Here is a 140,000-nt window from a genome sequence, read left to right as displayed (position 1 = left end):
GAGTGAGACAGAGAGCTATGGAAGGAAAAAGAGAAAGAGGAGAGAGAGAGAGAGCATGAGAGAGCGAGAGAAAGAGGGGGGCATGGGAGAGCAAGACAGAGAGAGACCGAGAGTGGAGAGAGAGTGAGAGGAGAGAGAGATCAAGGGAGAGGGGGGGGGAGTGAGTGAGAGAGAGAAACAGACAGAGGACGAGAGAGAAAGACAGAGAGGAGAAAAACAGAGAGGGGGAAGGGAGAATGAGGGAGAGCCACAAGAGACTCAAAAACCACAGAATAAAACCCCTCTGTCTGCCAGTAACTCTATATCGATATACAAAATATGAATCTTAATGCACATATATACATTGTATTTATTTATTTAATTTTTGAGGAGAAGGACAGTCCGTAATGCAGCACATCTCACACACCTAAAGTTTCCGTGCAATTAAGTCACTTCAGACGATGTAGCACCATGTAGGCACTACTGTCTATATTCGAAGGTTGGGGAAGACCCAGGTTGCTGTATCTAATCCAGTGACCCGCAAGCCTCTCACAATATGATGCCTTTCGTGTGAAGCTATCCATGGTAGTCCCGGTACAGCGCTGGCTAACCACAGGGTCTTATTGTCGTAACGTGAGGAAGGTCTGAACGCTTTGGACACCTTTACGCAGGGACAGACAGAAGATGGCATTGTGGCCCATGCCCTACCCTGGCTCCAGCTGCACTCAAGGTGAGGCCCACAATGAACCAGTGAAGCTACTAACACTAGAGGTCTCTGGAGTGCCTTATGTTGGCTAGAGCCACCCACATTCACGCTGGTACCAGGACAGACTTTATAGGGACAGGGTCGTCTCCGAGGCCCAAGCTCTTTTGTGTTACCCCTTCACCTCCCAGTAACAAATTTCAGTCCGAATTACTTTTCCTTTCGTCCAAGTTTCATTCTTTTAAATCAAACCCTTTGTCTATCTCTTCTTTTGTACCTTCCTCCTGTTTCCATGGTTACCCCTCTCTCTGCTCCGTACACTATCTATCTCTTCCTCCGTTTCCCTCTCTGTCTCTCTCACTCTGTTCTTATCTTTCTCATTTTGCTTTCATCTCTGCCTCCCTTCCTCCTGCTTTATCCCACACCCTCCTCACTCCAGCTTTTATCTCGCTTCACTTTCATCTGTCTTTCACCTTTCTGTCTCCTTCAAGCCTGCCATTCCATCATGCTGCTTTCTGCTTCTTACTTATACAGAGAAAGTTTTATCGGTATCCCTGTCAATTCTGCATTTTTAATCATTTCCAATGTATCCCGCCCGTTTATTTCCAATGCCGCGGAGGTGTCATATTTAATTGTCCAAGACAGGAAGTGCACCGATTTGAGACAGAAACCGCTGCCCTTTTGACTATCAAGAAGAGGTCATGGTATTTATTAGGATGCCCTGAGATTAGACAGTCGGTCTGGAGTAACACATGGCTAACTGAATTGAACTGAAATAGGCAACGTATGGTTTATAATTGTGTGTTGTATACATATATGGAGGTGGAGGGCGGCCCCAGATGTGTTTATCCGAGACGAGTCCCGCTGAGACTGAGGCCTGTGAGGAGGTAGCACGCCTGTACATGGCGGCGCTGCCTGTAGTCTGTCATCTCTCTGCAGCGATGAAGGTGTTTTAGTGAAGAGCAAATGCCTCCCTCGGCGAGCCTCTGTTGGGAGATAAGCCGTGGCAGTTTAACATACATGTACTACACCATCAAGCGTCACCACGTGTCACTGAACTGAACACTGTTTAGCCAGAACTAGGCACGGGGACACCATGGCTCTTAGCAATATGCCACTTTGATGTTTGGGAGGACAATCAGCAACACATTATACATAAAAATAAAAATTGGGGGTGTCTGATCAGAAACCAATAGAGGTTACTGTAGCTATGTCTGACATTCATGGTTGTGTACATAGGAGGGGGAGTGTACCTTCCAGTCAGTGACAAACTAATTCCAAAAGACACTGCATGTGGTGGGGGAGGAAGTTTTGTGCTGCAGCTTTGACTGAAACTAACCTCCCTCCCCTTCCCCTTAAAGTACCACAACTATTCAGAAAAGAGAATAATGAAGACCTGAATAGAGGAAGAGAAAAAATGGGGTTCCAAGGCGAGGGAGAAAAGAAAAACAATGAAAGAAAACAGGACTGAAAAGCAGCCAAAGAGAAAGAGAAGAGAGAAAGAAGGGAGTGAAGGAGTGGAGGCAGAGAAGAGACAGAGCAAAGCAGAACCAAGTCTGGAGTGTTCTAGAGCATAGATATGTTTCAGTGGAAATGCATCTTGAAGTCAAAAAGAGAAGGCCGGAACAAATTACAAGAGATGAAGACAAAAAAGATGTGATGCAGAAACAGTCCAGTTTGCCAAAATGGTGCTTCGTTGAGCCTGATAAGTACCATTAGCCTGCATGTAAACATTGGAAAACCAATCATACTGAATCCGCCAATTGTAAGAATTTTGTGAGAGACAATTCAACCAAATTAGAACACAACTAATGATACAGGTGAGATGTGAAGTCGCACTGTGAAATGCAATCAAAATTCCCAATCCGGACGAGTCAGAACACAATGAAGCAGATCTGACAGAGATATAACCTACTGTTTTTTTATGTTCTCTTCCCAACGGAAGATTTGGCAATTTCTTAAGATTGCAAACAGCATTGCCGGTTTCTACCACAACAAATCTAGGCCTAAACATCAAAAAATGGTACTCTAGCTCCATTTGCATTTTACATCCAATCAAAAACATCCAATCACCTATTGAGGGGAGATGGTGCCATGAATACAATCAAGTAAAACAGGCCTAGGCAGTGCATTCATGTTTGATGGATAATAATCATGTGTGTGAGTGCATCTTCCCTGCGTCTGACAATGCTAACAGTGTTCAATCCTTTCTGTCCGAAAGTGCTAGTAAGTGTTCACTCTTCAGCATGTGTGGCCTCCAGGAGGTTAACTCTGTCCACAGGCACGGATGATGTCATGATCAAGAGTCTGATACTGGATATCAGCAATGCAATCTGTAATTGAAAACACTGACCTTGCAGCTCTACTCTGGCAAAGTTGCACGTGACGAACAATAATTGTACTGTGAAGGATGGTGTAATGAGAGGGCGACATCTAGCATTTCTACAGCTGTTCATACACTCCAGCTTTACCTTTATTTAATCAATTATGTCTGAAGAATGGTATGGATGATGTTTATTTGAGTGTCTAAGGGCACATGTCACGGTACTATATCTTGTACATATGACAGATGCACACCCTTGGTTTCTATGACAACTGAGCATCCTTGAGTCTTTTACAAAATACTGATTTAAAACATAGCTCACAGGTTATGCTTGCTTAAGCATCAGTGTGCACCTGGATTTTTGCCAAGACTACCTAGCAATCACAGAAACAGAACTCTCTTATCCTACACCAAGGGCTTGCTTTCCAGTGTTTTGACCCGGCAGTGTGATCCTTGCTCCTGATAAATGTGAAATGTCTGTATACTCATCCTCCACAACAAGCATGCCATGCACTGGACAGAAAATGCGGAAGTCATAGAGCCAGTAGGGCTGTGGTTCTTGGATAGTCCAAGATAAACCCCCTTTAAAAACACAACAGATTGCATTCTATATTAGTTGGCTTCATGTTTGACAATTAACCTGTGCCTTACACACTATTAGAATCACAAAAAATTAACAGGCTCTTCGAATAGAGAATAAAACATTTTGTACATGATTTTAGGGACTCACGGATTTAAGGAGAGGAACCTGTTCAGGAATCAGTACTGACTCACGGGTTTAAGGAGAGGAACCTGTTCAGGAATCAGTACTGACTCACGGGTTTAAGGAGAGGAACCTGTTCAGGAATCAGTACTGACTCATGGGTTTAAGGAGAGGAACCTGTTCAGGAATCAGTACTGGTTGCTTGATTGGGCCTCTTCACCTGTGAACAGATAGAGCAGTAGTTAAAACATGAAGTATTCTAGACGGGTTAAATTTAAGAAGGGCTGCCTCATGCCAAAAAGAGTGTCCAGTGTGATCTTGGCTTGCAAGCTAGGTTTTAAAACCCCTGCAATTTAGTTAACTTAGCTAATTAGCCTTCTCAGCTATTAGCTGCGATTAACATTAACATAACTACCGCATGGAGTAGGACTAGCCCATGGAGTAGAATAACTGTAACTTATCATGACTGTATTAGCTAACGGCTGGCTAGCTAGCTTATGACTAAAACAGTTAAAGATTAAATGAAAAAAGCATTCTGTCCCATTTTGGTTCACATAATTGGTCATAGTGTTCACCTAATCAACGATGTATACCCCCCAAAAATCTACTTTTGTTGTAATCTTATATCAAAGTATATCATTTCTTACTTCCTGGAAAACGGTAGGTCACGTGCAATGACGACAACAGGTACCTTAGATTTTAGGCCAATAATCTCACGACCACCCGTCAATCAACGCTATCCTTCTATCGAATCTGTCTAAAGTTCTTAAAATCCGTCCACTTGTCAATGTTCCAATCAAATTCGTCTGAACATTATGGTCCACCCTCGTAGCTTGTTTGCATCGAAAATACGTCAAACTACGTAAATTGGATGATCTCAAACGTCCGTTTCTGTGCGACCTTAACCAATGTCTTTGAAATTGAGAGTTTAACATGTTTTTTGAACGATTTTTCAAGGTGCCCACCCACATCCATTGTATGACCAAAACGGTGGTAGAGCAATTATCAGACTTTCTCAAAAGTGCTAGTTTTGTCAACGTTTTGATCTGAACCTTTGTATATGATCATAAGTAACCTTAAAACAGGGCTAAACATGCATTTTCCATTTACTACTCCTTTAACACAATTACAACATTTACTTGCATATTCTGTTTAGTTGATAATTCCATCAGTTGCCAGATAATTACCAGTAGGCTATTAGACCATGTGCTTTTTTTTAATTCTAGATGTGGGCCGAGTTCTGTTCTCCGGTAGGCCTACTCAGCCGCACCTCGAATGTAATCGGCTGATTTATGTTGATTTTTCTCAAATAAATCGGGTGATTCATGTTGTATCGGGTGACAGGTATCACCCTCTTGGCCCAGATGACGCCAACCGAGTCTGCGCCACAAACCCGCCTACCAGCCTTATGTGGCCCGATAGGCTATGCTGCCCACTGGGTTCCAATTGCGAGTTCCCAGATGGTTATGCGAAGCAAACCATCTGCCGGGTCAGGTTACATTTTTTGTGTTCGCTTGACAAACATGTGTTCACCGTTTCATGGAATGTTCATACTGTATTCAAACAATAACACCACTTTGGTCCATCTCAACTTCCAGGTTGCACTACTAGCATAGTTACCAGCGGTAGCTAAGCAGCTCCCAAAGACAGATCAGTCGAGCTATGAAAATAATAACCCCACTACCGAACAATAAGGTAGGCTACCAAAGTTCATTTGAACATTTTCTTTCTTTCTTTCTTTCTTTCTTTCTTTCTTTCTTTCTTTCTTTCTTTCTTTCTTTCTTTCTTTCTTTCTTTCTTTCTTTCTTTCTTTCTTTCTTTCTTTCTTTCTTTCTTTCTTTCTTTCTTTCTTTCTTTCTTTCTCTTGTGCCTCTGACGCACCGGAAGTGTGGTTGGACCAAGTCGTTGTCATAGTAACTGAAAGGGTCAAATTCGAACTACAGTACTGACTTAAGTGTGGCTGTGAGTGCAAACCACATATCCCGCTAGCCAGTTTTTTGTATGACCAGAGGTACTGTTTGTTTGGCTAAGATATATCGGGTACTTTTAGTGGATACATGCTCACGCTGTTCACTCTTCATTTATCAGGGCTCTTTTCTTCGTGCCATTCTTTCTCAAGGTGCCACATGTGCAACAGATGCGTCCACAAGATGGCGCCGGAGCTCCAACCAGATCCCATGCCACCACAGAATGTCCCGTTACCCAGGTTCCTGCAGCGAGAAGGGCATGATAAGGTTGGGAACCGGGAAACCGTGAACGCCATGATACATACATTAATTCCCCCATTTGTAAAGTTTTTAATTGACAGACTTCGGTTGATAAGACAGCCATCCTAATAGCTCTTGCATTTCAAGGTTATTTGACTGGTCATTAATCAGGAGACTGAGCCACGACCAATCATGCAGCCACTTGAACGCTTCAGTTAGTTTGGTAAGGTGAAGAGTCCAGTCAGGGATGGACCACGTGTCCTTTTAACATTCATAATCAGGCTCTTTCCACAGGTATGTGAGAACAGCAGTTGAGAGATGAATATGCCTCAGATAATTCAGTCAGAAGGTTATACCAGTGAGTTCTGATTTGGTTTCAGTAATCGGCTAAGCCTAAACTTTAGTACTTCCGCTGTGCTCATAAAGTGAACTCATCAATAATTACCACAAAAATGTTTTTACTTTGTGGTTTCACTTTATGATTGCATATAACAGCAAACAGCAAATTTACTATTTATAAATAAATCGTAAACACCTGTTCCTCTGTAAGTGGAAATGTTATTGGCCCGCATGCATGTTGCTATTTTACTTCAAGCAGGCATACCATCCTACTGTGCACTGTTGCCAAAATAGCGCTGCTTGGTACTGTAGGGCTGAGCTAAATTCCTGCTGGATATTGTAGCGTTACTGTCAGTCGACCAGTAGAGGGAACTCTTTGCTTCATGTCAGGATACAATGAGACTAATGCCCGATGTTATTCAGTCATATTTGTCTTCTTAGCTACAATAGGCCCCAGAAAATTTACACGTTTCGATAAACACTCCCACCACATACATATGTGACGTTTTATTTTATTTTTTTAAGTTTCATTTTATTTTTTATTTTATAATACTTGTCTGTAGTTAGCAGAGAGGAGGATAAACGGATATGGTTTCGTCAAGTAGCAGCTTCACACCTGGAACATCGAAATCGATTCAGCCAGAATCCAAAAGGGAGAACATTACCATCTGCTTTGGCTGTGTCTACAAAGCTGACCGAACAGAGAAGAAGTCTGTGTGTTTCATGATGAATGTGTATGGAAGGGCTTTGGTATACATGAGACCCTGGTGAGACTGACATTGAACAGATGAAGGGCTTTAGAAGAAGGGAATGCATTGGTCTCCCTCTACACACACACACGCAATGCCTCTACTTTGAGCTTTAACCTCCATGGCATCATGGCAATGTGCAGGACTAGGACACAAGCAAAATACCATGTTAAACTTATGTTTTGTTCATCAAAACATAAGTTGTGTATGACCACTGGCACATTTTACACTACACTACAGTAGGTCTGTACACAAGCAGTAACACAAACTTGCTGGGATTGGAGGCTTAGACACTCAATGGACTTGACTAAGCCTGGACTTGACTGGATTTTGCATACATTATGCTATTTCTTCATCATTGATTTGCACTGTGTACTTCTGGGATGAGATTGCCAGTGACAGACTTGGTGTGTCTGGTGGTTGTGCAGCTCTGTGATGTGCAGGTGCAGACGTGTCCTGACCATGACTCTGCTGTTGGTTCACCTCCAGGGCTCAGAAGGATAGCTCCGCCTCCACTCCACAGTGCCTTCAGGGTGGAGACCATCTAACCAATACAATATTTATGATAACTTGTATTGGTGCTTTGCTTTGAATGTACACAAGAGTGCTGCATAGGCCACCTTAAAGGATAAGGACACTTAATTTCATGTTTAGCCCTATTCCTGGTTTCCCTGGCATGTATCTGACTAGTACAGAATATTTCTGGTTTGTGCAGTAGCCAAAACAGAAATATTTTAACCTGTACTAGTCCGATACATGCCAGGGAAGCCAGGAATAGGGCTAAACATGAAATTCAGTGTCCTTATCCTTTAATAGTTTGCGGGGTCGAGCGGTTATTGGATTGAGAAGTTAATGTCCAAAGACCAACAGCCCTTTTTTATTTTTTATTTAACCCTTATTTAAACCAGTTTGATGGAAAGATAGTATTTGTGGGTTTGTGATTCAATCCAGTCATGTGAGGGCTGTGTTATACTGTACATGAAGGCCAGCATGAGCAGCCATGTCTGCACCCCTGACTAAGAACAGCTCGTCATCACATCCAGATGGCCCTCCATTCACACCTCTCACAGATATGTGCTCATTTAACGACACAGAGCATTATAATATGAACATGGTATTTTGAGAGCTCAAAATGTGTCAAAAGCATTGTTGTTAAGATATGATTTAATCTGGCTTGTTTTTAATGTGATATTCAATTTAGTTTGCCTCAACTACTGTGGGTGCAAATCTTTATACCATATATTACACACACAATGCAACTTAACAGCATAGAACGGTGTGATTTGGGTTATTTTACAAACCCAGTGGAGTTGTTATTTTCTACATGCAGCTTAGGCTACAATATTAGGTGCTATGCTATGGGGAGGTCTATCATTTTAGGTTGTCAAGCTATTGGCCTACTTGGCATCGTTTGTGACAAGGCCAAGTAACACACACTGAGCTTTTGTCTTACTCGCCAGACTTAATCTAGCACCTGTTTGTCTTTGAAAAGCCTCAGGAAGAGCTTTTTGATATAGGGGCTGTGTGTGTTTCTGTGTGAGAGAGGGAGGGAGAGAGCATGCACGCGTGCGTCCGTGTGTGTGTGTGTGTGTTTGGAGGAAGGATGTCAGCACTTTAATTCGCCTCCACCAGCTCCCATGCTATCAGATTTGAGCATCCACTAATCCATGCTACAGGGGTGGCCCTAATTCTTTGATTTTGAGATATTACATAAGCTTTACCAATAGGAGGTATCTGGATCACTCTATCAGTTTAGTCACAGCGATTCCTAATTACATGTTAAAATGCATTATTATTTGCTTCTTAGATGTTCATGTCACAGAGAACTTAAATCAGCAGCTCATGAGCTGGTAAACTACTTTGACTCTGTTTCAGCCTTTCAATTCTCAAATGGCTTTTTCAGGTCACTACAAAAAAAAGGAACATGCATGCTTGAATATAGAGGGGAAAAAAATTGTTGAGGACATATGATACATATTTAATGGTCACTCAATGCTTTCTTTGCAGCACATGTTCTATCTCTCAGTGTTTGTGGTGAAGCCTCTGTCAAAAAAAAAGAAAATCCCTAGTCTCGATGGCTGTTCATTTAAATGTTTTCAGTAGATTCCCTGAGAGGTTTCCATGGTGATTTAGTGGACATTGCATTTCCAAAAGACCACCTGATAGAAAGAAACCTGTCTATATAAACAGCACTAAGCACTGCAATTATTATTTTTTTATTTTTTTATTTTTTTAATCTTAATACATACATTTTATCTTAAAACATACCTTTCTAATATTGCTTTTACCATGTAGCTTTACTTGTGTTAATATCTTAAACTGTTCTTAATTTGTATTCCATATATTTATTTTTAAATGTAGGCCTATAGTTCTTTAAATTTTATTGTTTCGTTTAAATCTGTTTTCATTGTGTTTACATGATTTATGTTTTTATCCATCTTTTTATGTAAAGCACTATGTGCTACATTCATTTTTATGAATGTGCTATAGAAATAAAATGGCATTGGCATTAAGACAGTTTTCCCATATTCTTCAACATTTTCAATGTTAAAATTACATATTTTACCGTATGTAAAGTTACGTGTTTTACATACACACGATGCAACTGATGCTTGAGTTGCACTCTGTGCTTTAGTTAATGGTAAATGGACTTCACTTATATAGCTTTTGCTTGTCATATGTTCCTACAGTACTGTACATACAGTAATGGCTCATCCGGTTTAACCAAAGCAAGCTCCATGTGCGTTTTGTCCCAATTAAACTCAGCGACACTGCTGCAGTGTGCTTTGGGCTAAATCGCGTGCTTTTTCTTTCAACCTGCATCTCTCCTCACTCAGGATACCCTGGGAATACAAAACACAACTGTGGAGGTGTGAGTTTTGCAGGGGTGTTAACCTTAGGAACATTTAGGTCCTAATTGTATATGCTGCCGTATATACTGTTCACTTTTCACATGTTTCTGTATGTAATTGCAATGTGCAAAACCTAGCACATTCACAATGCTTACTCATATTCATGCACATGCACACATCTACTCCTTATCATGTCTGAGTGAATAGATCTGTAGAGAACGACATAAACATTTAAAAACAATAATCTCTGGATAAAGTAGCTGCATACTAGGTCTGTCTTGGGATTGACCTGGCCATGTCCACTGCACTCACTGAGTTTGGTAGGGAAAGCTTTTTACTTCTCAGATAATTGGTACACACCAAAATAATATTAATAATAATAATAATAATAATAATAAAGTAGACTATAGACATGCCTTCATCCACTGATGTCTGCAGCCTGTCAACAGTCAACGCAGCCTTCCTGAGATTCTGCTTCCACCTCCTAACTGGTGCATTTTACAGTTTTATATGTTTGATGAGTTTGCTGTATTGTTTTGTGTGGGCCATCATAAATTAAAAATACTCCTAATTGACTTATCTACTGTATATAAATAATTGATAGATAACTAATTGTTATAGCCCCATGTCCTGGGTTTGAAATCAATGCAATGTTTCTGGAATTGCTTCATTCAGACTGCAGGTCTGAATGTTCAGTCTTTCATCAAGGAAAATGTCCAATGATTATTATTGTCGAATGTAGAAAAACAGAGTCCAACGAGGGTCTGGGCTGTATCAATTTGCAGAGCCAATTTACTGTGCGCTGCAAGCTGCACAAGTTTAAGGTATTTTTTCCCCTTGAAAATTAGGTTGGATCTCTGAAATAGCTGCTTGCTAACAGGCAATTTAATTATCTTTTCAAAGGAAAACCGCAGGTTTCAGATAATTAGTGATGCACCTCATTTATGAATGTTCTGTCAGAAAATCAAAGCATGTCCTGTAGTTCATAATGGCATATTCATTTTATGGTAATGAGTATTTAAAGATTGTAAATGCTATTCAATACATTGTTGAATGATACATCCCCAATGACATCAGTCACTTTGAGAAGTGTGTTCTTCAGCAGAGAGAATGTCATTCTAAACACCAGACCTCAGTAGCACCCTGACATAAAAGTGTAGCATGCGGGTTGGCTCAGAAAAACATTTTGTTATATTTTTTGCATTTCTCATTAAACCCCAACAGCAATCAATAAATGAAGTGCTCTGACACTAAAATGAAAGGAGAAGAAGGGGCGGGGATTTTGTTGGTTGAATTTTTCAAAACCTCTTAAAATGTCTTACGTCTAACAGGAAATCACAAACCGCATATTGCATCTTTAAGTGTCGTGTCCACCGACAAGCTGTAGGCCTATTTTAGAGCTGGCGCTTGTTTCTCATTGTTTACAATGGGTAATGAGCTCTAGGGCGCTATAGAGATGAGAGCTGTGTTCCAAGCACTTTTTAGTGCTATAGTCATAGCAAATGTCCGGTTGTCACTCCCTCCCTCCCTCCGTCGTGTTGTTGACCTGCAGTTCTATGTTGCTACCACAAGAGGCAGTGGTCCCAGAACATCCAAACAAAAACACTATGACGCCGCACATTTTCCAGATCCTCGGTGGTCTAGTTATGACTACTGCTCAGTGGGCTACACTGTCCCCGACTGGCTCTGACCCGAGGGGGCAGAGTCTTGCCACCACACCATGCACCCCACAACTCAGCCCCTGAGAGGGCTAGAAACACACTTGTCTTCACCGGTGGGGGCAGGTGGGTAGCCCAGAGAGGGTTCCACAGCCCCCGACCCAATATGACGCGAGGGGGTGGAGTCTTGCCACTATGCCACTGTCCATGTCACAGACCCCACAAATCAGCCCTTGAGAGGGCTAGAGAAACGTCTTCACCGGTGGGCAGGCCCGTGCATAAGGGGGGATAAAGGGTAACGCTTTGGGGGGCCCAGCCCTTATTAGGGGTGGCCCATGAATCAGAATTTTTTTTTTTTTTTTTTTTAAGTTTCCATCACTTACTAGAACAAAACTATATTTTACCCAAATGTGGTTCGTTGCTTTAATAAAATGTACCCCCCCCCCCCCTCCCCCAAAATGGTATAGCCTAAGTCCAATTGTGTGCAACGTCATGTGTGAAGTGCGTTGTTCAAAACTCACCCTACGCGGGAGAAAAAAAACTACTGGTCAATATCCACTTTAACTAGCCTAACTTAGTTGTATTGTTAGGAATTAGCTATGCCGGGACCTACACATAAATCCGGATCGCAGAAAAGGAAGGAGAAAAAACACAGGGAGCAATCGAGGGCACTGGACCCGAATAAACAAAATTTTCTTACAAACTTTTTTGTATCAGCGCAGAAGCAGGGTAACGTTAACTTCCAAGAAGTAGAAGAGCTAGCTAACGGAGAGCATTTATGGTGACATCTGCATTGCGCTGCGGATATTCTGCACACTACCTGTAAGTGTAGCAGGAGGAGAGAGATCATTCAGCAAATTAAAAATAATAAAGAATTATATGCGCTCCACAATGAGTCGGGAGAGGCTCAATAACCTGGAAATACTCTCCATTGAGTGCGAACTGGCACAGAAGATTGACTTTAAAGACATTATAAACGACTTTGCATCCAGGAAGACCAGAAGGATGTTGCTGTAAGAGCCTGAGGCAAAGAGGAAGAAGCTATAAGGTAGGAAAATATACTTTCTACATCTAAGCATTGTGTTTTGAGTGTAGCAGATCTTTGTTGACCTGGTTGTAAGGGTTTGTGTGTGTGTGTGTGTGTGTGTGTGTGTGTGTGTGTGTGTGAGAGAGAGAGAGTGTAAGGGTGTGCGTGCCTGCACATCATGACGTGCTTATCTAGCCCTTAATACTGCGTAAGTCTCTCTGTTTGAGAGCACATTGGTTTGAGTGAAGCAGGTTTGGGGTGGGGGGGGGGGCGGGGGCATTAACTGGACTTTTTCTGGGGCCCAGTCATTACTTTGCACGGGCCTGCCGGTGGGGGCAGGTGGGTAGCCCGGATAAGGCTCCACTGCCCCTGACCCAATATGAACCGAGGGGGCGGAGTCACTCCACTGTCTACGTCACAGACCCCAGAACTCAGCCGTTGAGTGGGCTAGAGACACAGGGTGGGGGCAGGTGGGTGGCCCGGAGAGAGGTACACTGTCCATGACCAGCTCTGACCCGAGGGGGCGGAGTCTCGCCATCACGCCACTATCCACGCCACGGATCCCACAACTCAGCCCCTGATTGGGCTAGAGACCCACGGTCTTCGCCAGTGCGTGCATGGAGATTGCTCAGAGGTCACTGTACTGCGCACAATCAGCTCTGACCCAAGCGGGCGGAGTCTCGCCACCACGCCACTATCCATGCCATTAACTCCACAACTCAGCCCCTGAGAGGGCTAGAGACACGGTTTTCACCAGTGGGTGTATGGAGATTGCCCTTGATGTAACTGCACTACACCCGAACCGTTCTGACCCGAGGGGATGTAGTCTCGCCACCACGCCACTATCCATGCTACGGACCCTACAACTCGGCCCCTGAGTGGGCTAGAGACACACGGTTTTCACCAGTGGGTGCATGGAGATTGTCCAGAAGTAACTGGACTAACCCTGAACTGCTACCGACCCCACAACTCAGCCCCTGAGTGGTCTGGTGGGTGCATGGAGATTGCCCGGAGGGCTCTGCACTGCCCCTGACCCATTCTGTCCCAAGGGGGCGGAGTCTCACCTCCACTCCACTATCCATGCCACGGACCCCATGACTCAGCCCCTGAGTGGGGTAGAGACACAGGGTGCAGGTCGGTGTCTCGGAGAGGTCTAATTGCTTAAAGCATCATCCTTTTGCCATTCTACTTAATATGCATGCTCTCTAAGGGTCAGTAAGCAGAATTTAAACAACTTGTTCATCTTTTAAGCTATAGGCTCAGTTCAAAGCTTAAACTACTCAGGGTGAAAAGTTTTTACATGTATTAAAGTTATTAGCTTCCTTAAGTAATGCAGTTCCAATTCTGCCAGTTTCATATTTCAGCTAAGCTATAGAAAAAAATGGATGCATTTTTCTTAAAATATTAATATAAAATAGAAATAGATGTAACAATCAATGTCTGGCAGTGATTTGGAGTGACTGGGTCACTATGCTGAGCAAAGCTCTTCTAGTCTAAATGTAGCCTGGTACGACATCCCGTTCTCGCGAGCTAGTGGTAACGTTAACGAATAAACGCAGCTATAAGTGCAGGTATTGCAGAAATAGACTTAATCACAACACTTAAACAAGAACAAGAGTATGTTCTAGCAGAGTTTCTCGGTGGAAAAGACGTTTTTGCCATTCTTCCGACTGGATTTGGCAAAAGTTTGCTGAACGCTCATTGGCTGAAGGTGTTTGTCTGTCAAAGCAAGTACCCCCTCCCACATAATCGCTCTCTATGGGGCGAAGGCCAGACCGATATTGCGGAGTGAAGCAGTGAGCTCGCTAGATCGGGATGGTCATACCAGGCTAGTCTAAATGTAGCTAAACAAACGCTGTTGTTTACATTTTATACATCCGGTGGACATCCATTCCCCCCTTAATGATACAGACTACTACCACCTGGTGGTGTGAAGTTATCTCATCTCACACAAGCGCAGATCGGAGGTTCCACTTGGCTACTGGCACAAACAGGAAACCTGTGTACCCCTACCACTCCTATGTGATGGATTAGCATTGAAAGTATTGGAACTGATGTGTCCAGGCGACAAGACCTATCTTAATTTATCAGACATTATTTCATATTATTTCAATTCACAGCTATTTCAGTGGCATAACTAGCTTCCACCCTACCAGTCCTGAACAGAAACAAGCCAGCCACGCACATCAGCCAGGCTGGACCTGGCCTTGTTTTGCAGTTGAAAAAAGTTGAACTTTTTGGGCTTGAGCGCAGGCTGTAAAAGGCTGTTGTGACGGTCGTTTTTTGGTGAAACTGCAGAGAGTTAGAGCTCTAGTGCGCTCTAAGAAGCTGTAAGCTTGGCGCTGTCCAGCTACTTCCTGCTTGCCGGTGGACACGCACCCTATCTCCTCCTTTATGTTAATATGCTACTTAAGTGTGTAGACCAAACTGTGGTAAACACAAAAGCACATTCAAAGCAAGTTATCTTGCACAACAGTATGATCAATGACTGCGTATGTGTGACCTCTCTAACACCAGGAAAATTCTTGAGTTGTATCAAAGCATCACCATGAAATCCCAAATACATAGCTACTGATTTTCAGCTACATCCATTATCTTCCAGATGGTGTACTGTATTTCTAATTAGCAGGGAGTGTGACTCCTGGATAGCTACACTCCCTTCCAAGGTAACTAAGCCTCCCACTCTGACCAACAGACAACTGAATGATAAATCCCATGATTCAGGCCGCTTGAGTCAAACTGAGATGAATAGGCCACATTCATTGTATAACAATAGGTCTGCTTCTGAGAAATCCAGTGCAGCGAAGCACTGTCTCCCTAAATGATTCATGTAACAATCTGGAAGTCTGTAAGCAACCAATGTGAAATACATTACTCTGGGGTAAAGAGTTTGCGTTCTATAATGTAAACCGCAACTACTGTACATAACAGGATGTTACAAGAATTAAGTGTTACCCAATACATAGTTTTACTGTATGTATGGTAGCATCAGTCAAAATATCTGGAAATTATAACGCAACAATGTGACAGGCCAAAAGTGAAAACCTCTCATTGATGGCAAGCTCTGTTGAAGGTTATTGGTCTACTGTATAAATGTTTGATGGCTGGTTAGGATGCTGTCTGTGGTGGCAGCGGTAGTGGTGGATACTAGAGAAGTGTGATGGCTTTCAGTCTGGAGTGTGACTGGAAGGATCATGGGGTAAATTATAATTCTGTCTCAGCTGTCACATCTACTTGCTGTGCATAACTCTGCTCAAGTGCTGTGGATCAACCCTGGGCTGCACTGCACACACAGAACAGAAGGTGATATTAGGGTGGTGCGGTACCGGTGAGTTTTTAAAAGGAAGTGTACTGCAAAATATATGAATATGAAATAACATCAACTCGATAACATCTGAGATATATAATCTCAGACTTTAAAAGCATGTAGACGGCCTAGCGGTATCTGTGCTGTGTGTTCTGTGGCAGCGTTCTATTGGCCGACTGGCATTTCTGATGAATATAATGTTCATTTTGATCTCAAAAGTGCTTCTTGGCAGAAATATTTCTCTTCATCATCACATTTTCTGCAAGAAATTCAGTAGCGCCACAATAAAAGTATAAATGGGGAACACTGGATGAAGAGAAAAGAGAGATGGTCTGAATCAGGTGCCATTGTGAAAAGGTGACATATTTGCTCAAATCAGGAGGCACACATAAGCAGTCTGCCTGTGACAGGATCTGGGGTTTGTAGTCAGGTAGTGCCTGAGGGATGGTCAGACAGGGAAGGATCTGTTTGATCACCAGTAAGTGGATATATACCGCTTTTGATAATCAGAGATATAATCTCTCCTGGTTCCTAGTCTTCTCGGGTCTGGTCACGACTGAAACTCGCACAAAAGCCCTCCTGACATTCCTCACAAAAGCCCCCTAGGTCCAGATACTGAACAGGCCTGCTGTATGCTACTTGTCACGTTTATCTTAAGGGTTTATTCTTTGCTCTGATGATGTATTCTATCATTCCAAGAGAGATTGTTTTCCCACAGATCTTTGGATGAATTCCTTTGTTTCTCAAACTGAATTATTCATCATTAAAGTTCTCCCTTCCTGTACCCCATCCTGTAGCTCAATCAATTAAATGTATTAAAACAGTAGCCATGCCACTTTTATCGAACAAGAGAAAATCAGATGAGATCGAGAGTTCAAACTTTTTGTCGATTTTCATGATTTTTAATCGAATTTTACTGTTTCCATAAGGCATTTTTAATTAGATATAACTTAATTTGCATAAAACGTGTCGCTAGTGTTGCTAGAAACATGCAATTGTAATATGACACCCGTGTGGAATTCTGGTTGATTTCTGTCTTTTAATCACATTAAATAGTGGTTAAAATCTTAATGGCTGTATTGTCTAGGAGGCTAAAAGGCTGCTGTTTATTTTGCATAGGCTCCACGGAATTACTAGCTAATATTTTGACCCTGCAACCTCCAAGCCCCCTTCGAGTTGGAGCTCTTGCCAAGGTGAACTGATCTGCCTCAGCATGAATAACGGGATGAGATGCATTTTCATCAACAAGGATGAGTACTGGGACTGTGTACATTTTCGGGGGATTATGGATAATTCACATTATATTGACTACATGAGCATTAAATATTCTTAGCCAGAGAGAGACTGAGAGCAAGAGAAGAGAGAGAGAGAGAGAGTCAGAATTGACGTCAAGTGCATGAGTGGGTGAGAAATAGGCTAGTTCTGCGTCTAGCCTACCTAATTTCCGAAATACATAGATTTATTTATTCTACATTATATCTTAATTATATAAATTAATGTCCCAATGTGCGATTAGCAATATCAGTGTAAGAAAAAGAAGCAGCGACGATATAAATATCTAGTGCAGAAACCATTTCACCGTTTTACCGTAATACTACTAATGGGTACGCACCCCGTTCTTGTTTTGAATTTAGAAAAAAAAAGTGCGGCTCACTTGACCGTGGAAGAAAAAAGTGCGGCTCACTTGACTGCAGTGATTTTCAGCCCTATGTTTGTTTCTGAGCGGATGGGAGTTTTGAGTTAGGATAAGCCTTCACACCACAGCAGGCACAATTATAGGGAAATGGCTTTTTTATATGGGCCAAATATTGGATGTTCATGGGCTCTCGGATCACAAGTATGTTGAAACTAGTATACAGTGCACGTGTTGTCATTTGCAAGGCATCTTCTCAACAATTTTTAGAAGACTTCAAAAGATCTTGGCCTTTGTTTGGGCAGAAGTAATAGTTTATCATGTCTGTCTACAATAGTGTATAATAAATGATCCCTCACTCTAAACCTTTTTTCAAGTTCTGTCTTACCAAGAGGTCAGCTGCAGGTGACTGACCTCAGATGAGGTGTGGAATTACATATACATGCCCTTATTCAATAGGTGCAGGTGTTTGGTGAGGCAGGTTACCTTTTAAGGGTCTGGGACCCGGGGGCACACTAGACCATTACTACTTGAACTGGATCATATTGGGTCACACCAGTGTTGCAACTCCTCTGTAAGTGAAGTAGCTGTTGGCTCTCCCAAAAGTAGCTAGAATTAGCTAAGGTGACATAATCAACTAACTTGTATAATATGCAATTCTGAAAGAGGCAAAATTAATAGAAAAGGCTGGCCAGGTAGTTTGCTAACTAGCTTACTATTTACGTATTTACCAACATATTTTTTGTTGCCATATAACTATAACGTTAGTTTTTTGTTTTTTTTTAATCTTTTTTTTTATAGATATCCAGTGGTCTAATGAATGTAGACCTACAAACTATTTACATATTTGCTGTGGAGCTGCTGTCTAGTCAGTCTGGCTGTGTGAGTGGTGAGGAGGAGACGGTAGCCCTCGCTGTACTCTGCTCTTGTGAGCTCGGCTGTTACATGAACCGCGGAAAGGGATATGTTAGATGCTTTTGCAGAGCTTTGTCAACACAATCATTCCCCAAATGACCAGAAAAAATCACTAGATTTGTCGCTAGTCACTTTTGATTAATTAAGTCGCCAAGGGGGTCTGGAAAGTTGCCAGATATAGCAACAAAATTGCCAAGTTGGCATCACTGGGTCACACATATGGGTTAGAAGACCTCCCTGCCAATTCAGCTCCTGTTATCTGACAGTCCACACTGTGTTTGTTAATTAGGCCTTTTAGTTTCCAAGCTGTTAAAGCTGGTTGTAGAGTGCGTACACAAGATGTTTCGTTTTTCTAGTTGTGCATTACCACTACTGGGTCGTGCACCTTGGGGCTTGATGTGGTAGGCCTACTATCATCAGGGTTTTACTAGTGATCGTCTCATACTGGCCGTTCTCAAGTCACATCTGGCACCATGAGCAACATAACTGGACAGACCGGATGCACACTCCCAAGCTGTGCAGAACAGCCACAGTGCCTTTCTTAACAAACAAAACAAACATCTCTTATTGTCACACAGGGAGGCAGCGACACGGAAACACACACTTGAATGACAGGGGTGTCCACCAATGAAATTCTTCTCCTGCTATTCACCCATCCTGTCATCCTTCCCCCAAGGGCAACCGGGAGCAGTAGGCATGTAGGCAGTGTGCAAGAGACGCGCCCGGGGGCCAACTAAGTGCTCCTGTCCGATCTTCTGCATGTTTTTCATATTGGGTTCTTTTGGAAGGAAACCCAAAACATGGGGAGCACATGTGAACTCCGCACAGAAAGGCCCGGAGACCTTGCTGTGAGGTGACAGTACTAGGTAGCCTACGTGAGAGAGCACGTGAAAGATTTTGAGGTTCAGTGTCCTGCTCAAGGACACTTCGGCACAGCCAGGAGCTGAAACCGGGGACCTTGCGATCCCCAGCCGGCCGCTCTACCTCCTGATCTACAGTAGCCTACGTGCCTTCAGTTTCATTGTGATGGTACGTCATCCTGGGCTGGGATTTGCGACTGTGAAAGAACTGAAAAGTGATGACATAACATTACCAATGTTAAGTAATTCCTAGAAGAGAATACTTCCTTCCTCTTAGTCTCTCATATTACCAGTCTTTATAAACACTCCCGACTTTGTTGTAAGTGCATGATTACCTCCGCCCCAGCGACAATTGTTGGCATGTGTTTGTTAGTTTATTGGTTGCTTTGTTTGTTTGTTCGTTTGTCAGCAGGATTACGTGAAAACCATCAAGTTCAAGGCTTTTATTGTCATGTGTATTATAAAATACAATGAAATGCACTGTGCCCGGCACTCTCAGACATCAAGACATGACTTAAGACATAAGACAGTAAGACATTACAACAATATGACAGGAGACGTATACAAAATAAGACATTAAGACACTATAGACACTACAAAATACGACAATAAGACATTAAGACATTACAAAGAGACATTAAAGTGCATAGAGCAAAAGTAGGAGCATCAGTGATTCATCAGCCTAACTGCCTGTGGAAAAAAACTGTTACTGAGACGGGTGGTACGTGACTTGATGCTCTGGTAACGTTTTTTGGATGGAAGGAGAGAGAACAGTGCATGGGCAGGGTGACTGGGGTCCCTAATGATGGTACAGGCTTTCCTCTTACAGTGAGTAGTGTAGATGTCATGGAGTTTGCCAATGATCCTAGCTGCTGTCTTTACAACCCTCTGTAGTTTCCTACTGTCCTGGGAGGTCATGTTCCCATACCACACCGTGATGCAGAATGTGAGAATGCTCTCAATGGTGCACCGGTAGAAATTTGTGAGCGCTTTGGTGCTTAAACCAAACTTCTTAAGACGCCTCAGGAAGTATAATCTCTGTTGTGCTTTCTTGAGGGTGCACTTGGTGTTCAGGGACCATGTGAGAGGGTCTGAGATGTGTGTACCAAGAAATCTAAAGCTGTCAACAACCCCCACAGATGCTCCATCGATGATAATTGGAGTGTGATCAGTTATCAACCATGACCATGGCTTGGAGGTAGGAGGGGGCTGTTCCTTTCATTGCCAGGCTAGTACCAGAGTTTTAAACTGCCAGTGTAGATCTATCTGTCTATCCGTTATCCTTCACAATACATAGGTAAGGGTTAGGGCTGGGGCTGTAGCTGAATCTATTTTATTGTTCTCATAGAGGTTGAAAGACTTGAAAGTGATATTAAAACGGCTTTAATTGGAGAAGAGGGAGACTTGGAGGCAGATTTAAAACACAAAGGGTGCTTAGCGTGCTATAGGCGTCCATGCGTGGCTGTGTAATTACAGCGTGCAGCCGGGTTATTAGACCCGTAGGGCCAAGGGAGTGTAAAGATGCAGGGAGAGAGTTGGGGGGGGGGGGGGGGGGGGTTGACTTATAAAAATAAATCCTCTCAAGTGATCTCTGCAGGCCCTCCCCGACGATCTTCACAACTAATCCTAGCAGGTTGAGACCTGTGTTGTCAGAACAAACCTGCTGGGGTGACGCTTCATTGAGCCATTTCAGTAAACACGGAGAGGGGCTCGGTCAGGAGGCAACAGCGGAGCTAGGCGTGTGTCCATCAGAGCCACAGAAGATAGGCTGGTGGAGTCTTGATCACTACGCTCTCCAAGGCAAGGTTTTGACACATTTTCCTGTGCCCTTGTGTCAGAAAGCCTTTCATCAATGTTGAGTCACTTTCAAACTCTGTGTGCAGTGTTTGCACCACAGATATCCACCGGAAAAGCATGATTACAGTTTGATAACTGACAGTAAGGACCCGTCTTGAGTTTTTGTCTAGACTATCTGTTTCACTGCTTAGACTTACAGTATCTGAGAGCCACAGAATGAATCATTGTTTTGGGTGTAAGGTAACGCTATGTTTGGGAAAGGCTATATAGTACCAAACACAGTAGCCTGTGAATCTGTGTAGTCGTTGGTCAGCTACAGTATCTCAGCATGAACTTCTTTTTTGTTTGTTATGCTGTTAACTAAATTTCATAATAATTCACTTTTCTCTCTCGTTATACTTAACTGTGTAAAGTCAGTGACGATAAGGGATCATCCTCGTGTGTCTTTCTTCACAATGGTAGCGTATTGTAGTCAGTGTGGCATGGATCCACTGCATCCTAACAAGCCTGTCTTTCCTCCTTTCTGTAACCTCGCAGCTCAATTCCAGCTCTTTGATCGGCCTGATTTGATGCAGGCCAACATCTGTCCCCAAGTGAATGTCTCCATTATAGAAACCACTTGGGAGGGGTCAGACCAAGGTCTTGGCAAGAGTTTTGTTGTAATGTCAAAGAAAAGGTACAGTATTTTGCTTCCAAAACCCTCATTCTCAGTGGTCTCAGTCTGGTGAATGAAACCATATGTCTGACTGTACTGTACGCTTGAACAGATCAGACCTTGTCTTCGCCTTTCAATTGCTGCGTATGAATTTCACTCTGTTGTCCACCACGACAGGATCCTTCATCGTGTGACTGTGAGCAGTCTCACGGAGTACGGATAGTCCTCTGAGGTCTATTAAGAATGGACTCACAAGGCCCTTTTAAAGTTACAATTCCGGGGGATGCGTGGATGTCGATCATGTGAATGCTCTGTTGCCCTCGCCCCACACACAGAGCTGTTGGGACCGGTAGACAGTTATGCTTTTCTGCATGTACACAGGCTGAACTCATTTCATATTTCCTGTTTGGGAATAAACTCAGATTATGGAAAACAGCAATGTCAAGAAATGGCAGGGTTGTAGCCACCTAGGTCTGCCTTTTCCAAGAGCAAAGTTTGAACCTTTGTTTTATCCTAGTCATTGTAATATAATGGGCATTGTGGCATGTGTTTAGAACACTTGTCTAGTTACAGTCTGTCATTCCAAAATCCTGTTGCCAGACACTGCTACAGAGACACCAATAGCACTGCCACACACGGCCTGCAGCTGGACCGGTTACTCCTCGTGAATCAGAATCACATGATCAATATGGAGCTGCAGCTAACAGGCCTGCTGCTCTGCTAGTCAGAGGTCCTCAGCCGACACCTCATTGGGCTGGGAGGGGATGAAACAAACAACTCTGAAATATGATGCCCTGTTAACTTGGAAACATACAGTATGTGTTCATCCGACTAAATCTTTGGTGCTCTGTTGACATTAACTATTTTGACTGGGCTCATGCTACTTTTTGCACATTTCAAATGAGATTTCTGAACTTAGTTCATGTGTTCCTGCGAGAGTTCTTCTCACAAATAATACCTTTTCTTAATTATCCTAAGGCAACGGGTTTCCTCGCTTTTTTAAAGTAAAGTCATGCGACACGTCTTACAGTGCACAGGGAGAGAGCCTCTGTGACATTTACAGTACGGACTATTGAAAAGATTAAGGACTGCTGATCTTTAGCGGTCGGACTGAGGTCTGACTTCACCCATGTTTCCCATCTGTAACAATCAGTGCTTGTTTCTTTGAGTAGCCTACCTTTTCATTTTTAACTATGTATGCGTAGTATCTGACACAACACTATAGCTATTGGAATCCTCCAACACAGTTCAAACAAACTCCCGGGGATTAAAACTGTTGCTACGGTTCCGTGCTGTCCGTGGTGTTGCCTGGGAATGTTAGCAGTTGTCACATATCTCGGAGGCCTTTGAGGGATTTTGCCACGCGACCCAGTGGCAGGCTGACAGCCTGATCTGCTCCCGCACCGTTTCTGGGCTGTGCTAAGTTTAGAGACCTGCAGAGAGGAGCGACCTGAGAGGATTTCTGGGCGAGGCCTGGCTGACTGCCCGTACGGGCCCTGAGGGGAGGGTGCTCTGGTCAGTGTATTATTAGGACTGGCACGGAACTAAAGGCACATGTGTACTGTTACACTACTACTGTATACCACACATTCACTCCCCTCTGACCAGACCTCAGCTCAGAACAAGGTTCTGTTGTTCCTGATGTAGGCTACACTGTAAAATAGGATGCCCTGTGAACTTAAAAGCATAAGTTCATTGGACTTAATTTTTAGTGCTGTTGACATTACTCATTAGGGGTCAAGCACTGAAGTTGCGTAGAACCCTATTGTAATTGTTGGTATTCTTATTATTTTCCTTGGCACCCTTGAATAACTTTTGAAGTCCTCAACCAAAATGCTGTAACTCGGCATGTCGCGACTACAGACCATGAGTAATTACGCCACAAAGACTCACCATGATTCTCCCATAGGTTGCCCTATAATAAGCAATTTAGCATACAATGCTGCCATGTCCGCCCCGATTGACAAAAATGTATGTAACTTGGTAGACGTATGTCATTCCTCATGAGGAACAACTTTGCAAATTGGATCCATGATCTCTGCCATGATGGATTTGGCTGCAGGTTGAACATTTGGCAAAACCTACAAAAAGTTTCTTCTCCTAAACAGTAAGTCCAATCGGTCTGAAATTTCATACATATGTTTAGGTTGCATGTCTCCATATAGGGTGTTCAAAGCTAAGAGATCCAATCCAAGATGGTGGAGAAACTGGCATTTAAACATTAAAAATGTCAAAGAATTGGGCAGCAAAGTTCAAGTGCTTATCATTTGTACAACAATAATCTACGGATATGAATCTCACTGTACACGAATATGGCCCCCATTGGATGAAAATGTATGAAACTTGGTACACTTACATCATTCCTCATGCGGACAGACTTGCCATTTGCCATAGTCTCCGCCATGATGGATTGCAGTTTGAAAATTTGGCAAAACCTACAAAAAGTTTCTTCTCATAAACTGTAAGTCCAATTGGTCTGAAATTTCACACGTATGTTTAGGGTGCATGTCTCCCAATAGGGTGTTGAAATCCAATCCAAGATGGCAGAGAAACTTGGGAAAATTGGGCCACAAAGTTCAAATGCTTATAATTTGTACAACAATAATCTAGGGACATTAAACTCACTGGACATGATGAGGGCACTACCATATTGCATCATGTCGAAGCATTTGCAGATTCGACCATAGGTGGCGCGACAGTCAACGAATCAAAACGCAAATTTCAAAGTGCTGGCATTTCCACACTGTTAGACTAAAATGTATGAAACCTGCTACATTTACGTCATCCCTCATGTGGAACATATTTGCCATTTGGACCCATGATTGCCATGATGGATTTGGCTGCAGGTTGAAATTTTGGCAAAACCTACAAAAGGTTTCTTCTCATAAACCATAAGTCTGATTGGTCTTAAATTTCACAGGTATGTTAAGGGTGCATGTCTCCCTATAGGGTGTTAACAGCTAAGAAGATAGTGGATAAACTGGCATTCAAAAATTACATTTTCTTTTAGAATTGGGCCACAAAGTTCAAGTGCTTATAATTTTTTACAACAATAATCTAGGGAAATTAAACCCACTGGATACGAAGAAGGCACTACCATGTTGCACCAAGTAGCACCAAAGCATTTGCGTGACTCTAGCACTTACATGGTCAGTAGCCTACACGTGCTGGTGGTGGGAATGCAGGCGGGACGGGAGTACATTATGCACTATATGCAAAGCCATGCCAATCACGCTTTCATTGTATTTTCATTGATGTTATAGCTCAAATGTGTTGTAATAGTATGGCCTGTTGATGGGCTTAGTTAGTTCGTTTACTAACTAATTTACTGAACATACTGTACCTGTTCCGATTCAGGGAATAATATGTTACAATGTTGCACTTGGACCTTAGCTCGATTTATGTTCACACGGCAATGTGGACAGAGCAAACGATCTCCGGGTCTAATCTGGTTCTGGATACGCCCTCAACCCCACGCGCTTGTAAACAGTTTTATGATTGGTCCAAATTTTGCGGGAAGTATGGATTTCTGGAAATCCTTTCTTTGCTGACACCGGTGATTAACCCGTAATCGAAAATGGAGCATCAGCGGTGTGCATGTATAATAGCGTTGATTGGTCTACAGAACATTGAAAGTCCACTTCCTTTATTCGCTCACTAAACAGTTTGTAGACTTCGGTGTTCTTGTGTGATCATCTGCCCAAATGTTAATGAGGCATTGTACCTCTTCCTCTGTCCAGGTTGATCCATGACTGCGACTCATCTTCCGATTGTTTATCAAAGATGTGTTCCACCATGTGTTTATACGTCCTGACGTTTGTTGGCACTGTTGCGACTCCGCACTGTTTTGCTTATACGGTAATGTTTGCGACAGTGCAGGCAAGGTAAAACAATGAGTTGTATCGGTTTGTGGGTAGCGTGCGTTCTCACTGCAAACGAACTGCCCGCGGGGCAATTGCAAGAGGGCTGAGACCATCCTCTCTAGGTGTCTCTAGGAGATGTCCTCTGCCTCTAGGAGATGTCCTCTGTCTGGAGGAGATGTCCTCTGCCTGTAGGAGATGTCCCTGGCCTCTAGGAGATGTCCTCTGTCTGGAGGAGATGTCCTCTGCCTGTAGGAGATGTCCCTGGCCTCTAGGAGATGTCCTCTTCCTGTAGGAGATGTCCTCTGCCTGTAGGAGATGTCCTCTGCTTGTAGGAGATGTCCCTGTCCTGTAGGAGATGTCCCTGGCCTGTAGGAGACCACAAGAGCGGAGTTATATATTTTCACTTGCATGTGTTCGTTTGTTCGTTTGTTATTTAGCAGGTTTACACAAAAACTACCAGAGCGATTTTCACCAAACTCAGCGGAAGGGTGTAGCTAATGCTGCGTTCCATTGCACATCGGAGGTCGGTAGTTCCGCGTCACTGCCGCGTCAGTAGTTCCGACCTCCAATCTAAATAGTTCTATTGCACCTGCTCGGGAAAACATGGACACCCACAGCAAAGAGGCTAGTACCACATGCTCAACTCAATGGAAATGGACATGAAAGCTACAAAGTTGTTACAAAAACTACAAAGTCATTCAAAAACACAACGTGTGGCAAGATAAAGTAAAAATTTATGAAAATGAAAATTCTGCTTACCGTTCACAGCGGTTCTCTGTGCGCTGTGCGCATGCGTGCTGGAGCAAGTGGGGAAAGGCGTTTAAAGATCATATTACAGAGGCTAAAGACCACGTATTTGAAAAACACAACAAGGCCTCGCTTTGGGGAATCACAACTGTCGATTCATAAAATCAGATTGATGAAAACAACCGTTTAGCGGCCGAAAATAGATTTTTAGAAACTGCATTCTCGGTGCCCCGTCCACCGCCATTACATGGATATACTGGCTCGCGCTGGATTTTAAATTTCTTCTACATGCCTCCGAACTACACCAAAGTGATCTCGGTGAGTCAAACGTCTTAAAGGTTACCCAGCAGTCGTAGAGGTTCAGATCAGGACAGCCCAGCGTGGACCTGAACAGCTCATCAGAACTCACAGCATATTATATGCACAGCATATTCCCGGCCATCCATAGCTTCCCAAGTTTGCCTAATGCTGAGTGACTGTTTGCCGGTGGAGAGTGTACAGTACGTTGATGTACATCACATACTGAATACTTAATATTTCATGAAGGAACCCAGAATGGGCCGAGGATGACAGCAGCTGTTATAAAACCAAGCAGAAAGAGGCCACGTGGCATGAAGTCCGAAGGTTGTCCGCTGCTGTCCCTAATGCGGCTGGCTTTGAACAGGAGTGACGTCAGCTGATAGACGCTCCTCTAGTCTCAAACCCAATATTTTCCCCTGTTAGCTCTCATTACGCACTGCATTGCTATGATTTTTCTTGTGATACTGTAATTAACAGATATCTCTCTTGGGCTCAATTGTTGGTATGGCACAGCTGCAGAATAATTGGTTTGCTCTGTAACTGTTATCTCAGAATCACATTGTGGGTGACCTTCACTTACAATGCAGTAGCATCTGTGTAACTATCATTTACTCTTTCCTTCTTGCAACAATGTAGACAAAAATCTGTCCCTAGAAAATATGTTTTAGAAAAACAATTCACACATTCGAATTATATTAAAGAAAACAAGATTGGGTGTAATGTCTGACTTTAAAATGGCTAAGACATATCCTTACGTAAATGAGACGTGCTTCATTTCCCATTATAGTTAATCATCTCAGTAGAGTGCGGTGTCCATGAACATTTGTGATTATGTCCCAGATTGATTGGCTGACTGTTGGGGGCACTAAGCAGGGAGATGTCAAGTGTATCGGGGCGCCGTGCGCAGAAGAGGTGGGTAATGAAGGCCTGCCCTCCCCGCTCTCCTGTGTCTGGACTGACGCACCGCTGCGGTCGCCTCCGTCTCGCTCCGCAGCAGCCTTCCTCCTCATCATTCCTCTCCGTGTGTGGGCTTTACCTATAGGGGATGCTGCGTTTCTCCACCCTGAACAGTGGTACGCAGCCCCCCCCCCCTCCTCTGATCATCAGGGTGTTCCCGGTGAGCCGGGGTCACATCAAGGAGGTTGATTGGTTAGTTTATTGGAAGCGCAGCCTGTCATTAGAGCTGCGTCAGGCAGACAGGCGTGTGCAGCAAAATGAACGGGCTGGCTGGCGAAGTATGCGCGGCCGAGCACTCTCCGACATACCTGCTGTTTATCTCGAGCCCTCAAATTACCGCCATTCAAACCGTCCACCTTGTTCAGACGGAGACAGGAAGACGGAATAATGTGCAGTTTGGGAGGGAGGAGGACTGGCTCCGAATGCAGAGTGAGAATGTTTAATCTTGCCAGGGGAACAGCTGCACTCATCTAATTTCGTTGGCTCCTAATCTGAAAGGAGATGAGTGGGCACCAGGCGTCGTCGGTGTAGAGAAACACTCTCCCACTGGAATGGGCTAAAGAAAGGTATGGCATCACAATGAACAAAAAATGCAGTAGCCTAGGTCCGATTTTCTCTTCAAAATCATCTCCACAAGTCTTGTGATTAGACAATGACCTTGTCAGTTTACTGCGGGCTGTGTGTGGACAGCACCCTACGGGAACATGCCTATGTTCCCTGGGACCTATGTTCCCCGGGTCCTATGTTCCCCCCAAAAAAGGGTCCTATGTTCCCCGGGTTCTATGTTCCCCGGGTCCTATGTTCCCCCCAAAAAAGGGTCCTATGTTCCTCGTGTCCTATGTTACCCCCGAAACGCTGGGGGGAAAATCTCTGTGGAGAGAGGATCTGCTCGCAGTAGAAATGATAGTCACTCAACCACTATGTGCTTGAAATAACTGAAGTTTAATAAATAGGCCATCACACACATAGGCCTATGAAAAAATATAGACAACAGTTAGCCTATCTAATTTGGTGATAGGCGCATAATCTGCCCCTTTTGGCATTAAATCATGCGATGGCATAATCACGTTTATCTTTCGCGGGGAACATAGGACCCGGCGAACATAGAACCCTTTTTGGGGGGGAACATAGGACCCGGGGAACATAAAACCCTTTTTTGGGGGGAACATAGATCCTGGGGAACATAGGACCCGGGGAATATAGGGATGACCCCCACCCTACGGGGGGATGCTCTGTGGTATGCATCACGCTCTGCAAAGAGTGGATGACTGCTCTATATAACGTAGGCCTACATAGGTAGGCTACTGTAGACAGAATGTAGAGAAATGTCACATTACCTTTACCAATACTGTTTTCAGAAACTCCACCACCCCCGTTCTGTGAGTGGTGTTTGTAACCCCCTTGAGGCACACCATTCAACGTCATGGTTTGTTTAAAGTCCTCCAGAAAAGTAGTGAGGCGCTCTCTCGCTGATCTCCTAAGTGAAACTGACAGTGTTCGTAGTAATGGGCTTTTTTTGTCACTTCAGACTCAGAGTGTGACGACAAGCCGAGTATACCTTAAGGGGACGAGAGTGCTGCCTGAATGGATGGGAGAACATAACCGCTGTGTTGCCTTGGTAACGCGGAACAGAACACTGCAGTGAGAGTAGGTGTCGGAGGTGACTGAACAGGTAGGCCTCGTGGCGCGCCAGGCGCATGGTTACCGAGACCAGCTAAACAGAGGAGGATGGGAGAGACTGAGCCTCCATATGACATGCAATTCCTTCACACTCCTTAGTGGTGTTGACGTAGTCCATAAAGTGTGCGCACATCTGTAGGTAAATCCCGCCTGTATTGCCTCTGTAGAGGTGTGATTTTCTCGTGACATGGACAGTAATTTCTAATGGCACGTTGCTGTGCCCTGGAGTTGACTTAAGAAAATAATCCTTGGTTTATGCAAGCTTTGCACGCCTGCAAGTAGTGAAAGCTTTGTTGTGGCAGCTTGATTTAAATTAATGATGTTTATGTGGCAAGATCACAAATGTGGACTGTTCTGAATGTTATTGCTTTAAGTGGATATTAGTTTATTTTTTTTCTATTTTTTTTTCATTCCTCTCTTTTTGGCAAATGTTCAGACATTGTTTACGTCTGTTTGTAGTGCAACGAAAAGCATGTCAATTTAAAGTACTTTCCAAGTCATGTTTATTCTTATCCATGCATCTTTGACGTCATCTAAGGCTCCAGGCATCTTTGATAGATTCATTTTTGCTCCTGCAATTACCATGGATCATCCACGGCGATCTCTGGTCCAATGCGAACCCGCTAAGGGGCGAAACATACGCCTGGGAGAAGACGAAAGACGTTTGGATGGTCGTGGAGCTGGCTCTGCGGTGGGATGAAGGCATCGTCTGAGCCACGTCCCACATGGTGTGTGTGTGAGCTCTCTCATAGCAGCTGTCCCAGCCCAACACAGATCCTGGCTGTGCTCATTTCGGAGGTCACCTCCAAACACACCCCCAGTGCCCTCCCCCACATTCAGCCAGAGGGTAAGGGTTAGGGCTGGTGCCAGGGGCGGGGCTCTTGTTATCTCCTGGCTGGAAGCGCTGCTCATGCCAGGGATTAAGCTGTACCCTTCCAAGGCTTGCCAAGACTGCAACTGGTGTTCCTCTGCTACTGACAGACAGCACCACATGCGTAGCCCACCCTGACTTCTGTTTAGTTCAAAGCACATGAAAGAGGAGGTTTTAGACCCTTAGAGCCTATTTTGTTAACTGACATTGCCTGTCACCGAAATAACGATGTACAATGATTGCCTGTCACCGATTGCCTGTCACCGAAATAACTATTTGACACTCTCATGGTAATCTATTGTAGGTATCTCTAAAAGGGAGACTCAGAGGTGTACCATGTGACAACAGTTTGAATGTCAGCTGAATTTATTGATGTCACTGCTAGTGTTCAGGCTTTAACGTAGATCATTCATTGGTGTTTTGAGAGTAAGAGAACCCCACCTATGTTAGGGTAAGATATAACAGTCCTTGTCAGGATTGAGATGATTTAGTTTTGGTACAGGGCAGAGCACAAGGCTGGAGGACAGCTGGAATCACAGAGGATCTTTATTGGTTAGCCTATCTCACTCAGCATCATTGGAGATGGTTCTGACGTCAGGAAGCTTCTCCTTATCTAGCAATGAAGTTCACATATCCTTTTTGCCACAATTAGGTGCCCCGAGTATGGTTGGCGCGTCGAGGAGGCTAATAGGACGCATGAAAAGAGAAATGGAGGAACGAGGTCTCACCCCCCCACTACAAGTCCACTGCCTGATTCACCAGCAAGCACTGTGCTGCAAAGCTCTGAAGTGGGAGTCTGTTATGAAGGTGGTAGTGTCATGTATAAACTTCATCACAGCAAACAGACTCAAACACAGGCCAAACCTTTCTCTCCAAGCTAGAGTCAGCTCACAGAGATGTGCTTTACCACACAGAAATCCGATGGTTAAGCCGGGGCAGAGTTTTGAGGCGTTTTTACGAGCTGCAACACAAAATCAACACCTTTCTTTTGACAAAAGGCCAAACTGTCCCAGAGCTGATCGACCCAGAATGGAAATGGGACCTCGCCTTTTTAACAGACGTGGTCTTGTCGCCTGGACACATTACTTCCAATGCTTCCAATGCTAATCCAGCACAATAAGAGTGGGATAGCCAGTTAGCTCATGAGCTCACAACAACTAGCAGCAGCTTCCATAACATTAATGGTAGTGGTCAGTGGCCTGGACCCATCAGGCCACTGATGTGTAATGGTAGCCTGTCGCCTGGACACATCAGTTCCAATGCTTCCAATGCTAATCCAGCACAATAAGAACGGGATAGCCAGTTAGCCAATGAGCTCACAACAACTAGCAGCAGCTTCCATAACATTAATGGTAGCGGTCAGTGGCTAAAGCAGTTAGCTTCAGCTTTTTATTTAATAATTGGAAAGGTTACTGATATGGAAATTAGTTTTGTGTTCATAATAATTCCCCTCAGTTTGATCCACCAACCTGTCAACAATATTACAGTAGCCTATGGAAAATAGCTTTTTATCTATTAGGCCTATGTGTTGTGTTGATTATACATTGTTGTTGCAAAATGTATTTATTCAAGATGTCACATACGAATTAAAATGTATATGAATATGTATAAATAATATAAATATTCATAATTGAATCATTTCAACGTTGTCTTTGTGTAGCCTACAGTCTGTTTAACGGGCAATGTTGACTCAGCCTTTCTGGTTACAGGAAGGGTCTTGTGGTAAGAGCAGGTGATTGGCCTTCAATCATAACCACAGGTAGAATAATGTTTAAGATTTAACTAACCTTTAACAAATCATCTTTGAGAACACTGTAGATGGCACTGCAGGTCTCGGGGATGATTTTTGCAACGGTGGAATGGAACTTGGAACAGGTAGGCAAGGCTCTTGTAGCTGTCACCTAGTTGGATGGTTAATTTAATTACTAACTTTATTAAGCAATAGTAACATTAATAGAATGTAGGCTATAATCTGATCATTTAGCAACGATCTCTCACCTGTTTCCAGGAACCGCAGGGTTATCATCAATCTCTCTCCTGAGGAAATGCAATCTCGGAAGTTGGTGTTGTATCTTCTGATGTGTGGTGTTATCAGCTGCTCCAAGTGGAGAAATTGATTTGGCAACAGCCGAGTGAAATTGTGAAACGCAGGAGTATCCTCAGCCTCCAATTCCTTGCACAGATTAAAATAAGCACCCTGGGTCTGGCGCTGCAGTGTCCAACTGCGAGTCCACATACTCCTAGGCTTTCTTCGCCGTCTTTGCTGTCTCTTTTCCACAAGGCTTACTCCTAAAATGGCCAGTGCCACAATGACATCGGTGTCACTGTCAGACATAACTAGGCTAGCCAACTAGACTACTATGTCACATATGTTATAGCCTATAGGCCCTTATTAATACTAACTAACGCTAGTTAGCTAATGTTAGTGCTAACATTGACAAGAGGCTGTACATTGATTTTAGAACAGAAAAAATAAAAAGGCAGACGATCGCGGAATAGACTAAACAAAGAAAAAGACGAAACAAAGACAAAATTTAATACAACAGTAGCCTGAAACCGGGGAACAGAGAGGTCGTGGTTAGAAGTCCCCGAACAGGAATCGAACCCTGGCCTACAGCGTGGGAGTCCAGTGCTTATGGTGCATTCGTTTGTGGTCGGAGCTGGCAAGTCGCAAGTGGCAAAATACCTACTCCGACCTGTGTGCATTCGAGCTATAGCGAATGATATGATGATGATATGATATGATATTGACGTCAGCCGGCAACTGGGGGCTGAGAAACATCCGAATTTGCGACGAGGAAGTGCGAGTTCATGCGGCGTTTTATTTAATCATTCCTAGTAGCAAGTCGCAATTTGCTACCTCCCAGTTATAAACGAACGCACCATTAGTCCATTATACCACCGAGGGGTCTGAGGGTTTGGGAAGGCCTTCTGTCTGTGATGTTCTGGGACCACTGCCTCTTGTGGTAGCAACATAGAACTGCAGGTCAACAACACGATGGAGGAAGGGAAGGAAGGAGGGAGGGAGTGACAACTGGACACTTGCTATCTTTGGTGCGCTGGCTTACAGCCACGCACAAAAGAAACCCCAGCCACATCCGTGATGAGGTTGAAGTGGGGTCAGCCCGTGCATGTGTCGTGTTAACCATGTCACCATTAATGGGACCATGATTAATGCATGCCAGGGGCCAGATACCACTACTCTGATGCACGTGTCATCTCCACATCCTCTCCCTGGAGCGGGAGAGGGTGTCATACGGAGTGGGCATGTCATGATGGTTGATTGTGCTTTCCTCCGTTCAGCGGCCTCAGAAGGGGCCAGCCAGTCACCTTTGACCTTTTAATTAGGGAAGTGCTCTTGGGGCCGGGGGCTAGGCTGCTACTGCTAGGTGTGATCAATCAGCGCTACGCACCACAGTCTCAGCGACCTGAACACCCCCCCCCCCCCCCCACCCAGACTCATTTACTATCCACCATGGGATCCTTTGGCTTACAGTAAGGGATTAAAATCTTGTGTACAATTTTGTAAATCAGTTAATTTACTTACAACTTCCTTTTTTTGTTAATCAACATGAACAAAAGGTCTGCTACTGTTACTTTCAAAGTCTTTAATTGCAGAGCAATGCTATTCTTTATTCTTAAAATGACAGACTAATTTTAACATGTGAATAAACATCCTACTATGTGTCTGTTCTCTCCCACATTATCCCAGTATTTTCTACTGTGAAATGTAACGGAAACCAAGCAGCCATTGTGTGTCATGTAGACTCTTCTCAAGGTCGCGTCCTCCTCTTCTCAAGGTCGTCCCCTCCACTTGAATGCAGCTGTTGTTTTGCCTTCTTCATTCAACTTTCTAAATGTGCATCTCTGTGAGCATTAATCATTGGGCAACTGTTTTTTATTACAGTGGAAAATAGGGTGCTGTGTATTGCAGAAATAATATTTCAAGGCTGCTGTCCCCTGCGGTTAGCTGGGTTCAACCGGTCGGTGCGAGCAGGGGTCGGGTCCCTTTGGAGCAGTGTTTATGTTCTGGGGGACCCCCTCCCCAGGCCATATCCTCTAAAGAATAGTATCATACACTGGCCATCCCATGATAGTATCACACACTGTCCATCCTATAATAGTCCTCTCATTCGAGATCTGTTCTGCATTCCAGTCAACCTACACTACTCAGCACGTTTGGAATGCAATTCTTCGCTTCAGAAATAGAGAGGCAGTCAAAAGCTGAATTGATTTTCTCCCTTTCCTTCCATGCTTATTGTGTGCAACACAACACTCACACAATGCTCCTTTATTTTCTTATTCTGTGTGGATGTATTATTGCTGCGTTGCCTTGTATTGTTCTGATGTGGTGAAGGTCACATCTGCAAGTTATATTTGTTCCATCTCTGTTGGAGCATCTGATAGTAAACTCCTAGTCTTAATTCCAGGGTTCCCACTGGTCATGGAATTTCTGGAACATGGAATTTAAAGAAAGTCTATTCCACACATGGAAAGTCAGGAGATTTGATCATTTTTCTTGCAGTATTTTTCTCTATCGGGTTATCTCACGCGTTTCCATTATTGTGTGAGTGGTTGCTATGGTTACTTCGTTTTTCAGCGCCCATTTTTCCCCTTTGTTGAATATTGGTGATTTTCAGAGAAATGCCTTTTAATATGATCCTGTTAGCTATTTCCTAATTATGATGATTGACCTCTGAGTATGGCTGTTCTGTTTGAGTTTTCGTTAAGAAGTGCCCCTCTCCATAGACTTATGAGATAAAGACATCTTATGTTTGGTACACTCTGGGCAAACACCATTGTTGTGGTTAGAGATAAAGGCCTGGGCGCCGAGGCAAGGCCACAGAAGAGACCAGAGAAACAGTCTTATCGGAGAAGAGACGAGGGAGGGGGGACACTCAAACCACATAAGAACGTTGCAACGAGACCAATGCTTTGATTTGGGTTCAGACAGCATACAGAGAGGTCAACTGTCCATTAGGCATGCCATTGTCTTTTGTATGTAAAACCTTCTGGAATAAATCGCTTTTGCTGAGGCTCAAATCCCGTGTTGGAGAGATTCATTTGAACACCTGAGAAAGGAGTGCTGGACTGTGTGGTACATATTAGAGAGATTGGGGGTCCGTCTTTTATCGGAAACAACAAAACACAACGCAGAGCTAATCAAGGACAATAATAAGAGACGAAGAGATTCATCAATTGGTGCCGTGACCCGGATCGGACATCCAAAACCTGGACAAGCCCAAAGACTGGTCGAGCAGACAGTCAGCAGTCAGCCAGCTGTGACCTGATCCGCCTCAGAGACCAAAAACTACAACGGGTGAGTGGGTTGGATGTCCCGATCCTAAAAGAACCAATCAGTAAATCTAAGAATGCCACACATAATCTCTCAACACGTAAAACAAAACCAGTGCTGGATGTAAATGTATGTCTATATGTAGCTACGTGTCTGATGTTTGGAATGCTAGATACCTGTGTATGTCTATATGTAGCTGCATGTCGGATATTTGTACATCCTAGATACCTGACGGTGCTTGCATGTGTTTTAGGTATGGGTATGTGACCTTTAAGGACAGCCTGTGGGAGACAGGGAATTGCCTTAAAGTAGACCAGCAGGATATTTGTACATCCTGGGGTGCCTATCGCATGAAATACTGTGTACAGGTGTATAAGGCCCTTAAGATTTTCTTAAGGAAGACCAGCAGGGTTATCACCCTGGGGTTGCCCGTCCACGCGAGAGATCGGTGGAGGAGGGCATTTCACTTCTAAGGATTGCGCAGTCCTTGAGAGGGCCCCCGTGAAAGACCGGGGTGTTGGTTGGGTGTGTGATGTATGTGTATTGTCGCACATGGATTCTAGATGTACATGATATATAGTCTAGGGAAGTGTGTGATGTATGTGCATTGTCGCCCATGGATTCTAGGTGTGTATTTATTTATGCACAGTCTAGGGAAGCGGTTTGGTCAGGTCACTGTGATAAAATCATACTGTGTGAACCAAGAGCTTATCTGCTCCAGCGGGGTGCTGGAGCCGTTATTTCTCACTCCCGACTCAGCCCCTCCTTTACACAGCCACAGAGCTAAACTACAGTCAGCCAGTCGCTTGACTATCAGTGAGAGCAGAGTAGGCTTAGGAGGAGAGTCGGAGGAGGAGATAGAACACCGTCGAAGACGGTCCGATTTATGCTTACTGCAGGGTATGGATTCTAGATGTACATATATATATGCACAGTCTAGGGAAGCGGTTTGGTTAGGTCACTGTAATAAAATCATACTGTGTGAACCAAGAGCTTATCTGCTCCAGCGGGGTGCTGGAGCCGTTATTTCTCACTCCCGACTCAGCCCCTCCTTTACACAGCCACAGAGCCAACCTACAGTCAGCCAGTCGCTTGACTATCAATGAGAGCAGAGTAGGCTTAGGAGGAGAGTCGGAGGAGGAGATAGAACACCGTCAATGGCGGTCGGAGGTCTGTCTCATCTTACCAAAGTGAGCCCGTCCCACTCGAGGGGGGCGGGGCTGACAATGCTGTTAGATGAGGACAGAAATGACGAGAGTTTAAAGGAGGAGCCCAAGTTTTCCGCCCCCTCCTCACAAGCTCAGGAGAGAGAGGAGCATGGAGGTATAATATAACTGGAGACGGCATTGAAAATGGCTGCCTATTCATTTCAATGAAAGTTGCTCACCGGCGCATGAAGCCATTTGACGTAGTGGCCAAAGCCCGGTATTGCAAGTCAAATCAAGGCATGCGGCCCAAGAACCCTTATTTCCCATGTTTGTGGATGATGATAGATAGGGCTAGAAAAGGAAAACAAAATTTTTCTGGGTATCATTCAGCATCAGAGACCAATCTTATCAATATAAACTTTTAGTTTTAGGGGTTTGGGGGTTTTTGAAGCCACCAATACCTGTATTGAGCCATTTAAACATGTGCTGTGCACGAGCCTCGGGGACGCGCTGGTCGCGCGTTCGTGAGTCCTGCGAGCTCGGGAAAGCACGTGACCATAGGAAGACCCGCCCTACTCTGCCTCTGATTGGATAGGAAGTCATGTAATGACATCGGTTAACATTTGCTATGCTATGCTTTAGCAATGAAGCTTATGATCATGCTAATCATAGATATGAACGTATGTCTATGATGCAAATGATCATGACATGTGGTTACTTTAGGACATCGTTGGAAAAGATCTAGAGGGTAAGTGGGTCAATGTTGAATAACTTAGCTAACATTACCTAATGTTACATTTCTTTATATTAACATCAACTATATTGATAGGCTAGGGAGCTATGCTAACGGTAGCTAATGCTAACGGCTTAGGGTTAACGTTAGTTAGTTAATGCTAACGTTACGTTCGGAGGTCTCAGATGTATTTCAATTTTAACAATGTTGAGCATGATCAATGTGACATTGTTCATACATTGATTACAGTCTGTAATCTTGTCTGGCATTATTTAGCTATAGTGGGCTGATGCTTGCTGCTGCTACTATAGCATTTGCCACATTATACATCAAATTAATCAAGCATAGTGTTATTACCTGAAGGCATTATTACCATTGCAAGTAAGCATGCCATGTATATGCCATGCCTGGAAATCAAATTAATAGTGTAATTATTCCCCATCATAGCTCATTGTACACTGATATAATCATTCTCCTTGCCTTTGCTAATACTCATCTCTTTTATCAAACTTTGTGCTAGGAAAGAAATCTGGCTGTGATTCGTCGCTAGTGCTCATCCAGGCTGTTGTCATCTCCCGCCTGGACTCCTGCAACTCCCTACTTGCTGCCATCCTGCAGCGTTGGCCATCAGACTCCTGGAGAAAGCTGCTGCTGACCTGGTGTTCAACAGCCCCATGCTCTTCCACAAAACTTCCCTACTCTGTTCTCTGCACTGGCTCCCTGCGCTGTCCCATCCAGTTTAGGACTGTGGTTCGAGCCTACAGGGCAAATGAACAGCTCCCTCCGACCTCCAGGCTGTGGTCAAGCTCTGCTGCCTTGAGGTGATTGGTTCCCCAGTTGCTCCAAGCCCCCCTACGGCAGATTGGCGTGGCCATGGCTTTTTTCTGTCCTGGCCTCACAGTGGTGGAATGAACTGTGCACTGATGTCAGAACAGAGCCAATAATACACACTGTTCATAGTGAGCCTAGTTATTATTGATTAACTTGGACTGTTTCCTCCTTGTCAGTCATTAAAATATGTTCAGTGTTTCACAATACTGATGTATAACATTTCATTATTTTGTCTCAGACCATTTCTGAAACAATCATCAGTGTCAGTATACATTTCCCTCCAATGTTATTGCTTGCCCATTTTTAACCATTTAACTACTAGACTGTACAAACGAATTGCACAACTATAGTATTTTCTAGGTATAGCCTACTTCTCCACTTTCTCTTAATGTTGGTATGAAATGGCAGTCAAACTATGCAATGATGTTCCACACTGTTTCCACCCAAATTCCCAACAAATGTGGCCACCACACTGTTCAGGACATTCACAGGTCTTGCTCTCAGGGATCGGTAAAAGAAAGGGACATGGTTCCTCCATAATGTGCTAAGGCTCTGCTTAGATCAAAGGCTTGGTCATCAGAAAATATCACAAAGACAGTGATCACAAAACAATTAAAAACATGTCACCAGTGTATGCCTTAACCCTAGTCAAATTTCTAGTATGTGTGAACCATATACATGGCAGTAAACAGATCTTGAGTCATACAAACTGGAGGATGCTTGACCCATACAAACTACTTTAACTCAATTTCAATAAACAACTTCAAAATATGGCAGACAGAAGAGCTGAGCAGACTTGGTAGATGACTGGATGATCTTACAGAGAACCAAGGGAAATTGACTGGTATTAATGCTAAGAGTAATGAGGGATGAGGTGCAGCTGGGCAGAGTGGAGACAGGTGGCAGGTGATGCAGGAGATGGGAAGGTGAGTAGGCAACAACCAAGCATGAACAGGAACTGGACCACTGGCTCCCCTTGACTGTCCAACCCATCCATCAGCGCCAGCAGAGTGGACACGATAGAGCCAGAGAGAGAGAGACAAATGCAACGCAAGGTTAGTTTAGTTCCAATCGCCCATGTGCAACATCAATCAAGTACGCAGCCAAGCTAAAGAACCGAGTTACACCAGAGGCGGAGCGAGGCGGTGGCTCCGTGACAGACAGGCCTCACCTGTGTATCTGGTCCTGTCTGCTGGAGCATACTGGGGACAGCCGGTCTATCTTGTTGAAGAAGATGAAGGAGGGTCTCATTAGGTTGACCTGGGGAGAGACCAACAAACAGCCATCACAAGCTCTCAGTCAACACTGAGGATGATGGTCAGGTGTCCTGTCCAATAATTATACCCCCCTCCCCCCACCGCCACAGTTGCCCCATTGGCTAACCTGGTCAAAGAGAAGGCAGAGCTGATTATGTGTTCTGATTCACCAACCCACTTGCTAAGGCAGTCAGCTCCTTTCCTTATAGACACCTTTGTGTTTCCCTGCCTACACTCGTTAGTCTGCACCCGCGCCACTGGGGTCTTGCCTGTACTTGGGGGACTGTAGATCAGAGCACTACACATCTGTAGGTGGGGGGGGGGTTGGGGGGAGTATGTGAAAAACAGGGACTTCACAAGACAGCTCAAATTAGACAAGACAGCTTAAATACGGCTGGGTCTTCATATGTTTACTGGAGCAACGTACTGTAGTGTGGTCTCACCTAGGAGGTTCTTCTATCAGGTGATCGAACACAGAGGGGTTGCTCTGCTTCCTGTTCACTGACTGAAAAAGCAATCACAGTGGGATTTAGTGACATCATTATGCACATCAGGAATTCATTATCTCATCTAGTCAGTCAAAAAATGATTTTGTCCTCACCAATAGGTGGCGCCTCATATCACTGCATTTATCTTTTAAAACAGCAAACACTATGTGTAAATAAGGTTTTAAACTTCATCAACATCATTATAAATAATCAGCCCCTATGGCTGGATACAGGCGCAGCAGAAGTCGAGGGTGACAGTACTAGGTTTTTTAGCTGGCAGGTGCCCGTCAGGCTCAGTGAATATCTGGTTGAACTGGTTTAAACTCTGTCCTCAGTATTAGTACTGCCCATGTGCACAATTGATTCGCTAGCTTTTCATTGGGATAGCTGGTGGCAGTGTTCTAGAAAGGTGGTCATGTGCGTTCCTAAGTCAGAGGACCCGGGTTTGAACCCAGTGTGGGCAAGTGTGGTGGAATCAATACACCTGTTACAATCGCAGGAATTTTATGGGAAGGAAGGGGCTTCTTTTTTTAAAGGTTTTGTACCTTCAATATTAGACACTTAAGCAAACAGAAAAACACAAAACACAACTATAAAAGGCCTGGCTTGGTTTAAAGCCCACTCACCACGTCAAGGTGCAGGCCAAGAGTGGGGACACGACAATCACTAACAGACAAACCCTGACAAATACACATGTAAAGACATGTAAAGAAACACGTAAAAACATACAGACTATACATATAGGAGTAGGGAAGTTGTGTGGAAGAGCATGGGGCCGTTGAACACGGGATTAGCAGCAGCTTTCTCCAGGAGTCTGATGGCCAACGCTGCAGGATGGCAGCAAGTAGGGAGTTGCAGGAGTCCAGGCGGGAGATGACAACAGCCTGGATGAGCACTAGCGACGAATCACAGCCAGATTTCTTTCCTAGCATAAAGTTTGATAAAAGAGATGAGTATTAGCAAAGGCAAGGAGAATGATTATATCAGTGTACAATGAGCTATGATGGGGAATAATTACACTATTAATTTGATTTCCAGGCATGGCATATACATGGCATGCTTACTTGCAATGGTAATAATGCCTTCAGGTAATAACACTATGCTTGATTAATTTGATGTATAATGTGGCAAATGCTATAGTAGCAGCAGCAAGCATCAGCCCACTATAGCTAAATAATGCCAGACAAGATTACAGACTGTAATCAATGTATGAACAATGTCACATTGATCATGCTCAACATTGTTAAAATTGAAATACATCTGAGACCTCCGAACGTAACGTTAGCATTAACTAACTAACGTTAACCCTAAGCCGTTAGCATTAGCTACCGTTAGCATAGCTCCCTAGCCTATCAATATAGTTGATGTTAATATAAAGAAATGTAACATTAGGTAATGTTAGCTAAGTTATTCAACATTGACCCACTTACCCTCTAGATCTTTTCCAACGATGTCCTAAAGTAACCACATGTCATGATCATTTGCATCATAGACATACGTTCATATCTATGATTAGCATGATCATAAGCTTCATTGCTAAAGCATAGCATAGCAAATGTTAACCGATGTCATTACATGACTTCCTATCCAATCAGAGGCAGAGTAGGGCGGGTCTTCCTATGGTCACGTGCTTTCCCGAGCTCGCAGGACTCACGAACGCGCGACCAGCGCGTCCCCGAGGCTCGTGCACAGCACATGTTTAAATGGCTCAATACAGGTATTGGTGGCTTCAAAAACCCCCAAACCCCTAAAACTAAAAGTTTATATTGATAAGATTGGTCTCTGATGCTGAATGATACCCAGAAAAATTTTGTTTTCCTTTTCTAGCCCTATCTATCATCATCCACTAACATGGGAAATAAGGGTTCTTGGGCCGCATGCCTTGCAATACCGGGCTTGGCCTGAAAGCCCATGGTGGCTTCAATGCGCCAAGCTGATCCTGGGGGCTTGGAGAGGAGGGATCGTACTGTAGATGTAACACTCCCACCAGCTGTTTCAACCTGGCGCCCCCTACGACCGGGGGGTGTTACTGTCGGTGCAGATGACAATCTAGAATGCTGGTCGGTTAGTGTAAAATATCCATGCGATATAGGTGATGTGAACATGGCTCAGGCCAGTCACCCGTTGGTCGGTGACATTCTAACTAAAGCAATCACCACCAAGGTCAGGAGAGTGGAGGAGAAAGCCAGAGCTCCACAGATCCCATTCAGAGCTAGGGATGACAAACGAGAACGCTGTCATTTTTGTGGGAGCAGAAGCTCAGAGAACAGCTTTCACCCTCACACGGCTCCCCCATTATTCAGAAGCTGATGCCACTCCGTGGCCAAGGCCGTTCTGTTACAAAAGACAGAAGTGATAGAAGGTTTCTGAAGAAACTCACAGGGCCTCCAAAAGCCCAGCGTGGCCTGTGTTGAAACCTTCAGGTGAATGGCGCCTCTGTGTGAACTACAGAGTGGCCAATGAGTATGGGGATAAGATAGAGCCCCTGGGGGAGACCGGTCCACCATTTTCAGTGCCTTGAAACCTGAACACCAATGGGTTTCAGTCATCAACATGACACAAGGCTTAGCGTCCCTCTTGCAGAAGAGGTGCAACCAGGGACAGCTTTTAATATTGATGAAGATCAATATCAGTTCACTTGAACGCCAATTGGGTTTACACAGCTTCCCAGACACCTAGCATCAGGTGTTGCGTAATCACCTACGCGAAATGTCTCCCATCACTTTCCACTTAAAGGGCAAGACTGCAAACATCCATGTAGTCAGTCGGTAGGCACATGGCATGACTTTGGAGAACTTTGGAAAACAGAGAGGTTTCCTGTCAGCGTTTAGGGACGCCCATTAAGAAGGGAGAGTTGGTTAGGGAGCTCAGGGAGGCCATCAGCCTGCCAAAAGGTGACAGTGATTAAGGTCAAAGGACACTCTCATGGAGTTTGAGTCGAGGTAACACTCAGCGGAGGCCTGTACCCCTCCCCCTCCTTCTCCAGTGGCAGTGACGACACGCACGGCCTCCACATCTCTCCCCTCCTCCTCTCAGCCCTCACCTCTCCCTTCCTCCTTGCCTCCCCATTTTTAGTTGAGCCGTCGCTCCGCGTCCTTAAGGCGGCCCTGATACAGACTGAAGGTTTCAAAGACCGGTATATCAGGGGGTCCTTGAAGGGGCGCAGACAACTTGACTTCCTCCTCAGTGCCTATCAGGAACTGACAGTAAACTAACTAAACAGGAAGTGCATGATGGGGCAGGAGGAGAGCCGATATGGGTAAAGAGAAGGTTTTGGGGCTTGATGTGCTGACACAAATTAATTCCTCCCTTCAGTTTCAACAAGGGAAGGTCAGATGGAATCTAAACCAGGTAACAAAACCTGATTTAGCAAATTTGCCAATCTGGGCAAAAGACAAAAAGACAAAGTGGATGATATTCTCTTGGCCAGTGCGACTGAGTCAGAGCACGAACAAGACCTCAAGGTCCTGTTGACACATCTTTATGAGCAGGGCCACAAGGCCAGTCTGGGCAAAGCTCAGATTATGCAGGAACAGGTCATTTATTTAGGGCAGAGAATATCACAAACAGAGACATAGACATTTAAACAAACAGCTCGTGACAGAGATACCATACTAGCCATTTGTCCTCAGCTCAACCTGCACCCCCGTATCAGATTGATACTGTCACTGACTACAAGGTGATACAGGTAGAGACTGAGAGGGGGGAGGTGTGTATATGGATGGAGAATGGGGCAGATATGAACTCAGACGAGTGTGGCGACAAGGTCAGAAATTGGTAGCACCACAACGGTTGCTCCCTTATCTGGCAACACAGATTCACTTCACTGTTCTTATCATCCTCAGAGCAGTGGACTCAGACTGAAAGGATGAACCATGTCATCAAGGGGAGACTCACAAAGTCATCAGGAGGGCGTGATTTGGCCCGACGCTTTGAGTCTCGTGCTTTGCTCCATTCGAGCAACACAATCAGGAGATGGGCCTTAGCCCTTTCGAGGTCATCTGTGGCAGGCAGATGTTCATCTCACTAGTGAGGCGTTGAGTGGTTACTGTGAGTAATTGAGCATGGCTGTGGCCAGGGCCCACAAACAGGTGCTGGCAGCAGGGAGCGAGATCTCCGAGGGGAGACAGGCTCTAATCCCAGGCCGGTACGTAATGATAAAGGATTTTTTCAAAGAAGAGAAATTAGATGCAAAGTGGGAGGAGCCTTATCAGATCTGGCTCATCACCCACACAGCAGTTAAGGTAGTAGGGAAACCCAACTGGATTCATGCCAGCCAATGCAAGGTGGTTGCACCACCAGAGACAGAGTAGACTGAGTACACCTCAAAGCAAACACACCCTTGTAGTACTGCATCAGATAAATTGAAGAGTCAACCACTCCAGACTTAAAAACATCGGGTAGAATAGCGTTCAGGCTTAGCACCCCAAAACTAGGGACAGCCGTGGCAGCTGTTGTTCGAGCAGAGTCCTTGAGCTAAAGAACCATCCGTCTAGCGGTGGGGGCCGACTCGGGATGAAGACGACAACTTAGAGAATTACGACGTAATGCTCTATACCTGTGCCCACTGCTCGGATGACTGTAGCGCTGCTAAAGGGACAGGAGAATGGGTGTTAAGACCACAGGCAGGCTTAGAACGGACCTTCTCGGAGGGTCACAGTCTGGAGTGGAAAGGGGGTTTTTTTCTAGAAATTAATAATGCTAAAATTAAGAATTTTGTGAAACCATAATCTCTAGGTCTGGTCTGAATGAGAGAGTGAGTGAGAGATATATGCTGTTACAAACTGGGTTTTGGAATACATGATACTGCCGCAGTTTTCTTGTGTTTTTCTGTGCTAACAGGTGGAGTTGGAGAGAAGGACTTCCGGGTTGACTTGGGACACGGTGGCCACGTGTGCTGGAGTTCAGCAGGGAGGACTACACTACTCCGGGTGGAGACGTCAACAGACCAAGACGGGACATTTGAACTTTCACACCACACAATAACCACATCTTCCATTCACAGCTTGACGTGCTGGTCAGGGACAGGACGTGGAGGGTGTAGGTTATTGTCATACTGTGAATAAAAACTCCAGGTTGCACTTGAGATATACTCATTCAAACGGAGACAGGGGTATTGGGACGTGTATTTTGTTAAAAAGGTCATTTATTTCTGGGTCGGGGACACTCGGATCTGGAGTAGTTTTCCTTTCACAGCAGAGATACACACAGCAATTAAAGATCATCTCTCGGGGAGAAGACACTTCGATTTCGAACTAACAGACTAGGTTTCAAGTTGCTATCAGGAAGGGTTTGTGTCTTATCATCCTGTGGCTTTCCATGGTTAGACTAACACAGTCAGCCGTGGAAAACCTTGCTTTGAAATTGGGCTTAGGAGGTAGCTACGTCAGTGAAGAATGTGTCATCATGTTTTGTGTGTATGCAGATTCCAGACTCCCAAGCGAGCGGAGTGCCTCAAATGGCACACCCCTTTAACTCTACTTTAATGCTACGATACATCAACTGTTCCAGGGAAGTAGCAGACGCTGAATTAGAAAGAGGGATTGTTCAGATGATGGTTAGATTCCACTCTGGAGGGACCTACAGAGAACGTGGGGTTAGGACCGCAAAAGTGGGCTCAGATCAGTTCACCAGTTTCTCTTCCGCAGAAAACCCAGGGTTGTTTTGTCTACAGAGAGAGAGAGGAGCAGGGAATGTGGGGCACAGCCAGTGTCTGCATACTAGGCTTTGTACTGCTCCGAAATGTGGTAGACGGAACTTGCACCCTAGGGGGGTCTACTGGGTTTGGGGGAAACGGCCTAGACGGTCCTACCAAGGAACTGGACGGGTTCCTGTTTGTTTGGGGTTACCTTGCCAGGGGTGGTTACCCATCAGGATTGCAGGACTCAGCGGTGGGAGGTTAAAGGGATAGTGGGAGAAAGACCGATTCAACATTCTGAAATCCGCCGTACTAGGAGAGAGACTAGGGCGGGGGTTGTGGACGGCATACTCACTCACATGGGGTCTAGAAAGATAGTTTGCTTTTCTTTTTCGCGCATAGCGTGGGGGTCGAATTATTAGTGACGGACATTGAGAAACTTGCAGTGGCATTTGGGACGTTGTCCAACAGAACAACTGATGCTTAGGGTTTGATTAATGAGGAGATGTCTAGCATGTGGAAGGCAGTGTAAGAAATTAAGGCGGACATGCTGTTTCACCATTGCGGATAATCAACTCCTGTTGCAGAATCAGATTGAACAGATCAGAGCCATGACTAATTCGCTACACAGAGGCGAGGTGTCTCATTTCGCAGGGCAATCCGCTCATATCTTTCTTACTGCAGCAGCTAGCGACACTTGTTTACAGATCTTGCTGTATCCTTAGCGGGGCATGTTCCGGAGGGAGGTCACGTTCGTACGTCAGTAGACTGGAGATGAGATCCAGTGCCAACAGGTTTTCTGTGGAATAGTCTAAGGGACACGTGAAGCTATTCTATATAGGGTGTACCTGTATGGATGTTGGGTTCATACATGAAGTAACCTAATAGATAGTTATTTTGTTTTCCTTTGAAATTGTAATCTTGCTAGAGGAAGCACACGATTGGGATATTATGTAACTGTTCATCTGTTTATCTTAAACACGTTTTTCTGTTCAGTTATTCTTTTTCTTTCTGCATAATGGCTGTTCAGGTTTTGGATGTCAACATTTCTCTTGATCATTATGATTCTGCGTGTTCACGTATAATCTTAGGGGGGATTGTTGAATATTGGTGATTTTCAGAGAAATGCCTTTTAATATGATCCTGTTAGCTATTTCCTAATTATGATGATTGACCTCTGAGTATGGCTGTTCTGTTTGAGTTTTCGTTAAGAAGTGCCCCTCTCCATAGACTTATGAGATAAAGACATCTTATGTTTGGTACACTCTGGGCAAACACCATTGTTGTGGTTAGAGATAAAGGCCTGGGCGCCGAGGCAAGGCCACAGAAGAGACCAGAGAAACAGTCTTATCGGAGAAGAGACGAGGGAGGGGGGACACTCAAACCACATAAGAACGTTGCAACGAGACCAATGCTTTGATTTGGGTTCAGACAGCATACAGAGAGGTCAACTGTCCATTAGGCATGCCATTGTCTTTTGTATGTAAAACCTTCTGGAATAAATCGCTTTTGCTGAGGCTCAAATCCCGTGTTGGAGAGATTCATTTGAACACCTGAGAAAGGAGTGCTGGACTGTGTGGTACATATTAGAGAGATTGGGGGTCCGTCTTTTATCGGAAACAACAAAACACAACGCAGAGCTAATCAAGGACAATAATAAGAGACGAAGAGATTCATCACCTTCCTGCTCGTAAACAGCTTCTCCGTTCATTACAGGTCATGGAAATTCCGCTTTTTAGTCAGTGAAAGTCGGGGAAAGGTCAGGGAATTTGACATTTGTAATTCAGGGTTTCCTCTGTGTTACTGTATAACTGTGTTCATCATTTATATGAAGGGGCAGACCAGGAGATACTACTGACATTTTGTGTTTTTTCGCTGGCAGAGTGTCCTACAAGCCAGCCTTTTTTTAACACCATAAACTAGTTTTTCAACAAATAAAGCATCAGGCTTCATTTTCTGATAGCATGTCACGTTTGAGCGTTTGTTGTGCAATACGTTTCACTGTTAAAATTTGCATTAAATTCACAAACAACTGCAGAAACCATTTAATTACTACTAAAGTCTAGCATTGTAAGTTTCATAGACTTTTAAATTATTTATCAGATTTTAGTGCAGACATTAGGAGATGCATTGGATATACTATAGTAGCGTGACTTGAAAGCGTATGGTACAGTATATGCGCTATGGGCTGTCCTTGTTAGTCTTTGAGACCATTTGAAGCTTTGAGGCTCCAGGTTTGAGCAGGTTAACAGGGAGTAGCCTACTCTCAAAATGCTCTTCTGCTTGGTCTGTCATTGCACTGCCTCCCAGGTCATCAGCATTGCAGTTCCCCTCCCATTCTGTAAGACATGACAACAACTAGTCCTGTCTTTCAAACTAAGATGCAATCCGCATCTGCAATAGCAGCCTAGCGGTTAGAATGCATCACGCTAGTTAAAGAGTTTATGTATAGAGATACAGCTGTAGTGGGGCCCTGAGGCCCTAAAGTCATGAATGCGGTTCAACCTGGAAGTTTTTGGATGTGTAAACGAAGGGAATGCTTCTTAACTTGATGACATAGCATCAGTCAGGAAGCTGATGTTTTGTGAGAGTAAGAGCAGGGTTTTCACACCTAAGCCCCCTATTCTGTTTTGTGCCGAAACATCAATGGATCTCGGTTCATTTCAGCTCTCTCTCTATGAATCAATATGACGTGAGGAGAGAGAGAGCAATCCAGGGGTGTCAATTCTTCCTGTAACAGCAGGGTGGGGGTAATCTCTGCTGATGAACTGATATTTCCTATCTTTTGACTGAATGGACCTCTTCTCCTCACATGATCTCTCTCAACCCCACAGTCTGGACAGGTAATAATATGAGGATGTGCACGTGTGCCTGTGTGTGTGTGTGTGTGTGTGTGTGTGTGTGTGTGTGTGTGTGTGTGTGGCATGAAGATCATGGCATCCAGAACGTCCATTGTGCGGTGTGTGTGTGTGTGTGTGTGTGTAGCATGAAGGTCATGTCGTCCATTTGTGTGTGTGTGTGTGTGTGTGTGTGTGTGTGTGTGTGTGTGTGTGTGTGTGTGTGTGTGTGTGTGTGTGTGTGTGTGTGGCATGAAGATCATGTCATCCACAACGTCCATTGTGTGTGTATGTGTATGTGCTTGCATGTGTGAGTGTGTGTGTGTGTGGCATGAAGATCATGTCATCCAGAACATCCATTGTGTGGTTTGTGTGTGCTTGCTTGTGTGTTGCGTGTGTGTCTGTATGCGAGTGTGTGTGTGCGTGTGTGTGTGTGTGTGTGTGTGTGTGTGTGTGTGTGGGAGGTGAACAGCTGACTCCTAGTGGAGGGAGGGCAGTGCCGTCATGTCTCAGCTCTGTCTGCGTCTCAGACATGCTGCAGCATGGGACTGTTCTGTTCGCACAGCAGTTTCCATGCCTGGTCCACTTATCAAGGGTGAATCGGTCGGACAAAATGTAATCAGCGGGAGCAGATGTAGATGCTCGACAATTCTACCTTTTAACTCGGTTGCTGTGAAGACAAAACCCACCCAATGATGTTCTCACCTCAAAATCACATCAGACCTCACCACTCTATAGTCACTAGCCGCCGGTAACGCCTACTTAAAAACTTTGTCTATAAATAAGCATGAAATGTAAACAACAGAATGTTAGGATGCTGTTATACCATGTACTAGGAACACTTCCACAAATACACTGTACATGTGCACTCCTATACAAAAACCTAAAACAAACATATACACCTAAACAAAAACATATTGGCTATGCCCCTTAAGATGTTCAGATATAGTCTACAATATCAATAGTATCAGTAACATCATGACTACTGCAAAAGGGGATATGGTATCGGTTTAGCAATTAACACCTTTTTACAGTAAGGCTAGGCTACCAAGATTCCTTTTATTTGTCACACAGTGTACAGTCACAGTGAAATGTAGCTGCCGGGTTCCAAGATTATGCTACAGACAAACTCATAATACTCAACAAATGTACAAATGCCATGTGTAAAAACAGGATCACATAAATATATTGTATATTATAAATAATGCAAAATATCGCAAAGCGATGCAGACTTGAAGAGACGGAGGAAGAGCCCCGTTCAGGTCCGACTGGTTCTGGATGTCGTTAGCTAGCAACTAGCATGTCGGTTATAGACATAATTTGCTCTCGTCTAAACTGATAAAGGGTGTGGATGTCTACATGGTCGTATAACATTACATCTAGGGGATGAATTCGGTCTCTTAGTAACCTCTCTCTGCGTATATTGTTCTCCTCTTCAAATCGCTCTAATGCTAATCTTTGAACTGGTAGAAATGCCATTCTGTTCAACTCTGTTCAACTTAGCTAAATGTCAATCGTTATTTAAAGTTCTAACTTAATTCTTACACCTACTAGGGGTTAGGTGTAAGATTTAAGTTATAACTTATGCCTACGTTCAGGTGATGCAACCTGCTAAGTTCCAACTTACGATCAGCTGGTGCAACCCAGTGCAGATCATTTGCAGTCTGGAGAGCCTGTCAGTGGCAGTGTTGCCGGGAGCACCTCCTCACCTCACCGCAACCCTCTCCTCCTCTCCTCATCTCTCCCACCCCTCCTCTCCTCACCCCTCCCACCCCTCGTCTCCTCACCCCTCCTCTCCTCATCCGTCCCACCCCTCCTCTCCTCACCCTCCCACCGCTCCTCTCCTCCCGCCTCCCACCCCACCCCTCCTCTCCTCACCCCTCCCACCCCTCCTCTCCTCTCCTCCCCAACCCACCTCTCCTCCCCCCTCCCACCCCAACCCACCCCTCCTCTCCTCCTGTCCTCAGCCCAACCCACCCCACCCCTCCTCTCCTCAGCCCAACCCACCCCTCCTCTCCTCCTCTCCTCAGCCCAACCCACCCCTCCTCTCCTCCTCTCCTCAGCCCAACCCACCCCTCCTCTCCTCCTATCCTCAGCCCAACCCACCCCCCTCTCCCAGATGTCCACAGGAGCAGCCTATGATGTAATGCTTCTGCTGCTGATAGAGCAACCCCCTCCCCTCCCCCCTCGCTGCTGCTGGTGGCGGTGGTAGTGGCTTCTGTCTGCCGGTGTCTGTGTATGTGTGTGTGTGTGTGTGTGTGTGGCTGTAGCTGTGTGCTGGATCAGCTGCATCCCTGGGCATCTCTGGGGATCCCTGCAGAGCTTGCGTTTCTCTGTCACCACCACCCGACCGGGAACTCCTGCACAGAGACCTTGTCCTCTACTGCTGAAGGTAATTCCTCTAGCTCCTGACAAAAGGAATGTATTGTTGAGGGAGAGAGAGAGAGAATGAAGGGTAGAGGAGGGACAGGAGGCTGGCTTGGTGTCCAGTCAGCTGCTCAATGAATTGGTCGGGCAGTGAAAGCTTCTTGTCACTGTAGCGTTGGCTGCCATGGCAATAGATTGAATTCTGTTGGCTCCCTCTGAGTGTGTGTGTGTGTGTGTGTGTGTGTGTGTGTGTGTGTGTGTGCGCGCATGTGTGTGCGTGTGTGTGTTTGTGTCTGAGTGTGTGTGTGCATGCGTGTGCGCGTGTAGTAAAGTGTTGGTTTCCATGGTTAAGATGAGACAGATTCTCGTGCTTGCTCAAAGCTAATTCAGGATGTCTGGTGGTGAAGAACTACCTCAGGGAAGGTGAGCTCCTTTCTCCAGGCAGAGTCTTCAGAGCATTACTGTCAGCTTTTTTTCACTCAATCATTTCAGTGCAAATTTGTAAAGAGGAAAAGGAAAATGTCTTCTATATATTTGTAAAAGCTTGATTTTACATTGCTTGACTGGTGTTATCGTTGGTCACCTTTGATTTTAGAATAACTAATAGGTTGATATTCTAATTTCAATATTTTTTTTCCCTATTCTGAAGAATTAGGGCGTGTGCCTACATGAGAGATACAGTGGGCTCTGTCTGCAAGTAGAATTCTGTTTTGTATAGATCAGGGATTTATTCTTAAAGTAGTCGTGAACTGAGGGCGAGGCTGTCTCTCAGAATGTTTACGTCAGCATTATCTCATCATTAGTTTCGGTACAGATGATGCATCAATGATTCTCTAGTTTAAAAATTAGCCAATGGATACTCTGTGGTTGCCTTGCCTGATGCTATGTTCATATTTCTTGTCTTGTCGGCGTCACATGTGAACGTGTCCATAACTAATTCATCCAGAGGATTGTCCAATAGAGAATACCAATTAATACCAACCAATTATATTCGTTAATCCTCTCTAATTAATGGCCTTCAATGCTCATATGGGCTTTTCCTCTCCTGTTGTTGGAGGCATTAGGGACACAATTGTCCTCTACAGAGATGCTTTGATAATATATATTTCAATCATAAGTTCTTAATGTCCTTAAACTGAGCAGAAAGATGGTGTGGATGCCCTTTGTGCAGAAGGTCTATATTAGAGAGCCAATGGCTGCTTTGGGTTGGTCAGGTGAACTCATGTGGTTCGTGAGAGGTCGTATTTCTGATTTCCCCATAGAGAAGAGGTCATGTTTACGGTGAAGGTAATTGGCTCCTTGAGACACAGTGCACAGTATCCTTGAGGCAACCGCTGGATTCTCTTTTTTGTTTTGTGGAAGAACAGGCTATCTGTCCCCTGCATAATGTGCAATAGACAGCTAAAATTAAGAGCAAGCCTCCCTCTTGTCATTTTGACCTGCATTTTTATTGCCTGATGTGCAAAGTGACGTTTACTGGGAGTGGAGCGACTGAGTGCCCATTGAAGTGTTACTTCAGCCAGATAAGTATTTGCTGGGAGTGCTTTCCATGGCCGCTGAATAACTGTGGTAAATAGAAGGGTGCTGTTGGGATCTGGGCTGAGCTCTGCAATAATATCTGCCATCACTTCTGCTCATCCAAGGAGGAGGAGGAGGAGGTTCTCTAAGTGAAGGGGTTTGCTCATTACACTTGACTTGTTAACTAAATAGAGGCCTAGAGCCTCAACTGCTATGTTTTGAGTTAATCTGCTCTTGGGGAAGGAGTGCAACCCACAAATAGGCCTTTCATGGAGATAATTAACCATTACGAAGCTGGGACTGAGCCTCTGATGTGTGGTTGAATATTCACATATTGCTGTCTGGAAGAACGATTACAAATGGATATCTCTAACCGAATGCCAAATGGTTGTTTAAATGGAATAGTGGTCTTCAATGTCTAATTTATCTCATCTAATTACTTTTTTACAAGCTGAACTGAACTGAAATCAATGTTTCCGTATTTCATTTGCCTTTTTGTGTCCGTGATTTATTTTACTTTGTAGGATTTACTACACGTTTGAGAATGTTGGACAGTCCTCATTAGTCAGCCTTAGCCTAATTAGTGTTTCATTCCTAGGCCCTGAGTGGCCTGGCTTGTATTAGGACCCTTTCACACCTACGTTGTTTAGTCCGGACTTTCAGACTTTCCAGTTTGATCCGAACCAAATTGACAGGTGTGAAACCTCCTGGACCACGGTGCGCGGATCAAAGACCCGGTCTTTGGTTCGACCTCAAGAGGTGGTCTCGGCTCGAACCAAGGTTCGCTGCTGCCTAATGTGAAATCAAAGGTTCGCACTTTCGGATCAAACAGACGCGCATGCATCCACAAACAAATCAGTGTCAAGTATAGGGAGACGCACCCCCATGCAAGCGATGACGACATAATGTAGGTCTGCCACCCAAAATCCTTTGGTCCGCTGGTGTGAAAGCGAAAGTTATGGAACTAATCAATAAAAAATAACAAATGTGAAAGCGCCAAACGGGAATCTGGTTCGGACCTTGGTCTAGACCTTTAGGTGTGAATGCGCCCTTAGAGACTTTCAGAGACTTCCTATGGCTCTTGGAACGGCTGGGTGCCTGGAATCACCAGCCCCTCCGATCCTCGGCAGGCCCGGACCCAGTCTCAGTCCCAGTGGCTTCACCCTCCCCAGGCTGGTTGTTAGAGGAGAACAATTTGCTGAGGCTAATTAATTTCCCTGTCTATTGGATGGAGGAGGAAACTATATTCAATTCAATTCACTACAATTATTGGCCTACGTGAGGTGGGAGAGAGTGATAGAGACAGGGGGGTAGCACAGAGAGAGACAGAGAGAGAGAGAAAGAATTGACTAACGGGAACTGTAACGTTGTTAGTTGACTGGTGACTAATGTGAGTGACAGTGTTTGGGAGACAGAGAGGAGCATGCAGTAAAGTACCGCAATGAAAGGATATGGGGCTGAGTCACTCAGCGTATACCTCTTTCACACACAGTATTATGGGATGGGGCATTGGCACCTGCCAAAGGGCATTTGGCCCACAGAGTACCTTTTTCCTACATGTAGACTCACAACAAGATGGTGCGTTCCAGTTGCATGGGAAGAAGGAATTTGGAGCTGGGAATGACGTCACACCCGAGTTGACCATGTCCCAGAAAAAAACAAGGCAAAAAAACAAGTTAAGCCTGATCTTGGTTAGCAATACCAGTTCTAGCCATGTTAGCCATTGTTAGCAATGGGTTAATAATAATGCACTATGCAGTATTTTGCGCATAGAATCACTGTAGCAACATGCCCACAGATAGAAGTTGGACAGTACTGTGTGTGCGGCTGATTTAGTGAGACACAAATAAGACAGAAGTGCTCATAAAGAGTATTGCTACAGCTTTTGTTTATTGTTGATGGTAGAGCAGCCATCTTGATTTTGACACACAACGCCATTGTGGTTGGGTCAGGTCGGGTAAACTGTGGCTCCCCCAAATTTCCAAGGTGGTAATCCCAGTTCAGGGGCGTTCCAGATTACATTTCGGGGAACTAGGAAAGTCAGAGTTCCTGAGGCAACTGGAATGCAACATCAGTCTCTAAACGCTTCGCTCAACTAGAGACTGAGCACTTTCATTCAGATTTTGTCGCTTAAAGTGGGTAGAAACAATTTAATCCAAAGTGTTTAGGGCATAGGTTTGTTCAGGTTTGAACCAATCCAAAGCAGTAGGCGTTACCGGCGGCTAGTGACTATAGAGTGGTGAGGTCTGATGTGATTTTGAGGTGAGAACATCATTGGGTGGGTTTTGTGAATTTTGGATGGGTTTTGAAGCCCTTAGTTGGTTCTGAGGTTAATGTTGTTGAGATATGCTAACCATTATTGAAACTGGACTACAGCAGTCAAATGACCACCATTTTCTTCAGAACCTGAGCTAGATTTCATGAATTTGAGTGAGTGAGGTCTTCCACTCTGTGAACTCATCCACGGCTTCTCTGCTTGGCAGGCAGAGCGTTTTGGTTAGCGTGCACTTGTCCTTCTCACCATCGAGAACCAGCGCATCGTCCTCTGGTCAGTAGCTGTTTGTAGTAGACGGCAATGTTATTGTTTGGCACCTGTTTATTGCAATTTGGCCGATAATCCCTAACGTTTCACCAAATAAATAAAGAGACCACACCCCCCCCCTTTGAATTTTCCTATGTGGTGGTTTCAGGGAAGCTTATAGCTCTTTTAAGGGAAGGGACACAAACTGCCCCTATGGGTGTTTTGGGCTCCTCCAGCACATTTCGCTCGTCGTCACTGTAAATGAGGGCAACCTCAGTGCCTCTCGAGCATAAATAAAGGTTTAAATAATTACATTAAAGTCGCACAGAAACAGAAGTTTGAGATCATATAACTTCCGTAGTTTGATGTATTTCCGATGCAAACAAGCTATGAGGGTGGGACATATGTTTAGAGGAATTTGATTGGAACATTGAACTTCGATAGAAGGATAGCGTTGATTGACGGGTGGATGTCGTGAGATTATTGTCCTAAAATGTAAGGTACCTGTTGTCGTCATTACACGTGACCTACCGTTTTCCAGGTAGAAAAAAATTATATACTTTGATATAAGATTACAACAAAAGTAGAATTTTTTAATTTTTTGGGCATACATCGTTGAATAGGTGAACACTATGACTAATTATGTGAACCAAAATGGGAGCTTTTTTCATTTTAGTGCGACTTTAAGTTTTGTATTTCACTTTAGCATGTACTTTTTCCAGTTTCCTCTCAGGCTGGAGCTGATAACGTTGGTGAATCTGAACTTTATCAAGCCTAGTTAGTTCATCTTAAAGGAGAATGTTCATTTTTGACAACTTGGACCTTATTTACGGCATATTATAAGACGTTTGACTCACCAAGATAACTTTGGTGTAATTCGGAGGCATGTAGAAGAAATTTAAAATCCAGCGCGAGCCAAGTATGTCCATGTAATGGCGGCGGACGGGGCACTGAGAATGCAGCTTCTAAAAAATCTATTTTCTGCCACAAAACGATTGTTTTCATCAATCTGTTTTTATGAATCGCTAGTTGTGCTTACATAGAGCGAGGGCTTGTTGTGGTTTTCACATGCCTCTGTAATATGAACTTTAGAAACATCTTTAGAAACGAAATATAGCTTCCCCTGGAAAATGTTTGTCTATTGGCTAAGAACATTTACAGAGCCTTACACAGCCTTATCCCTGTAGTCCATGATAGGATATTTAAGGGAATAATATAACAAAGCACAATAAGCACTTAGCAGACAGGCTCCTAAAGAATGTAGAGTAAACTAGGTATAGCTGCTAAGCAGAAGTGTGGAGACGGGAGGTATTCTGTTGAATTATCTGCTGCTACACGTGATTAATTTGGTGTATTAAACATTGGTGAACTTGATTAATGTAAAGTGTGAGTGGTCCTATTTATTTGAGTACAAAAGAGCTCTCTCTGCTTGATAGCACCATACTAATGATGTATAGCTGGGGGTTGGGTGAGAGAGAGAGAGAGAGAAATGTGTCTGTAACACATTCACACCACATCAATCAATACTGCATCTCAAGATAAACATACCAGTGTTTTGTCACATTTTAGCATTGATGTTGACATTGTGTCACCAACAGGCCCTGAGCACAGCATCTTGTGATAACCTGAAGCTGCTTCTGTAGCTCTGCGCCACCCCCTGTAGTTCAACAGAGACTTGCTATCTTGTGTGTTCCTATCTTGTGCTATCTTGCGCGTTCCCATTAGGCTAATATATGTGTGACGTGCAGCCTTATTGCAGAGGCTGTAATTTGCGTGCTATTTGTAAGTCATTTGTTTCAACTGGCCTGTCAGCACTTGCTCTGGGTATGGGATACACCAAACAAAAACAAACAACTTTTATTGTCATAGTGAATCACACATCACACAGTGATGAGGCAGCAACGCCGAACACACACACACACACACACACACACACACACACACACACACACACACACACACAAAGTGACTGGAGTGTCCATATGTAATTCTTCTGCTCTTATCTGCTCTTATCATAACTCATCCCGTCGTCCTCCCTCCAAGGACAGCTGGGAGCAGACAGTAGGCATGGGCGGCGTCCGGGGACCAACCAAGGGCTGAACAGCGTTAGCGATCTGTTCTCTTGCATGTTTTTCGCATTGTGTTTTTTTGAGAGAAACCCTTTCAAACACGCAGAGAACATGTAAACTCCCCACACAAATGCCCGGGAGAGCTTCTTACTGTGAGCCGACAGTAAGGTGCTGTGCCACTGTGCCGCATACGATTTGGGGGGTTCAGTGTCTTGCTCAAGGACACTTCGGCAGACACCGGGAGCTGGGATTAAACCGGGGACTTATGATTCCCAACCGGCTGCTTCACCTCCCGATGCTCAAACAGAAGCTCAACCTCCTGAAATCTAGTGGAGATATTGCACTAGAGTAATGTGTTTGGGATAACAGATCTGTTGACTCCAAAATGAGCAGCAGGTTTCTGAGGAGTTTCCCATTTAGCGAAGAATTTCCTTGACTCATAATTTGAGGAGTACTGTAGGTCAGACAACAACCTGTGTTCCTGTCGTACCGTCTGTATGTTTGCTAGGCAAATCTATGCTACATCTACAGTACTAGCTTTGTTTATCATACCAGCATTAGTCTACAGCAGCAGCTGGCATGCTAATGTGAACTGAACATTGTTAACATTGGCTACTGATTTAGCGTGGGGCCTGTCTCTTTCGCAGTTGTTTCGCCAGTCTAGAGGGGAAGCGCCTAGGATGACGCATCGCATAATCTTCCGGTCTGGACCGGAAGAAGAACAGTTGTTCTAATGTTTTTACTGTAGGCTGCACATGGTGAAGTTCCGAGTAGATAACATTCGCGATGGCATCACCAGGCATAACACCGACGAAAGTTGTAAAAGAAGATGCGAGGTGAACATGTACGATGTAAATAAAGCAAGCGGAAGTAGGAGGCGGGCTCTACAGGCTCGAGCCGGAAGAAGGGGCGGGCTTAAGGCAGTGAAGTAAATAGACAACAGGTTCTCCTCCCCGAGGAGAGACTGGTGACGCGAGGCTACTACTGATTAGCTACCCCGGTTAGCAAGGCATACTGTAGTACTTAATTCACATTAGAGTTGACTTTCTTAGCTTGATATCTCATTTAGTGCTAGGCTAGCTACTAGTCTAAAGTTGGTTGGTTAAAGGAAAATGCTCGTTTTTGACAACCTGGACCTTATTTACGACATATTATAAGAAGTTTGACTCACCGAGATCACTTTTGTGTTGTTCGGAGGCCTGTAGAAGAAATTTAAAATCCAGCGCGAGCCAGTATATCCATGTAATGGCGTCGGACGGGGCAACGGGAATGCAGTTTCTCAAAATCCATTTTCGGCCGCTAAACGGTTGTTTTCATCAATCAGATTGGATGAATCGACAGTTGAGATTCCTCAACGCGAGCCATTGTTGTTTTGGTTTTCAAATACAGGGTCTTTAGCCTCTGTAATATGATCTTTACACGCCTCACTTGCTCCAGCACGCATGCGCACAGGCCAGCGCGCAGACTGGCTATTCTCCGTCTGTAGGCTACACTCGCGCTCACATTCTCTGCGCTACGATCGGATTGTTGGTGCCTAGAATATTGTGTGCAATATGGCTGAATATTTGTCAGATTTAGAGGATCTAGAAAATGAATTAGAATATGACGGACGTCCATGTCGTTTTGAGCCAGAGTATACGGACGAAGAGCTCCTTGAAAGGAGGGTGAGGAGACAGAGAGAGGAACAGCTGGCCCGAGAACAACAAACAAATTCATTTTCTAGATCCTCTAAATCTGACAAATATTCAGCCATATTGCACACAATATTCTAGGCACCAACAATCCGATCGTAGCGCAGAGAATGTGAGCGCGAGTGTAGCCTACAGACGGAGAATAGCCAGTCTGCGCGCTGGCCTGTGCGCATGCGTGCTGGAGCAAGTGGGGGAGAGGCGTGTAAAGATCATATTACAGAGGCTAAAGACCCTGTATTTGAAAACCAAAACAACAATGGCTCGCGTTGAGGAATCTCAACTGTCGATTCATCCAATCTGATTGATGAAAACAACCGTTTAGCGGCCGAAAATGGATTTTGAGAAACTGCATTCCCGTTGCCCCGTCCGACGCCATTACATGGATATACTGGCTCGCGCTGGATTTTAAATTTCTTCTACAGGCCTCCGAACAACACAAAAGTGATCTCGGTGAGTCATACTTCTTATAAATTGTCGTAAATAAGGTCCAGGTTGTCAAAAACGAGCATTTTCCTTTAAGCACTAGCGGCCCGTAGCTTGTGAGGTAGAGCAGCCGACTGGGGATTGGAAGGTCCACGGTTCGATCTCAGCTCCCAGCCCGGCATTGTGCCGAAGTGTTCTTGAGCAAGACACTGAACACCAAATTGTTCCATCTGCGAGGCTGCAGCTAGACCCTTCTCAATTGCTCAAGTGCGGCAATGCCGACTCTGCAGTAGGCACAGGTATTTCTCTGGTCCAGCTCCGATTGGCAGCGATGTAAACATGAACCCCCGGGTACAGACCCGCGGAGGCAAATTGCATTGTAAACATGCGTGCATATTCCCTTGTCCAAAAGAGCACTTTTTGCCTCCTGCTGATTGTAAGCTTGCTAGATTGTTTAGCATGCTAGCTGAGTATATATTCATTATTTAATCATGTGGGTTTATTCTTAATCATGTGTAGACTTATAGAGCTGCTATAACAATACCGACTTTACTTTCAGTTTCAGGCTTGTGCAGTGGCAATTTTTCGGGGCTCCCTGCAGGTCAGGCCATGGGGCCCCTCCCACAGAGTGACATGGGATAGACATCGAGGCCACTTCATACGAATATATGAAAATGTAATGAAAACGGTAGTGCCTCTTGCAATAAAATTACAGCCAACACAAAGTTATGAAAACAGGGATGTTCGTCTTATTAATTAGGAAAAAGGGGCCGGCTTTGCAAGCGGGAGAGGCTGCACGCCTGTATGAGGGAGACGGTGGTGCATGCTTGATTCCTACAATCACACTCCAGGCTGTAAAATGATGTTCCGTGTTAAGGTAATTTAAAACGCTCCTGGCCAAAGAACAAAAGTAACGCAGTAGCAAGTTTTTTGGGGGGGAAGTAACAGTAATATTATTACTGAAATGTTATTAGTAACTCGGTACACCCCTCGTTACTGGGGAAAGTAATATTATTACTGTAACACGTTACTGCCCAACACTGCACCCCACCAATGCACTTGTGATGTCAAACGCAGTGTTGCTATCCTCTGTAAGGGAAGTAGCTGTTGGCTCTCCCAAAAGTAGCTAGAAGTAGCTAGATGGCATAATCAACTAATCTGCATAATATCCAATTCTGAGAGAGGCGAAATTAATTGAAAAGGCTGGCCAGGTAGTATTTACGTAACTAACTATTTACGTATTTATAGGCCTAAACTTTTTTTTTGTTGCCATATAACTATAATGTTAGCTTTTTTTCTTTTCTTTTTTACATGCAGTGGTCTAATGAATTTAGACCTACAAACTATTTACATATTTGCTGTGGAGCTGCAGTCTAGTCAGTCTGGCTGTGTGAGTGGTGAGGAGGAGACGGTAGCCCTCGCTGTACTCTGCTCTTGTGAGCTCGGCTGTTACATGAACCGCGGAAAGGGATATGTTAGATGCTTTTGCAGAGGTTTGTCAACACAATCATTCCCCAAATGACCAGAAAAACTCGCTAGATTTGTCACTAGTCACTTTTGACTAATTAAGTCGCCAAGGGGGTCTGGAAAGTCGCCAGATATAGCGACAAAGTCGCCAAGTTGGCAACGCTCTTCTTCTTTGACGCACCAGAAAAAGGGAAGGCACCGTAATGGGAATGGTCTCAATCACCTATTCATCCTCCACCATTTCTTCCCGGTGTTGCATAGTCCTTGAACTCTGCAGTCTTTGCATAGTCCTTGAACTCTGCTCCCTTATTTTCTCCTCCAGATTCTCACTGACCTATCTCATCTATGAGCTGCAGGGAATAAGTCTGTTCAAAACAAATGTAGCCTACCACAACTAGATAAATAGATACAGAGTTTAGAGTTAATGATTATATTATTATAATTATTGCTTGAGTACTGTGTGGTGCTTTAATCTTTAGCAGGCTTGATTACTGCAATGGTCCTCCTTGTTGCTCTACCTAAGAAAACTATAATCAAAGTTTTGATGACTGAGGGCCAATTTAGGGACCCAATATAGGATTGAGGGCCACTCAATTCCCTTTATTTGCCTAACCAGTCATACATACCAATGATCACACCAAGACCATACATGAGTTAATTTTTTTATCAGCTCCCACATCCCCCTGAGGATATCATAGGGAGAATCCCCCTGAGCTTTATTGATTGTTCCCATGTTAATCACAAGGATTAACGGGCCACTCATCTTCAATAGGTGGTAGGCTACAGGTGCTGGTGCAGTGACCGTTGCAGCGTGGTGCCCGGGTTGACCCAAGCCAGGACACCGGGCTTGCGCTGCTGCACTCCCCGCATAATGCTGTCTGACAGGACAGCAATTTATACCAGTCAATTTACAATGAATGGGCCATTCGGCGTTTCAATAGCGCAGTGAAAGAGACATTCACACTTGGAGACCACAGCCCAGAAGGAGCTGTAGCGGAAGGGCCCAGCAAAGCTAGGCTTGCCTAGTCTGGTTTCAGTAGGCTATGCTGACTGGAGACTGAGGGGGATCTGGAAACCTGTACATTAAGGCAGTAGAAAGACCATCAATCACCCCAGGTCCCTTTCTGTTTGACTAGCTTGATCCATATATTTAGACTTCTGCCAGACCTGGTGAGGGGCTCCCTCTGTCCTGTTTAGACTGTTTACATAGGAGTGTCTGCCAGGCAAGGACAGGTGCTCCAACTCAACTGTCTGACAAGCGTGCTTTATTAGAGGTGTGCTCTCTGCTGTGCAGGGGGTCTCCTTTAGGGAGTTACTGCGTCACAGGAGTCTCCCGTTGACTGTAAACAAGACGTCTGCTAAGTGGCCCGGCAGCGGCAATACGGGACGTCATGTGACCATGGAATGGAATGCCAGCTCCCCACCCTGTCACCGAGATGCTGGGAGCTGGCGTTCCGACTCCTGACACATCTAAACCTGGCGTTCCATCTGCCTCCTTAGGCAGCTCCCAAAGTATATAATTAGCGCACGCTATTTTAGCAACCGCCGTTCTCCTCTCAACATTTTTTACACCTCTGTTTATTATTTTTGGCTCCAATCAGTTTTCATCAAATAATTTGTTTTAATTAACATGTTCTTAGGTGACACGTCTTGCCGTCCATTAAGTGAACCTTCAAGTGTAAATTGGCTGCCATTGATGTTTTAGTTAATAAAGTAAGTATGATTGATTTGTGATATGATTCGTCTGTTTTTGATTCAGTTTTTGCCTATTCTGAGGCACTCGGCCAATCCAAGGGTCTGTATAGCATGAAGAGAATGTGGTTTCACTTGAAGACAGTGGCCCCTTTTCAGTGAATATGAAATGGTCTCTTTAGTTCTGAATGAAAATCCCACCGAGACTTGTTAGCGTCCCTATTCCTATGCAGCTGTGTCATGGCCCTTAACGCTTGTCCTTGCCAGTGTGGTGTGTATTATTTTAGAACCGCTTCAGGACACAATCCTGTCAGGGCCACACTCACTCTGCTTCCTCTGATTAACACAGTCACACTCAGAGTTCACAGTTTCTACTAGCTACTAACAGTCAGTGAACACTCCTAATGAAGAACACAAATTATTCATATAATTACCTGTGGGATATTAGGTGTATTAAACTTGAAATTACATATTGAAGTTAAAGTTTGAGCTCCACTGTGCATTTAAACAGAAAATAACCTTTAAGTGAAATCGGAAGTGCTACTCTCCTAAATGGTTCCATTGTTAAGAGTGGAAATACTAGTCGAGCCTGGTTATCGTCCCCCAAACACTCATATAAAAATGAAAACTAAATCAAGATCATTGTGTCTGTGTGGGTGTATCCTGCCTTCTCCTCTTTCCCTCCTCTCCCTCCGTCTGTCTTCCCCCCTCCTCCTCCTCCTCCTCCTCTCTCTCTCTCTCTCTGGCAGCTTGTGAGGGGGAGGGGCTTGTGATCACAGGCAGGCAGTACTACGTTAGCGTGTCAGACAGCCAGAGAGAGAGAGAGAGGACGCAGACACCGAGCAGGCTGCTGGGGCTTTAAACTCTACCTGCTCTACGTTGTGGATAAGCTTCTTTCGCTTGCCCCAAGGGACTTTTTATTCTCCTCTGACTCACCTAAAAGGAAACCATTTTTATTATTATTATTATTTTTATTTTTAATCCAGAGCGTTGCCGGACAGAGAGTGAGTACAACCATCCACTGTGTCGACTGCTCACTTATATTCATTAACTGTGCAGTGCCCAGGCTGCGTTAATCATTGATGTGAGTGTCCTGGGCTTCTGGTTACCTAGTGGAATGACGACACTGCTCTCCTATCATTCTCCTGCTCTAGCGCCTAGCTCTTTGGTTTTATGACTGTCTTCATGGTCTCTCTCTCTCTCTCTCTCTCTCTCTCTCTCTCTCTATCTCTCTCCCCCCCTCTCTCTAAGTACACAGAGCAGAGTGGGTGGGTGCTGACACGAGACAGCCTCTCTCCAGTAAGTTTTTATCACAAGGTGATAGCAGGGTAAAGGGTTCGTTAAAGAGCCGGTTCTGCCTTCTTCGTCTGGCTGTGTGTGTGCGCGTGCGTGTGTGCGTGCGTGTGCGCGTGTATGTGTTAGATTTGGGTGTTAAGATACCCCTGCTCAAAGAGATGCTGCTGGCTTTTGACTAAGCTTAGTATTTCCTTTTTTTTCCAGAAAGCTATTTTAACATGTTCAAATGACCCAAGGGCTAGTGTGCATGAGTAGGCTATCCATAGTAAAACAGTGGGCTTCCCTACTGGATCTGACAGCTCAGCCTCCAGCTCACGCAGCCAGTGCGGCACTAGGAGTTTAGCCTCTCCCCGGATGGGAGTGAGTGAACTTGGCAGCCAGTGCACTCATATTCTCCCTCTGCACGGGAACCTTCCGTGAACTCAGAGGCTTGTGGTGAAGTTTGCCTTGTAATCGAGGGGTTGGGGTGATTGAATTGCAAGCATTTGCGGGGTCTTGTTTGAAACCGTGTCTCTGTGATTATGCCTGTGTGGGCTTGGCTGTTGAGGGCAGCGCAGCAAGATTGTTGTGGTGGTTGGTGTGGGCTCGGCTGGCAGGGTGGTGAGGCCAGGGTGGTGTGGCCAGCCGCCCCAGACCAGAGGCTGCAGGTGGTAGTGTGGGAAATTCAAACCTCACTCCAACTGCCAGCGGTGTCCTGACTGCCTGCCAGTGGGTTAGAGGTGTGGCACAAGGACAGAAATGGAAACGAAAAGCTTTCCAGTCATTGAGAGAGTCATCAGGCCCACTGCTATTTTATTTATTTATTTTTTTACGTAGGTTCTCTAGAACTTTATGATTGGCCTCCAATGTGCTTATGTGTGTTTATTCAAGGATAGGATAGTATTTTGATGATTTGGTCAGTTTGTAGTATTATCACTCTGTCATACACACCCAGTAGATTCAAGATTCCTTTATTTGTAATGTACGGTGTACAGTCATAGTGAAATGTTGCTGCCAGCTCCAATATTATGCTCATTACAGATAAATTCCAGTAGGCCTACTCAACTTATAAATTTACAAGTTACAAATAACACAAGAAGTGCTATTTCTATACAGTATAAGATAGAGGTCAGATAGGATACAGTGTCACTGGGGCCATATTATTGTGCAGTTCAGATGGCATGAGGAACGTCGGGTGCCTTTTTAAAGGGCAGCTCATCTGATACTGTGGGTGTATCCTGAGCGGTAGGCAGCTGGACAGCTGGACACGAGAGAGAGAGGGAGAGAGCCCCATCCTCCAGGCTAGGGACCTGCTTTAGTAGACACTGCCCTACAGTCCAACAAACACAGCAACAGTTGTAGAATAAGAAGAAAGAGGAGCATTCATGCCTTTGTACAAACAAAAGCAAGTTCTTCCTAGAGTGAGAGGGCGGAATGATGGATATCTTCTTTCTATTTTTCTTCAAACAGAGAATATTTTGTTTTCTGTTCCGTTTGGAAACGTGCTGATTCTGTCTGAGGAGAATGGCTCGCCCGGGCTGGTGACCAGGCCACCGGTGTTTTCTTTTGGTCTGGTCAGCAAAGACAACAGCATTCTGGCTACCGGGGCCTCCACAATGAGCTGCCTGTGTGACGCTGTCAGAAAGAGTTTGGCTGGTTGGTAAAGGACGGTGCCTGTTAATACCAGGAGCCTACCTCATATCCAGGCCGCAGCGGTTCACTTCTAGCCCTTCTGTTAAAACAGAGTAAAATGAATAAAATATGATGTGTCTACAATTAATTCAATGTGTCTCAAGCTGGACAAACGTCATTGCATGCCCTCACTGAGAAATATAGGCATAGCTGACGAGCATATATATACGGCTGATTAGGTACAGCCACTAATACTGGAATACCTAGCTCCCACTTTGCACGGTGGCAGGCTTGATGTGCTGCTCCTGCAGCTGTGAGAGACGCGGCAGAGAGAGAGAAAGAGAAACTGTGCCTCTGTGGCCCAGAGCCCCACAGTATAAGAGCTGTGGAAAACCTGTTACAGATTAATAGTGATTCATCCCAGTGAAAAAAGAAAGCTAGAAGAGATACATCACAGCATAGTATCTTTGCAGAGCGTAATCCCCCAACTCCAGCCCCACTCAAGCACATGTTTCCAATCATAGTCGACTCTTCATATTCTCTTCATATTCTCTTCATATTCTCGGGGCAATTTTTCAGCATTACACTTATTCCTCTTACTCATTTCCTAATTTCATTGCGCGCGTGCATGCGTGTGTGTGTTTGTGCTTGTGTGTGTGTGTGTGTTCGTGCTTGTGTGTGTTTGTGCGTGCACATGCATGTTTTGTGTGTGTATAAAGTGGATCACAAATGAGGTCATTCTGGTAATAAAACCAAGGAATGTAAATACGCTTCAGTCCTCACATCTGACTGTGGCTGTTTCCAGCTCAGTACATCACTGCACGATACTGTACTGATCTTAATAGTGGGGAGAGCTGAAATGGGGAATGGTCCAAGAAGTGGCCATCCACTTCTAACCTGAAGGTTAGGCCTTCTGGGACTCCTATTACTGTGTACACACTGATGGGAACTCTGCAAACATGATGCATTCTGGGAGCACAGCCGTCTCTTCTGTTTTGTGTTTTTTTTTCTCCCGGTCCGGTGGCATGATGTGGGAAATGGAGCCCGGCCAGATCGCTGCTTATGTTTTGCTCGTCTGTCTCCCGGACCCTCAGATGTGCCCTTTAAGTCTCCCAAGATGCGCATGAAAACACGTCACACGCCAAGACGAGGGTCAGAGTGACCCGGTGCTTTTGCGTCATCGATGCAGGGCCTTGCTTGAAGTGTACACAAACCAGCGGAATATTTGGGAGGACATGTGGAATATGTTTACACACGTGTCAGCGTTCCGCAGCGCGTCCGTGTGAGAACTGCAAAATTATCTCTTTAGAGCGCCCACTTCCGTCACTGTGGCCACTTCACACCTGTTCCCCCTCGCATGTCCATGTTACACACATTATACGGTTCTATTTTAAACATCCGAGAACTGTGGAACGTGAATGTCTGCACACACACACACTAATGTCGGACCTGGTGGACAGCTAAATGTGCGTGTGTGTATGTGAGAGACAATATGCCTTGACGTGGTGTTTGTTGTGTGTGCATGCGTGTGTATGCATGTGTGTGTGCTGTGTGTGTGTGGCACTAGTGTGATTAATGGAGCCAGGGCTGGCAGCCTCCAGCCTGGCCCTCCCCCACAGCAGTGATTCGATATCTCTGAGCTGAGCACGCCAGGTTGTTGCCCTTTACTCCACTAATGGCACTGCTGACCCTCCCAAAAACATTCCTCCTGCAGCCTACTGATCACAGCCGTCTAATTGCTCTTCTCTGTAAACAGGCCTAGGTTTATTTTTTCTGATCCCATTTAGGGGGTAGGACCCCCCCCCCCCCTGTAGCACATTGTGTTTCCTCAGTGTATGAAATGCGCTATATAAATAGTTTGATTTGATTTGATTTATGGGACTCCTATGAAACTGGACACGGGATTGAAAGTGCACCGGTATCGTTCGTTACTACTTGGCCGACTACTATATTATCCTCCCGTAACCTTGGCCGGGAGTCGCGGAGGGTGCAGGGTCACGTGTCTCGCAGCCCAGCCCACCTGCTGTTGGTTAGCAGGGAGAGACCAGCACGGAGGTGAACAGGGAGGGGAGGCGCTGATATCATGCATAGCTTGAGCCCACAAACGGGAGAGAGTGAGCAGGTCTTACCCCCCCCCCACCCCCAGTGCACCCCCCTCTCTCTCTTTCTCTCTCTCTCTCTCTCTCTCTGGCTGTCTTGTCTGAAGGCAGGAACAGATGCCCTGTGCTGATCTCTGTTTTCTCTTCTCTGCTCTCTCTCTGGCTGTCGTCTCGCTGGATGAGCTGGACACAAGACAAGATCTGTGATGTCTTACCCCTGGCCTAAAGTCAAATGCTCTGCAGATTCTGTCTTATGGTAATGCCAACAAGCCCCTCGTTCGGCTAACTGTGAGCGAGGTTAGCTCATGACAGCTCGTGACCCACTTAGCAAAACTTTGCACAGTCTCCCTATACAACAAACAAAAAAAGATATCGAACTGTTTTACAGGCCGATCTTTTTACAACGTGACAACGTAATCTTTTGTTTGCCTGTGCTCCGCAACCTGTATAGCCTACTGTATATGAAGCGCTCGAGACAGAGCAGGTGAAATGGAGCCTGGATGGGACAGGCAGCGACCGTCTAAAAGCTTCCTGCGGTGGGACAGCGTTACCCAGGTGTTTGAGGTGAGAGTCATGGACAGTATACTGATACACTGTTAGTTGAATAATTCATCAAGAACGGATCGAAGATGAGGTACATTAGGGCACGACATAGAGTAAGACATCCTGTGTCTTTTTAAGCCTTTCAAAAGAGGCGTCCCGGCCGCGTGACTTCCTGCCGCGGTAGTGAGCCTCCGGCCCCGGCGCCCCCTCCTCCTCTGCCCCCTCCCCCCCCTTCTCTGGCTGCACTCCACCCGCGTCTGGGCGGACCGGGAGACAGATAGCGATACGCTGCTGAGTCCGCCAGGGCCTTCAGACATCTGGCGAAGGGGAAGTTGCTTAGCATGCAGGTAGCGGCTCACACAGACTAACACTGTTGAGGCTTTGATGCTCATTTCTCCCCCGTTGCTGTCGGTTGGTTGGGGGGGTTAAGGGGGTGACTGGCTCTGGTCACTGGGATATCTTCATGCTAACTCTCAGAGCAGCGCTGCTTTAGCCTTTGAGTCGGCAGTGTGCATGTGCGCAAACAAACATTTTAAGTGTAGCCTAGGCCTACCTTCAGAAGGTTTTGAGTGTATATTCAGTTTTCCACTGGAGAGTGAGTGAGATAACAGGAGAGTCTCTTTTTTTTTTTTTTTTACTGAGCAGTGGACCTTCATTTTGTAAGTACATAATGAAGTTGAAAAATGTTTCAGGAGATAATAATGTTTGTGAAGTTGCAATATATGGCCACAGAGATGCGCTCATTGTTTGAATCATGTTCTCCTCATATCAGTGTTTGGCCTACTTCTCTCCCTGTACTCAGTTGAGTTTACTTTGGGTTGCAGACAAGAAAATCTTTTGTTTATTCAGACCACAGTAAATCTCTTTATAACCCGACTCAAGTCTAGCTGATAGATTAGCCCATAAAGATAACCAATAAGATGCTGTAAGACTGTAATATTATTATTATTATTATAAGATCACATCATCTGTTGCAGTTCTGCACACCATCTTTATTTTTCTCTGTATGGAAACTCCAAGCCACATTTTATTTGACCTTAGTTGAAGTAACAAAAGATTCTGTCTTAATCATTTAATACACTAATGCGGTGTCTGTCCTAGCAGCACCTCTGTGGTGTGGAGATGAGGTTGCAGCAGTCTGTGACTTGACATGCCTCAACCTCTACATTTGTGAAAGTAGGTGAAGCTGTGTCTGAGGATGTCATGCCATGTGGGCAGACGCATCATTTCACCCTCATCTCTCCCTGACATCGGCTCCCACCTCCACGCGCTTAGCCCTGAGTGTTGTGTCAGGACTCTGGATGGGATCTCCAACGCACTCCTATGTCATAGCAAAGAAAGGCCACAAGTGCGTGAAGTAGTCCCTGTTGATGTTCACTGTCTAGACTGCATTAACCAACAATCCAGTACACATTTAGTAAAGAAGCCCCCAACAGCATCAACACCCAATAGCAGCAATGATTCCAAGATCATGCACTGGAATGATATCCATTTAATACAGCCCAATTTGTATTACATGAACTTATCAAGAGTCAACCATTTCACTACTATTTAATTATTGTTAACCACACCATGTGACGTATACCTGCAACCAGCTGTACTGAACTGAAATGTACCAGCTGTACTGAACTGAACCAGCTGTACTGAGCTGAACCAGCTGTACTGAACTGAACCAGCTGTACTGAACTGAACTGAACTGAACTGAACTGAACTGAACTGAACCAGCTGTACTGAACTGAAATGTACCAGCTGTACTGAACTGAACCAGCTGTACTGAACTGAACCAGCTGTACTGAGCTGAACCAGCTGTACAAAACAGAACTGAACCAGCTGTACTCAACGGAACTGAACTGAACCAGCTGTACTGAGCTGAACCAGCTGTACAAAACAGAACTGAACCAGCTGTACTCAACGGAACTGAACTGAACTGAACCAGCTGTACTGAACTGAACCAGCTGGTACTGAACTGAACCAGCTGGTACTGAACTGAACCAGCTGGTACTGAACTGAACCAGCTGTACTGAACTGAACTGAACTGAACCGAACCAGCTGGTACTGAACTGAACTGAACTGTTCCAGCTGTACTGAACTGAACCAGCTGTACATAACTGAACTGAACCAGCTGTACAGAACTGAACTGTACCAGCTGTACTTAACTGACCTGAAGCTGTACTGAACGATGTGCTGCTAATTCCTTTACTACTGTGTGCCTGTTTACATTGGTTGGTCCGACTTGAGCCCTCCTGTCCTGGGATCAGTGGGACCACCATGGCCTCCTAGTGTGCAAAAATGAGCAAATAAAACACACAAATCTGACATACAACAGCATGGTTGTTTAGGATTGCATGGCTAACACATCAACCGTTTGAGTGACAGGACCCCCCCCCCCCGACAGATAGCTGGCCTTGGGGGTCAGAGCTGGTCGTCCAGGATACTGGATGCCTTTGGTTGGAATTTGCCCTAAATATCTGTGTTATAAAGGATTCACAACACGTCCTGGATGACTGGCATACCAAAGTCTCGGTGACTTGGTGTGAATCTCTATCTCAGGAATGTGCAGCTTGCTATTGATCTCTGAAGTCAGTCTCTGAATGGGGGGAGGGCAGGGGGGCAGACGCCCCACCCACAGACCTCACATGTAGGAGCCCCCCCCAACACACAGACATTCAGACCTTTTTAAATGTCTGTCTGTCTCCCAGATAAAGGCAACCGGGGGCTTTGGCTGGGGGCTTAATATCGTCCCTCAACACATGTGGAGGCCATAGCCAGGAGAACTGAGGCAGAGAAACCAGGAGAACCACAGCACCCACCACCAGCCCTGCTGCTGCCCCAGCGCCTGCCCCAGCGCCTGCCCCGCCACATCTACACATCCCAGCTGAATGGATTCTGTGAACCAGAGGAACATCAGACAGCCAATCTTTGCACTGTAACAGACTTGGGAATTCTCACTGAAAGTGCTTAGAGAGCATTTTGTGCCATCGGCGGCCCAAAGACAAGCCTCTTATCACGCTGAACCCAGCCTGACTACAGAGGTAGTCTGCATACTGAGCCTTCAGGAGTCGTGACATTTTAACAGTATGCAAATGAACAACACAATTGATCATGGTCTACTACAGACATTTCCAGTCTTTCTGTTGCAAGAGCGAGCAGAAAGAAGAAGTGTGATGGATTTAAAGTGAAGGTGAGGCACTGCCCTGATCTCAGTGTTCAGATGGACACTGGGAGGTAGAGTGGCGGGCACAGGGAATAACAACAGTGGCTCTCTGAAGGGCACTGGAGTGCAGGCGTCTGTTGGTAATAGTCCGAGGTTAGAGGTGATGGAGGAGGAGGAGGAGGGTGAAGAGGAGTGTGGGGGGGGTCTTGAGTATTCTGTCAGAGATTGGCATGGTTGAGGAGCAGATATTTTGAGCCCTTTTTCAGCCACACACACACTGATGGATGGGCTCAGCACACGGACCACTGCCTAGTAGCCGGAGCTTCTTAAGCTACCGGAATGCGTGCAGCCTCTCTCTATAGACGTCAAGAGAGGATAGCCACAATGCTTTGTGTGACGTACCATCCTAATCGATTTCAAAGCAGAACATCTGAATTCATTTTTCAGCTGGTTTGAACGTGGTCTGGTGTTGCTTAGGTTACATTTGGAGGAATGTAAAATCAAATATATGAACCTTATTTGTTGTACTACGTGTAGACCAATATATTTGCCTAGTATTTTAGCTGGAAGATAAACCAGAGAATCTATCATAAATCACAAGTCATGAAGCAAAGAAGGAACTACTGAGCTCCAGACCAATCAGCTTATCAGTGTCAATTCCCCCACAATTAATGCTGAAGGAAAGATGTGGAATAACTCCAAGCAGTTGGAAACTTGCAGTACGGGAGCAAGTGTTTCAACAGGCTGACCTAGTTACAGCAGCCAGGACTTTTAACAGCTCTTCACTCGTGCCTCGTAGACATCATGACCCCTCGTAGAAACAGCAATGTTGGACATCTTAAACAGCTCACTGATTTTTGAAATTAAAAGGCTTCCTATAACACAATACATCTAAAGCAAAACACTACAGTACACAACAGTGAGAAATACACCAGTACCTAATAATATCATACAGTACATACACAACATTCATGCAGACACTAATGTTCACAGCTTTGGTTGTCCATTAGCCATTTCTTCATGTTTTTCCTGAAGGAGTTGTATGAGGTGGAGTCCCTTATGTTTTGTGGGGATGCATTCCAATCGGTTTTGTAGGGAAAAAAACGGATTGACCAAACTTTCTTTTCCTAACTTTTCTGGTCCATTTTCTTCCTGAGTCCTTGGAGTTTGTCTTTCAACGGGCTGCCCACAAGCTCAGGCGTATTGTCTAATATCCATCAGGACGTTAGACGGAAGGTCAAATGGTCTAGACTGGTATTTAGGCCTGTTGGCAGCTTCCTCGATTGAGTAAACAAACCACTCTAAAGGCCCCAAGACCTCTGTATGGATAACCCAATGGAAAAAAGAAATGAAAATACTACTCCACAATCTCATTGTCAGGGCTTCGTCTGTGCAGGATGTTCATGTCGTCAGAGGACGACTGCATCATTAGCAAGTCAAGCTCTGTCACCATTCAGCACAGAAAAGAACCTGACCATGTGTAAGTCTAGTAAGTAAGTAAGTAACTCTAACCCTAACTTGACCATGTGTAAGTCAATTACCCTAACCCTAACTTGACCATGGGTAAGTCAATACTAGAGTGAGAAAGACAAGGTTTGGCCTTCCCCAGCAGTCATCCGGGGCAACTGTGGCTCAGGAGGTAGAGCGGGTCGTCCAGTGATCGTAGGGTCGGCGGTTCAAATCCTGGCTCCTCCTGACGACATCTTGAAGTGTCCTTGGGCAAGACACTGAACCCCAAATTGCTCCCAGTGAGCAGGCTAGCACCTTGCCACCATTGGTGTGTCAATGTGTGTGTGAATGGGTGAATGAGAGGCCTTCATTGTAAAGCACTTTGGATAAAAGCGCTATATATAAGTGTAGTCCATTTACCATTTACCATTCCCTCTGCTGCCTGTTTTAAACATCTGAGACAATAATTGTTCTGACTGCAGGTAGTGTATCTCTTGAGAATACACTACCTGCACCATACATCATGAGAATGTTGGGTGCCAGGAGGCTCAACAGATCCTCTCTGATGGAAGTGTTGTGACTGTTCTAACAGCTGTTGATGGGGAATCTAGGAGGAAGCATAACCTGGAACCTGCTTTGATACGGTTGAATATATCATCACTTCTGTCTCACAAGAAAAGGCGGTGATGGGTAATTTAGCAATTGCTTGAAAAGGGGGATTTATGAAAAGTGCACCAGTCAGAGCCCAATCAGAGGCTGCTGGGGTTGTTTGTGAGAGAAGGGAACGTGATTGCTCATACTGTATTAAAAGATGCGCTCACCTATTTAGAGTAACTGAACAGGCAGACAGGTCTGGCTCCGTAGCTCCACAAACACTTCTACTCTCTCTACTGACTTTGAATAACTCTGGACAATAAAAGTACATTTGCATCAAGGTGAACACATAGGCCTTTTCCACCAAGAGGGAACCGGTTCGGTGCCGGTTCGCGAACCTAATTTTGAATGGTTCCGAGCATTTCGACCAAAAAGAAATGAGTTCGGGAACCCGAAAGCTGGTTCCGAACCAGCACCACAAAATAGTAGGTTTTTCAGTGCAAACCGTGACGACATCATGGGCGTGGGCTGACGTACAACGGTTCGGCTCAAAATTGGTCAAAACGCGGGCCCGTTCTCTGGACAGAACCAAGGTTCAAGGAATTTTGAAACGAACTGGTTCCCGAACCAGAGTTCCTTTGGTGGAAAAGGGCTATCAGTGAACTCCTAGGGCCACGTGTTTTAAACCCACTCCTTTGTTCTCCACACCATAGGGAACACAGGGATACCATATCAAATGTACTGTCCTATGTATCTCAAGATAATTGGAGGCGGAAGTATAGGTGTTCCTTTGCACAGTGCAGGGTGTGACTAGAGGAAAACACACTGAATAAAAGAATCAGGCCACTTCCAACAGAATCTACAGGGCACCTCCCAAAAGTAGATCAGCTTACAGCACTGTCCTTGAAGCGTAACTGACATTACAGAACGCTTCCACAGTTTTGCTCAATCCCTGAGCATTTAGGCCCACCGTGTTGTGAAATTTCATTTGGGACAACAAAAAGGTTTTAATCCGTGTTTATACCCAATATATATCTAATGTGTTATGACAGAGAGTTTTGGCCCAAATGCCAGGAAAAGTGTCTGGTATGAGGGAGAGAGGCTAGGAGCGCCAACTCGCTTGTTACAGCTTCACACTGCCTAAAGCATAGACCTCAGTAGACAAGGTTACTGCTCTGGTCAGTTCAGAGTTGGTTGTTATGCGATACCCATATGACGATGTGTACGTTCACAGAGGCCCCGAATCCGGATGGATTTCAGGAAGAAGCCTCAAAGATGTCCTTTTCAGGAAGCATGTCGGACAGTTTCACCTTTAAAGGGGAAAAGTGTTTTCCATGCTGCTTTCCCCTCTCGGGTGTCAGGCCTGGTCTCCACCACACACGGGCGTCTGAGGAGGAAGAGCCCCCGCTACTCTGATCTCCTCCACCCTCCCCAAGCCCTGATTGTAATAGCAGGCCTGGCTGCAGACAGCAGCACAGCTATGCTACGTTTCATTATCGAGCTGCTTCTGCTGGCTCCACATCTGTTATGTAAATTTGCACAGAGGGGGAAATGGAATGAAATGAAATGGAATACCATTTCAAATATTTTCGCTTCTTCTGAGAGCCGGTTGATTTAGGCACTTGCGCAGGTTTCAAAGACACAGGTGATGAAATATTCTCCTTCACTTTCACAGCCATATATTACATTCATCTGTCAATGGCTGATACACGCAGCTTCACATGTAAGGCTTTTTATCTATTCAGCAGTTGTGATGAAATTAACAATCACTGACCATGCGTCCAAAGTCCCAGTGGTGAAGAGAGCATGATGAATTTTAGCCTCCCAAAACCTTCAGTTCAAAATGTCTCCTATCTCTGTTCAGTAGTTAATAACATTTTAATTAGGCAATTAAAGGTCTTTGAAATAGCATATGGTCATGATTACTGCTGGATGGTTCACTCAGGGTTGAATGAGCCGTTAATTACTCTAAGCTGGGCCTGAGGATTGAACTTGAAATGGACCAAACGGGAAAGACTTGACATCTTCAGGCCACCCAGTCACCTCATCACAGAGAGTTTCCATCCATGAGGGGAACTGGAGAATCATTCCATTAGGAGCAGCAATGTGGGGTAAGTGCAATGGGAGTAGTGACCAGAGAACAACGTCATCTTCTTCTACACTGGTGAAATCCTGTAATTGCTTCGTCACTTAGTCACTCTGATACTGAAGCTTGCTGAGCTCTGAAGTGTCTTCATAGATTTTATCTTGCTGACTAGTATCTCTAGATCTGAGTAACTGGAGGCAGAAGAACATGCATGTTGCAGTAGGACTTGTGTAAACACTGCTCTCCCACAAGGAGGTGTGAGTCAAGCTCCCTGTCCATATGTGCTGGCCTGCTCTTCCATTAGCGACTCCTGACAGCCCATCCGACATACCGCACATCTGCTCCCTCATCTGAGACTCCTCTACAGGCGTGGAGATGTGTGTGTGTGGGGGGGAGGGGGGGGTGATCTTAGGCCGAAGGCCACATCTGGAAGCAGGTGACAGAGGTTGCCCAGGTGGTGCGACTCAGGTGGCTTCTGCCTATGTTTGCAGGTGTGTTTATGGAGGTCAGACATGCCAGGGAGGCCTTATTTATCAATCAACACTTGGCCAGTCAACAGTCCAGGAGAATTCCGGAAGCCTTGATTGCTCCCCGTCAACTCGGATGGCAAACCTGAAAGTCATGCCACCTGTTTCAGCGGTACAAGCGCTAATATTTATATTAGCTACAGAACTTCATGTCTAGCGCTATTCATCGACTGACTTTGCTGTGCAGCGATAACATTACACATGCACACAGTATTATACCAGCATTCATGCTCCAGGAAATGACTGACAGTACTGTAGTGAGAATTTCCCAATACAGTTAAACGTCAATCTGAACTGTATGATGTATTATGACCGTGTGGGAAAGATAAGATAATAAAATATCCATAGCTCTGTGGCTTATACATTTGATAGAATTTAATTCCTAAATCTTATTTGCCCATATTTTGATTTAACTCGCATCACTCAACCAATATATTACATTTTACATTACAGTAATTTAGCTGATGCTTTTATCCAAAGTGGCTTACAATAATTGCATTTAACATAGGAAAAGTCAGTGTACTACTACTTGTCAGAACTCACAAACTGCATCTCCTTTCTAAAACAAGTAACTAAGGCCATTTTCATAACTGCGTGCATAATAGAGTTGATTGGTCTTCTCTGGTTCATATACCACTGTTCGGTATATGGACAACATATCCAGTTTGAGCAGGCATCACGACTACAGCTAGAGAACGACTACAGCTAGAGAACAATGTGCTATTGCATATGATCAGGAGAACTTGTCCCTGTATCGGAACAACAAGCTAGGTCTGAATGCACCCTAAGAGCATAATCTATTGCTGAAGGCAAAGTGAAGAATAGCAAATTAAAAATAGAGGCTCTCTGTGAATACAACAAAAATGCTCACGTTTTCAAGTGTCATATCATTGAGAAACTCTAAGGAGGCTGCCAAGTTTAAGCTCAGCTTACCTCATAAGCACTCATCTCAATTGAAGTGCTTCATTGTGTAGCTGTGCTGTATTTGTATCTCATCCTTTTGAATTAATCGGTTTTCCTCATGTGTCTGGTTCTCTGCTTGCACCCAGTTGAATTCTACACACAGCAAATCTGACACTGGCGGTCACCTCCCATCCTTGCGAGTAAACAGTATTTATTCATACTAGGGCTGGGAGTCCGAACTTCGGGATTCGAATATAATTCGAATATTGACAGAAATACTGGTATTCGAACGAATATTAGGCAGCCCTTAATATTCGAACCTGTTATAGGCATAATTTTTTGTAAATGTGTTGGCTAGCAAACGTTGCTTTTGATTCAGATTCAGAGGGTTTTTCACGCCTGGTGAAGTTGCAATCGCGAGCTCATTAGCAAGGCTATTGGACACCTGGGCTCCTGTAGGAGGTGACGTTAGTTAGCACGGCGCGTTCCAGGCAACCCGTAACTCGTGTTTTTCCGACCTCCTACACGTGAAAATGCTCTGGAATGGCAGTCAAACCCGTAACTTCTGGTGCATTCGTTTATAACTGGGAGGTGGCAAATTGCGACTTGCTACTAGGAATGATTAAATAAAACGCTGCATGAACTCACACTTCCTCGTCGCAAATTCGGATATGTTTCTCAGCCCCCAGTTGCCGGCTGACGTCAATATCATATCATCATCATATCATTCGCTATAGCTCGAATGCACACAGGTCGGAGGTAGGTATTTTGCCACTTGCGACTTGCCACCACAAACGAACGCACCATTCCCACCCGTGAACTCGTACCATGGATGTATTAATAGAATACATCATTGCTTATCGATATTGCCTATGATACAATGCCCACTAGTGGACAGAATGTGCACAACTTTATTTTAATACCTAGGTAGGTCTTTCTGTAAGAATTTAATGGTAAAAATATTATTAATAATAATTCGAATATATTCGAATATTATTATTAATAAATAAACGAACTTCGAATATGATTTTGGGGCAAAAGTCCCAGCCCTAATTCATACTGTATACTTATGCGGGCGATAAGCTGGTGAAAAAAAAGTGTATACATTATCAGGAGAGAAAGCTTCTTGTTTTGAGAGCTTGAAGACATCATTTCCACCTGATAAGAGACAGAATCCTTCAAATGTATTCAAGAAGGCATGTCATCTGTGAGACTAATGTACTGTAGTATAAATGGGTAGGACAACTTTCAGGGTAGAACAACTGTCAGTGTTTTAAAACTTTGACATTGCTACCTCAAAAGAATGCCCAACCTTGATTGTGAGGGTATGCACAGGTGGTGGGGAGGGTCTGTGAACCCAGTGGGATTTCTGTATCTATCAATTCTATTTTACTGTATCTATCAACTGGTATTCTGCTTCACTGTAATCAAAGCAATAATAAACATCCCAATAAATGTAGTAAAGATGTGTGACAGAGGGCTCACTCAGAAATAAGGAATTCTGTCAACCTATTTGCACTGTTAATGCTATTGCGATTCAAATGACAGGGGCTTCCAGTTTTATAAAAAAACGAATCTAAATTGTCCTAACCAGTAAAACACTAAGGGTCTATAGATTGCAAGATTCCTAGCGTTTCACTAGGTGTAAAAGGCTGAAAGGAGAAATGAGAGACATATTGTCCCCATATTTATTGGCCCTGGGACAATGGCATAACCTTAATTTTGAGCGCTGGTGTCAACAAGCAAAGCAAACCCCCCTGAAGTGCCGATGTTTGTCTTTTGCTCCTATGTTTTCTCAGCATGTGGTATTTTTGCCACCTCCTCTTATCTGTCACTCCCCTGTTTCATAAAAGAGGACGCTGACGCTCGCCACTTGCATCAGACACGTTATTGACTGGGTGTCAGAAATAACTTGAAAGAAACCAAAAATAGCTTTACTAGCATTTGCCATTGACTTGCAATCCTCCGGTGTAACTGAAACTGCCTCTTGGATGTATTTAAAGGGCTCCCCTCCCCTCTGGCAGTAGTAATTGAAACCATCCCAGTGAGCTGTGCAGATGTAATGTAGATGCATGTATCTAGTTACATTCTCTCACTTTCAAGATCCTCCCCTTTCGCCACACATCACAATAATGCCTTTATACCGTGGGTCTCTATGGCTTTGGTGTGGTTTGGGCCTAATGTTTTCAAATGTCTTATTGTGTAAGATGTGGAAGAGTTTGTTAGTGGCCATTGCTGGTTTTGGCAAGGATATAGATGATTTATTATCATTGATCCATATTGATCTGAGAAGTGGTGAAGATGTGTGCAATCATCTTAATCAGGCTTTTCCCCTGGGCTTTTTGGGTTTCCAGTCTCATCAAACCCCTCCACAAACCTCAATTTGCTTGTTCCAATTTCCTCTAATACGATTTTCAGGAGGAAATAATCGAAAGCATATATGACCAAAAAGACGCATGCACTGTAAGAAGCACAACATAGTTGAATGTAGTTAACCTTGATAAAACACATCTGCATATTTTCTTATTGACCACTGGTACAGTATAGCCAAACCTTCCTAGAGAGAGGCACATGGATAATTGAATGTTATCTTAAACAACGTAATGTGCTACTTTTCATTATTTTGTATTTTTGCTTACTTCATTTATGAAACGGAGCAGTTGGTGATGTTTGCCAGAGTAGTGTGCGACTGCACCACTCAACGTCTCTCTGTCATATGAGCCTTTATCCGAGAGGGACACACCTTTTTATTGTCTTGGAATAGAGACCAACCGCTGTCTCCAAGAACTGTGCCTGCTCCTGTTACATTTCTGAGCCACACAGGAACAGTCCACACCCACAGAACACAGAAAATGCATGCCCCACAGCAAAGCTAATTCATGGATTTGTTTCGTGTGTGTGTGTCGTCACCATAAGGATACAGAATGTCTTTGTTTACAGAGAAAGCAGACCATACCTGGGGTCTGGTATTAACATGTTGTGAAAAGATCAGCTTATAGAGTCCAATATACTGTAGAAAGGAGAGCCTTTGTTCAGTCCAAAGGCGATGTGTGTTTCTGGCTGTCAGATATGATCTAGGCTAATGTGACTGTTAATATTACAGATTGTGTGTGTGTGTGTGTGTGTGTGTGTGTGTGTGTGTGTGTGTGTGTGTGTTTGTGTGTGTGTGTGTGCATGGGTGTGTTGTGGTCAAGGTAAAGAGTGCACTCTGCTCAGACACAAACAGACAGACCTTTGCCAAAGGCTATGAAACCAATATGGCCCACATGCACTACAGAACAAAATGATACGTGCAGTCCTAAGTAAGCGCCAGTATGTAGCCAGTGGCCTCATAGCTGAAGCCTTTGTTAACACTGAAACACGTGTGCTGACGACTGAATGTTTGTACAAAGCAATGTTCCATGGGAAGGAGAGGAACCCCGGGTGCTAGCTTGCGCTGTGCACCGATCTGAACGAATGTTCCTCTGTGTGTCCACAGATCTCCACGGACAACCCCAGGGCGGGGTCTGAGGACGCCGGACGTCCCTGCAGCGAGGCTGCGTTTTCGGAGGGTTTGAAGGGCATCGCGCTCCTGGAGCGGCGGCGTCTGCTTGCCCCGGACGAGCTCCCTGGGCTTCACTCTCACCACACAGCACACACAGGTCTCCCATTCAGGGAGCCCAGACCTGCGGGAAGAGAACGAGAGAAAATAAACACAGGGGGGAGAGAAAGACACTCTTCATGAATTCCCCCAAATCCTGAAGGGCAAACACTGCTGAGTCTGCTGGCGGTTCCGAGGAGCCATGCGGGCAGTAAGCATGGCCTGGCTCTGTCTCCCGAGCCTCGCTCTCCTACTGGCCAGCTTTGTCCACACAGCTGCGCCCGAAGATGATGTCACCCCTCGTCTCAGCTTCTCCTACAGTAAGTGTCATCGGTGCCTACAGTAAGTGTCATCTGGTCCCCCGGGGCGAAAATAGCCCGGGGTCTTCATGGTGATGTGTCTCTCTTCTGTCATCGGTGCTTCTGCGTGCCTGCGTCTCTTTCAGACCCAGTCAAACACCAGCCTTCATTGAGAGTGTTGGGAGAAACAGAGAAAGGGGCCGGTGTGTGTTTGCCCTGAACATTGCGCCCTGCTCACTGACCCCACAGGGGCTGTTGACGTTACTCATCTATAAATAAGTGAAGTGTGGGGTTCCGGGCTGGCTTGTCCGGAGGGCGCTGAGAACTCCAGAGGCGCCCAGGGGTCACGCAGGGCTTTGTGGGACACTTAATACGGACAGTGAGGCTGAGCGGTGAGGTGTTGATAAACAGACAAACAAGAGAGCAGAGCTGTTCTTCTCCTGGCTCCGGCCGGCGTCCCTGCTGTTCCTCAGTGGGACAGAGGCAGAGTGCAACACTGACATGACTGCAGTGCTGCTGGAAAGGCCTCTTGAGGCGGTGTCGCCCACGCTAGGACTGGTCTCTGGAAGACTGCACGCCAGCTATGTCATCTTTTGTCAATTTTTGCACAGCTGCTCCAATTATATGTGGTTTTGGATTTACAATGTTTTTATTCACTGTCTGACATTTCGGTGCATTACAAATGAAGGGACTGTAACTTCTGAATCTCATAACTCATAACGCATAACTTCTGAATCTAGATCAAGCCCTAAGCTAAGTGTCGTGTGCTCCTGTGAGGTCAGATAAGGATGCAGATAGGCCGCCCTAGCCTGGGGGGGCTGGTGAGGTTGGTGCCCCCCTGCCTGTCTCAGCATGCCCCCCTCTGCGCCAGGACCCTCTGATATAACACAAGGTAATCTCTCTCACCTGCCAGCCTTCCACAAAGCCCTCAGCGCCGGGTCCCGGCCAAGCGTCTCACAACACAGCACACACCATCCATCACTCAGAGAAAAGACCCTTCGCACTCGCACTCCTCCTTGTTCTGACAAAGGGAATAAAAAAAAAAAAAGATATTTTTTTCAGGGTGAATCACCGATCGTGAACACTGCCAGCACGTCAAACCCAAATGGCACCGGCCCACTCTGTGTATACCTTGGAAAATATTGTTTTTGGGCAAGGGACAAGTTTCTGTCTTCGCATGTGTCCATGTTTTAAAAAGGCCAGCGGTACAGCATGCATTAGAACCAATTAGGCTGTTCACATAAACATAGTGAGTGGTTATGGAAACCTGTCAGGTAATGGGTCTAACTCCTCACACTGTTACACTGATGATGAGCCATCTCTGTTCCAGCCGGGCCAGCCCAAGGATACGGCCTAGTTTTACAACCGTGAGAGTTGCTTACAGCTCTTAAAATATGAGGGGGCTCAGCTGTAAAAGTCATCCTGAATTTCTCATACGGTGACACAATTACAGTCATATAACCATCGGCCAGCTGGTCGGAGCACTAAACCTGAAGAGGTAGTGGTGTGGTTCCGTTGACGTTTAAAGTGTATGAGTGTCAACAGCCCCCACAAACCTGCGAGAGTGGAATGGGTGTTACGTCGCAGATTCCACAGTTACACAAGCTCTTCCATTCTGGGGGAAACGAAGGCGTGCGTTTCTGAAGACGGCTGAGGCTGATCGGCCGTGGCGTGGCGTCAGGAGCTGCCTCGGCATGGAAACACCTGGTGCACTGACGCGCGCCGCCCCTCCCTGCCGCTTGAAGGCCCGTCCCGCAACACGTATCAAAGAAACACTCCGAGCTGCGGGCCGTCAGGGATGAAGCGCTACAACTGGCCAGAACCAGCGTCCCCCATGCCGTGCTCTCTCTCTCTGTGTCCGCGCTAGCCTTCAGCTCCGTGGAAGGACGGAGAGGGGTCTCTCCTCCGCCCCGGCGGCGGACGCGTTTTCCTGGACAAGGCACCCCCCCCCAGCTCTGCCTGCCCCTGTACCTCCGTTCCTCCGCCTTAATGAAGAAGCTAATCTGCCATGAATAATGAGTGGGGATTTGTGTGTTATGGTGTGAACGTTCGTCTGGTTCTCATTATGCGCCTATCAGGATGGATCATGGGTTCAGGGTGGAGAGCCTACATCTGCTTTCCACTCCTCTCTTGTTCCTGGCTTTAACGCAACCCATTCCGGAGAGCTTAGTGTGCTAGAATGCTATTTAAAGAGACACCTTTAAGCGGTTTATGCTGGCTCTCTTAGCCTGTTGATCTGTTCGTCCCTCTCTTCAACAGCATGCATTCTGGTCATGCTAGAGTTCAGGATAGGGCCATGCCCTCAGAATTGATAAGAAATAATATAATTAATTTGCAAGTTGCTAAGTAAGCCTACCAGTGTGGAGTACCAGAATGTGCTTTGTTTTTGTCTCACAGGACTGTGTTTCAGCCTGAGTTGTTCAGGCTGACATGATTCAGAATGACACTTGTGTCAAGTGGAATAACGAATCTGTGAAGCATGGCGTACAGTATAGCAGCTCAATGTACTGTGGCATACTCCTCTTTACTGTATGTACTGTACGCCTATGCGTACGTATTTAGCTATCCTGTGGACTGCATTGCTATGGGAGGAGTCTGGCCTCACAGTAGTGCTTCGACATGTTCCACTAGGCCACAAGCCCCTTGTTAGAGACATACAGAGGGCCAAGAAACGCCTGAAGTATGGAAAGCCATATTAGCTGCAGTCTACAGTACTGTTTGTACTCCTCGAAAAACATTTCCACGGCAGTATGACACTGTGTCATCGTATGCCATAGAAAAAGAAAAGGTGACTGATCTTTAAAACGGAGCATGATGTGGCTAAGTTAACATGCCCTTGTAAAGTTTTACGGTAACTGTGTGTACAAAAAATCTTGAGTTGAACCAAAGCCGCGTCATGAAAAGGCAGAGCATCAATCTGGATCTCGCCAGGGTTTATGAGACTAGCTCTCGCCGATCCACCAGGGAGCCGCTCATAAATCACCCGACGAGGCGTCCCCGCGTGAAAACACCCTCCTCTCCTCCACCTCCCCGATGACCGCCTGGCATCCCAAGGCCCCGTGACGTGGGGGCATCCCCACTGTCCATCCGGGCCTAGACGCGACATGTGGTCACGCTTACCTGCCCAGACCCCCCCCCCCCCACTGGGCTCTAAGACTGCGGGGCACTCACACTACACATGAGGTCACGGCGCGTCAGTGATGCTCCAGCCCTGCTCTCTCTCCCTGGAGGGGAGGGTTAGGGAGAGGTCCTCAGACGCCGCCTGCTTCGCGTTGTGCTGCACCGTACCGAGGTCGAACCAGGGTCGGGATCCGCATGGCAGAACGAAAGCAACATTCGGTCCCCTGTGGGAATCGTGATATTAGTGGAGGTAGGCCACGGCGTTGTTTACGGCTTGTACAAATTAGCGCTTTTATTTTGATTCCTTCTCCCGTTAAATGTTTCTCCAGTTCCCATGAAACATGTTGTTGCCCCTCCCTGACTAGTAAATACTTTGGAGCAGTTTATTTTTCATGCATTTAGCTAACTCTATGAGTAAATTGATCACAGCAGTTAGCTATGAAGCCTGCTGATCTTAATATGGCAACCTGCCTTCCCTTGCTCTGTTCACAAAGGTTGTGTTTAGAATAGCCAGAATTCCCGGTATCTCCATGGTGTCTGAGCTACCATTGTGGCTATCATGTTAACAAGAGGGGGCCAAGGCCAGCGGTCCCCTAAACAAACAGCAGGCTCACAGCTTGACTAATGAATCTTCCTGCTGAATCCCACCTCTTGGCCTGAGGTCTTGATGCATTCCAGATGCATCTGTCTGTCCCTCCACTACCCTGGCCCTGCAGCTCTCCGCTACCCTGGCCCCTGTCCTACCCTTGAACCTCACCCCCCAACTACCCTGGCCCCTGTCCTACCCTGGCCCCTCAGCCCTCCGCTACCCTGGCCCCTGTCCTACCCTTGAACCTCACCCCCCCGCTACCCTGGCCCCTGTCCTACCCTTGAACCTCACCCCCCAACTACCCTGGCCCCTGTCCTACCCTGGCCCCTCAGCCCTCCGCTACCCTGGCCCCTGTCCTACCCTAGCCCCTCAGCCCTCCGCTACCCTGGCCCCTGTCCTACCCTAGCCCCTCAGCCCTCCGCTACCCTGGCCCCTGTCCTACCCTGGCCCCTCAGCCCTCCGCTACCCTGGTCCCTCCGCTACCCTGGCCCCTCTCCTTCCCTGGCCCCTCTCCTACCCTGGCCACTCTCCTACCCTGGCCCCTCTCCTACCCTGGCCCCTCTCCTACCCTGGCCACTCTCCTACCCTGGCCCCTCTCCTTCCCTGGCCCCTCTCCTACCCTGGTCCCTACGCTACCCTGGCCCCTCTCCTTCCCTGGCCCCTCTCCTACCCTGGCCCCTCCTCTACCCTGGCCCCTCAACCCTCCATTACCCCTCCACTGTCCTTCCTACCTAGTTCGCCGTTTGATAAGCACTAGAGCAGAAATTGGGTTAATTCATCCCTCTCGTCGTGTGTGTGTGTGTGTGTGCGTGCGCGTGTGCGTGCGTGTGTGTACTGAAGATAAGATAGGTGTGGTGGGAATGGGAGATGAAAGGGGAGTGATGGGAGTCAGGTCCAGGTGGAGCAGAAAGACCCGCAGGGTTATCAGACAGCACTGAGCCCGTGTAATGTGTCCTCTTCTGGTCCGCTGAGGCGGCACCTTTGTACTGTATTGTTGTTCTCCATGTCTTTCCAACCATGGCTTCACCTTCCCAAGGCTTAGCCTAATGTAACCCCAGCCCTAATCTTCAATTAACATCTCTCACACCACCCCTCTGGAAAACACAACTCGTACATTACATTGTTTTCCAACTCTCGCCTCCGTTTGTAGCGGCTGTCATGTTGTTGTTGTTGTTTTTTTTACCTGCTGACTTTACTGGAAGCCTTGTGTGCCTACTGTGACTTACACAGCCTGTAAGCATATTGATGATCCTTCAAAACATCCAGTTACACATGATTGCGTAAGATAAGCAGATTTCGAAAAAACAACTGAAACCTGATTATCTGGTTACAATTAAAGTAGCCTAGATAGCACTGGGCTATACTGTATGCCTAGCATGGATCTTTTGGTTGGCCACAATGAGGAGCCGTGAGCTGCTGAATCTTCTCGGGGCACAGCTAGTCGATGTAGCTCTGCATGTTTGGTGTGTGCCGAGAGCTGTGCCGCCGCAGTACGCTTCTCATCTGCAGTACTCGGCGGTGCCCAGCTCACCACGGCTGATGCGCTTGTTCTGCCCTGTTTAGCCCTTATACCATTTCGTGCAGCATGGCCTCCTGCCTATGCAAGGCTCCTCCCCATGTTCTCTCAGGAGAATCTAGGGCACATTTATGGACGGGCATGTTTATGGACGGGCCGCTATGGGTCCCTTCTGCCACCAGGATTCTGTGACACGCTCTTGATCTCGATCTCGACACATTTCCAGGTCATCTGCTGGTATGACAGACGCCGAATGTCTAGAAGTTGAAACAGAGGGTACGTCTAGTTAGCACAATCAGGAGCTGGCACTTCTGTCTCACTTGGTGATGTCCTTGTAGTCTCTTTGATCCAAAGGTGCCTTGAGGTAGAGAGAGTTAGCCTGGCTTCGCCAGACCCAATTCGCAAAAATGCGAAGGGTCTGGAAACTCACAGTTGCTTTCCGATTCCCAAGGGGCATTACCAACGGTCGTAGATCAAAATGCCTCTGGATGCAATTGGATAGACCTACAACCAATCAGCGAAAATTCTTCTACGGCGCTCCTCTGTTCCGTCAATCCGGTTGTGATTGGCGCGAACAATCTTCGTTCGAGTGGATTTAGTTAGAACAATTGGATATCCAGACTGATCTGCGGAGTGAAATAGAATGTGAGCTTACAAGCCAGGCTAAGAGAGAGTGTGTTGAGGACGGTAGCCCCTGCGTGTTGATGAGCATAGGCCCAGGCAGCAGGCTAAGCCCATTCTTTATTACCTCCGCCCCAGTGTCAGCTGGGCCAGAGGTCATGTTTTTGGTGGCGTGTGTTGGTTGGCTGGTTGGTTCATTTGTTCTTTAGCAGTATTATGCAAAAACGACCTGACCAATTTTCATGAAACTCGGTGGAGGGGTGTAGCATGAGCCAACTTAAGAACCCTCTTTAAATTTTGGAGTGGATCCGAATCACGGGCGGGTCCTCAAGCCGCCCAAACACGGCCGGCCATTCACCTCCATAAATCTTTTGGACTCGGGAGTGAAATATATCGACATGAGAAGGTCACAGAGACACAGGGTTTGGACAGGCGTAAAACTAACAAATGCAACAATACCAAACATGTGCGCACAGAGCCACAAAATGCATTCAGTGGAGGAGGTCTGTGCTCTCTGAGCACCATTTCTAGTTTCATTATTGTAATGTCTTTGTGGTGTTTAAATCCTTTGCTAAGTTTGCCTTACTCTAAGGAGAAGGACTCGCCACTCAAGTATAATTCTTCGATCAAATCAGATCTTCTTCAGGTTCTAAGCCTGAGAAGAACCTGAAGAAGATCTGAAAGAGCCTGAGGATCTTCAAACATTAACGTTAAACGACTATTATAGTTGAGTGATGATGAGCCCTTTTTCAAAAATGTAACGCCTGTTTTCTACAGTTTGGCTCTGCACCAAATCAGGAATGTGCGTCAGACCTACAAACTCCTACTGTAAGGAGAGCCTGCTCTGTGGTGAGCTAGCTTGGCCCGTCGCCATTAGTAATGTGTAGCAGAGATACTTGTAGTGTTGCCAGTGGCCATCACTGTTTCCTTCTAGTTTTGCATCACTGAGGTAAACAAATACAGTACAACATGTGTTTCTAATGGAGAATGCAAAAACTTTAGACCCCCCTGGGCACACAGCTGTGAAAGCTGACACAGCCCCTCATCAGGGAGGCTGTTGATTGGATCAGCTTGCCGTAGCTGGGTGCCCTACAAAATGAAGCACTTTTATCTCCAACACTGAAGGACAGATTACTCCTTTTAGAGGGGATGTTCCATGCCTCGAATTGACTTGGTGCCTTTTTGTACTCATGTATATTAGAGGCATGTTAGAGGGTCCCTAAAACCCAGCATAATTAGAGAGACCCTAACCCTAAAACCCAGCATAATTCATTTCCCCCTAAATAGATTAGCGAGCAGGGCATTATGTGGGTATTACAATCCATTTAGTGATGTCATTTGCAAAAATGACTTTTAATGACATAATGGTGGTGATGACCTAGTATTGCTTACGGCCATCCTCTCACTGCATCTGGTTGTGTGTTCTGCAGAAACACTGGTGCATCTGTGCGGTGTGTGTGTCCGTGGGGGTCACACAGGAAGTGCCGGGAGCCGCACAAAGCTGCTCTGTCTCCCAGGGGCGTGGGATCAGGGGGCCTGGGAACGGCGACGCGGTGAGAGGAGGGAGCGATGGAGCTCACAGACAGGAAAGGAGAGGTGTGATTGGCGGGAGGGTCCGTCGACGGCAGGCGTCAGGTTAAATAGGACTTATGGATGTCCTCCTCGGCCTGTCTCAGTAACTCAGCCTGTGATAGGCCGCTCGCATCGCTGGCCGTGGACTTCTCAGTCCCTCTCAGTGAGTGTTTGGAGACCAACCCTGCGCTCACAGGATGCACAAGCAGCAGGGCCGTTCCATGAGCGCTCGTCAGTGGCTGTTTCCTGTATTTTCAGACGTGTAAGAAATGAGTGGCGTTTCCAGCTCCTAGACAGCCATGTTACCACTGTTAACTACCACTGTTCACTACTGTTGAACCCAGCATCTATTAGCTTGATCCCCCCCCCCCCGTTTTTCTTTGACATCGTGGGTCTCAACAATGAGATGTTCCCTTTGATTAACTCTTTTTTTGTGGAGTGCTGTGGGCAGGACACTTATAGCACAGGCCTTCAGGGGGCCAGAGAGAGTGCAAGGGAGGGAGAGAGAGGGAGAGGGGGGGCTCTCCATCGTTTGGTGGGGCCCGCCTGCTTGCCCTTCCGGATACCCCCCTCCCCCTCTCCATGGTTCCGGCAGACAGCTCTTTCTCCATCTCTGAGAGCTTCCTCCGAAACTCTTCCCAGAATACACCACAGCCGTTCCAGGGATGCGTTGCCACGCAAAGGCCCTCGGGACAGGAATCAACCTCAGACCAGTCGCTCGCACAACAACAGGGCAGGTCGTCTCTTAAGTGACTGCGGCGTGTGTGTGGAGAGGAACGGGCAGTTCAGATAGGAGGCACACAGAAAGCCCCATGGTGGTGACCTGAGGGAAACTGTGTATGGTCTCTGACCCACAGGGATTCCACTCCATAATGGGGTTTGTGGTCCCAGAGTTAAGACAGATCTTTTATATTATTGCCAAATCATGTCTTTTCTGTGTGGGGAGGTCAGGTGTTCAGTCATGTTCAAACACTGTCCAATTTTGCAGCAATCCCACAGTCCTCTCCTACGCGCAGCAGTTTGAAACAGTGCTGCTTTATTGTGGCTGACAGATGAGGCCTCAGGCCTTGTCCTCTTGTTGGTTTCTTTTTCTTCTCTTATAAATTAATGTAACTTTTTATGAGACATTCTCTTGGCTACATTTTTATACTCATTTTGACTTAATAAAATGAACCGTTTTTGTTTTTCACAGCTGCATCTGTTCTTCCAGATCCCTAGATCCTCAGACATATGTTACCATTTCATGGGACATATTGAGTTGGTTAAATCATTACTACATTTTCTTGAGGCATTGAAATGTATTTCTTTAGGTTAATTGTAACCATTCAGTATACTTGAAGGAAACAGTGTTTTGACTTACTACAGTCCTGCTAATGTAGGAGGAGTATACGTATGCTTCTATTCTTGTGAGATATGAATGAGTGCTCTGTTTTATGGTACCTTGTGTTGAGAGACCAAAGACAATTTTCCAATCTCGGTTGGACAATAAAGTTGTATCTTACTGTATCTTATCTCACTATATTAGGAGTGGGAATCAGTAGTGATCTCACGATTTGATTTTGATTCTTGGGATCACGATTCGATTCGATTCAATTTTCAAACATTTCCGTCATTTGATTGCAGTAACCCACCATTTGATTGCAGTAATTAAATACAGTAACCCATTAAATACAGTAACCCATTAAACACAGGAGTCCCTGTAATAGTAGGAGAAATACTGAAATACTTTCCAAGCAAGATAAAATCCGGGGGAGGGGGGGGAAGAAATGGAATTTGTGAATCGATCGATAATCGTCAAGAATACAATCGCGATTCTTACATGAAATTAAAAAAATTCACCACCCCTAATGCACATAAAGAGGTGATTAATGGAAAAGCCTTGCACTGTTTCCAACCCACACAGATTTCCTTAATGACACACTATTACCCGGCTCATCCTCTCTTCCCCAGCGCTGGTTGTCGGGGACGACAGTGGTGATCTGACTCCAGAGAATACTTGTGGATATTTCCTCTTGTGTGAAAATCCCTCTAAGCCCTTGTTTTGGTTCAAGCTCTAGCCTTTGTCTTTGCCTGTACATTTTCTGTAAATCACCGTTAAATTTGCCCAAAGCTGTGTGGGAGTAGAGGAGAAGGGGAAATGGCACAAGTGTAGAGAAGCACTCCCAGTGCATGAGAGAGAGAGAGAGAGAGAGAGAGAGAGAGAGAGAGAGAGACCAATCCCAGTGGGATTTGCTATGTAGATAGAGACAGAGATCAATCCCAGGGGGCTTTGCTATGTAGAGAGAAAGAGAGGAACCTCATGTGGGTTTTGAGGATACATTTGTGGTAACAAGGCCCCCTGTCACTGCAGCGATGCACTGCTATTACTGGGTTACTGTGTTTACCATAGGGAGCGCCAATTCTCTCTGCCAACCCTCTGCCCTCGGAGGCAGGGGGCATGTCAGGTTAGGAGGAGAGCCAAAGCCACACAGCCACCCTCGCCATGCCACTGGCTTGCACTCGCTCAGAGACTGGGAAGTATCCTTCAGAACATCAGGCCTGGCGCGTTGTCGGTATTTATGCTAGCATGTACAGTAGTTGAGGAGAATCCGGCTAATGGGACTTCTTGCATGCGACTGTGTGCAGAATTTGGAGCTTTAGACAAGAAGGCTTGGAGAGAGACTTTGGTGGTTTGACACATTTGGCTGCAGGCTAGAGGTTTTGAAGGGGTACAAAAAATGGCGAGATAGGTTGGGTGTCTCCATCTCCTCTGTCTTTCTCTCAGAGGTGATGAGAGAAGGTAACAGGACTGGAGACTGCTGACACGCACACACACACACACACACACACACACACACACATACACACACAGTTGACTGAACAGACACGTACTCCACCGGCTGCTGCTCTTAGACACGAAGTCCTGGGGCAGGCTCAGTGTGATTCAACGTTATCGTGTGTGGAGCCCAGGCCCTCTGTGTCTGTCATACTGCGGCCCGTTCTGTAGCCACACCCCTCCTGTAGCCACGCCCCCCATGTGATCACACCTTCGCTTAGCCCCGCCCCTCATGTAGCCCCACCCCTCCGGTGGCCACGTCCCTCACATAGCCCCGCACTCCTGTAGCCACGTAGTCGGCGGTCGGTACGGGCAAGACGGTGGGCGCTGCCAGACGGCGGCGTGTGGTTGTCACAGCAACGGGCAAACAGCCCGAAGGGGGTCGGTATAATGACACAGCGCACCAGTCGTCTGTGATTAAGGGAGAACATCTGTCTCTGTAGTCCACATCATGCTTGGTGACCACACACACACACACACACACACACAGACGCATCAGAGCGGGCGGGCGTGCTTGCACACGAACGTTTGACAATTGTGCACGCACGCACACACACACACACACACACACACACACACACACACACACACACATACAATTCTGGGTTGTGTTCTCTATTGAATACATGTAGTTCTCCGCCGTTCGCATTATTTCCAACTTATTGAAAGCTAAGAAAGCTTATAAATTGGTCCTCGGGCTTTTATTTCACTAACGTCGTTTGTCTCTTCTCTCTACCCAGACGCCAGGGAGAGGTCAGCCAAAAGGTTCTCCGTCGACGGCGTCTTCAACTACACCTCGCTGCTCCTCAGCTCGCAGGACAACACGCTGTACGTTGGCGCCCGCGAGGCTCTCTTCGCCCTCAACCTCACCGACATCAGCAGAGCCAAGCTGCGGAGGAATGTGAGTGGCCGTGTCTCGGAGCGGGCCGTCCCAACGATCGCAGGGTCGGCGGTTCGAATCCCGGCTCCTCCTGACGACATGTCGAAGTGTCCTTGGGCAAAGAGTTGGACCCCAAATCGCTCCCAATGAGCAGGCTAGCACTTTGCATGGCAGCTGCCGCCGTTGCTGTGTGAATGTGTGTGTGAATGTGTGAACGAGAGGGTTAAAAGTGCTTTACAATGGACTGGACTCCTATATCAGTACCTTATATAAATGAACTGCTGTATACGGCTATGTAAGTGCGGCCCGTTTACCGTTTTACCGTGAGTGTCCCTCTGTGAGCGTTCAAATCTACTACTGTGTGTTTAAACCCGGAAACCTGTGCTCAGATCATTTGAAGGTGACTAACGCCTACAGCTCTCTCTCTCTCCCTCTCTCTCTTTCTCTCTCTCTCTCTCTCTTTCTCTCTCTCTCCCTCTCTCTCTCCCTCTCTCTCTAACTCTCTCTCTCTGTCTCCTGCAGCTCACGTGGAGCACGCCACTCCAGAAGAGAGATGAGTGCAGTTTCAAAGGCAAAGACCTACAGGTGAGCACACACACACACTCCTGCCACCCCCACCTCACTTTTCCTTTATAGACCAAACACCACAACGTTGGAGGAATATTTTCTAATGACTGTACAGTGTGATTAATTCATGACTTAAATGAGTAGTTTGGTATTTAGCATTATAAGTCCGGTTATAAGGCTATAGTAGCCTTGTGGGAAGTTGCGGATTCGATCCCCGGCCGAGTCATACCAAAGACTATAAAAAATGGTACCCAATGTCTCCCTGACTGGCACTCAGCATCAAGGGTTGGATTGGGGGAAGTCCCTGTGACATACTAGCATCATGTGCAGGGGGTGTATTTGTACATCAAGCTGCCTCACGCTAAGGAATCAGGAGATCTGCCCTATGGGCCACTAGGCTCCAGAACCATTGGTTCTCAAGGCTACTTTTTCTTCTTCTCTCTCTTCTATAAGGCTGTTTATGATCATATACAACAGTGTATATCAAAATCTTGACAGACTGTGCACTCTTGAGATATTAGTGCTCATTGCTCATGTCACAGCTAAGTCTTAATCAGCTCAGCTAATCAAATAATGGATCTCTATGGGCATATAGAAACTGGTCCTTTAATTGATTGGGTGGAAGGCACAGGCTCACAGACTGGGATCTTGAGGAAGACGGTCTAATGAGCTTTGTGTCTCTAAGACAGTCATTTAGACGCACTGTATGTCACAAGAGGTTTGAAAGCAATTAATTCCGGACAAATATATTAATGAAAATGCGCCTGGAGGGGCCACCCGATGAGCAACCCCACCATTTCCGAGGAACTCTCCGGATCGTCTCATCTTGCTGCCATCTGAACCTGTGATTGGCTATAACAATGTTCCCTCCTGTGTCTTTAATGCAGACTGATTGCTTCAACTACATCAAGATCTTGCTGCACGTGAACGCCACTCACCTGTACGTGTGTGGAACGTACGCCTTCAGTCCCACCTGTGCATACATAGTAAGTCTTCAGTCCCACCTGTGCATACATAGTAAGTCTTCAGTCCCACCTGTGCATACATAGTAAGTCTTCAGTCCCACCTGTGCATACATTGTAAGTGCATGTTTGACTGTGTGGCAACATCGATCTAATTAGCCAATCAAGATGCTGCTTCTCCACAAAACACGTGTCCCCCTGGATGTTTTGGGGGAAAGGGGGTAGATGTAGTGTATCTTCATTGCGCTCTGGTGTGTACCCTCAGACATGGCACATGGTCAGCCAGGCAGAGAGAGAGAGAGAGAGACAGAGAGAGAGAGAGACATTTGGCAGAACTTCAGGTTCTGACCCCTAATTCCAGACGGCCGCCTCCTAGTTTTGAACTTTCCTCTCTAATCAGAATAACTGAGCCCGGCTCACGCAGAGAGATACAGTCCAGGGCTACGAGTAGCACATTCCATTATTCCCATCATCTGATCAGCTCCAAGTGGAATTCTATAATAATATTTACATAATACAAGATACAACAGATACAAATATGTCAAGCAGAATGCCAGTGCAGTGGAGATTCTCTAAATTATTATAACAAACCATATCTGAAAACACAAGCCAGGCTTGAATCCCAGCCTGGAGACCCACCAGTGGTTCTCAACCCCATCGCCCAGGACATGCGCTGGACTGAGCCAGTATACGGTGTCTGTCTTGATTAACGCCCTACTTTTCCTTAAAGCTTTGCGTGTGTGTGTGTCCTCCAGAACACGGCAGACTTCTCCCTGGTGAGGAGCCAAACAGGAGAGATTGTGACAGAGGACGGACGCAACCGATGCCCTTTCATTCCCGAGTACAAGTCCACTGCCATCATGGCTGGTAGGTTCAGAGCGTGGTCAGACACCGTCGGTGAGACCGTCGGTACTCATTTGGCTCTCATAAGACATCTTACTGAATATACAAAGATAAAAACAAAATCACTTGACTTCCTGGTATTTGTACTGTACTGATCACAGAGCACTTGGTGTGTCCCTGAAACAAAGGACACAGCCTCTCTGTCGTAGACATAATGGTTTTATTATAAGTAAGCCCAAGGCTCAACTCCTGTTAATGGCTGTTTATTTGTCTTTATCCCGTCCTCTCTTGTGTTGTAGATGGTGAGTTGTACACCGGGACGGTCAGCAATTTCCAAGGAAATGAACCCATCATTTCCAAGAGCCTTGGCCAAGGAACCGTCCTGAAAACAGAAAACTCACTGAACTGGCTACAAGGTGAGGGTCTGCTAGAACTCCAGACCGCTAAACGCTCGCCGGCAAATGTCCGGTCCTAATATTAGCACACATCACAGATAAGATCAACTTAACGTGTGTAAACAATTAACCCTGAATGTATACACTTCTGGTTGGAGAACGTGAGCCTGTACACAGTTTAGGGACCGACTCCAGCTCTGTGAAGATGGAGCCCGAATGTGTATCCAGGGATTTCCGGGGGGGAAAAGCATAAAATGTCATAATGCTTCTTGCATGGCCTCCATGTCAACTGTGCACGTGTGTGAAGGTAAATGACATGTGTTTGCCCCAGAATGCATGGCGATGGGTTTACACTGACACCGCACTCGCTTCATTGGTCGTTCCCTCAGACCCGGCCTTCGTGGGCTCCGCCTACATCCAGGAGAGCTTACCCAAAGGCAACCTGGTGGGGGACGACGATAAGATTTACTTCTTCTTCAGCGAGGCGGGGAAGGAGTTTGATTTCTTTGACAACACCATCGTGTCGCGCATCGCCCGTGTGTGTAAGGTGAGTGACGCGCTGGCGGAGATGGTCCGTCTGAAGGAGGAGGACTTTCCCCCTGGAGCAAGAAACAGTGCTGCCCGGCCCCGTTCACTTTGTGGGGCTACCAGAGCGGGGCACGGGCGTGTGTGTGCGTGTGTGTGTGTGTGTGTGTGTGTGCGCAAATGTGCTTCAACCTGGCAGATCTGCTCCTCTGTCATTCTTTCCAACAGCCTATTGTTAAGTGAGGCCTCCTCCCTGAAACATTGAAACATTGCTATTTTCTGAAGAGGCATCATGACCAGAGATACTTCCCTTTGTCTGGCTGGAGGACCGTGACGTCCCAGTTTATCACGGGCCAGAGTCCAATCTGGGGACAGTGTGAAACGCTAGCCGACAGTTTAATGGTGTCCAGCCTTTCCAAGCTCTGCACATCCAGCCGACAGTCTCCGGGACAGGCTGGCTGCTGATATGCGTCTTGTAACTAAGCAAATGTCTTTGTTTTTTGTGTGTTTTTTGTTTTCATTTCATGGGTGTGTCCTGTTCCACTGGCAGTGTTGCCGGGATGAAGGAGCTTTGGAATGAGGAGCTCCAGACGTACTGCAGCCTGTAGCGCCTCATCCAGCCCCTTACAGAAAACAAAGTCATGAATCCACCAAAGCCCATTATCAAACCTCATTAGAAAATATGAATCGTGACGAGACGTGAAATAGAGCTATGATTTGGGGCCAGCTCAAAAGTCATTTTCAATCGTGTCTCAAGTTTTTTTTTTTAATTCAATTTCCCCAGCCGTACTCTCTCCAAATTAATTTAGGCGGTCTACACTTACTGTATCAGCATGAGGCGTGATGTGCATTCTAAGAGGCGGCAGGTGGCGTTGTGTGAATTGTGGCCTGTTTTTGCTGACCTTTTCCAGGCAGGTATTGACAGCCACTTATAGAAAACAGTTTGACTGTATAAAGCAGTGTGTTTTGGTGTCAGAGAAACGTCTTTGGCTGTCTGCACGCAGGCCGTTGGTCCCAACACTCGTGCCAACACGGGACACACCTGCCTTTCGCGTCTGAGATCAATCCCTGGATGGGATCCAGCGGTCAGTCACAGGGCCGGTTCAAACCCAGCAAAGAGCATCTTTCCTGCAGTGCCCTCTGGTCACTCTTCCCCTCACGTGTGAGGGGGGCAGTCCAGATTGGGCCGGAATGTTTCTCTGTTTGGGAGTTGCCCTCTGGCTGGTACAGCGTGTGTTGGGGAGGGCCGGAACTACCGAAAAGAGCAGGCGTTGTCAAAAACACGTCGCAATAATAAGCTGTGGAAGGAAGTTGAATAGTCACATGGACTGCTCTGATACCTCGACAAATCAGAGCTTTTTTTCGGCGGAAACCCAGCCATCTCTCTCTCTTTCCATCTCATGGTTTCACTCTGTATTGGTTGTGGTCCCATCTCTTGTTGATTCAGGTGGTTTGCGTGGGCTATGAGTTCCGCTTCGTTGAGGCCGGCCACGGAATGATAAACAGTTCTCAGCTGGAGACAACAGAACACAACAAAAGTATCCTCTCTGTGAATTTAAAATCCAGGAGTTAGCCAGCACGACCCAGCCTGCTCTGGCACTTTTGGCAACAGGTCCTTTTGCTTTTGCGTCAATATTCAGGAGTGACTTTAGGCACAAACTCTGGTGTTAAATAATAACCAGGCACAGCCAGGGGGAGCAGGGAGCATTACAAGTAGGGTCATTATGTATCTGGGTAACTACAGAATACTACAGTTATTTATTTATTTATTTTTATTTAAACCTTTATTTTGACTCGAGGATTTCCCTCATTTACAGAAATGACGAGTGAACAAACAGGGTATGTACAGAGATACAAAGATAAAAACAGAGATACAAAAAATGAATTAGCTAAAACAGTTACAATTTACAAACACAATGGTCAGATAAAACACGTTTAAATTCAGCTAAAGAATGCTGAAGAACATTCCAAGAATTAGGGGCAGTAATGGAGAATGCTGATTTCCCAAGCTCAGAGGAAACATAAGGGGCCTTTAGCAAAAACAAGACATTGGATCGAGGCATGTATGTTCTAGAGCGCCATTCTAACATGGAGGAAATATAAAGTGGCTGCTTGCCAATGAGGGCCTTGAAAATGAACAAATACTAGTGTTTATTACGCCTTTCAGCTAGCGAGGGCCAGCCTACCTTATCATACAGTATACAATGATGAGTGTTGTATTTGTCACCAGTAATGAACCTCAGAGCTGAGTGGTAAACTGAGTCTAGAGGTTTAAGAGTTGTTGCTGCTGCATGCCTATAAATAATGTCACGGATAAAAAAAACAGATTCAACAATCATCTTCCTACTAAATAAAGGAAAGCTAGTTCTGTTTCTATACAGAAAAACAATTTTCTGTTGTAGCTTCGAAGCAAGACAGTCAACATGATATCCAAATGATAATTTTTCAGAATTGCATCAGAAACTCTGCATCTGTCGTTTTCTTTTCCTGTTCGACGATGTTCTTTCCTCTAGGACTAGGTAATCCAATCAAATCAAATCAAACTTTATTTGTATTACGCATTTCATACACAAAGGCAACACAGAAAGCAAAGGGGGGATGTGATGCTGAGGTGCTGTGATGCTGATCTGTCTGTCTGTCTGTCTGTCTGTCTATCTGTCTATCTAGTATCTATCTAGGCTAGCCCTCTACGTTTGTTCCTACTGGCCGTCTGAACTGTTGCTACTGTACTGTAGGTGAATACCACTTGTTGTGACAGATGCAGTGTCTGTGACAAGGATCGGAATAATTGCTACATTCTGCAGTCCCAAACTCAACTGAACGTAAACAGACATTAGAGTCGTCTACCCCCCCCACCTCCACACACACACATATTTTCATAGAAGATGTTGGAGGGACATATTTCTTGATTGATTGAAAATATGTTATTTTTGTGTTGGTAGTATTGTGAAGTATAGTGTAGTGTAGTGTAGAATAGTGTAGTGTAGTATACTAGTGTAGTAGAGGACCACACAGCAGTAGTGTAGTATATTGTAGTAGTGTAGTGTAGTATAGTATAATATAGTATAGTGTAGTATAGTATAGTGTTGTGTTGTAGTGTAGTTTATAGTGCCAGAGGCACGGATCCAGAGTGGTAGTGTCAGTGAAGAAGCATTGTGCGAGATCAGTGCCTTTTTTCCCTTTCATTTAAAAACATTTGGCCTCTCCAGTGCTCCTAGTGTCTGCCTCCTATCCAGCCGAGATGACAGACTGGAGGTTACATTGTTGTCTTGACCTAGAACTCCACTGCCCCAGGGTACCTGCTATGTTACTGTATGGCCATATTTGTTGTGTTCAATCTGGTTTCTTTCTATTAGATACTAATGTTTCTCACTTAAGTTAAATAGCTCCATGTTGTTGTACAGTGCCTGCTTACGTTCTTTTATTTTTGAAAGGGAGAATGATTCCATATAGTATGGTAATATTAACCTTTAATGCATAACATAAAACATGAGTTTTAGGCTTCTTGAGTCACATGAAAACCATCTTTATATGTCATACCAAAGACTTACTGCAGTCTTTTACCATTCTGTAACAGACAATGCAGGTGTTCAACGTATGTTGTTGTGCCCCCTGCTGGCTGCCAGCTGTATCACTAGTGGAGCAGGTCCATGTAACAGAGTCTTGCTTGTATCGCAGGGTGACAAAGGTGGAGAGAGGGTCCTGCAGAAGAAATGGACCACTTTCCTGAAAGCCCAGCTCCTGTGCTCTCTGCCCGACGACGGCTTTCCCTTCAACATCATCCAGGACATGTTTGTCCTGACGCCGAGCTCAGAAGACTGGAAGAACACGGTGTTCTACGGAGTCTTCACTTCACAGTGGTGAGGGCTGACTTCACTGCACTTATGGGGGTTAGATTGGACTCTGTGGCCACTGTCCTCATGTCAACATGTCCCTACACACAAAATGCTCACTGCCAATTTTTGTCTGATTATTATTAGTAATTTGTGTGTTGTTCGTTTGAGAGATTTATTGATCCAGCAGGCGTTCTGTTCTGAATATACTCTACGTTTATCATGAATATACTCTACATTTATCATGAATATACTCTGTGTTTATCATGAATATACTCTACATTTATCATTAATATACTCTGTGTTCATCATTAATATACTCTGTGTTTATCATTAATATACTCTGTGTTTATCTGGACTAGAGCCTGCTGTTGTGTAACGTCTGTGTGATTTCACCGCAGGTATAAGGGGGCCTCTGGGAGTTCGGCAGTGTGCGCCTTCACCATGGACCAGGTGGAGAGGGCCTTCAATGGGCGCTACCGGGAGGTCAACCGGGAGACCCAGCAGTGGTACACCTACAACCACCCTGTCCCAGAGCCACGGCCTGGAGCGGTGAGCAGTTGCTGACCCCTGCTGGGCCAAAGCCCACGCATCAGTTCAGGCTCCGCCCCGTTTAAGTCATGTGCCTGCGAAAGCAAAAAAAAATACGAGGGACGCCGGCTGCAGCCCTGATGCGTTTCATCCCGCCTCTTCGTCCTATTTTCCCAATCTCAACCGACCATCAGTGCTTTGAGCAGATATCTGTCTCACTGCAGTCACTGTCAGCCCTCTTCCCAGAAGCCCCGATCCCTATCACAGAGTACCGCTGCTTTCATTTCCTGGCACCCTTATCACAGCCCCATCAGTAGCAGGATACAAACACATAGCCTTGATGGGACTGGGAGGCAGGAGGATGGCCGCTGTATGGGCACACGCGTGTGTGTGTGTGCGTGCGTGCGTGCGTGCGTGCACGTGCGTGTATATGTTTGCGTGTTTCAAAGCGATTTCCCGTGTCCTTCCTGCAGTGCATCACCAACGTTGCCAGGGAGCAAGGCGTCCCGTCCTCGCTTCACATGCCCGACAAGGCGCTGAACTTTGTGAAGGACCACTTCCTGATGGACAGCGTGATCCGCAGCCAGCCCCTCCTGCTGAAACGCAGCGTGCGCTACACCCAGATAGCGGTCCACCGGGTCCAGGCCGTCCACAAGACCTACGACGTGCTCTTCATCGGGACAGGTAATCCTCGCCACAGCCAGCGAGCGGCCAGTCCGGTTATCTGTTCCGGTCATCTGAGGGAATCTCTGACCCTGTTTAGACTTGGTTTTAAAATGCGTTTTGGACGATCAGATCTCAAGTGGACAGCGAGACACGTCATCGTTTACACCTACAGTATGTCTACCATGCGTCTTCAAATGTGTCCAGCTGACCACTTGTGTTCGGATATAGTAACCATAGTAACTCACTTACTCCTGCCTGCGATTGTTCACACAGCTGTTCCATGTAAACAAATCAATAGTTTTATTTCGAGCAGATTGAAAAAAGTGTGCATGAAAGCAACCGAAGATGCTTGAAGAACTAGTAGGAATATTCCAACTGTTTCGATTGATAGGAAGTCATTTGCGACTCGAAAAAGAGCGCAGGATAAGGCGAAAAAGGAGAAAAATGATCCTGCTTTGATTACATGTTTTCCTGTTACGTCTTTGTTGGGACACATCAGGACGCATTGACGTTTAGACTACTAAAGATATGTGGTCAAATGTGTCCCAGACCACCTCGGCAAGTGGTTTGAGGAACCATTTCACAAAACATTTTGGTGGCCGTTTACACTTGTATTTAGCGCTGTCCACTCTGAATCTGATCATCCAAAACGCATTCTAAAACCAAGTCTAAACGGGGTCTCTGTGTCAACTTCCCCCACACGGTAATACTGTATCCCAGGCCGAGACAGAGTCCCCCACGTGAACCATGTCCTGTCCTGTCCCATTCCAGATGACGGGAGACTTCACAAAGCCATCAACGTCAACAGCAAGATGCACATCATCGAGGAGATGGTGCTGTTCCCCGATCTCCAGCCAGTGCAGCACATCGAGCTGGACTCTGAGAAGGTGGCTGTTATTCACAGTGTCCTAAGACAAGACTTGTTCTTTTGTGGAGCCTTCCTTGTGGCGGGAGTAATAATGAGATCACTAAACGCCAGCGCTGGGCAGCTTAGGGGCCGCGAGCCGTGACGAGAGCCACAGCCCTAGAGGGGAGCACACGTTCATTGAGATAATTACATGCAGTTTCCTCTTGGGGGAACTGGAAACAGATGGGCTGTAAACAGCGTGTCTGCCCTTCCTCTGGAGCTGTGACTGTACTGGGTTTGTTTGCATGCGTCTTTCTGGGGTGGGATATTGACCGTGTCTCAGAAACAACATGTCTAAAGGAGGATCGACGGAGAAGAATTAAAAGCAGTAAAGGTTAGTGAGTTGTTAGGTGTCCCGTCCCTCGCTAGTCTCTGATCAGTGCTCTCTCTCTCTCTCTCTCTCTCCTCTCTCTCTCTTTCTTCTCTTTCTCTCCCTCTCTATCTTCTCTCTCTCTCCCTCTCTTCTCTCTGTCCCCCCCTCCCTCTCTCTCTCTCCCTCCCTCCCTGCCTGCAGGGCCAGCTCTTTGTCTCCTCTTACTCTGGGCTGGTGGAGATCCCTGTGGCCAACTGCACCAACTACCAGAGCTGTGGGGAGTGTGTCCTGTCCAGGGACCCGTACTGCGCATGGGCCGGGAGACAGTGTCTGGATGTCAGGAAGGCTCCGCCAGAGAGGTATGTAGCTACACACACCTAAAACAACAACGGCACCAGGATCTGGCACAGCGTCTCTTAAGCTTGTGTGTTTTCATAGCCGCTGGATGCAGGACGTGGACGAGGCCGACACAACGCTCATCTGCCACAAGACGGCCGCCGGCCCGCGCCTCGCTAGGCCCCCGACCACACGTAAGCGCCGAGCCGTCCACTTCAGTCTCACCCAGCTCCTCTCTCCCGTGGTGCTCTGCCCTGGCCACTGCCTGCTCACACACTGCCTGCTCACACTGCCTACTCAGGCTACTTATATCAGCACTGCTTCACTTGCTGTTTTGTTTTTTGTTACAGTAATGTATGCTCATGTATGGTGCACTTTTCTATTTCTGTTTTATTGTATATTGGTAGATTTTTTATTGATTCTTAATTCGGAATCTTCTCACTGTGTGTGTAGTGTTTTATCTGCTACTGGGTGCTTAAGTTTCCTTTGGGATTATTAAAGCATCCATCCATCCATCCATCCATCTATCCATCCACATCCATCCATCCATCCATCCATCCATCCATCCATCCATCCATCCATCCATCCATCCATCCATCCATCCATCCATCCATCCACATCCATCCACATCCATCCACATCCATCCATCTACATCCCCATCCATCCATCCATCCATCCATCCATCTACATCCCCATCCATCCATCCATCCATCTACATCCCCATCCATCCATCCATCCATCCACCCATCCACCCATCCATCCATCCATCCATCCATCCATCCATCCATCCATCCATCCATCCATCCATCCATCCATCCATCCATCCATCCATCCATCCAGTATATATAGGATGACAGTTGGTTTGATCTGTATCTCTCTTTTTGCTTTGTTGCCCGCCAGGCATGTCCTCGTGTCAGGTGATCATGATACCGGCCAACACCTTCAAAGTTCTGCCCTGCAAGCTGCGCTCCAACCTGGCGGAGAGGAAGTGGGAGTACAGCGAGAGCGCCGGCCACTTCCTGTACCCCAGCCCCGAGGGCGGGCTGGTGGTGGTGGCGCAGGCGGACCGCCAGGAGACCTACGAGTGCTGGTCGGTGGAGGAGGGCTTCAGGCAGCTGCTGGCCAACTACTGCGTGAGGGGCGAGGCCCGCCAGGAGAGCACCACGGCGGTCGGCCGCTCACGCACCCCCGAGGCGCCGCCGCAGCCCGACTCCCGGGCAACGCAGGGCTCCATTGCGCTGCCGGGGAAGGCACCGCCGCACTCGCCACGGGTCAACGCCAAGACCTACTGGAACGAGCTGATCGCGGTGTGCGCCCTGCTGGCCTCCTCCCTGGTGGTGTTCTCTCTGTTCGTGGCCTACCGGAACCGCGACCGCATGAAGTCCATGCTGAAGGAGGGCGAGTGCCCCAGCGTGCAGCAGAAGAAGCCCAGGGCGGCAGGCAAGCCGGCGGAGAACCTGCCGCTGAACAGCGCCGCCGTGCCCGCCTCCATCCCGGATCACAAGGGCTACCAGGCCCTCAACGACAACCACATTTGCAGCACGCCTCCGCAGGAGCCCTCGCCCGACAACGGCAAGGGCTTCTCCTCCGCGTCAGAGACGAGGCCCCTGAACATGAAGGAGAGCCACGTGGAGATCTCCCCGACGTGCCCGAGGCCGCGGGTCAGACTGGGCTCGGAGATTAAAGACTCCATTGTGTGAGGAGGACCGCTCTGTGGAGCTCTGCGTGGGAGATTCAACAGTTACAGTTGTGGGTTTAGGGTCAGGGCGACTGACCGAAACTATTGAACTGAAAGGAGAAGAGTGCACTTACTGAGAGAAAACAAGAGAAGGCGGACAGAGGGAACACTGACAAGCAACAAACTCTCCCGAGTGACATTTCATAACACTGATTTTGCACTTTGTCTCTTTTCTTTTTGCCCCTGAGGTCAGTGCTTAGTTCCTTTTCTAGTCACTCCCTGTTTTTTATAGTGCACTTGAAACACAACATAGAAGGTAGCTTATCCAGTTTGCCTTCAGACTTTTGAAGCTGTGCTGTGATGCTTATTGTGGGCATTTGGCAGCTGTTCCTGTTGTTTTAAGCTCTGAAGTGATTCAGTGTTTCTATGCTTCGCCGCTCATTCCGTCCAAATGGTCTGTGGCTGTTGAGTGATGTTCTGTGGGTCCATCGCTGACCAGAGGTTCCCTGTAGCACCAGGTTGGCCTGTCCCTCACTGAGAGCGTGAAGGGGATTCTACTATTCTCTCTCGTCTAAAACCCTTAAACAAAAAAACACTGTTTATTAGTTAATTATTAGTCCTCATCAGTTCACACTAGCACAGCTGGCAATCCATGGTATTCTATACTTTTGGATAGATACAACATCATTTGATCAGACAAACAGAATGGGAACCGTGGAGAAAGAGATGGGCTGGCCACACAAGACACAGCAAAAAGAGGAACCAATCAGAGAGAGACAGGGACCATCTGGAATGAAATGAGTAAAAGAGCACAAAGCCGGACTCGCCAGAGCGCAGAGGTGGAGGCCCTGTGCTCCTCCGGGAGCTTATAGGATTAGATGAGGTGAATCAAGACTTAATCAGTTCCACCTGTGGTAATGGAGGATTGAGGAAAAACAAGCGTTATCCCCTCTGAAATGCAGAGTAACACGTATTCATGGATATGCTGCCTAGAATTAATGATCCGTGCACTACAGACACAATGGGTTTAAACGTGCCCTCGTGACGAGGGGCCGCCCTCATTCCAGGTATTACCCTGTCGTTCACCCTGAAGCTAGCAGACTATGCAAAGCACAAAATGTGAAGTGAGGTGAAAAGAAGGGCCGTGAGATCTTCACCCGAGACTGTGCAAGCACACAGGTGTCAGCACAATGTTCTTTACTTAGGATAAGTGGCATTATATTCACACGTAATTGAGTATGCAAGTGATTTTGAGCCTCTTTTGTGTGTGTGTTCTTGTAATGTCAAGCGGAACCACAGGCTCTGTCATCCAGTCAGTTGATACAGTGGTCCAGGTATAAATGGGCTGCTGAGTAAGATTATGTCAACCAGGCAAACACTCTCCAAAACACACCCAATAAAACCATCCAGGATCTGAGCGCCCTGCCCTGACACCATTAGAGTCGCTGGCCAGCAGAGGAACCACGGTAGTGTAGGGTAAGGAAACCCAGGCAGACAGTGGTATATGATTCTCATAGTGTTGTTGATTTGGACAAAAACACCTGACAGCCATTAACTCAGCAAAGCAACTTTATGTTATGCCCAAAAAACAACCTTTTTGTTTTAAGCACGTGTCTAATGTTTCACTCCCAGACACAACTAGTTTGCTAATCTCCAGTGTGTTAGATATCCGCCAGCATGCTGGATCAGACCGTGCTGTGTGACACTCATGATGGAGCCTCTCAGAGAGACCATTACCCACCATCACCGCTGGTTAAGTGACAGTAACGACTAGGTTTTATCAATGGACCCTACACTATCGGAACAGTCTTGGACCCATAATGGGGGAATGTGTGTTTAAAACATTGCGATTGTTGGATCAAACCAAATAAACACTAATTTATATGAGAAGCAAGGCCTCTCTGTCAGGCACAAGGTGCCACTACAGTTGTGCATTTTTAGCTGATCATAATTAGGAATATATATAAAAATGTCTCCATTTCAAATTGAAGAATAAAATGTTTTAAAGTTTTCAATGCAACACACTCCTCCAACGTGTTGATGTTATTTAAGCGTGTTCTAGATATTTTACAAGGGAATCACAATTTCACAACTTTTGACAAGAAATGCCAAAAAGCATATTGCTTAAGGACTGGTAGCTGAGTGTATGGTACTGTATATTATGTACATTGGGTAATGTATCTAAGGGGACTTGTGAATGGCTTGTGTAAGATTGTGGTTCATGTGAAAAACCAGCAAACACCTTAACTCAGAATGCGTTGTTTTTGCACAGAATGTTGGAAAGCCTTAGTTTGGTGCACGTGGGGAATCTGTTGACAATTCTGTAGCAGGTTGGTAAAGTTGTATAAATGCCTTCGAGACAAATTCAAGGATCAAGAGTTGTGTCTCTTGGGATGCTAAAATGCTTTCTTGGTTTCATTGTTATCTAACCACAACCAGGCAGACATAGAGTAACCTGTTGTAGGACATGGGATAGGATATATCCTGTAAAGCAGGATAGACTGTAGAGCTCTACTGGGCATGCCCAACAATACGATACACAAACATCAGTATTGAACACTTTTAGATTATGGCCAGTATCAGCACTAATAGATCTGTTAGAATGGTTTTGTCCTTGGTCAAATTAAGTACTTTTTGTAAGTAAATCATACAAGGGCAAACTGAACTAGTTTCAACCTGAAGAGGATCACCTCTATCTAGCATCTACAAAGCTTGTGGACTCAATCAAGGGTTCAAAAACTTGTTCATACATACTCAAACAGAAGTAAACGAATGGCAGCTTAAGTTAAGTGGTTATGTGATCTGAACTATAATACTCGAATACAGGACAAAAGTGATATGGTAGCAAACCACTACCTGGCTCATGCATCGATGTTGTTTTACTCCCATCCCAGCTTCAGATGAGTTATGGACAGGTCAGTGGACAAACATACGTTTCTGAGACATATAGCCAATGCTAAGTTGCAGCATGGCGCATCTGTCTTTCTGTTGGGGAACCACTCTAAGTCAAGCCTTCTATTTGTCACAGTACTGTTTGGACTCATATCACCATGTATTGTACGTTTGTAAAATGTGTTTTTTTGTAAATTGATCTGCCAATGTAAAAAACAAAAAACTGTTGTGAATTGTATTTTTTGTATCATACATCACTACTGTTTCTGTTGTTTGTATTGTATTGTACATAAAAGCACTTTATTTTCATTTTTCAAATAAAGATAAATGAATTCATTTTTTGCTTAATCGTGGCCTTCAAATGAACTACCATGTGAACAATTAGCTGAACACATTACTGCCTCGTCACAGCACAGCTTTTCTTATAGGCTACATGTACTCAGTGCACGTCCATAAATGATAATGGATACAGGAACAGTATTTGCCTGCTGTTACTGTGTGGCCATCATCATTAATAGTTAGCCATTCAGAAAAAGTATGATGTGAAATGTCTTTTCTGATGTATGAACTGCTCCATGATTTATACAGTGCATATTTAGCAGTGACTGTCTTCTGTCAACATATCAGCCACATATTGTAGATGGAGCTCAGTGTTTGCTCACACATTCCACTGGGCTCCACCACCAGCAAACACACGTGGCCTACACGTTATGTTTTATAGCCTACAGCAGTCACAGTAGGTAGGCAGACATGTGTCCTTGATAAAGAACACAGTCCACACCTTGAAGGAAAACAACAAATCTGTGATATTCCTCGCTACACCCTAGCCTTATCTCTCTTATGCAAATAGGGATCACACGATGGCCTTGCTCTATTAACACTAGTCAGCAGCTGCTGCAATCACTTGGTCGGATTACACGCGAGCCTACATGAGATTCGGTCATTGGCGTGGGAGTTTCATTTCATGAATACCTGAACTCACGAACGGTGCAAGTGGGGGGGGAGTCGTTGGAAGTTGGGCTTTTATTGTATTACCGGTTTTAGTCTATATATTTCTGGATATCAAAGTTGTCCTGATTTGTATGCACAAGATTTGACCAGACACGGACTTCATGAAAGTTTTCTGGTCGCAATAATGAACCGCCCTAATCTAAGGACATTGTTTTCAGCGTGTGATGTTAATAAATCGGGCCTGATCGAGTATGAGGATTTCACAGTTGTCTGTCGAGAGCTCAGTGTACCTGACCATGAAAAAAAGTCTTTATTTACCAAATTCGACGCTGACGCAGAAGGATGCATCAATTTCAACAAATTTTCCTTACGGTTTCAAGAGGTTTCCGAAACATTGGATTTAGCCTCATTCGGTGGGTCTGTCCAAGCTCAAGCAGGTCCATTGGACGAATTTCAGGACCTGGTAGATGGCGCAGGTGCTGTACTCTCAGAAAGGCAAGTCTTGTGTGAATGAGACTTTACCTGATGGACTGCATTGTAAAGGTATGGATCATTCGTTTATGTGCACTTTTTTTCTTTCCCTGCAGGCTACAGCAGCAGTTGGCCGGCTTGTACCAAGCCCTCCATTCCTCCTCAGAATGTCAGTTGTTGCAACAATATGAAGGTGTTATTCATGCTTTTGTACGTGAGAACATGGACCACAAGCTGGAGAACCAGCGGCTGGGGGGCAGTCTGAAGCGGTAAGGGACCAAATGCTTGGCAGATCTGATATTTTAAGAGGTTTAGGTATGATCAAGATGGTATGAAAGACTGGGAGACATAAAGATGTATCCCAAGTTGTTGTCTTGAGCACTAGGACAGTTGGGCTACATTATAAACGCGTTTGACGCGTGACGCGTTGCATCTTCTTTAATGACTTGTGGGGGGCTTTCCCGAGCTTTACTGCCTTACAAGCGATCTCACTAAACATTTGCCACGGGAATTCATACCTAAACTGGGGAGGAGCCTCCATGGCTCAGCTCCTCAGAGGTATGATAATGGGTCAGCTCAGTGGCATTTCACGAGAACGCGCTGACGTTTCTCCCTCAAGGAAGTAAGGCCTATGTGTTGCTCTGCCTGTTCTCTCCATTGTCTCCCTGTCCCATGTGTTGTTAATTCTCACTCTTCAAGATTAGTCACCTGTGGAATCTGCCATCCCAGGGGCCTCCCCTGTCTGAACCAGACATGCGCAGTCACTGACAGCAGAGTTCAGGAGTAGCCTAGTATGAGAGAGGTCCTGTTCAAAGTAAACTGTTGAAACTCAGTGGTGAGGGTCTTGGGTGTGGATGCAGCTTTTTTACAGGTTATTGCTAGTGTAGCAATGAAGGTGTAATTTTGTCACCATATTTCCTTACTCATCACTGGGCTTGGACCAGCTTGGTGTAATTCACTCGCACCAGCTTCCAGGAGGATATCGAAGCCGCATATTCCTTTGTGTTGTGACAGAATGGAGGAGAGAAACAGCAGTCAGCTCGTTGAGCTGGAGGAGGACATACAACAGAAACTTGCCCAAGTCGAGGTTCGTGTGAGAGAGGAGGTAAGCGGCAAATATATTACCAATTACCACAGGATATTACACGCTGTGAGAGTTAAAATGGATGGTAAATGGTAAATGCATTATTCAAAGTGCTTTACAATGGCCTCTCATTCACCCATTCACACACATTCCCACACCAGTGGCGGCAGCTGCCATGCAAGGTGCCAGCCTGCTCATTGGGAGCAATTTAGGGTTCAGTGTCTTGCCCAAGGACACTTTGACGTGTGGACAGGAGCAGCCAGGATTCGAACCGCCGACCCCACGATCATTCGACGACGCCCACTACCTCCTGAGTCACAACCACCCCCTGACTAATGTCAGTTAGTATCAACAATTGTCTAAATATGTGAAAGGTTGCTGTGAAAACAAACTAAATCTATTTGGTTGAGATGGCTCTATAGCATCATTAAAAGAGTGTGGCGTGACAGGTGTGTACTAATATACTTTAGACAGATTCTGGGTGGGGAAGGGGGGGAGAGGGGGTAATTGTAACAGGCATTTACACACAAGGGGGTTCTTTGGAAATGAGATGCAACAAGCAGGAGCTGTTTTATTTCATATTTTAAGAGGAGCAACCAGCCACCTCTGTCCTGCTTCATGTGCGGGTCTTCACCTGCATATTTGAGGCGAAGGAAATCGCAGCCGGTTCCATCTTACAAAGGCCCCTCTGTACAGCAGAGTAAAAGCCTCTCTTTGAGGCCTGGGCCAGTGAGTAGTTCTCTCTCCCCCCACCCCCCTGCCCTCTCTCTCTCTCTCTCTCTCCCCTCTTTCTCCTTGTATTGAATTCCCTATATGAACTCTGCGATTTAGTTCAGGCATAGGTATGGCCGCCTAAGGGGTCCTAATGCCTCGGGAGTTTGTTAGAGAAAATCTCCATGGTAACGTCAGTTGCTGAATGAATAACAGGCTAGACGTATACGTTCGTGAAGAAGAATCAAGAACCAGAACTAACCGTTGTATAACAGAATGTTTATGCTATGATTCTAAACCCGATTATTATGCTAGTTTGAGCTGTGAATGTTTGTATAGTGTTTATAAGAGGCACTTAAAAGATACTTGTTTGGTTGTTGCTGGCGATCTTTACCTGGTTGGATTGGCCTTCCGTTCTGTGTCCCTGCCGTTTGAGTAGAGTGTGAACTACTGTCATTACAAGCGTATTGTAATCGCGATAAGCCCTTGTTATGCATATGTAGGCCATTGTAATCAATGTGCTGTTAAATAAGCTATCGTTATGTGTGAAGATGTGACTATTTCATCCCTCAGTGTTACCTTGTATTACTGTAAGCTTTACCTCCTTGGTGCTAGCCTATTGCTGTTGGTCACAGCCTTTTATGTTACTTATTTCCAGATACCATGCATACCATGCATACCATGTACATGCCATGGGCCTGTTCAACTTGAAGCTTCAGTAAAGAGCCAAAGACTGTTCCCTGCCTCCGTGTCCACTCACTCCCTAATCAGATCCCTCTGTGGATGGGAAAGTGGTCCCAGCGCCCTAACAGGCTTTAGAGCTGAATACTTTTTTTTTGCGATCAATTTTTTATTGACACCATTCTTCAACACATTAAATATGATTGTGTATCGTAAACACGACACTTATCAGGTGGTGTACAAAAAAGGAACAGCCCAACCCCTCGCCCACCCCCCAGAGCTGAATACTTTTAACACTCCTCTTCCCCCTCACTCTCCTTGGGTTTCCTGGCTGTTGTAGGAGCACAGAAAAATGGAGGAAGTCATGGCCACCCTTCAGCAGAGGCATGGGAATGAGTTGGCAGACCTGCAGGCAGCTGTGGACAGGCTGTTGAAGGTACGGTTCTGTGGACAGGCTGTTGAAGGTACGGTTCTGTGGACAGGCTGTTGAAGGTACGGTTCTGTGGACAGGCTGTTGAAGGTACGGTTCTGTGGACAGGCTGTTGAAGGTACGGTTCTGTGGACAGGCTGTTGAAGGTACGGTTCTGTGGACAGGCTGTTGAAGGTACGGTTCTGTGGACAGGCTGTTGAAGGTACGGTTCTGTGGACAGGCTGTTGAAGGTACGGTGCTGTGGACAGGCTGTTGAAGGTACGGTTCTGTGGACAGGCAGTTGAAGGTACGGTTCTGTGGACAGGTTGTTGAAGGTACGGTGCTGTGGACAGGCTGTTGAAGGTACGGTTGTCACTGTGACTCCTCACACCTCATCCCTGTTTTGTTTTTAATTTTCCCCTCCCATGGACTGACAGTAAAGTTTATGGTGATATTAATTCACATGACATTCATTGCATTTGTCATTATTTCTCTACTCTAGCACCAAGAGGAATCTGAACATAACAGTTCAAGGGAGGACGTTGACAAATTATGTAACCAACTGAGAGAGCTTACACAGGTAGGAATTTTATTTGAATATACTATATTTACATAATATAGTATATTCCAGCATCACTGAGATGTCGCCTCACAGCAAGAAGGTCACAAGTTCGATTCCCGCTTGGGACGCTGTCGGCACTGGGGATGTTCTCCCCAGGGTTGTCAGGTTCTTAGGTGGGGTATCTCCTCAGGGTTGTCAAGTACACAGGTGGGGTATCTCCTCAGGGTTGTCAAGTACACAGGTGGGGTATCTCCTCAGGGTTGTCAGGTACTCAGGTGGGGTATTTTCCGGGCGTGTCTCTGTGTGGAGTTTGCAGTCCTGGTCAAATCACTTGAGAGTGTACAATACTGCTCATGGCTGCCCTTGGAGGAAGGACGTTACGGATGGGTTAAAAGCAGAGAAACATTTCAACAGTGGATGCTCCTGCTTCGTGTGTGTGTGTGTGTCTCAGCGTTGCCGCCTCCCTACCCCATGTGCTGTGTTCACTGTGTGAGAAATAAAAGATGTTTGATGTTTTTTTTTTTTTTTTGTCTCCTCAGGACAATGAGCATTTGCGTGGCTCCCTCCTGAACGCACAGACAAACATCTCTATAATGCAGGTAGAGATGGACGAGCTGAAGAACATGTACGCTGACCAGAAACTTCAACATGAAAGGTGAGAGAGCGGACTTTGTGCTTGTGTTCAATTCTCTACGCAAATGTAATGTATTGCAGGCCATAAAAGACGTTTCCTATCTTTTCACAGAGAGTGTGATGACTTGAAGGGGATGGTTATGGAATACCAGTCTTATTCGAGTCGTGTTGATCTCCTCCAGTAAGTCTGTCTGACATGATTGTAAGTTAGGAATGTTTTTGTCGCACCTCAGGCAAGCGTGTATCAAGCATGCACGTACCTTATCTTCATTGTAAGACTGAAATCATAGATGTCTATCAGAGTGGTGATATGGTGAAAAATGACTTATTTCTTAGGGAAATGAACCAAAAGCTGTACGACAGCAATGATGGGTTACGCTCGGCCTTAATCAAGGATGTTACGTCACCTAAAAGGAAGGTAAGTCGACTGTTTTCATTCAAGATTATGGTGATTTATCTGTAATGTAATGATTTATCTGACCCTCGTTCAAACTTTATACGGGCCTCGGCCTGCTCTGCTAAACAGCTGTCGCCCATGCCCAAGGACGAACACCCAGCCCGGCGAATGAAACCCCTTCGGCAGAGCACACTGAACCACAGCAGGTACACAAGTTATCCTCCAATATCTGGACATAAAGATAAACCATTAGGTTTTTATTTATTTAAGAAAGGCATGCTTTTTGTTTTTTGGCATATTACGAAACAAGAAGTTTTGAAGAAGGCATACAATATAACAAACACCATTTGTAAGATCACTAAATACTATTAATCTGTTAGCAATGTAGGCTTGTTTTATTCCCACCCCCATTACCTGCCCGTCTGAGGTGTGAAAAGCTCAATTTTTGAAGGGAGATTTCCCAGCTATCTGATTTTAGATCTACCAACATCAAGCATATCTTCTTCAGATATTGACAGATTTCAAAGTATGACACACCATTTACAATCTGTAATCTTACAATCTGCATTTTCATAATCTGTAAAAAAAAAAGAAAAGAAAATTGACCTTGACATGAGGCACAAAACACCAACTCCTGTCACATACAGTATGTACAGTCCATAGGTCCATACATATTTGGACATTGATAAAGTGTTCATAATTTTGGCTCTGTACACCAGCACCACTACCACCAATGGATTTGAAATGAAACTATCAAGATGTGCTTTAAATGCAGACTTTCAGCTTTAATTTGAGGGCATTTACATCCAAATCAGATGAACAGTTTAGGAATTACAAACAATGTTATATGTGGTCGCCCCTTTTTTAAGGGACCAAAAGTATTTGGACAATTGGCTGCTCAGCTGTCCCATGGACACGTGTGTTATTCCCTCGTTATTTCATTTACAGTACATAGAGCAGGTGAAAGGTCTAAAGTTAATTTCAAGTGTGGTACTTGCATTTGGAATATGTTGCTGTCAACTCGCTATATGAAATCCAAAGAGCTGTAACTCAGTGAAGCAAGCCATCATTAGGCTGAGAAATCCGAACAGACCCATCAGAGAGAGAGCAAACACATCAGTGTGGCCAAATCAACTGTTTGGTACATTCTTAGAAGAAAGAACGCAGTGGTGAGCTCAGCAACACCAAAAGACCTGGAAGAAAACAACTGTTATGGATGACAGAATAATTATTTCCCTGGTGAAGAAAGACCCTTTCACAACAGTTGGCCAGATCAAGAACACTCCCCAGGAGGTAGCGTATCTGTGTCAACATTCAAGAGAAGACTTCAGTAAATACAGAGGGTTCACCACAACATGTAAAACTCAAAAACAGGAAGAATAGTTAGAGTTTGCCAAAACGCATCTAAAAGGCATGTATAGTTCTGCTACAGTATAAATGATAAATGCTGACAAAAGCAGCAGGAGGAATTCTGAAATTTTTGTGTCAATCTGCACATATTCAGCCAAATACTTCAGAACTCTTTGGACGGAGCTTCACACTGCAGATAGACAATGACTTGAAGCATACTGCGAAAGCAACCAAAGAGTTTTTCGAGGCAAAGAAGTAGAATGTTCTACAATAGCCACGTCAATCACCTGAATCCAATTGAGCGTGCATTTCACTTGCTGAAGACAAAACTGAAGGGCAACCGCCCAAAGAACAAGCAGGAACTGAAGACAGTTGCAGTAGAGGCCTGGCAGAGCATCACCAGGGACGATACCCGGCATCTGGTGATATCTACAGTATGGGTTCCAGACTTCAGGCTATCATTGACTGCAAAGGATTTGCAACCAAATATTAAAAATTACCATTTGATTTATGATTGTTAGTTTGATTAATTACTTTTGGTCCCTTAAAAAGGGGGATTCCACATATTAAATGTGTTGTTCTGAAAGTAATTAAAGCACACATTGAATGTTTCATTTCAAATCCATTGTGGTGGTGTACAGAGCCCAAATGATATAAATTGTGTCAATGTCCAAATATTTATTGACCTAACTATGTCCATGTTTTGGTGCAGTTCAGTGCAAGATGTCTCGGCTGTGAGTAAAATGGAGTACTCCCACGTGGCCAGCTGGGCTGATAAGTACCTGGACAGTGGCGTTGTTGTGGAGAGAGCCGACAGCTCAGCCAGTGAATATGACAGTGATGACAGCATGGTTTCTGTAGAGACTGTGCACCGCAGTTACTCATATGTCCCATCAGAAATTGAGGTAAGTTTAACGTACGTGTGTTGTGTGTGTTTTCTTGTTAAACTATCCTTGTGGGGACCAAATTAAGGATAGTGAAAAGAAAAAACATTCATTGTGGGGACATTTTTATGGGCCCCACAAGGTTAGGGTTAATTGTTATGTTTAGGGGTTATAGGTTTATGGATCAAAGGTTATATTTAGGGTTAGGTTTACATTTAATGGCCACGGTTAGGTTTAGGAGGGCCCAAAGGATATAAAAACAAACCTGTGTGTTTGTTTGTATGACCAAGTACTGGTATTGTTAAATTAAGATTTTCATGGTTTAATCATCTACTGTACCTCTACCCTAGATATCGGACATGAAATCAGAGGCAACATTGTCAGCTGTTCCCAGCTCCACTTCTTCTTCTGTCAGAAAACACTTGTCTGCCTTTCCCACTGAGGTGAAGCATTCAGATTATTTGCATAAAGTGAAGTGTTCCAACGTAGATGGATGTTATTGGCAAATGGCAATGGTATAAATATGAAGACAGAAAATTAGATATCCTTCCAAATCTGTTTTTCCTGGTTCCTGGTAGTTAACAGAAGCAGACATGGTTGAAACTGAGGGCCCTGCTCCGATGTATCGCCTGGTGCTAGCGGGGAACACGGGGTCGGGGAAGTCCAGCTTCCTGCTTAGGCTGAGTATTAATGAGTTCAGGAGAGACATGCAGACAACATTGGGTAAGGACAAGTACAGAACAGAAAGCTAACACAACTGACATAAAAACAAAGGAAACAAATGTGACATTTGAAATGACATTTTGCCTTCTAGGAGTTGATTTCCAAATCAAGAAGATGCTGGTGGATGGGGAGACAACTAACCTCCAGATATGGGACACTGCTGGACAGGAGAGGTGTGCATGTAATTCACAATTCAATAGTGTGTCAAGCCAACCGGAATTGCTAGGAATTAAATTATGAAATTATAGTGCAACTCATTTGAGAGATGTCGGTAAGTAAGCATGTTGTCTTCCTGATACTGTACTTTAGGTTCCGAAGCATTGCCAGGTCTTACTTCCGTAAAGCCCACGGAGTCTTACTGCTATATGATGTCACGTCTGAGTCTAGCTTCCTGAGTGTTAGGGAGTGGGTGGACCAGATTCAGGTATGATTCACGGCTTGTTCTCTAATGACTCTTACTGCAGGATGTCACACAAGCGGATGTCGTAGTCGAGTGGCTCGTTACGACTGAACTACTGTGCATTAGCTTACAATGGCACAAAAACGCACACGTACACAGATAAATATAAACAATTGCAACTGCATGTTTCTCAGGAACCCTTTAATAAAACACATTGTGTTGTTTGGCCAGGACTCTACAGATGAGCAGGTCCCCATGTGTCTGATTGGGAACAAGGTGGACCTGCGGGCAGAGCAGCCCCAGGGAAGCTGTGTGAGCACCAAGGATGGGGAGAGGCTGGCTAGGGTATGACCTGCCTTTCACCAGACAAGGACAAGGTGATCCTAGGTCGATCATCCATGTTGATAACTAATTGTCCTTCTGTTGGCAGACATACAATTCTCTGTTCTGTGAGACAAGTGCCAAAGAGGGAACCAACGTGGTGGAGACGGTGCTTCACCTTGCAAGGTAGGGGAGGAATTAACAGGACAAGGTTAAGCTTCATTTCCCATCTTGAAAAGTATATTGTTTTGTTTACAAGGCTTTGCATGTATCTTAGAGCGGTGAAGAAAAATGTGAAACTGAGACAACGGTCCGAATCACAAGTCAAGTTGAGTCTAACCAAGCCAAAGAAGACTCTCAGCAAATGCTGTGACAATTAACCATTGACACCTGTCTCTGGTAGCAGTATTGAGGGTGGGGGATATCTTGGAGATGGGGAGGCATCCTTTAATCTAGTGCCACCTAGTGGTAGAGGAGGTCTTGTATTGGGGCCATTATTGTAGTAAATATATTGTCACTGATGATCAATTCAACATTGAATTATTTTAATTATTATACTAATTATTTACTTTCAGGTTAATTATTATACTAATTATTTAGTTTCAGGTTATGTTCTGTATTATCTGGACCAAGTCTGTAATGTTTGAATTAATAATTTTAGAATGATATTAGCAGCCCCACAAATGTTAACTAGAGAAGCTCTTTTATAACAGAAGCAGCATTCTCATTTTCATCCACATTTGAGACTGCAGTGCTCAAATTCACCTGAAAATGTTAATAAATACAATGTATTGGTGTTTTTATTGAATAAACAACTTGTTTAGAATGGCCTCTGTTTATTCAAAACAGGACACTTTCTGCACATTGTTGTGTGAATAAAAACATGGGAATAAAGATGGGACGGACATGCATAAACAAAAGCTTTTATTACGATACTTAGAGATGAAATGAAGTAATACAAAATTACAATATTGTTTCCAATGCAGTTAGAAATTCTTGCACCTAACACTTTAAATACTGATTAACATCAAGCCTGAGATCTTTAAACTTAATTTTCCAAACTTTGAAGTAGAACCTCCACCATGATAGACTTCAAATGGTTTCATAACCAAGAGCTTGGGACGAGTAAAGGTACAGGTAAAGTATAGGTTCTTTGAGTAACATCTTAGGATCTGACTGTAGTCTTGATTGGCCCTTTATCCAGACTGTAGTCTTGATTGGCCCTTTATCCAGACTGTAGTCTTGATTGGCCCTTTATCCAGCTGCTACTTGCTTTTCTCATCTCCAGGCTTGTCCTTTGCCTGCTTCTGCTTCTGCTGCATTATCTCTGCATCCCTGGAGAGATGCATCAGAAAAAATGTTAAAGAAAAATCATAGATGAGGGGAACTACACTGAATTGAGAATTTGTAAACTAGCCTATGCCTCATACAATATGTAAAAATTGCAGGTGCCCAGATCAATCGATGAGCAGGATTCGAACCCTGAACCTGCTGCTTGCAAGACTGATGCGCAACCCGCTGTGCTACGCCGGGTCTTGCAAATTCCAATTGCCATAGTCCACAAGCCATGTGAGCCTTTGCGTCCTCAGTTGAGCGAGAGGGGGGTGTCGTCGTTTAAATTGGCACACAGCGTAAAGTATACATAGCATAGCTCAACTATTTCCTTCTTCAGAATCCAGACAATCACACAAACATTTTGAAGTATAATATGCCCTTCTCTCTTCAAAATTGTAGGAGAGGTGATGAATTAGAAACATGACATCGATTCGGTCATTTTCTGCCTCAAGTTGGAGCGTAGCTCCATTGGTCTAAATGGAGAGGGGGTGTCGTCGTTCGAATTGTCAAACAGTGAAAAATATACATCGTATAGCTTAGCTTTTTTGATTTTATGAATCCCAAGAGTCGTGTGAACGTTTTGATATGTATGAGCTGTGAGAATTGGAAGAGGGATGGCCTTTTCCAAAAGTGCGCCTGTCACCACTCCAAAACAGTTGTGCAGAAGACCAAAAGTGTTTGTGATTGTTCTGCAATCGAAAAAATGAATAATGAAACCATGGGGTGTTTTGAACTCAGCATGAGCCAGGGAATCCATTGCTACCATCATTTTGAAGATTGGGCATACAGTTCAAAAGTTACTGGCATAAACGCAACTCCAACTTTGACACGCTGGTGGCGCTACAGTGCACGAGATGTCAACATGAGGCTTGGTGACAGATGTCATGGGTGTGTCCCGGATGAGTGTGCCAAATGTGGTTTTGATAGATTAAAACATTACTGAGATGACCCCAGTCCTGTTTTGCAGCTTTTCTGCCAATTTTGATTGGCTGTCAACGCAATGGATAATCAAAAATCCCTGTAAATCTTTTGTAGACATTGGTCTATAGATGACATCCACCATGTTTCGTGCAGATTGGTGAAAGTTCCTAGGAGGAGATACATTTTAAGGGTTTTGCACGGTTTTGCACATCATTCAAAATGGCCACAATGACGTCATAAAGTGCGTTGAATCCGGCTTGAGCCAAGGAATTAAAGGACACCTGAAGTTTGAAAACTGGACTTGCTGAAGAAAAGCTGCATGCATAAATGCACCTCCAACTTTGACACGTTGATGCGCTAGAGAGGGTGAGGTGTGGACATGAGTCTTGGTGAGGAGACTCTGGGGACTGTCATGATGAGTGTGCCAATTTTCACAACTTTTGACCATACGGTTCTATAGGCTGCCATAGACTCCCATGGCAAAAGAAAGAAAGAATAATAAAGAAAACGTACAAACAATGGGTGCTGCAGCAGCTGCGCTGCTTGGCCCCCCAAAAGCTAAAACACAACGCGCAGTCTCTCCCACACATTCCCTCTCTCTCTCGTCCTGTCCCCAGCGCGTGTGTAGCTCCGTACTCTTGCATGCAAGCTGAGGCACGACGTCACTGCAAACAGTCTGAAAGGTCTTTTGCAGTGAACAAAAATAGATGCTGCACTGAGGGAAGTGTGATCCCAGATGGGGATTTCAATTCACTAAGTTGCAGCGCGCCATGTAGCCTACACTAACATTAAGTTGCAGTGCTCTATGTAGCCTACATTCGTTTGAGGGAGCGGAGTCACTGGAATGTAACTCACTTCTCTGACTCAGGATAGTGTAGAATGTGGTCACTACTTTGGTTATCTCGTTAAATCATGTTGTGACCTGGAACTCACACACACAGTATTGTTTACATAATGATCAAGTAAATATTGAGGTAGAAAAAAATAAAATGTGAATAGGCCTACTTTCAACTCAATTTGATGGATGAAATGTATTTACAGTGTAAATGGAAACTGTACTGCTATACCAGCTGCTATAACAAAAAAAAAAAAAACGATAAGTATCGGCAGATATGGCTCATAGGTGATCGGTATCGGCCACAAAAATTGTGATCGGGGCATCCCTAGTAAAAATATAAAAATCAAGCCATAAACTTATCTGAAGGTAATATTTTAAGGAACTTAGAAGCACTTGCCTCAGCTTTCTTGCTGCAGCAGACAAACCATCTTCAGCCTTCTTTCCTTTTTCACCTTGCTTCTTGGCATTCTTTGCACGGGCAAGTTCACGCTGGTTTCCCCCTACACAATAAAGGACCCAGGAAGTGGTTTAGTACAAAGGCATACATTATTTGCTCACCCCTGCAAGCAATAGTATAGCTATACATGAAACTGCCAGACACACTCCATTGTAAAGTTGATTTCAAATACACAGGACATGTTAACATACGTATTCCCCTGTGCTCCCGAAGGTGATGAAGGTTAGGGTTAGCAGCACTAACCTACCTATGGTTAGGGTTAGCATATGTAAGTATAGTTAGCACTAACCTGCACTACTTCAATGTTGCTGAGAAGGCTGGGCAGCCACATCAAGTTCAAACTTTGTCACATGTACAGTTTTTTCTCTCATAACATAGAAGACACCCAACACCACATTGGGGTTGTCAAGTGGGATCCTACTTTACTCATTGTTTCGGTGACTAATGTTACATGAGAAGGAAGTTGCATCCTCCTATAGGTTACAGTAGTAATAATACTGCTCATGGCTAGACGGGTGGACATTTATGAAGACAATTCCAAGTTTCCGTTGAGTAATGGCCAACAACACAAGCGCATCATTACGTAGCCTATTCTGTCAATGTAGGCTACTGACAATACATTTACCCGTAAACCTTAATGGACTACTTTTGGCATAGCCCTTTTCAGTCCTGTTGTCCATGCTCGCTCATGCCAGACAACAGTCCTTTCACCCTCCATTCACTTCGCCGTCAAAATAAATCGGTGTCGGCCTAGTTAGGAGAGGCGCTCATATTTACAAGTGTCAGATAAACATGCAACTAGTCTTCTTCTGTGGTGGTGGCGGTCTCTTTGAAGCTTCAAAGCACCGCCACCACCACAGAAGACTACCTAGGAAAAATAATTGAACTCGGACAGAACGCGTCTAAATAAGTTATTTAATGGTAGCACCGAGGCTTCAAAACCCAGCATCTGTTTAAATAGACCCTTTTGCTTAGGTAAGTGAAGTTTCATGTTTATCTGACACTTGTAAATATGAGCGCCTCTCCTAAATAGGCCGACACCGATTTATTTTGACGGCGAAGTGAATGGAGGATGAAAGGACTGTAGTCTGGCATGAGCGAGCATGGACAACAGGACTGAAATGGGCTACTTTGGGCAGTAACTAAGATAGGTAGATTTCGGCAATGTTATTACACAACCGGAGCAACCGTAACCGTATGAACTCGTATATGTACGGTCGGGTCTACCGTCTGATCCAACAACGAGACATTAGCAGGCAATGTTTGGGGGGAATGCTGTTGTAACGTGGCACTCATAACGGAGCTGCCTTGTCTATCAAAACATTCCGAATAATATCATCAGGAACTATTGCCAAACCAGTAAAATTATTCATATGAGATTAGATATAGCCAACATGTTGTAAATAAGACTAAGCTATCAAAAATAGAGACGGAAAACTGCTAATACGACTCGAGCTAGTGCTATCTTAGGCCTACAGCGTCCCTGACGGGTGCCTGAACTGAGTCATGTTCCAAACGTAGCTGGCTTGGGGTTAGCTAGCCTAGATACGTTAGAAGTTAGTACCAGATAACAATGTGCTAGTTATTGATGTTAGACACCATTAATTAGCTAGCTAGCTACATTGTGTGTCGCCAAATGTATTGAGCCAAGTTAGCTAACTTTAGGGTAGGTAGACTAGCTAGTAATTCCAGCTATTAGCCGCAGCCTTTGTTGACACTGTGATAAGCCACAGGAATGAGCTGTCTGTCTATCTACCTTAGCTGGCTAACTATGTCATTAGCAAACTGAGAACACAGGAACATTAACGTTTTGACTACAAAAACGGATATAATTCCCTATTATAGCTGTAACTCACTTGTCATTTTTGCTGTTTGTCGTTGCAACACGATCCACAACGGCAGGACCACCAGCCAGCTGACCCTTGCTTCGTCTTTTTCAGTGGAGTTCAATGATAGCTTGCACCAACTGCGAAGGTGCATTAGCGCCACCAGCTGTACTGGAGTGACTAGCAGTATCTAAATGACTTGTTTGTATGAACTTCTGGAGTCTCACTTGATTATCGTCATGGTAATAATAATAATGATAATAATAATAAATAGTATGTTGTTGTTGTTGACGAGCAAAAGTAGGAACTACATTTCAGATGAAAAAAATGGATATTCATTCCTTTGGCAAAGTGGGCTACATTATGTTATGAATAGGCTATTGTTTTTGTTTTGTTTTTGTTTTTAATGGCATAGCAGATTGGTGGGAGTAATTTGTGTGATAAGACCGAGTAACGATGAGATGTTTGTGTGATGTAGTTTGTGAAATCTCTTAAAACCTTTCACATCTCAATTATGTGACGATGTGATTTGAATGAATGCCACCCCAACTTGGAAACCCTTCAATCCCTTCTGAAAAATGACCATGATAGGATTAAACAGATAGATACTGTACTTCAAAGATCATGTGACTACATTTCATTTAGCAGAGAATCCCTCTACCTCTTCTGGTTTGTCTTCTAGCTGTGAGCTCACTCTTTAGATTATAACATGCTTTATAAGGATTATTTGTCTTTATTGTCGGTTTTTGATTGAAATGCAAAAGAGAAAGAAACTGCATAGCTTACATTATTCAGGTTAAGTCCCATTATAAAATTACTTCAAACAAATATCAAGCTACTCCAAAATGCATAATTATCATGTGTGTTGAAAATGCCATTCCATGGGCTATAGCCTACTGTCCGTCTTTCAGGGTGATCTCCAATACAGCATTTGGCATACTTCAATGTATTCTGTGCAGTAGACACTAGTTCACTTCTGTTTAGTCTTCGTGAGCTGGACCTGTAGAGGACAGCTCCTTTGAAGAGTGGACCTCAGTTTCTTGCAGTCAGAACCACTGACGTCACTAAACTGCCCAAGGCCACCACCAGAGCTCCAAGCAGGAACTTCCATGAATTTCCCTGAAACAAAGTGACATTTTCCATTTGAGATGTTTTTTTAATTGTTCCTTTTTTAATTGAATAAAGCCCAGGAAGATAAACATTTCACTCAGGGACAGTTCTCAGTGGCTTACAGGTGGTTTCTTTTTGGAGGGAGTCAGAAATGGTGCAATATTTTCTCCAAGAATCTGGGCAGGTTTAGCCTTCCACTTCTGTGTATCCTTTCCTCCGGATTGCCTTCTCACAAGTTTAGACAGTTCAACATGGATGGCCTGAGAGAGAACCAGAGAAGAGAAATGCAACAATGAGCAGCATTGTTTTCGTTTGTAGTATACAAGTTGTCCTATAGATGGCAGGATATATCGCAGGAAAATTCAGGCAAGCAGAGTCGAGCTGTTTTCTGTCAGGGTATGAGTTTTTCACCACTTTTAAAAATGTTTAATCCGTAGTTTATAATATAGGCTATTGCAATTGACATCTTCAGATTCGCGCAGATTCATCCATGCGGGGCAGACTAGTTCACTTTAGTTTTGATAATTTTCATGCAAATCAAATTAGGTCATTCTAGCGACGAAAAACGATTAAAATCCATCAGCTAGTATTGATTAAATACTATCAACAACATCATGTTGTTTTTGCAATTTGTTCCAACTCATTCACTGCAGCTAAATTAAACTTTTCTAAAGGGAAAGAATATTGTATCCCCCATTGAGTCAAGGGTGTAATTACCGAGACAGCAGATATTTTAGTTTTGTCTAGACAAGATTCCCTTCACCATGTGGCAGTGTGTAGCCTATTGTTGGTCAACTTCAACTGGAGCTGAAGCCATAGAAATGCTCAGTCAGAGTGAGAGTGGGACGAAAACCCGAACAAAAGACAAAGGACTCGCAGTAACATGCGAGTTTATACAAGAACATAACATAAGGTTATGGTATTAGAATTAGTCATAGGGGCCTATATGGATTGGTGATTTGTGCCAGTTTATTCAGGTTGAAATTGAAAATGATTCTAGTCATATCACACGTTACTGTATGTTAATTTAGGCCAACTAATCTGGGCTGAGCGGAGATCTGGCGGAGAGCAGTTAGGCTACAGCAGCAAGACAGAACTGGTTCTGGCCACGGTGGCAACAACGAACTATCAATTTACAATAGGCTATCTCTATTCTTTTTCCATTTGCTCTAGGCCTACTGTACGCTTTATCGTTTTCCAAGCTTATCCCATAGTAGCCTTTCCAATGCAAAACAGGCTACAATGCTGTAAAAAATACAACCAGAACCTGTCTGATGACTTTGGCAGCTCAACCTTGTGTGAACTTCTGATAGACAGGGTTTGAACATATCATGCAAATGAATATATGTGAATGAAAGATTAAATCCAATCACGAATTGGGCCAGTAGCAGGGATTTAGTGCTGATATTGGGTACTGATTTTAGGAAAAGAATTAAAACCGCACACTCAAGCTCATGCTCATGCTGCAGACAACGTTTCGGCCTTGCGGCCTTTGTCAAAGTCTGTAAGGCCGAAACGTTTGATTAACCCAGCATCGAGAGGTGTGCGATTTCATATCCAGTAGGCCTATATTTCAGCCATTACCTGCACCTTTCCAAGACTACGGTGTGCGGGTTCTTCTTTTTTCTTAACCATAATGAACTTAGGTAGTAAAGTAGCGTAAGTAGCCTTGAGAACCTCAAACCTAGTCTATAGGGCAGGAGCCTATCTCCCGATTCCTTAGCGTGAGGCAGCTTGATGTACAAGTACATCCCCTGGACATGACGCTTAATACTAGGCTACAATTGATAAGGGAGGCATTGGGTAGCCTACCATTTTTTATAGTCTTTGGTAGGCTATGACCGGGGAGCGAACCCCCGAACCTCCCAATCTCAGAGCGTGGTGGTGATTTTAGGTACTGGTTTCACAGTAAATGACCCTTGATCTATATGTGTGGGCTGGATTTCAATAGTGGGGTTAGGGAAGTTGCAGGTCGTGAGAGGACAGACATGCTCACCCAGATGGCTGTCTAACCCTAATCCAACGCTATCTCACCTTGGTGGAAGGCTCCAGTTTCAAGGCCTTCTTCAGTGTCTCCATCGCCTCCTCATACTCCCCCTTGTCTGACAGAAGCTGCAAACAGATTACAATACCCTCCAAACATCAACCTATATTTGGAGACAAATAAAGCTTTAAACTTTGAAACGATGATCAGGTTCTGTCTTCATCTCTGTATAGGCTACAATACATGCCCTGACTATTTTCAACATTTCTGAGAGGTAGCCTACCAATGGATATGTCAGGCACCCCTCACCTTCCCTGTCCTGAAGAGGGCTTTGACGTTGTTGGGGTCGAGGAAGAGCACATCTCGACTGGTGTGCAGCGCCTCGCTGTGCTGCTCCAGTTTCAGCTGGGCGGCTGCCAGGTTGTTGAGACACTTCACCCGGTAGTCCCGCACCTCCTCCTCCTCCTCCTCCAGGACGCCAGCATTGTCACCGTCTGCAGGGGAACAGGGCCACACAGCCACTCACACCTGGCTCATTGTCATGTATATTTCCTGTAAACCTCAGCTTCTCTCAGCGTCAGGGGCGAACTCTGGTCACACAAAAGACCAGAGAGGAGGAGAGACTCTGGGTATTTGACGAAGGGGCATCTGTGTGTTTGTTTGCCTCTGCTATAAAAATCTACCGTTAACCCCGTTATGGCAGCACTAGCTTTGAAGCTCGGCTGAGATTTGAAGTCTGCCTGTTACGACCCACACCAGAAGTGAGAGTTATTATAAGATGTGTTACGGATTGCCGTTAGCAGATCTATGTTAGGGTGGAGATTAGGGCCTAGGAGTGGTTATTGAGGCCTTTATAGGATATCTTACAGTCATCTTGCTAGGATCTAGGAGAAAGTTCTCATGCTCAAGTTCTCAGTGCTCTCATGTAAAGAGTTGCAAAGGACAGGCCTTACTGTATTCAACTTTATATGTGATGATTTTTTGGTATGCATGTTTTGCAGCCTTAAAACATATAACATGTCTAAAAACATGGATATATTGAAAGATGATATGATCTTTTCTCATCTGATTTTATCCCACCTAAACAGGCTGTCTTGATATTCTTTAACACCTATTCTCTTCCAATATGCAACATTTTGTTACAATGGATATATTGCTGGTATGTTAATTGCTGTAGTGAATTCAAGCAGTGTCGCTTCATCATTGGTGTATTTAGAAGCAGCCCGTGTTCCTCATTTCTGTCAAACGTCCCTCTTGGGTCCATCCTGCCTTTCCAGCAATCAAATTGATTAAGGGGGTGGAAATAGTATGAACGTTGATTAGATTTGATAATCATGAGAATTAACAAAAACATTTCTCATGACAGTCACCTCTGGCTGATGTAGCTCTGCATTACAATGCCACGATTAGAGCTGCGATGGACGAGGTGGAGGCGAGGAAGACTCAATCATGTCATTTAGAGCTGAAATTGTGGAAATGGTCTATCTGAAGTGTGATATCACAACAAGTGGATGTATGAGTGTGTGTGTGTGTGTGGTTGTGACTATGCTTATGAGTGTGCCTGTTAAAAGGCAGGTGTTAATACGTACGTCTGCTGCGTGTGGTGAGGACGTCCAGGGCCAGGCAGTAGGCCCTGGCGGCGCTGCTGTACTCCTCCCTCTGGAAGTGGAAGTTCCCTCGCTCGCGCTTCTGGTTGCCGATGCGGATGCTGTCGGAGACGGGGAGAGTCAGGGGGTCTGGCTTGTCTCTGATGTCCAGGAGCTGCAGCTGGTACAGCAAAGGTGCCCAGGGTGGAATATCAGGCTCCCTGCCAAATACAAACACACACACTCTCACACACTGTGGACAACCTGAAACAACATCTAGCCTAAAGACCAACTAAAGATATAACCATAAATATTTCACTACATTTCAATTCACATTCCTGCCTGTCAGTAAGCAAATGCTATACATCATTACCACATTATATATAGATAGGTGTACAAATATTAGGATATATATATATAACCAATATAACAATCTGTATTTGAATGTTAATCTGTATTCCATTTATTTATTTATTAGAGACTTTTTACTTATTTATTTATTTTTCTTTTTACAGCTGCCCCCCCCCCCTTAAATGTTGCTTGAGACCCTCCTCCCTCTACTCCTGGTAAATTCAGAATTCAGATGTTAACATAAATGTTGCTACAGTAAACTTAAGTCAGCAAAAGCCTGAGGGTTAAGTAACTGAGGTATTTCAATCCCTACAAACATGCCAGAAACTGAATCTGGTGCAGCTGTATGTGGCTGAAGCCTCAGCTTACTCAAGAGTCACTTGGAAGGGAAGTTAATTTGGTTCTCAATCAGCTGGTCCCTGTGAACACATGGCAGTGCACGCAATGGTGCATTATCGGTTACTGTGTGGTGGCTCTGATTGCAGTGGGGGTGTGCCGTGTGCGCGCATGTGTGTGTATTTGTATGCGTGTGTGTGTGAGAGAGAGAGAGAGTGTGTATTTGTATGCGTGTGTGAGAGAGAGAGAGAGAATGTACATGATACAGTATGCAATGAAAAAGTTAAAAAGGCGTATTGAGCCCTACAAAGTAGAGATCAGAAACCTGGTCCGGAGCTGATAAGTACAGGGTCTTCCTTGCTTGTGGTGCAAGGTGATAGCTCTGTGTGGCGTGTCAGATCATGAATAATTCAAACTGGCTGTGTCAAAGGCACAATTTATGTCTGTCTAACATAATTAGTATGCCACCAACAGTCTCCATGAGGCTGCGTCAGCACGTGGAATCGGGTTACCCTTTCACCTCCAAGAGAACTACATCCGCTGTTACGTGATGCTCAGGACCACTGAGCAGATGAGCTATGGCCTTGGAAACATGAGACCATCCCTTAGCTCGGGACTGGAGGAAGCAGGGGGCATTCTGAGACGCTTATCATTCTAGGCCAGGGATGGGTGGCCAGACAGCACTTCTGTGTAGAGGCCTCTCCACTTCTGTATTGTTTAGTATGAATATTCAGATTAATTTGCATTTGACTGTAGTCACGCTAATGTGAGTCTGAGACACCCCAGAGCTCATGTGCATCTGGTCAGTTTCATTGGCAAGTGATCATAGAATGTGCTCTGTTTTTATGTTCTACTTGTGTTTATATAATTCTCATGGCGTTGTTAAGATTGGAGTGGTTGTTGTTTGTTCTCTGATATAGACAGACGAATAGCCTCGAATTGCCTCACAAAACTGTGCACCATCTTTTAAGTTGCCCCCACTCACAATGTACAGTAGTTGTATCACGTTACATTTACACAGCACATCTATGCAAGCTTTCACAATAACGGTCTGACATTCCACATTTATATGAGTCTGTCAAACACGCAACACAGTGAGTACTGCACAAACATGTACAGTAGGAGGAAGTTTGCATTGCAGCTATGCATGAGTCAATACGGATGAGTTAATGTATGTGTGCATACATCCCGTGAGGGGGGGGAAACTAAACAAACCTTCATAGTGATCTCCTTTGAGGTGAGGGGTATTATTAAAGCCAACATAATTGACGGCGGGCAGTCAGTATGGACCGCAGGTACCGAAAAGACAATAATGGGGATTGCATGGGAGGAGATTTCTCCTCTCAATCCCCATTATGACCACGCGTTAGGATGTGAAAGAGACGCTGGATTGATTTCACTTCACACTGCGTGTGAGCAAACATGCTACCACAGTTGGATTCTTACTCTCTCTCTCTCTCTCTCTCTCTGCAGAATGCAGCCTTCTGTCTTTTCCTACACAGAGGTAGCTCTGCTCTTATTTTGTTGAATTTCACAACTGTCCAAAAGCCTTGTTATGTAACACTACTGAATGCTGAATAATTAAGTATTCCCCAACAGGCTTCTTAGAGAGCAGGCCGCTGTGCTCCAGGACCCCATTAGGGTGGACTAAGCTGAGTTCACAGTGGATGCGGAGCGCCAATTCTCATGAGAGCAGCCAGGCTGTTCACACACACACACACACACACACACCAGAAGTGCATTGTGCATTTATCCACACTGGCCATCAAACGATTCTTCTGTGGATAACACTACAGGCCTTGCTGGTTGGGTGTGTGCGTGTGTGTGTATGTGTGTGTGTGCGTGTGGGTGTGATTGTGAGAGAATAATACTGTACACAGTGAAACCCTCCAGAGACACCTTTGTCTCTGTGACCCTGATGGCTCTGTGTCGCAGACAGGCCTTCATCTGGTCTGATTTTGTTATTACTACCACAGACAGCGTTGTGTAATAGGAAACGTAAACCTGCCCATCGGTGAGGTGTCCCTGGCAGCGCAACTCCGCTGTCTTGACATGAGACTCTTAGATCCATTTCCCATCAGCTATTTTCTCTCCACTTTGTTTTTTGAGCCTGGAACCCTGCTTTGGACCACTATCGTAAGTGTACACAGATAGGCACGCATCTGTTTTGACAAGAGACACTTGTGAGCAATGTCAGTACAATACATAGTTAAAGTGACATCGTGGTAGGGAAGATGAAAATAGCCTACTGTATACCATAGGCTGTCAGGAACAACACTGAAACTTCAGTAGAGCTAAGGTTACACACCAGACAATAGACCGTCTCTGGGGGACCAGGATCAAGCCACAGAGTTTCTTATTCATATTCTTACATTTAGAAGGAAGGTGATTTCAGGTCAGCGGGTATTATTTAATAGGCTCACAGTCACAACTAGTCACGCAGTGGGCGAGTTTAATGGTGTCTCAACTGCAAGGTTATTATAGTTAACGAAAACTAACTAAAAAACGAAAACTAGGTGTGAAAAAACATTTTAGTTAACTGAAATAAAAATAAAAACTAGGCTTTAGAAAAAAACGATAACTAACTAAAACTGTATTGTGTGTTTACAAAACTAACTAAAATAAACTAAAATTATAGAGAAAATGTCCTTAGTTTTAGTCTTTTTCATTGCATACATACGCTTGGTATTTTGGGTGGATGTGAAATCTATCTTCCATTTTTTCTTTAGCTGTGCCCCTGCGCAGAAGTAAACTGACATGTGCCAGATAGTTTGTTTTACACAGAGTGAAACAATGTGAGCTCATGAGATCAGGACAGTCTCATGAGGCTAGTGCAGAAGAAAAAAAACTAAAACTAATACTGAAAACCTACTTTAAAAACTAATTAAAACTAAACTGAAATTTAACACAAAAAGTTAAAACGATATAAAAATAAAAACTAATAAAAAAAAGTGAAACTATTATAACCTTGCTCAACGGTAAATCAATGAAAAACAGACCTCCTTATACCATCATGATATTGGAAGTGCCCTTGTTCCATGGTATCGGATATGACAAACTTACACAACCACTTTGATGAGTGATTTAGTAATAATCGATGCAGGTAGCTGTTGTCCATCTGACACTGAACAGATTCTGCACACCAAAGAGTCACACACACACACACACACACACACACACACACACACACACTTGGGGACTGGATCTGTGATTTAAGTCATAGACTGTTTCAAAGGGGTTTCTCAGAAAAAGGACATGCCATCCGTATTCAACGATTCAGCTGACCTTTGTAATTGCCTTCATGAGTAGGCTATACTTTTGCAGTTGCATTCTCTAGTGGCACAGAGTAACTGAATCATAAATGATGTGTTCAAATGATCCATACTATATATATATATATATATAGAATTCAAACCATGGACATCAAACACATTTTCTGGCAAGGAAACTAAATGGGGAGTACTGGAGAGACTTGCCAGCTGTGATCTGAGAACACAGCTCTTTGAAAGATCCATAAGGCTTTTAGTGTCAGACTGGGCACCAGTGATTAGCACCATGGCAGGCCGCTGCAGCACAGAGCTGTGTGAATGAGGCCCCAGGGTCTGGTTAGTGCAGAGAGGAAATGCAGGCTGGCCTGTAAGAGACAGAGCCATCTGCCAGCGAGGCAGAGCTTGGCTACTGCCCCCCTAATGAAACCTGAACCTGGAACCGAACCTCGGGATAATGTTCTAAAGCTCTGTCTCTAAGGGCAGCCAGGTCCTCCGCTCCCTGTGCTTAGTGACATCTGCGGTTAACCCCCAATAAGTAATTGGAAAGTGTTTCTGTGGAATCCGGTGAGGAGAGTGAATGTAGGTTGCGAACACACCGGCTGATTTGAGTAGGCCGAGTCACTTGAGACGCGACAAGGCAATAAGGATCAGACTAAGGGCCCGGAGGTAACGCTAGTTTCTCTCATCACGCAGAGTAGGACTGACCCCGCAGGTCACCATCTGACCCCGAGGGGTGCAGGCCTGGGTCGGAGGGAAGAGGACAGCGCAGAGACCCGGGACGAGAACAAGCTGAGACAGCAAGTCTGGCAGTGATGAGGGACAGAGACAGGTTTACAACGCCACAGCAGGGATCATTAAGGGGACAGGATCTGGATAGAGTCCATTTAAGAAAACGATCATCATGAGGATTGTGCATAGTTACGGTCTCTCATACTGTAGTCAATGTAGAAACAACACATCATTATCCAGACACAGTGTACTGTCTTTTCGGTACCTGCGGTCCATACTGACTGCCCGCCGTGCCATTGTGTTGGCTTTAATAATACCCTTCACCTCAAAGGAGATCACTATGAAGGTTTGTTTAGTTTTCCCACCTCATGGGATGTCTGCACACATACAGTAACTCATCCGTATTGACTCATGCATAGCTGCGATGCAAACTTCCTCCTACGTTTGTGACACCGGATTTGACTCACTCACTGTGTTGTGTGGTGGACAGACTCCTTGTCAGTTTGAATGATGGAAAAAAGTCCCTGATGTCAGGCACATTTATCATGTGTGTCTTTAATTGAAGGGAATGCCCAGAAAGTACCTCACAGTGGTTACTATGGAGATAACCTACTGTTGTACACACTGACACCGCTAATAAAACCATGTAATTGTATGCAGTACAGGATTCATGGTGAGGCTGTTCACTTTAATATGGTGATAAACAGATCAATTGGATTGGCCAGTGGCTGTTCATGTGTATATGGCCTCTGAGGCAGATATTAGACAGGCTACAATACCAAAACAAGCACACAGAAGGAGCTTAGCTCTAATCCTGCCCCTGAGTGAAACGTCACAGCTGTTTTTCTCCCCTGCTGCCTCAGTAGTTCTTTTACTGCAAAACAGCCCGACTATTACTGTCCACGATCCGGGAACTGTCAGCTGCCCCTTAGTGAGCCACCGTCTGTATGTGTGTCTATACTATATTGTTTGTTTTATTTCCTTGTGTAGCAAATCCAATGAGGGAGGAAACAGCAGGGATCAAGGGCAGGTTCTACCTTTTGCCCAAGGGGAGAGCTCTTCAAAAGTCCTCATATAATCTGGAGCAGGCCCCCTCAGCCTATTAAACTGAATCCAATCCCAGCCCTGGGGCCGTGAGCAGTGGTTCTAGTCGTTTTTATAGCCAGTTTCTCTATGTGTGCTCACCATCTCAGTGGAGCTGAGGGAGAAGAACTACACCATAACTCTTCCTGTCTGGGTTTTCAAAGGAACATGAGTCAACTCACTGTGGCCACATGAGACTATTTTGAGATATGAGACTGATGTGTGTGTGTGTGTGTGTGTGTGTGTGTGTGTGTGTGTGTGTGTGTGTGTGTGTGTGTGTGTGTGTGTGTGTGAGAGTGTGTGTGTGCATGTGTGTGTGTGTCAAAACCACTGATTAAAACGGAATGCAGTGATGCAACATAAGGGTCCCAAAGCCTTGCTGTCTTCCCAAAGCCTTGCTGTCATGTTGGGTTATCCAATCCTCTCACCTCCAAAAGCCACCGTGTGGGTTAACCCTAACCCTAACCCTCTGACTCTGTACCTGTGAGGGTATAAGACGTGGTTCCCATGTGGTCCTTTTCCAAGTACATAACCTCCCTCCACAAATACTTGAGGTTGTCTTCCTAGCCTGACACAGTTCACCAGTAAGGACCTGGGCTAATGACGTAACAGCAGTAGAACAACAAAGTCTATCTTCATGGCTTTTGGCACCCAGCCAATAGACTGAATCTTATCACTGCTGCACCTTTGGAAGCCAGGAGGGACATTTAGATCAGGTTATGATATATTGTGCCTCATACTATTGGATGTTAGCAATCCATTAAAACATATACTTATCAATGAAAGGTGTGTGTATGTCTATGCGTGTGCGGCTGTGTTTGCACCTATTTTATTTATATTTTGCTATTCTTGCACTTTGGCTTTAGCACTAGATTATGCTCTTACTCACTTGTTTAGACGGGAGATGCACTTGTGTTAGCTCTGGCAAGTAGTACTACACTGACTACCTATGTTAAATGCAATTATTGTAAGTTGCTTTGGATAAAAGTGTATGCTAAATTACTGTAATGTAGTGTAATGAAATGTAATGTAATGCAATGTGTGTGGGGGGTATTATCGGGGCCATTCAGTGAAAAGCTTGCAGATATTTTATCCTGGTATAATATAGGTCAACAATTTTGAAATGGCAGTGTTTTTTGCATGCAGTCAGGGAGGAATTTCTCTCTCTACCATTTGGTTAGGTATATTCCTGTGTGAGGTAGGGACTGGTATTTAGTTAGGTATATTCCTGTGTGAGGTAGGGACTGGTGTTTAGTTAGGTATATTCCTGTGTGAGATAGGGACTGGTGTTTAGTTAGGTATATTCCTGTGTGAGATAGGGACTGGTGTTTAGTTAGGTATATTCCTGTGTGAGATAGGGACTGGTGTTTAGTTAGGTATATTCCTGTGTGAGATAGGGACTGGTGTTTAGTTGGGTATATTCCTGTGTGAGGTAGGGACTGGTGTTTAGTTAGGTATATTCCTGTGTGAGATAGGGACTGGTGTTTAGTTAGGTATATTCCTGTGTGAGATAGGGACTGGTGTTTAGTTATGGTATATTCCTGTGTGAGGTAGGGACTGGTGTTTAGTTAGGTATATTCCTGTGTGAGATAGGGACTGGTGTTTAGTTATGGTATATTCCTGTGTGAGGTAGGGACTGGTGTTTAGTTAGGTATATTCCTGTGTGAGATAGGGACTGGTGTTTAGTTGGGTATATTCCTGTGTGAGGTAGGGACTGGTGTTTAGTTATGGTATATTCCTGTGTGAGGTAGGGACTGGTGTTTAGTTGGGTATATTCCTGTGTGAGGTAGGGACTGGTATTTAGTTAGGTATATTCCTGTGTGAGGTAGGGACTGGTGTTTAGTTAGGTATATTCCTGTGTGAGATAGGGACTGGTGTTTAGTTAGGTATATTCCTGTGTGAGATAGGGACTGGTGTTTAGTTAGGTATATTCCTGTGTGAGATAGGGACTGGTGTTTAGTTAGGTATATTCCTGTGTGAGATAGGGACTGGTGTTTAGTTAGGTATATTCCTGTGTGAGATAGGGACTGGTGTTTAGTTATGGTATATTCCTGTGTGAGGTAGGGACTGGTGTTTAGTTAGGTATATTCCTGTGTGAGATAGGGACTGGTGTTTAGTTATGGTATATTCCTGTGTGAGGTAGGGACTGGTGTTTAGTTAGGTATATTCCTGTGTGAGATAGGGACTGGTGTTTAGTTGGGTATATTCCTGTGTGAGGTAGGGACTGGTGTTTAGTTAGGTATATTCCTGTGTGAGATAGGGACTGGTGTTTAGTTAGGTATATTCCTGTGTGAGGTAGGGACTGGTGTTTAGTAAGTTATATTCCTGTGTGAGATAGGGACTGGTGTTTAGTTGGGTATATTCCTGTGTGAGGTAGGGACTGGTGTTTAGTTAGGTATATTCCTGTGTGAGGTAGGGACTGGTGTTTAGTTAGGTATATTCCTGTGTGAGGTAGGGACTGGTGTTTAGTTAGGTATATTCCTGTGTGAGGTAGGGATTGGATGTTTGGTTAAGTGGATTCCTACGTGAGCTAAACGGCAAAAGCACAGTTAAACGTCTCTCAGCTCTGCTCTTTCTCTGCGCAGAGTTAGAGTACAGTTTTACATTTGACAGGTCTGAACTTCAAAGCTCAAAGCAAGTCAAAATACATCACCACCAAGACGTAGAAAAAGAAACCCTATAGTTACCTTTCCATGCTATTCAAGCTCAAAATGATAGTCTGTTCATGTTGAGTGGAGAAGTGGAGAGTAACTCTCAACACGCTCACCTTCAGCCACAGGCTCATCCCTCCCAGGTACAAAATAGAGCAGTTCAGGTGTTCCTTTGTGCCAGCGGCTATCAGACTCTATAACAGTGCTTGAGCACCCCCCCACCCACACACACACACCTGCCCCCCCCCCCCATGTGATCTGTCACTTTACTGCCAGGGGCGGCTGTGGCTCAATGGTAGAGCGGCCGTCCAATGATCATAGGGTCGGCGGTTCGAATCCCTCCTCCTGTCCACATGTCGAAGTGTCCTTGGGCAAGACACTGAACCCCAAATTGCTCTCAATGAGCAGGCTTGCACCTTGCATGGCAGCTGCTGCCATTGATGTGTGAATGTGAGGCCATTGTAAAGCGCTTTGGATAAGTGCACTCCATTTACTACAACAGTGCCATGTATGTACAGTATATTTTTCCTCTTGTATGTATATAGTTTTTATATGTATACATTTTTTGTACTGTATATGTGTTTTTTTTACTATTTGTTTACTCTTACCCTGGGGATTATTAAAGTTCATCTTATCTTATCTTAACTGACATAAAAATGGAAGAGTCATGCTGATAACTACTAAGCATGAGAATTGATGACAAAGTTGTTATACTATTTTATATTCTTACATTGTGTTATATATTTGTCACAGCATCTCTAGGGAACTATGGTGCCAGACATATTTATGTTTTTTTTAGACAGGGGAAGAGAGTGAGAAATGATCTGAGAGAAACTGAAGTAATGAATGAAATACATCATCCCTATCTATCCGACACGTTTGCAGATTCAAGCTACCTCTCTCTGGCAGTCAGAAAACTAATATTCAGTCCACTTTCAGAATATTCTGCCTGAAATGTTTGGGACCACATGCAGTTCAGTCCTTAATGTGTGACATTCTGCGAATGAAATAAATGTCATGAAAATAGATTAATCAAAAATGTATTTATTTTCTTTCAAAGTCTGAACCAACACTGCTGTATAGAAAACAAAGATAAGGACCACGGAGACAATGTGGTGATCAAAGAAAGGTCACGGTTTCTGGAATATCACTGTGAATATCAACTGAATTGAACTGAAATGTTTGATTCTACATTCTTCTTTGCCATTTCATACAAAATGATTGATTGTAATAATTGCTTCACCTCTCTTCCCCTGGGAAATCACCATTTGGTTACATTATATAATAAAAAGTTCTTTTTTGTTATTCTGTGTTTAGTGTACCTAGTCTCCTTGATATACACAACCAGGTGTAAACACTAACAAGTCCTGTTATTGTCTCATTCACCCAGCAGGTGTTGTGTGTCTCTGGCCAGCCAGTCAGTCAGCCAGTCAACCAGCCAGTCAGCCAGCCAGTCAGCCAGTCAACCAGCCAGTCAGCCAGCCAGTCAGCCAGTCAGTCAGTCAGCCAGTCAGTCAGCCAGCCAGTCAACCAGCCAGTCAGCCAGCCAGTCAGCCAGTCAGTCAGTCAGCCAGTCAGTCAGCCAGTCAGCCAGTCAGTCAGCCAGTCAGTCAGTCAGTCAGTCAGTCAGTCATTCAGTCAGTCAGTCAGTCAGTCAGTCAGTCAGTCAGTCAGTCAGTCAGTCAGTCGTAGTCACCCCAGTGCTGCACACACTCACCTACAGAATAGCTCTAACTAGGCAGCTGCGTCTGAGGTTGTCATTGGAGGAGCTCCACACATCTAGTAGTACCTTCAAACCCGGATCACCCATGAGGGATGAGGCACTCATCAGCCACACGTCGTAGAGGGAGGGACTTGACTTGACCTACCAGCGGCTAATTGCATAGGGTCACACTCGTCACACAGCCTGCTCTGCAGCTACTACAGACAGTTAGCAGGAAACAGTGAAAGGATGAAAGTCTTTACCATAATCTTACTGTCTTTCACAGAGCACCGACACACGTTATCATCCTGTGCTATCAAACGCTAGAATATGAATAACCAAATGAAATATGGCGGGAGGATGATTTGGATGATAACGCCGGCGTGAGGATGATTTGTTGATTGCTTACTGAAACCCAGATCTACTGAGTTAACCCAAGGGCCTGGAATACATCTGGGTTTTTTTAATAACAATCAGTGATTGGAGCGTCAGCGTGAGGCAGGCTGCTGGTGATTAATGGGCGGTAGAAAGCGAGCCCTCTGAAGAGGTGTTTCTGCGTGCGAACGCCGAGCGCTCTGCTGGACTGCTGCTGTTCTGATGCACACGGCAGATGACAGAGCGATGACGTCTTCCAGAGATGAGTCACCGCTCCTCACCCTACTGAGGGAGGGTGGCCCCCGATGGCACTGCCTGCTCTGCCACGAGCCCCCCTTCCCCACACCTGCCTGCCTGCCGGACGGATGGACGGACAGGCAGGCAGCTCACAGCCGTTCTCTGCATGCCTACTCTATGGAGTGCAAAGTATGTACTTTCTAGGGGCATCTGTAGTACGTACTCGTACTAAAAAGTAGAAGTATGCGGCAGCCATGGTCTGCTGTATGTGATACATTCAACAAGCTAGCTCTTAGATACAGACCAGAAGGTCAGCGCCACACCAGAGCTACTATATTTACATCTGCTTGTGTGTTTGTCCATGCGTGTGTGCGTGTGTGCGTGTGTGTGTGTGTGTGCATGTGCGTGTGCGTGTGTGTGTGTGTGTACCTTTGCACTGCTCTCTCGTGCTAATAACAGCTGGCCCTACCACTTTCCCATCTGCTTCCATTATGCCGGTGTCACAAACAGAAAAGTCATATAGAGCGGGTGTGTTTATGAGTTGCCCAGCAACTATGTCTGTCTGTTATCACAAGAGGGTCTAGTTGAGGTCAGATTATGAGAAGGGTGCATGCTGGGTTCATTGATAGCCTTGCCTCGGATCCGCAGAGCATAATAAGAGCAGAGCTGTTAACCACAAATTAGGAGAGGAGCATGGGTGGGCCCAGAAGTGAGCTAGCTCCAGAAACACCTACTGTGTATGGAGAATAACAGGCTGGATTGAAACCAGCTATGAATACAAAGGAATAGGAGAGCAAGGTCTCCTGTTACAAACTGGAGCTTTTAAAACGTCTCCATTGGTTTTCATGTGGTGAGCCGAATGGCTGGGTAGTCTGCAGAATTCACTTAGATTTGAGACAATATTGCAGTCGTGACTTCAGGCTCTACAAGGAGAGTAGTGTCTGGCGTCTTGGCGACAGATCAAACAATGTGTAGGTGTCTTCTGAAAGAAAAGATCAGTCACGGTGTCATCCAGTTTCAAACTGTCAACCATAGGTTAGGTACCACTATATAGACAAAGGTATTGGGCCATCTACACATCACACCTACAGGAGCTTTTATGACATCCCATTCTAAATTCATAGGCATTGATATGGAGTTGGTCCCCCCTTTACAGCTTCCTATCAGATAGAGAAGGGTGATTCGTCACTCCACAGAACACGTTTCCACTGCTCCAGAGTCCAGTGGTGGCCTGCTTTACTCCACTCCATCTGACGCTTGGCATTGCGCTTGGAGATGTAAGGCTTGCATGCAGCTGCTCGGCCATTGAAGCCCATGTCATTAAGCTCCCGGTGCACAGTTTTTGTGCTGATGCTAATGCCAGAGGAGGTTTGGAACTCTGCAGTTATTGAGTCAGCAGAGCGTTTGGCGATTTTTATGCACTATGCACCTCAGCGCTTGGCAACCCCGCTCTATAACCTTACGTGGTCTGCCACTTCGTGGCTGAGTTGCTATGGTTCCTAAATGCTTCCACTTTGCAATAATACCACTTACAGTTGATCGTGCAATATCTAGGAGGGAAGACATTTCATGAACTGACGTTGCAACGGTGGCATCCTATTACAATACCACACTGGAATTCAGTGAGCTATTTAGAACGACCATTCTTTAATAAATGTTTGTAGAGGCAGAGTGCACTGCTACATGCTTGATTGTATACACCAGTGCATGGACGGATTATGGGGTGTGTGGGCCCCTGGGCCAGGCGTCCGTGGAGCCCCCCCCCCCCTTTCCTCTTCCCCGCAACAGCCCCCCGCCCCTGCTACGGTCACAGCATTTTTCTTTAAAATTATTATCATTATTATTATTTCCCACCAGGATTTAGGCTACAGCATCAAAATCATTGCACCTCTTTTTCTTTTTCTTTTTTAAGTAACAACACTATCGCTACACAACAAAATCAATCAATCAATCAATCAAAGCTTTATTTGTATAGCGCATTTCATACCCAGAGGCAACACAATGCGCTTTACAGAGAACAAGGGAGGTGGGCATACGACCCACTCTCTACATCTTCCATATACACAAGAAGGTAACAGCCCTGTGACTGCAAGAAAATCAACTGCTTGTGTCACGTAAACATAAATAATAAATCAGCGGCAGTACACAGCCTTTGCGTCCAGATAGCACCTGTAGACATTGTGTCAGGCAGGACTTACATGATATATTTACAGCATATTTAGTATTAATAATTGCGTGTAATTGCCTATTATACAAAAACAAAACAAATAGGAGGATGCGCTAACTGTTTTACAATATTTTTGGTCGCTGGCAAGATACTGAATAAACGTTGCCTCTTGGCGTGACATAATGGTAACAAGGCAATCAGGTGTTCTCCTACAACTGACAATCGAACTTGATATTGTCATATCGCCGAATAACTGCGCTCAGGCCGGCTAAGCCAAGCAAAAACAAATAGCACTTGCTATACAACAGACAGAAAGTTGCAGTATGGACAGCGCCAGACAGTGTTAAAATAAAACCAAGCAAATATGCTGCCTCTCTGGCCAAAATGCCAAATAATATGTCACCAAAATTAAAAGGCACAACCTTGCACCACATGTGCCAGTCATGGCCTATCTGAGTTACAAGTAGGCCGCATTAGACCCGTGAGCAGAGCAGGCCGAGCGGCCGCCCAAGCAGCAACATTCGGAGGAGGAGGACCCCAATTCGTGGTGCGGCACAATCACCGACCCTGAATTATGGTGAAATACTTTCAGCGACCAAGCCAAGTCCATTCTTGTTGCAAAAGGAGCAGCTCCATTCCAAAGTCAGGTCAGGGATAGAGCTATTGGGGTTAACAGTAGGAGTTTTACTAATTAATTTCTCAGCTGTTTTTTACCGAACGGACAAACTGTGTCTAGACAGTGGCTGCTCTACTCCCCATCAACAGGCTGAGTTTATTGTTTTGCGAGCACAACAAACACAATACTTTTGTTGATGGATTTTGTGATTGGAAAAATCCAACAACAAAAGAAACGTGGAACATAGCGTTTGCATGCTGGCCTTACACCAGCACTCCAGAGGCACAGCAACAATTGACTCCGAGCTGGTTTAACAAATTGATGGAGAGAGGCAGTACTGGAGGGAGGTTTTAAGAATAGTTGTGGCCGTGATAAAATTTTCACGGGAGAGAGGGCAGGGGGATTGATGAGCTACTGGGGAAATTTCCTGGGCCTCCTAGAGCTATTGGCAAAGTTTGATCCATTCTTAGCTGAACACCTTATTGCTGTGGTCCCCAGACATTCCCTGAATTTAGTTAGCGTCAACGCTGTAGACAGCTTGGAGACATTATGCACAACTGAGAGAGGTCAGAGGGCTTTTTAGGAGGGCTAGGGGCACTAGATCCCTCTGACTACCAGGGCCCTCAGCCCTCCTATAGGGCCCTCTGACTACCAACACCCCCGGCCCTCCTATAGGGCCCTCTGACTACCAACGAACCCGGCCCTCCTATAGGGCCCTCTGACTACCAGGGCCCCCAGCCCTCCAGCCCTCTGACTACCAGGGCCCCTGGCCGTCCTATAAAGCCCTCCGACTACCAGGGCCCCTGGCCGTCCTATAAAGCCCTCTGACTACCAGGGGACAGGACAGGACACCAGCTTCCTGTAGGTGGACAGGTTTGATTGGACAGGACACCAGCTTCCTGTAGGTGGACAGGTTTGATTGGACAGGACACCTGCTTCCTGTAGGTGGGACAGGTTTGATTGGACAGGACACCAGCTTCCTGTAGGTTGGACAGGTTTGATCCAGAAGCCTTTTGTGCTCCTCTATTCTCTGCCGCGTACCACTTAA

The 140,000-nt window shown here is 45.3% G+C and overlaps 3 protein-coding genes across 3 annotated transcripts in view; 2 read left to right on the top strand and 1 right to left on the bottom strand.

The window, feature by feature from the left end:
* The first annotated feature begins 63,013 nt into the window (after positions 1 to 63,013).
* Positions 63,014 to 106,080, top strand: sema4ba (sema domain, immunoglobulin domain (Ig), transmembrane domain (TM) and short cytoplasmic domain, (semaphorin) 4Ba). The gene is made up of 16 exons (XM_084453224.1): positions 63,014 to 63,104; positions 63,359 to 63,399; positions 79,841 to 80,262; positions 91,215 to 91,375; positions 91,877 to 91,939; positions 92,809 to 92,907; positions 93,639 to 93,750; positions 94,026 to 94,142; positions 94,511 to 94,668; positions 98,325 to 98,506; positions 98,881 to 99,031; positions 99,484 to 99,694; positions 100,448 to 100,563; positions 101,098 to 101,255; positions 101,335 to 101,426; positions 102,133 to 106,080. Exons 3-16 carry the CDS (start codon positions 80,145 to 80,147, stop codon positions 102,930 to 102,932), a joined length of 2,538 nt encoding a protein of 845 aa, XP_084309350.1. The 5' UTR covers positions 63,014 to 63,104; positions 63,359 to 63,399; positions 79,841 to 80,144; the 3' UTR covers positions 102,933 to 106,080.
* Positions 106,081 to 106,937: 857 nt separating this feature from the next.
* On the top strand, positions 106,938 to 115,759 carry rasef2 (RAS and EF-hand domain containing 2; the record flags this gene model as incomplete). The annotated part of the gene is made up of 17 exons (XM_084452494.1): positions 106,938 to 107,257; positions 107,341 to 107,493; positions 108,239 to 108,329; positions 110,041 to 110,136; positions 110,612 to 110,689; positions 111,211 to 111,326; positions 111,417 to 111,485; positions 111,641 to 111,722; positions 111,831 to 111,907; positions 113,764 to 113,956; positions 114,286 to 114,345; positions 114,514 to 114,658; positions 114,750 to 114,831; positions 114,968 to 115,082; positions 115,290 to 115,403; positions 115,489 to 115,565; positions 115,657 to 115,759. 17 exons carry the CDS (start codon positions 106,938 to 106,940, stop codon positions 115,757 to 115,759), a joined length of 1,971 nt encoding a protein of 656 aa, XP_084308620.1.
* A 6,029-nt stretch (positions 115,760 to 121,788) lies between these two features.
* The window catches only part of fkbp16 (FKBP prolyl isomerase 16), a gene marked incomplete at both ends in the record, with an annotated part of 27,426 nt that continues 9,214 nt past the window's right edge, over positions 121,789 to 140,000 (bottom strand). Inside the window, 5 exons of the mRNA XM_084452493.1 lie at positions 121,789 to 121,875; positions 121,989 to 122,126; positions 123,901 to 123,978; positions 124,160 to 124,344; positions 125,440 to 125,657. Of these exons, the coding sequence (XP_084308619.1) occupies positions 121,789 to 121,875; positions 121,989 to 122,126; positions 123,901 to 123,978; positions 124,160 to 124,344; positions 125,440 to 125,657 (706 nt within the window). The remainder of the gene's footprint in view (positions 121,876 to 121,988; positions 122,127 to 123,900; positions 123,979 to 124,159; positions 124,345 to 125,439; positions 125,658 to 140,000) is intronic.

Source organism: Borostomias antarcticus (assembly GCF_949987555.1).
Source record: "Borostomias antarcticus genome assembly, chromosome: 18".
Taxonomy (NCBI): Eukaryota; Metazoa; Chordata; class Actinopteri; order Stomiiformes; family Stomiidae; genus Borostomias; species Borostomias antarcticus.
This window is presented reverse-complemented; position numbering and strand designations above follow the sequence as displayed.

Bases quoted from the DNA above. Each gene is read 5' to 3' on its own strand.
- sema4ba (XM_084453224.1), top strand. From the start codon at position 80,145: ATGCGGGCAGTAAGCATGGCCTGGCTCTGTCTCCCGAGCCTCGCTCTC. The intron at 91,940-92,808 runs GTGAGCACACAC...TCTTTAATGCAG, and splicing joins TCAAAGGCAAAGACCTACAG to ACTGATTGCTTCAACTACAT. The intron at 94,143-94,510 runs GTGAGGGTCTGC...TCGTTCCCTCAG, and splicing joins CTCACTGAACTGGCTACAAG to ACCCGGCCTTCGTGGGCTCC.